Source organism: Sminthopsis crassicaudata, chromosome 5, assembly GCF_048593235.1.
Source record: "Sminthopsis crassicaudata isolate SCR6 chromosome 5, ASM4859323v1, whole genome shotgun sequence".
NCBI classification, from domain to species: domain Eukaryota; kingdom Metazoa; phylum Chordata; class Mammalia; order Dasyuromorphia; family Dasyuridae; genus Sminthopsis; species Sminthopsis crassicaudata.
In genome coordinates, this window is record NC_133621.1 from 313,407,061 (window position 1) to 313,532,991 (window position 125,931).

The following is a 125,931-nucleotide window of genomic DNA, read 5'->3' on the forward strand; positions in this document are numbered from 1 at the left end:
TGTAGCTGTTTAGATTGTAGTACTGAGGACCTTAAACTCAATTTCTTCCTTTTCTGTCCTCTAGAAGATGGAAAATTTGAAAACATTGATTGTCATCTATTGGAGGTAGTGAGGGGAAAAAAGGGAAAATTTGAAACAAAAAGTTTTGCAAGGATCAATGTTGAAAAAAATACCCAGGCATATGTTTTGTAAATAAAAAAGCTATAATAACAATAAATAAAATAATTTTTAAAAAATTTAAAGAAAAGAAGAAAGAAAAGGTGAAATGCTGCATTTGGAACTATGAAGACATGGATTAAAATCTTGCCTCCTATACTTACTAATTAGATGAGTTCCTCTAGTTTTTTTCATTAGTAAAACAATAGGTATGGATTTAATGACCTTTGAGGTAGCTTCCTTTTCTGAATTTATAATCCAACGATCTTAGGATAGCCCAAGAATATATTAGATTGGTTTGGTTGCCACAATACACGGATGAATCCTGATCTTACTATCCACTTAGAGAATGCTATGAGGTACTTTTTGAAATGAAATGCCTTGCAAAAATTGTAGTAAATGCTTTCTGCAGAAACATCGTCCTGACTGAGCAGGCAGTCCAAAGTAGGATAGCTCACAGGGCAGCACCACTTCCTTCAATGCTACATTCTGGAATTTTGTCAGAAAGGGAAACCAAGCCCTCTGGTTTACAATGTGGGGATTTGAGTCATTTACCTTTTTCCTTCCTTTGCTCCAAATCCTCTATCGTTTCTGAGACAGCTGTAGGTGATTCAGCAATCACACCCTCTAGTTCTTTCAGAACCCAAGAAGATTGCTGATTCACTGGGACAAGTGACAACAACTTGATATTTTACAATCCTCAAGTACCAACTCTCTCTTGCATGTTTTTGTCTTATCCATTCTCCTTGGCAGAGAGAAATATCAAAATGGATTCTTTCTTTTGCCAAAGATCCCCACTCCCCCACACCCCAACAATACCTTTACCTTTGAGAGTCCTCTTTCCTCAATACAGAGTTCAAAAGGCCAATTATTTTATTGTTTTTAGCTTCAATCAGTGCTTTAGTTTTTTCTGGGTTTAACATCCTTGGCATTAATACTATAGGACGATGACACACTATTATATTCACTTTTGTTACCTGCCATGGCTTCCATTTTTTGATATCTGTATCATAAAAATGTAATCTATTTGGTGATTTTTTCACAAAACTGCAAAATGTCAGAGTGGGAAGGACCTCATTAGGCTTCCAGATCAATAACACAAACACAATAGGAACACCCATCTCCTCAGACAAATTCCATTTTTGTTTTTGATAAAAGTCGTTTTTCTACTTATGTGTTCACAATTTAAGTTTTGAAATTTTCCCATTTCTCCTTAGCTGGCAACCTTTGTAGATATTTACACCATGGCATATCCTTCTTGGAACACTTTCAAACTTGATCACCCCTTTTCTAATCTACATATCTAACTCTGCCTGGCTCTATACTCCTGTATCATGGACTTTACTTGGGGTCATGAACTTGAATTTATTTTATATTTTAAGTATAGTAATCCAATATAATTGGTTTTATTTGAAAACTAATCTGTGTTGTCTATTTAAAAATCATTCTTTGGAAAAAAATATTGCTTGGGCAAGGGATCGATCCATTGATTTCACCAGATTGTCAAAGGCCCCATATAGATCAAAAAGAAGTTATGAACTTCTGTTCTAAAGATAAGTGATTACTTCTTCATAATGTTCCAAGAATTTCTACTCTAGCAACCAGTTCCTCTGTATTAGTCAGATTCAGATCTGGAAGAGAATCACCTTTTACTGACAATTCCATTTTTATAAAGCTGAAATTCTTATTAAGGCATATCAAGATTCAAAGTTTTATAAATGAATAAGATGAAGACACAAATGGGAGAACAGAGCAGTCTTAGTGATGTGAGAAAACCTATAAATTAATTTTAGGTATAAAGTTGTAACATTTAATGGTTCAGATTTGTGATGATTTTTTTCAAGATTAGCACTTTCTCCATTGACACAAAACAACATTCCCTATATTTTAACAAACGTTTGGAGGAAGTTTCATTGGCTGATAAATCAATCATCCTGTATCCCAGAGGGTAATGAGCCATATTAACTTTTAGATGACAGCACTATGGTTGAGGTTAACCCATTTCCACATGTGTACCCAGAGACTTTATAGCCAGGTAGAACTCTCACTTTTCACTGATTTTGTTGTCATTAATGGTCATGTATCTGCTGAATCAAATGACCTCATCTCCATCTCTGTTCCCTTGACCTCTTTCTAGATGCTTACACTGTAAAGCTTCTTCAATCCATTGGTTTTCATGATGCTCACCTTCTCTGGTTCTATCTGTCTGCTCTCTCTCTGTCAGTTAGTTCCTTTCTGTGACTCACAATCTATCTGCTTAAGTGGAGGTTTCCTCATATCCTCAATCTTGGGCCAGCTTACCTGTCTTCTCAATACTTGCTCCCTTGCTATATTCCTATGAGTTCAATTATTTCTTCTATATAGATGATCATCAAATCTATACAAAGAGTCTGCTAATTTTTGTGAACTCCAATGTCATTCTAACAACTGACCATTGGACTCCTCCACTTGGACATCCATATTAAGTGTGAGATTGGTTATTTCCTGAGGGAAATTTATCATAGCTCCTTTCTCATTCAAATCTCCTTCCAAACTTTCCTCTTTCTGTGGAGGGAATGATCATTCTTCTAGGTCCCTAGTCTTATATTTTGCCTACCTCCTACTTTTCCTCTTCCTACCCATCTCTAATAAGTTTCTAGCTCCTATCAATTCAACTTTCAAGGTCTCTTACTTCCACCCTCTTCTCATTCACATAGTCACCAACCCTTTGCAGGCCCTGGTCATTCTGATCCTTACCTGCTACAATGACTTGCTAATTGGTTATTTTGATTCTGGTCTCTCTTCTTTCCAATCCACACAGCTGCCAAAAGAACTTTCCTAAGACTTAGATATGAAAATCTCATTGCCTCCAGGAATACAATTTCTGAGCCTGGGATATAAGGCTCTCTGAACTTGGTTTCAATCTACTTTTCCATTGTGATTCTCCAATATTCTACTTTGTCCTCTCTGTGTTCTAGCCAGCCTGGACTACTAGATCAGCATTTCATCTCCTGTCTCCATGTTTTCACTCAATACACTCACAAACATCCCCCATTTCTAGAAGGCACGGAATAGGTGCTGTTTATAATTATTATTAAGGGAAATTTTCATCTAAATGTAAGATAGAGAATATTCAGACATGTAAAAATGAAGATATTTGATGAGGAAGACAGCACTCACATCTAAGAGGAATAAAGGAACGCTTCCTGAAGGAGAGAGCATCTGAATTAATTTCTGGCAGGTGGGGACAAAGGAGTCCTCATTTTCTCACTGAGAAAATTGAAACAGAAAAAGTGACTTTCCTAGGGTCACACAATTAGAAAACTAAAGAAGCAAAATTTGAACACAGCCTTCCTGACTCCAGACCTAGCACTCCATCCACTGTTTCTTCTAGCTGCAAAAGCTGTTCCCTTAATATATCTTTGTTAAATTAAATGGCATTGACTGATGTTTTTAACCAAGGTTACTAAAAATATTCCTTTTTCCTTAAAAAAAAAGGCTTCTTTTTAATCAATATCCCTTTGATCTTGGTACAGCCCTCTTGCCATCTTCTCCCTTGGATTCCATGTAAATATTCTCATCCTGCTTCTCAGGTCACATACTCTAAGGACTTGCCGCCAGAATCTCTTCTTTCTCTCCCTCTTTATATTGCAGACATTATGATGATGAGAAATAGAAAGCATTTCCATAGCACCCAATGTGTGCCTTGTCCCTCAGCTCTTCTCTTGAGATCTCACCTCTCTTTTGCATCTAAACATTGTCTCATGTTGCCCTTCTTTGATTCCTAAATTCCTATGCCAAGCCCAATGTTACCCATGATATAGTTCTGCATTTTCAGTTCTTTGCTGCATCTGACTATCCTTCCAGTAATTCATTTCTACCAAACATTGCTTCTTCTCTGAGCTTTCTTATTTCTATTGGTAGAACCACTAACGTCTCTTTTGTAAAGGACCATAACTTCAGACTAATCGTTGACCTTTCTCTCTCTTCAATACCCCAGTGGAATCAATGATTAAGGAAGCTCTTCTTCCATGTCCATTGTTACATGCCATATTGCATCTCATTTTAGGGTTTGCAAAGTCCTGGGAGAATGGGGTATAATTATTCCCATTTTACAAGCTGAGGCAGAGAGTAATTGATTGGTTTATTCTCACATAACTAATATCTGAGGAGATAGAGTTATTCTCCCCATTTTTCATATGAGAAAGCTGAAGCAGATAGAAGTTAAGTGATTTGCCAGAGTCCCTTAGTTCATAAGGGTCTCAGGCAGAATTTAATTTACATCTTCCTGAGCCTAGGTTCAATATGCTATTCATTATGTGTACATAGATATATGTGTTATTCAGCTGAATAAGTAAATTAAATCCTCCTGGGTCCTTTTTCCAGTTATTTTCACTTTCTTGCATATTTGCAGGCCCAAAGGACTTCTTTTCTAGTATTAAGCTTGAATAACTGATCTGTTTTGAACTAAGCATGTCTAGTAAAAACACTCATTCCCATCCCCCACTATATGTCTCTCCCTTCTATTCATCTCCTGCCCCAATATGCTACATCTATGCCATGACAGATCTATCTGCCACTGCCATTTCTGAAATTTCTGCTCCATACTTAACAAGAGTGCTTTCATCCATAATCTTTTGCTTCCTTGCTCCCTGCTTCTGCTGATGCTTATTGAGACCTGATTCTCTCCTCTTCAGAAAACCTTCTTGCCCCCATCCCTTCCAGGACTGATTTCACTTTCTCTAATCCTCCCTTCCTATTATAATGCTCCATTCATACTCACTGGGCCTAGTAGAGCAATCATACTACACCATGGCTCTCATTATCACTGTAGCATCTTCCTCCACTACCATCGATAAACAATCTCTTCTTCATGTTCATGCAAACAAAATTCATCACTGTTATTTATCAACTCTCTGTACCTCACTCACAGTCTCTTCTCTTCAATGTTTGTGTTCATATATCTATTTTTCGTAAATTTTTAAAAATTGAAACTGAAATGCAAAATGAGAAAAGGGAAAAATTGCCTTTGTAAAGGGATTTAGGATTTCCCTATTATTGGATAGGATGTGTGCAATGAATATATTAACCATTTAGATTTTTCAAAACTACTACTTCTCTTGCAGATTCTGACTGTGGACAGAATATCTCAATGCACCTTGAAATGATCAATTCTTGGCAAAGCTTTCCTGTGTATGTTAAGAGAAGTGAATACAAGAATGCAGAACCTCCTAAAACCATGGAATTCTGTTCCTGTGTCCCACCAAGTAATGACCAGCAGGATTTGAAACAATTACTTAAGAACTGTTTCCATAGGACTCAAGAACACCCATACTGTTCTGCATCCTCTGGCTTGTCATGGGAAACCACTCAGGCCCTGAACATGACTGTATTGTAATTCAACTTCCCCCTCCCTTGTCACTGAATGTCTACAAAATGTACTTTCATTCCAGCAAAAGGAAATCTCTTCAAGAGAACTCAAAAAATCTGCAGATCAATTCTCAACAATGAAAGCAAATAATTAAAGCACTAGCCCTGTCTTCTCTGGCCTACTTTATGCAGTTCTGGCTATTCCCAGGTTAAAGACCAATCTTAATCAGACTACATTTGAATTTCTTTTAATACATAGAAGACCCCAAGATAAGTTTCAACATGAAACAATAAATGTCCATTTCAGGAAAATCTATATAATAAATACGTGTATTGTTTTCAAAGTTGCCCAGCTTTTCTTTGCTGCTTTGTCAGTTTTATTTTATTTTTTGCTGTTCATTTTTTTTCACATTATTTTCCCCTTTCTTCACCCCACTGCCTTAAAGAAGGCTATAATTAAGTGTGGATACACAAACACATACAGATTTTTATAAACATACAAACATATACTCATACACATATTTATAAGACTATACTATGTTTATTTTCTTCTATCCTTCTCTGAAGGCAAAAAGCATCTTAATTAAAAAGTTCAAATCCTTCAATGTTTCTCTAAATCAACTAGATCATCCTTCCCTATACTACAGCAATATTTGAACCCACTCACATCATGAGATATTGTCTCTGAAAGTTTTTATCTCAATTTTCTGCATGGTTTCTATTCTTGGCTTTTATTTATGTAATAAATTTTTAATTTAAAATAATTGAAATTGTTCTTTTTAGGGGGCAGCTAGGTGGCGCAGTGGATAGAGCACCAGCCTTGAATTCAGGAGGACCCAAGTTCAAATCTGGTCTCAGACACTTAACCTGTCCTAGCTGTGTGACCCTGGGCAAGTCACTTAACCCCAGCCTCAGGGAAAAAAAAAAAGAAATTGTTCTTTTTACACTTCATAGTTTCACCTAATAATATAGTTTATGGTCTGATACTACTGAATCTACTTCCTTTATGTCTTTTTGCTCAGCTTCTCTGAAGTTCCTGATCTTTTATTCTTCCAAAAGAAGTTTTTAATTAATTTTCCAACTCAATAAAATAATTTTAGCAATGTAATTGGGATGGTATTGAATATTAGGTAACATTGTCACTTTAAAAATTATACTGTCTTCATATGGACAATAAATATTTCAATTATTTTGATCTGATTTTGTGCTTCTGTTCCTATAGTCCCTGTTGGCAGGCATAAGCTCATAATTTTATACTTGTCTAGATATTTTAAAGGGCCTGAAACAATATTAACATTACTGATACACAGTGTAGCTTCTTTGTTTTTTACTTTTGATTAAATCTATCTTAACTTTAACTTTGTCTTACATCATGATTACTATCCCTACTTTTTAGATAAATTCTACTCCTGCCCTTAATATTATCTTTGTGAGTATCTCTCATTTCTAGGTTTCCTTAAAGCAATTCATTGTTGACTTCAGATTTTTATCTGTTATCTAATTTTATTTTATCAGTAAACACATTTCATTTACATTTTAAGCTATAATTATTTACTTTGTATTTTCATTTCCCTGTTATTCCTCACTATTATTCTGTCCTATTAGCCTCACTCCACTATTTTACTTCTACCTGATTCTTTGCTTTCCTGTTCTTTAATCTACCCACCCTTCTGAGGATTCCTCCCTTATGCTCTCCTCCCACTATATGTCCCTGTCCTCCTATTTCTTTCTGAATTTAGAAGACTTTTACACCTTTCTGAATATATGTTCTTCCCTCTTTAGCCCATGGCCAATGTCAGTAAAGTTCACTCCCCACTAATTTCTTCTGTATCAATTTTTCCTTTCATGCCTTATTTATAGGATATTTTACCTCTCTCTACATTTTTATTTCTTTAGAATCAACACATCATACTCAGTTCAACCAACACATTTCTCTCAAACTACCCAAATAATAACAGTCATAAGAATACTGCTAATATTTTCAAATATACAATGTTAACAAGTGATTACACTGAATCCCTTATAATTGGTCTTTAATATTTACCTTATTGTTTCTTGGATGTTGTATATCAGATTTTCCCTTGTGTTCTGGGGATTTTGTCACAAAAATCTGAAAGTCTTTGAGTTCATTAAATGTTCTTTTTTTTCCCCATTCAATAACTTAGTTAACTTTGCTGGAAAAATTACCTTAGACTGCAATTTCAGCTCTTTTGCTCTATGAAAAATAGCATTCCCAGATGTTCTATTCATCAAGATAGTAGCTGATACGCCTTGGGTAATCCTTATTGCAGGTCCATGTTAATTTTTTTTAATTGTTGCTTCCAATCTTTTCTCCTTATCCTGAGAGTTTTCAAACTTGGCTTTGAAATTCCTGTAAATTTTACTCCTGGAATTTCTTTCAGCTTAGTAGATTAATAGAATTTTTTTTCTATTTCCATTTTGCCTTCTAGTTCTTGAAGTTCAGGGCAATTTTCCTTGATAATTTCTTGTAATGTTGTATCAAGTCTACTTTTGTAAAATTCAAATTTATTGATATTTTGACTATTCTTATATTATTCCTCCTCAATCTCTTCTCCAGATTGTCTGTTTTGCTGAGTAGATGATTCAGTATCTATTCAATATTTTTATTCTTTTGATTTTATTTTATGATTTCTTGGCATCTTAAAATGTCATAACTCCTCCTTACTTGATTCTGGTTTTCAAGGAATTATTTTCTTCTATTTTTCTCTATTTCCAATTGGTTGACTTTTCATAATTTTCCTGATTTTTATGGATTGTTCTTATTTTTCCCCTAATCTTTCTTTTAACTGTCATATTTGATTTTGATTTTTAAAGTTCTTCCAAGAGCTCTTTGTGCCTGGGACCATTTGGTTTTTCTCTTTGAAAGCAGTTTTTTAGCTCTATTAGTAGCATTTAGCTTCATCTTCCTCTGAGTATGATCCCAGATCTCCATCCATGGTTGGGTTATTTCTCCTTTGTACATAATCACTCATCTTTTTGTTTGTATTATTTAGTTTTTAGCAGCTCTTCATGTAGTCAGTTTTTGGTCTTGAGGGATGAGGAATGATTCCCCAAGTCTCAGATGCTTCCTCCCTCCCTTCCTCTGTCTCTGACTCTCTCTTTCTGTCTATTTCTCTCTGTATATATATTCCTATATTTTCTGAGGTCTATCTTGGGGCCCGTTCTGAGGCTCTCCTCTTCACACCTAAGCCAGAAGTAGAACCTTACAGTTATATCATTCTGCAAATGATCTTGCTCCCTTTAGCTCCTCTGGTAAACTATATATAAACATATACATATACACACACACATGTATATATATATACATATATATGTATATATGTGTGTGTGTGTGTGTGTGTGTGTGTGTGTGTGTATATATATATATATACATATATATATATATATATATATATATATATATATATATATATATATATATGTCTTCTATTTCCCCCAGCAATGAAACCAGGGATTCTATTCTTCTTTCAAGTGCCTGTAGTCAGAAAGGTCCCTGCCCCTTGCCACTGTACTCACCAGGTGTGTGCTGGCTTCTTCTCCCTGCAGCCACAGTTGGGATGCATCTGCTCAGCATGCCGTGATTTGCATCCTTTAGAAAGAGAAGGTCCTTTAATCTTCTGCTATTCAACCATCAAACTCCCAGACTGACTGCAAAAGGGAAGTTTCTAAGGCTGAGGATGCTTCTCATCCCCCAACTGCCCCCAGCATTTGGTGTTGCTTGATTCTGCAGTGTGTTTGCAAGTGTTTGCACTTCACTCAGGGGCAAACCTTCATCTGTGGAGGTTGGGTCTTTCCTGGAGTCTTCTCTAATTGTCTTAGGAGGACAACAGATTTATTCCATGTTTAAATTCTGCTGCTCTAAGGTAATGTTCTGTCCTTTTTAGGGTGAAAATTTGGAGGACTGAAAGTTTCTGACCTCTTCTTTCCTGCCATCTTCCCTGAATCGTCTTCTGGTATGTATATGATGATGAGATTCTCCAAATATGGTGATTCTTTTGAATACCTTCACTTTCTTGTTACCTACTCCTCCATTCCACCAGAACTGAGATAGATGGTCATCATACCTTAGGTTTCCCCATACATACAAGTAGTCTGCTTCCATATTCATGAACTCTTAAATAACTGAAAAAGTTTTTTCAAACATTTTTCCTCAAATGAAATCATTCAAGGAAAACTCCCTCTTTTTTCCTTCTCCTTATCTCACATCATTCAAACATCTCCCTCCCAACTTTTGCCTCACCTAAGTCTCTCATCAGGAAATTGCTGCCCTCTTCTGGCCAAACTGTATGTGGATTCTCAAATCCATCTTTTCCTGGTTTCAGAAGGATACTCCTCTGTCATCCTCACTCTAATTTTCCATCTCTCCAGTGCTGGCTCTATCCCTGCCTCCTATAAAAACACTCATCTCCCACATCCTAAACACAAACAAAAAATCTCTACATGAGACGTCATCATCCACACTATTATAATCTTAAATCTTACTGCCTCTTCTCAACTGAACTTATAAAAGGTTGTGCTTTTATAATAAAAAATATAATAAAATTTAAAAATATATAAATAAATCAGTGCTGCCACGGCTTTTCCTCTCAGTTGATTTGAAAACCCTCTGAAAAGTGGCTTTTGATCTCATCATTCCCTGTCTGACCTCTTGAATTGCAAATGATCTCTTTTTCAAATAATATTTTAGGTTATTCCACAATTACATGTGTACATTATATTTGACATTTGCTTTAAAAAAAAAAAAAAAGAAGTTGAGTTCCAAACCTTCCCACTCTCTTAACTTCCCCTCTTTTTAAGACAGAAAGTGATCAGATATGAATTACACATGTTTTATCAAGTAAAACCTTTCAGTTTTAGTCATTTCACACAATGAGACTTGGGAAAAAAAAGAAGAAAAAGGAAGAAAGTAGGGAGGGAAGAATGAAATAAGGAGAAGAAGGAAGGAAGGAAGGAAGGAAGGAAGGAAGGAAGGAAGGAAGGAAGGAAGGAAGGAAGGAAGGAAGGAAGGAAGGAAGGAAGGAAGGAAGGAAGGAAGGAAGGAAGGAAGGAAGGAAGGAAGGAAGGAAGGAAGGAAGGAAGGAAGGAAGGAAGGAAGGAAGGAAGGAAGGAAGGAAGGAAGGAAGGAAGGAAGGAAGGAAGGAAGGAAGGAGCATCATATGTAATGATGATAAACCAGAACCATCCCCCAATAAGATCAGGAATGAAATAAGGCTGCTCCCTATCACCATTACTATTCAATATTGTATTATAAATGTTAGCATTGACTATAAAAGAAGAGATTAATGGAATAAGAGTATGTAATGAGGAAACCAAATTATCACTCTTTGTAGATGATATGATTGTATTCTTAAAGAACCCTAGAGAATCAACTAAAAAACTCCTAGAAATAATCCACAATTTTAGCAAAGTTGCAGGATACAAAATAAATCCACATAAATCATCATAGCATTTTTATATATTACCCACAAAGTCCAGTATCAAGAGATACAAAGAGAAAATCCATATTATTGTTCTTTTAGAAACAACCAGGAGGATGATTTCAGAGAGGCTTGGAGAGATCCACATAAACTTATGCTAAGTGAAATGAGCAGAACCAAGAGATCATTATACACTGCAACAACAAGACTATATAATGATCACTTTTTGCCGCATTTTTTATTATAGCTATTTACAAGACGTATGCATGGGTAATTTTTAAGCATTGAGTCTTGCAAAATCTTCTGTTCTAACTTTTCCCCTCCTTTCCCCCCCTTCCCCTACATAGCATGTAGACCGATACATGTTAAATATGTTAAAGTATATGTTAAATGCAATATATGTATACATATTTATACAGTTATCTTTCTGCACAAGAAAAACCAGATATAGAAATAAGGTAAAAATAAACTGAGAAGGAAAACAAAAATGCAAGTGGACAAAAATAGGAGTGGAAATGGCTATGTTGTGGTCCACACTCATTTCCTAGAGTTCTTTCACTGGGTGTAGCTGGTTCTCTTCATTATTGAACAATTACAACTGATTTGGTTTATCACATTGTTGAAGAGAGAATTGATCAGAATCGATCATCATATAATATTGCTATTGAAGTTTACAATAATCTTCTGGTTCTGCTGATTCCTCTGTGACCCCATACCTCTTCTCAGCCTCAGGGACTCCAGGAAAGTTCATTTAAGACGGTGACATTCATCTCTTCTCCATTTTAGTTGCCACACCTTCAAGGGACAGCACAGGATGGAGAGATGAGCCTGACCACAAGGTCTGTCATCCTTGCTAGTACACCTCTTTGTGTGGGGGTATACTTGCAAGTGTATGTATGTGCATGTGTGTGTGTGTGTGTGTGTGTGTGTGTGTGTCCACAGGGGAGTGTGCACTTATATTATTTTGTGACGACACCTCTTTGGCAGCCTGCCCAGAGTGGGCCTGTAGTGGCCAGGTTTAACTTCCTGACACTGATCCAGGCCACAGGCCTACAGACCCTGAGACCTTCAATCTTCAAGCCTCACTTTACTACCTGGTGAGATTTTCATATTAATTTCCCACTCCCAAGAAGCCCCACAAAGTTTTCTTTTTGTCACCTGCTCCCAGATGTTTTTCTTGTCCCAGCTCATGGTAATTGTTGGGAGTAACTGACTGGGAGGAAGTGTGGATGGGGGAATCTCTTAAGGAGATGTCTCTGCCTCCCCCTGCAGACAATGTTACTTCTAGGTGACACAACCATTGATGATGACAGCTCCAAGGGGACATGAGCTCAGCCTTCCAGCAGATTTGGATCCTGCTGCAGTGGCTGCTCCCTTCTCAGAAGCAGAGGCCATTCTGGCAAATCCTCCCTCCCTTCTCTCTCAGTAATCCTGATAGGAAATAGGGGGAGGGGGAACCTTTCTTCTTTATAACCAATGAGTAGGAGGACACAGCTTGGCCAAGCTGGGGAAGGGGCACAGACATGAAATCAGGACCTATGAACACAATGGGAAGAATGCTACCCCTGTTCTAAGATAAGGGCCCACCACTCTCCTTTCCCTCTTGAGGTCAGGGATTCTGGTTTAAGGCAGGATGAGTTCAGGGACAACTGCCTGGTAAGAAGAGATCCTAATTGTGTGTGTGTGTGTGTGTGTGTGTGTGTGTGTGTGTGTGTGTGTGTGTGTGTGTGTAATAGAAAAAGAGTAGATCAATTGGGCACACAAGTAAAAAATCTAGAAAAAGAACAAATTAACCCCCCCCCCACATAAATATCAAATTAGAAATTTTGAAACTCAAAGAAAAAAATTAATAAAATTGACTCTAAGAAAACTATTGAACTAATAAATAAAACTAAGAGTTTTTATGAAAAAGCAACAACAAAATAAACCATTGATTAATTTGATTAGAAAAAGGAAAGGACAAAAAAACAAATCACTAGCATCAAGAATGAAAAGGATGAACACACTACCAATGGAAAAAAAATTAAAACAATATTTAAGAGCTATTTTACTCAACTCTATGGCACCAAATCCGACAATTTAATTGAACTGGATAATATTAACAAAAATAAAATTGCCTAAATTAACAGAAGAAGAAATAAATTATTTAAATATTCCCATTTTAGAAAAAAAAAAAAATTGAACAAGCCATTGAAGAACTCCCTAAGAAAAAATCTCCAGGGCCAGAGGGATTCACAAGTGAATATCAGTTGCCCACAGCTATGCTAAGCTAACATGATAAAAATAGCAATTCTGCCTAAACTGATCTGCTTGTTCAGTGCCATACCAGGTGACAACACCCATTTGATTAAATAAATTCTATCTTTCTTGATCCTTTTCAGGATCAAGAAACTACTCTTTCTTTAATATTCCATGGTCTATATGGTATTTCTTTGTGCTGTGCTCCAAATCCTAAACTGCTGGGCATCTTTGGGTTAAACCTGGAACAGGAAGTAACAGGAAAAAAAAAAAAAAACTTAATTGACCAGCAGTATTCAAAATTTACCCTCTATCAGGAAGTCTCTGAGAGTTTTGAAGTAGCCTGTGTTCTCTTACACTTAAATAGGAAAGGAAACATTTACATATAAAAATCTATGCAAAACAAATACATGATTACTTGAGGCTCTAGAAAGAACAGGAAAGGCTTCACATACAAGGTGAAAGCCTTAAACTGAGTTTTGAAGAAAGCCAGTAATTCTAAGGGCAGAGGTGAGGAGAGAGAGCACTTCAGGCATGAAGTTCAGAGGCTGGAGATGCAAGGAAGAACAGCAAGCAAGCCATTTTGGCTATACCCCAGAGAGATGAAGGAGGCAATGCATAAGAATAGAAAGATTGCTGGGACCAGTCTGTAAAGGATTTTAAAGATTAATCAGAGATATTTAACTCAATAACTCTGTTCAAAAAATGTGAAAACATAAATGGAGACCTATTTCAATATGAATTTCTGGAAAACCTGAAAAATAGTTTGGTAGGAATTATTGTTAGACTGATAGCTTTTAACACATGCTGTACACAACAGGCTCAAAACAGATGTAAAGCTAGAAAATGAAAGTTCATATTGTGTGACTAGATGACTTATACATCCACTGCAAGGGAGAGATGTCTGAACCAAAAAAAGAATGAGGCTATTATTACAAAAGGCAAAAGAGAAGTTTGATCTCATGGCATCATCAAAATCATATCCTCTGTATTAAAAGGAAAGATGTAAATGGACAGGGTGGAGGAGAGTCTTTGTATCCTCTTTAAGGGATCACATCTAAAATATGTAGAAAATGTGTATGAATTTTAAGAAGAAGCTCCATTCCCAATGGCCAAATGATCAAAGGGTGAAAACAATTCACACACAAAAAAATTGTAGACTATTAATGAGCATATAAGATTTCTGTATATCACGGATAATATGAGAATTAAAAATCAGGAATTTGATATTGTGCCATATACTTACTATACATAAAATATGGAGGAGGCACAATATGGAAATATTTAGTGTTGAAAGGTCAACCCTAAGTTAGGTATACTGATATACTGTTGCTGGAACAATAAATTAGTCCAACCATTTGAGAAATCAATTTCAAATAACTAGAACCTCTTACTCAGAGGTCCTACTTCTAGGTAGATAATTTATGATAACCAAAACCAGAAAGATCTTATATGCTACAAAGTATTTATAGCATCCAAGTAAAAACAAAGAATTAGAAATACAATAGATGCCTCTCATATGGAGAATGGATAAATAAATACTGATATTTTGTCAAAATAAAATATTAATTAATTTTATTTAACAGTAACTATGAAGAACTTGGAGAAATGTGGGAACATTTTTATAAAGTAATGTGGAGTGAAGTCAGGAACCAGGGAAGCAATATGTACAATGACAATAGCAATATAAAGAAAAGAATGAAAATAAAGAAACTGAACATTGTAATTAAAATGACCAAGACTTCCTAGAGAAAAATTGAGAAAATACACCTCCTAACTTTCATTGCAGAGTGATAGAGTTATGAGTATGGAATGTTTTATACTTCATAAGACATAAAACTCCATAAATTTATTCATTTTAGTGAAGTGCTCTTTTTTACCCAAAAGAGAGAGAGAGAGAGAGAGAGAGAGAGAGAGAGAGAGAGAGAAGAAAGAACAAAAGGTCACTAATAGATAAAAATGTTTATAGAAGTTCTTGTTATATGAAAAAAAGCTGAACATTTGGGAGATGACCATCAATTGGGGAAAAGTCATTTAAGAATGCAGTGGGGAATTATTACACCACATTTATTGGAAAGTGATTAAATCAATTGCTATGTGGCTCTGTCTTTCCAGGCCAAAACACCCTCCTCTAGCCATCACTCCTAATACAACAATGATAAATAAGGTTGACTCCCAAAGATTTTTAGATAAAGATTACATTCTGATCTATTTTCATTTTTCTGAAACATAAGATATGCAAAATCAGAGAATCCACCCCAAATGTTAATGGGGACTATTTGTCTCCTATCTTTGGCAGAACATCCCAAACTCATATTGGTGTGATCAGCCACAGGCAGACACACTAACTTGATTCCAACATAATGAAGTCCTTCAAGAAAGAAAGATAACCATCAACCCTTTCCACTGAGATTCCAGTGTATGAAATGTCATGTCATCTTTTTGATTTTCAAATATGTCATGCATGCCTAGAATAGTCATACTGGAGATACTCTAAATGCACGTGTATGGAGAATTCATCTCGTCAATATTAAGTGTGTTATGAATCCCCAGACTTGTCAAATGGTGTCTTTTCTAAATACACAAGAATAGTAGAACAGATAGCTTCATCTTTAGATATAACATCCATTCATAGTAAGGTCTACCTATTGTATCTAGCCTAAGAACACACAGATAGTAGACTTGAAAAAATAGTTACTGAGTTGGTGCTGGAATTTTTCCCTACCAGTTTTTCCTCACTATCCTGCTTGCCCTTTTCACCCTATTCCCCCTCTTCACTGCTCTGTTTTACTTCTATCTGATACTTTGGCCTCTTGTTCTTAACCTCTAAGGTTAACCTCTAAGAGTTCCTTCCTTATCCTCTCCCCTCAACATATCCTCTTGCCCTATTTCTTTCTGAATTCAGAAGACTTTTATAAACTTCTGAATATGTTGATCCCTCTTTTAACCCATGTTCAATGACAGTAAAGAAATAGCACTACTCACTCTTCCTCCACTGGTTTCTTCTGTATCAATTTTCCTGTACATGCCCTATTTATATCAGCTTTTTATGTCTCTTAACAATTTTATTTTTTTTTTTAGAATCAATATATCATACTCAGATGCTCAACTTACACATTTCTTTCAAACTACCCAAATAATAAGTCATAAGAATACTGATGTTTTCACACACACAATGTTAGCAAATGACCTTATTGGTCTTTAAAGCTTACCTTATATTTTCCTTTGATGTTGTATGTCAGATATTCTCTTGTGTTCTGGGGGTTTTGTCACAAAAATCTGAAAATCTTTGAATTCATTAAATGTCCTTTGTTTATTTCCCACTCAAGTACATAGTTAACTTTGCTGGGTAAATTACCTTTGATTGCAACCCCAGCTCTTTTACTCTATGAAAAACAGTATTTCCAGGCCTACTGTATCTTCACAGTAGCTGCTAAGTCTTAGGTACTCTTTAGTGTAGGTTTATGGCATTTAAATTGTTTTTCTTAATAGTTGCTTCCAATATTTTCTTCTTAACCTTGGGAGCTATGAAACATGCCTTCTTGTTCTCAACCTTTGGGGCAAAATTTCTTGATAACTTCTTGCAATATATCAATATACTTTTTTTAAAACCTAATTTATAATCTTTCTATTCTTATATTTCTCCTCAGTCTGTTCTCCAGATTAGTTGTTTTTCTGAGTAGATGATTCACAATCTCATTATTTTATTTTTTTTGATTTTGTTTTATGGTTTCTTGGGGTCTTAAAATGTTATAACTTCTCCTTGCCCGATTCTGGTTTTCAAGGAAATATTTTCTTCTTTAAGTTTTTTTCCTATTTCCAATTGGTGGTTTTTCATAATTTTCTAGATTTTCTCGGATTGCTCTTATTTTTTCCCTGAATTTTGCTCTCTCTTACTTGATTTTTAAAGTCCTTGTAAGTTCTTCAATAAATCTTTGTACTTGGGGTGATTTGAGGTTTCTCTGAAGGAGTTTGTTTTTTCTCCATTAGTAGCATTTATTGCACCTTCCTCCATGTATAATTACTGATCTTTATCTATAGTTGAGTTCTTTCTCCTTTGCTTATACATTATCACCCATCTTTTTGTTCGTTTCTTTTGTTTCCTTTTTTGCAGCTCTTCCTTGTAATCTTGAGGGAAGGTGAATGATTCTCTAAGCCCCAGATCCTTCCTACTATATTTCTGAGATATGTTTGGGCCCCCACCAGAGGCTCTTCTCTTCACTCCAAAGCCAGAGGTAGGAACCTGCATTCATATTGTTCTACAAATGATCTCGCTGCCTTCAGTTCCTCTGGTGTTTGCAAACATCTGTTTTCTCTGCCCCACAAATGAAACCAGGGACTCTAGTCTCTTGTAAGTGCCCTTACTCAACAGGGTCCCTGAGCTTTGCCACTGCACTCACCAGGTGTGTGCTGGCTTCTCCCTGTAGCCACAGCCTGGGATGCATCTGCTCAGCATGCTGTGATTGGCATCCCTCAGAAAGGGAAGGTTCTTCAATATTCTCTGATTCAACCATCAGATCCCCAAACTGATTGCAAAAGGAAAGGTTGTAAGGCTGAGGCTGCTTCTCAACCTGACTGCCCCCAGGATTGGGTGTTGGTTGATTCTGCAGTTTGCTTGCAGGTGTTTGCACTTCACTCAGGGACAAACTTTCACCTGTGGAGATTGGGTCTTTCCTAGTCTTTCAAATTATTTTAGGACAACTGATTTATTCTATGTTTAACTTCTACTGCTCTGAGGCAATGTTCTATCCTTTTTATGGTGAAAACTTGGAGGGTTAAAAGTTTTCTTACTTCTGCCATCTTCCCTTAATCCTCTCCTGGTGTTAATGTTATGAGACTCTCAATATGTTGATTCTCTCTTGAATACCTTCACTTTTCAGTAACCTACTACTCCATTCCTCCTGAATTGAAATAGATGGTTATTATACTCTGGGTCTTGCCATTACATACAAATATTCTATTTTCATATACGTGAACTCTTAAATAACTGAAAAAACTTTTCAAACTTTTTCCTTAAATGCGGTCATTCAAAGAAAACTCCCCCCTTTTTTCCTTCTCATCTCACATCATTCAAACATCCCCATCCCATCTTTTGTCTTACCTCACTCATGAGGAAGTTGCTGCCCTCTCCTTGCCAAGCTGCAGGTGGATTCTCAATTCCATTACTTCCCTTATTCAGAAAACTATTCCTCTGTCATCCTCATTCGATTTTCAGTCTCTCCCTTTCTGGCTCTATCCCTGCTGCCTAAAGAAACACTCATTTCCCCAAGCTAGAAACAAAAATCCTCTACATGAGATGTTATGATCCCCCCCTTAGTTATAGTTTTAAATCTCACTGCCTCTTCACAGCTGAACTTATAAAAGGCATCTAATCAGTGCTTCTACCTCTTTTCCTCTCAGTTGATTCAAAAACTTTCTGCAATGTGGCTTTTGATTTCATCATTTTCTGCCAGACATTGTGATAGCTACAAATTATCTTTGTTAAATAAAATTTTATGTCATTCCCCAATCACATGTGAACATTATTTTTGACATTTGATTTTTAAGAGATGTTGAGTTCTAAACTCTCTAATTCTCTAACTTCCTCTCTCCTTGAGACAGTAACCAGATATGGATTACATATGTTCTATCAAATAAAACCTTTCATTTTTAGTCATTTTGTACTATAAGACTTGAAAAGAAAAAAAGAAACAAGTTAAGAGGATGGGAAGAAAGAAAGGAGAAGGAAGAGCAAGAAAGAAATGGAAAGGAAGGAAGGAAAGAAAAAGAAGACAAGTGAAGGAGGGAGGGAGGAAGGAAAAAAGGAAGGAAGAAGGAAGGAAGGAAAGAAGGAAGGAAGGAAGGAAGGAAGGAAGGAAGGAAGGAAGGAAGGAAGGAAGGAAGGAAGGAAGGAAGGAAGGAAGGAAGGAAGGAAGGAAGGAAGGAAGGAAGGGAGGGAGGGAGGGAGGGAAAAATAACAAGATCAGTGTTTCCTTATGTTAAGATTTAGGCAAGGATAGATTTGGATCCAGACAGCAATTTGGTCAATGGAATCAAATTAATCAAAAGAAACATTTCCACCCAATAATTCCCACTGCCTTTTTGAATCAGATGAGATAAATCCTTGGCACAGTACCAAGCATAGTGTAAGTAATTAATAAATTTCTGTCCTCTTCCCATCCCTGTTTTTTTTTTTTTTAGCAGTAATTCTTATTCCTTCCTTTTCTTCAAAGTCAATCTTTTTCATTGATATTTAAAATCATCTTTACAAAATTTATTTTGGGATAAATGCCAAAGTGACATTTAAGATGGTAAGATTCCAGTGATTCCTTTGCTTTCTTCCTGCTTCCTCACCCGGAGTCAGCTTTTCCAGCACAAGTCTTTTCCTTTCTGCAGTAAATAGTATCCAAATAGGCCTTGTCACATCATGTGAATCCCTCAAACATGGATGCCCTTCCTTTCTAGATGAATGAATTTTTTGACCTGTTTCCCATACGGGGTACTGTGGACTGCAAAAAGAAGGACCTACTCTCTAGAACCCTCCTGCCCAAAGCCAAGTCCCAACTTGTGATATAAAAAGTCACATTTCTGATTCATTCCTTTCTCTAGTCTCATGCTTTTCATCTTCACCCCCTTATTATGGCTCTAGTCTGAACATCTGTCTGTCCAATTGTTTACCCACCCAGATGTCTGTCTGTCTCTGAGTCTGCCCAATTGTTTTTCTACCCAGCTGTCTGTTTGCTTGCCCATCCATCTGTCTGCTTGCCTTCTCAGTCCCTTAAGCAACAAAAGAACTGAGTTCACTCAGGACAGGGACAGATAGAAAAGTGGAGACATCAAGAGCTGATGTCAGGAATGGTTATAATCAGGTAGAGGAAAGGTCAGAAGACCAGCATGGTGGGATGTGAAAGTGGAGGGCCAGAAGTGGTACACCAGTAATGGGCCCTTCTGCTATGGGCTTAGTGTGCATGTTTGATATAAGAATTACATTGCTGGGGTTCATTTCTTTTTTTTTTTTTGTTCTTCCATCTTAGCTGGGCTGAGCCATGATTTTTCCACTTTCCTGATATTCAGGGAACAGAGCTGCTGATTCCTCTGTGGCCCCATAACTACCCTCAGCCTCAGGGACTCCAGGAAAGTTCACTTAACATGGTGACATCCATCTCTTCTCCATTTTAGTTGCCACACCTTCAAGGGACAGCACAGGATGGAGAGATGAGGCTGACCACAAGGTCTGTCATCCTTGCTGGTACACCCCTTTGTGTGTGGGTATGTTTGCATGTGTATTTGTGTGTGTGTGTGTATACAGATGTTGGAACAGCCCTTTGGCAGCCTGCCCAGAGTGGGCCTATAGTGGCCAGGTTCAACCTCCTGACACTGGTCCAGGCCACAGGCCTGCAGATCCTGAGACCTTCAGTTTTCAAGCCTCACTTTCTACCTAGTGAGATTTTCATATTACTTTCCACCCCCCAGGAAGCCCCCAAAAGTTTTGTGTCACCTGCTCCCAGATGCTTTTCTTGGCCCATGATAATTGCTGGGAGTAACTGACTGGGAGGAGGTGGGGGGGGAGGGACTCCTGAAGAGATATCCCTGCCTCCTCCTGCAGACATTTCTAGGTGACATGACCATTGATGATGACAGCTCCAAGGGGAGAGGAGCTCAGCCTTCCAGCAGCTTATTATTCAGTCCCCAGACTCAGATTCTGCTGCTGAGGCTGCTCAGGACCATCATCCTTCTCAGAAGCAGAGGCCATCCTGGTAAATCCTCCATTCTCCCTCAGTAACTCTGATAGGAAATAGGGGGAGGGGGAACCTTTCTTCTTTATTACCAGTGAAGGGAAAGACACAGTATGGTCCAAGGACTCAAGGAGCTGGGGAAGGGGCACAGACCTGAGGCCAGGACCTGAGGACACACTGGGAAGAACATTGCCCCTGCTCTGGGATAAGGGCCCACCACTCTCTGTTACTCCTGAGGTCAAGCTCCTGGTTTGAGGCAGAATGAGTTCAGGGGCAGCTCCCTGGTGAGAGACGAGATCCTGATAGTAACAATATAGTATAATGATGAAAACCTGTAGCTACATACACAGTGGCCATGGAGGATTTTCCAGTTAGTCCAAGCCGGGGAAGGACCTCAAGTGGCTGGTTCCACAATATGTTTGTAGCTTGCCACTGAAATTCAGAGTCCAGACTCCTCAGTTCTGAAATATTCATGGTAAGAACATAAATTCTCTCAGCTTATAATTATGGAGCTCCCTTTGTCTGCCACTCCCAGTGCCACTTATGAATTTAAAATATATATGGGATGTTCTTTCTAGCAGCTGGCTAGTGAATGTGTCTGCATTTCTCATGCTATGTTTCCCAATGATCATCCTCTTGCTTTTGATCTCCATGGACAGCCAAATAGCCAGAGCCTGTTATGCTCCCAGACAAGCACAATGCTTAACATTGAGGCTTGTAAGGTTCCCCCACCCCCCGCGTTAGGCTCACACAAAGAAGGACCCTTCCTTGGTGATGTTCAAGGAAGACAGCATCTGAATGACTCTAGTTCTTCACTCTGACCCCATACAGAAACACCCAAATCGACTAGGACCTGGCTGATAAACACTGCCCCAAACCTTTTGTGATTAGTTGACAAAGGGGAACTAGGACTCCAAGCAGGGCTGGGACCCTGGTGGATCTAGTTTCAGGATTGAATTTCAGGTGTCACCTCACTCTGTCATCCTTACAACAACTTCCTTCCTCTTATATTCAGTACTGGATCAGACTTGCTCTTTGCAGATAGCATCCCAGCATGATAAGAATTGGGTCCAGCAGCTTTGGATCATCTGAGAGAGCAAGGGCTTTAGCAACCATACACTCCATCCTATACGTGTAAAAGTTTCCTCTTTGTGACTTTGACATGTAGTCACTTCATCTCTGCTTAAAGACCTACAAGTAGAAAAAGAACCCAAACTCCTTTGAGACACTCATCATGGTTAAGCAGATTTTCATCACAACAACTTCAAATTTACCTCCTTAGCATCTGCATCCATTACTTCTAGTCCTAGCCTCTCATGACACTTGTACAAGGTTAATTCTTCTAACTTCCTTCCTGTCCCTGTCTCTGTCTCTTTTCTTTCATTCATCCCACCATCCTCCTGAAGATATTCCTCAGAGTTACAGACCAGTATCCTTACCTCAATTTTCATTCTCCTCCTTGACCTCTCTTTGATAATTGACCTTACTGACCACCCCTTACTTAGCACATATTTGACTTCTCTTTCACTCCTTGCTTGAAGAATTGGAGCATCTTGATGTTTGAGGTGTGTTTGAGAGGTTATGCTAAATTATCTTAATTAGCTTTAACTTTACAAAACTGAGTGTGGCTGCAGTGCCATGAGCAGGTAGCTACCTTCCAAAAATGCAATTACTTCACTTTTTGCTTCTGTGTGAATGACTCTCCAATCACCAGCTCCCTCCCTGGTCCATCTGCTGGATCTCCCTCTACAACTTCACTTCTCATTGATGCTGGCCATATTGCCTGAATGTCTAGTCCAAGAGCAGGTCCAATTAGAAGAAATTTGCCTGCTCATCAGCCCCACAGTACCCTGACTTCTGCAGGTAATCTAAGCACAGGTCTACTACTTCTGAGTAGTAATCCCTTTCTAAGGGGAGTTTGTGGTCTATGCCACGTCTGTTGCATTTCTGTATCTACTTTTGGCAACCAACTCCTCTTGCCTGCTCACCAACCTGATGGGCTCCATTTCAGTGCCGGGCACCCAGTGAACCTCCCACAGCTTCCAGCTTTGTGGCCACTCCTCCCTCCTAGCTTCTCCCTCTCCTCCCCTGACACATCTCCTTCCTTCCTCTCATCCTCCTCCCGATGGCATCTCAGGCCCATGATGACCCCAGACCTACACTATTCTGAAAGTATCTGACCAGGATTCTCCCTCCTCCTCTGCTCCTGGCTTCTCCTGGCTCATGTTGGGAAGAGCATCCCTGACTTGCCTGGGTCCTCCTCACACTCATTCAGTGGGTCCCCATTGTCCATGAGGTGGAGTTCAGGGTTTTAGCTGGCCCTTTGAGGCCTTCCACTCTTGGCTCTCCCTGATGTTTCTACTCTTACTTCCCTCCATCCCAAATTCACTGACCCTTTTTCTGCAGCAAAGAATCATGGCTCATTTCTAGCTCCCTTCTATCTCTCCTTGGGTGCATCTAGTTAGAATTAGTGGAACATCTTGGGAAGCATTAGAAAGCCTGGACTCAAGTCCTAGGTGTGCTGTTGATTCACTACATGAGGCCACATAAGTCCGTCTAAGCTTCAGCTGGGTGCCTTCATCTGTTATATGGAGCCATTTAAACTTCCAGTGTCTGACAATAGAGTGAACCTCAAGTGGATGCAGAAATTGTGTAGCCACAGTAAGCTACTCCATTAGCCTGAGGCTAGTCAGAAAGCCCTAGGGCCAAGTTTTCTGGACCTTTCTCTACCTCAGTTCCCTCCCCCTGAAAGATGACAAAGAGAATCCTCGTACCACCTCTCCTATGGTGTGGCTGAGTTCCAAGGATGGGGTCTATCTGAATTTGTCCTTCTAGTGCCTAATACAAGTGCTTGGCACACAGTAGGAGCTCAATATATGCTTATAGAGAATAACATTTAAGGTTTACACATGTGTCTCACTCCACCCTCACAATCACCTTGAAAAGTAGGTATTATCATTTTTTGTCAGGTGAGAAAGTGAGGAAAGGGGAGGGACTTGGCCAGATTGACCCCTTGGGCAGGACAAGGCCTGAAACTCAAGGCCTCTGACTTATTAGAATTCATTTCCCCAACACCATTTGAACCCCCATTCACTAGGTTAATCTTCTAGGCCCTTCTGCTCCAAGTGTTCCCTCTCTTTTCAAGGGAGTCAGGTTTAGGACTGTTTTCTGAATTCGGCTTGTCAGGAGTCTTTGCTGAAGTCCACAGCAAGCCCCCCTGAGTGCAGAGAAGGTGGCTTCTTCTCAGCCTGACTCCTGAGGAAACTGAGGCAACGTGTGTCATCACTCACAGGGACTATGGCACTTGTTTCTGCTGTCTCCCTTTTAATCCATCTTCTATTCAGCAAATTGATTTCCCTAAAACCCGGTGTCTTCAGGAGGTCCCCATTGCTTTGAATACATTCTCTGCTGGGAATTTACAATCCTTAATCCCCCACCTTCAGCCAGTCTCTGCAGGGAGATTGCCTTTTCTCCCTTACCCATTGACCATACTGGCTAATTTCCCATTATAGATTTAAACCTGAAAAGCCCTTCAGAAATCATAGAATCAGTCTGATTTTTATAAAGGAAGAAATTGAGCCTCATCAAGACAGTCGCTGACTCAAGCCAGAGAAGGAAGTAGCCAAGTCAGGATTTTATTTTCCCACCTCGGATCCAGATTCTGTCCCCCTCAACCCCCCTTCGCCACTCATCTCACCCGCATGCCTTTGAGCAGGCTCTATTCCCTACCTGGGATCCTCCCTCACCCCTAATCTCACCCACAACAACAGCATTTCCTTCCTACTAAAAACACTGCTCCTTACTATAGCCTTTCTATGAGTTCGAGCCTACTACCCCCACCCCCCTTTTGCTGTGGCCAATTAATACACCTTTCCTCCTTAACACAATCTCCCGGGACTCCTAGCTCTCCTCGGGCTCAGCTCAAGCACAGCCCTAACCTAGAGACTCGCTCTGATCCCCCCCAAGTCATTAGTGCCTGTTCTCCCCTTTTGGTTATTTGCAACACGTCCCACTCTCTAGCTTGTGAAGTGTTCGCACATGTTCTCCCTTGTTGGATGAAGAACTCTGAGAGCAGGCCCTGTTGGGGGAAGGGGCCTGTCGATGTCCCTAAGGCTTAGTATTGGGCCCTATTTATTAAGTACTTAATAAAAGCTTGTGGATTTGACTAAAGAAGACCCTCCTATACAGGATCCTTCACTTACCTGATTGGTCTTTGCTTATCTGCAAAAGATCTTCAAGGCTTCTCCCTCTATTTCCTGCCCTCCAATCCAGAGGGTGGTATGTTCCCAAAGCAGAGGGGTCTCTCGGGAGGAGCTGGGATGGCCCTAAATGGGAATAGCAAAACCAGATGCACACACCCCACGGCAGTGGCTGCCAGGCTGCAGGCCTCGGAGATGCACACACCTCACGGCAGCCCTGCAGGCCTCCGAGATGCACACACCCCACGGCAGTGGCTGCCAGGCTGCAGGCCTCAGAGATGCACACACCTCACGGCAGCCCTGCAGGCCTCCGAGATGCACACACCCCACGGCAGTGGCTGCAGGGCTGCAGGCCTCCGAGAGGCACACACCTCAGTGGCTGCAGGGCTGCAGGCTGCAGGCCTCCCAGATGCACACACCTCAGGCAGTGGCTGCAGGGCTGCAGGCCTCGGAGATGCACACACCCCACGGCAGCCCTGCAGGCCTCCCAGATGCACACACCCCACGGCAGTGGCTGCAGGCTGCAGGCCTCCGAGAGGCACACACCCTATGGCAGTGGCTGCTGGGCTGGAGGCCTCCCAGATGCACACACCCCACGGCAGTGGCTGCAGGCTGCAGGCCTCCGAGAGGCACACACCCTATGGCAGTGGCTGCTGGGCTGGAGGCCTCCCAGATGCACACACCTCAGTGGCTGCAGGGCTGCAGGCCTCCCAGATGCACACACCTCAGTGGCTGCAGGCTGCAGGCCTCCCAGATGCACACACCCTATGGCAGTGGCTGCTGGGCTGGAGGCCTCCCAGATGCACACACCTCACGGCAGCCCTGCAGGCCTCCCAGATGCACACACCCCACGGCAGCCCTGCAGGCCTCCCAGATGCACACACCCCACGGCAGTGGCTGCAGGCTGCAGGCCTCCGAGAGGCACACACCCTATGGCAGTGGCTGCTGGGCTGGAGGCCTCCCAGATGCACACACCTCAGGCAGTGGCTGCAGGGCTGCAGGCCTCCGAGATGCACACACCCCACGGCCACTGCCGGCCTGGAGGCCGCTGGGGGGCAGTTACTAGTTTCTCCTTAGAGACAGGGTAATTGACCGAAAAATCCCTGATGAACTGAGCCCTACGGAGCTAGGAGAGAGGAGAAAGGGAGATGCCGGAGAAATACTCAGCAGTTCTGTGTCCTACGATCCTGGGGCCAACATTGGGAGGGGGCAGGCTTGGCTGCTCCTTCTTGCACAGCCACTGCAAAGAGTTCCCAGAGACCCCTAATCCCTGTGATCTGGAAAATTGTGTGTCATCAGTGTCGTCCTGAGAGCAGACCCCTTTCCTCTGACTCCTCAGGAGTTCCTGGGCTAATTGCTGGGCCCTAGGCTACCTCAGTTTCCCCATTTGTAAATAATAACGTAAAAGTCGTACTCTGTAAGAAAACTGTGAGCCGCTCTCTCGGGGCTAATTTTTTGAGGCTGGTAAGGTGAGTAGCGGTCCCCCCTCCCCCCGCGTGAAGTCTTTGCTCTCTCCTGTGTAAGTGCTGCCAGCGGGCGGGATGATGAGCGCCTCTGGCCCTAAAGACCAATGGCTTTAGAATGGGAGGACCTCTCTTCAGTTTCTGGGCGTGCGTTGCGCAATACCGGGGACTAAGTTTGGGAAAGTCAAACTGGGAGCGGCCCGAAGCAGGCGGCCCCCGAGGGCCGATCCAGCAGCGCCGGAGATGGAGCGGCCCCCTTCCTCCCCGTTTAAGCCCGCTCCTTCCAGGGCCCAAAGCGGCAGAGGCGCGTGCTCGGTGGTCCCGGGGAAGGGAGCCGTCCGTCCATCCGCGCCGCTATCTCCGTGTAAAGGCTGCAGGATGTCAGCGGGCCGAATGGAGCCGACTCATCATCCCCGGGGGTTGTTAGGGGAAGACAACTACAGGGTCGTTAGAGAAACACTTCCTCGAGGCCCTCGGACGCTGAGCAGCGGGTGTCAGCGGCCTCCCGGAGGGAGAACACCCCGAGCCTCGAGCCGCACGGGGAGCCAGTAAGCTCCTGATCCAACAGAAGACTCCCGGCTTCAGAAGCGTCGGGAAGGCGGTCTCGGGGTTGTGGGGGCGTGGTTCAGGTTCTGTCAGAGAGGGGGCGGGGCCTGAGGGGAAGGGGCGGGGCTCTGAGAACCGAACGTTCTCATTCTGTTCCCAGAATTCTCCGAGCCGGGTGACTCCCACATATCCGTGTCTCCCGCTGCATTATGGGAAACGTAGTTCCGGAATTCAGTCTGCAGAGGTACGGGTGGGAGGGTGAACGAACCCTGCTCCCGGAGGAAAGGAGTGCGCGTGCGCGGGAGCCGGAATGCGCAAGCGTGATCGCGAGCGCCCAGATCTCTGCCTGCTCTTGCCAGCGTGGGTGTGTAAGTGGGCCCCGTGCCCCTCCCTTCTCGTCTCCCTCCCTTCGCGTCTCTCCCCCTTCCTGCGTCTGTCTCCGTCTCCAGCGGCCTCTCCCCCCACCCACGCCGCTGTCGCTCGCTGCCCGGGCACGCTGGGGCTGGCAGGCACGGTGCCCCGCGTGGGGGCCGGGCTGTGGGCGCTTGGCGGGGAAAGCGGGAGGCCGGAATCTGGACCCAGAGCCTCCCCCGCAGGCTGCCCGGGGAAGCCGCAGTTGCCTGGTCTGTCGGGGGAAGGGGGCGGACAGCTCCGGCCCTCTCCCCAGGATCCGGCGCCCGCAGCCACCGCGCCCCACTTGGCAAGATGGACCTCAGCCCCGCTGCCAAGCAGTGGCCGACAAGAAAGCGGGGCCCGCAGGCCCGGGGGAGGGGCCGGCCCCGGAAGCTGTGCGAGCACCGAGGTGAGACCCCTGCCCTTCCCATTCTGCAGACGGGGAAACAGGTCAGCCCCCGCACCCGGTGCCAGGCGAGGGGCCTCAGGCTGGGACAACCCCTGCGTGCCCAGACCCCCGCCCCCACGGGGCCCCACCTTCTGCAGGGGCTCCAGGCGCAGCAAGAACCCGGAGTGGGCTGCGGCCCAGTGTTCCCTCTTGACCCTCCTCTTCTCTCACAGATTCTGCTGTCCCTCAAAGGACAAGCCCAGCTCAGCACAAGGAGGGAAGGACCTCTGGGCTCCGGAAATCCACCAGGTCCCTGGTGAGTGGGTGATCCTTGGTGGCTTGTGGGTCCCTGCCCCAAAGTGGGGTGGTCTAGACCACACGGCCTAAAGCTGAGAGGTTGTTCGGGGATCAATCCTACCCCACCCCAAGGGGACACCAAGGAGGAGACCCCCAGGGACAGATGAGGACCAGCGGCTGGGTCTCCTGGCCGGGGACCCAGAGCTTTATCCATTGCCTGCTTCCATCTGACTTCGAGTCCACTGTGCCCTCGTGAGTGCCGGGCTCCAAGGGATCAAGAGTAGGACCCAGGGCGGGCACCCACATAGACCGTGCACACTTATACACACGTACACACAGTCACAGGTAGCTGTAGCTTCTTACATACATGTGCCCACAATTCCACTGCCACAGTTACGTGGAGTCGTATGCGTACGTCCACAAGACATTCACATGCACAAAGCCATATACCCCCTCAGTTACAGTCACACATAGCCATAGTTCCATGTACATACACTCCTGTACCTGTGCACGCACTCACACCGTCACATAACCCGCACCCCCACCGTTCTAGATGAGAGGTTTCTCTGCGAGCACAGGTCCTCATCACCCCACATCCCTCCCCCCTCTCAGAGCAGGAGCTGGCCTTTGTCACAAAGGGTGAGCTATGGGGGAGGGCAGGGGCAGCAGCCCTTCTGCAGACTCAGGATTGGCTGTTCCTCTCATTCTGCTCATCCGAGTCCTTCTGGGCGCCTCTTTACAGACGGGGGCCTTGGTCTATGGAGTGGAACTCCAGTTAGTGGCATCTACTTTGTTTCTGGTTGTCTCCAGATTATGAATATTCTGACGTAGGTTGGGGACTTAGCTCTTTGGGCTAAAGTAGACCTTTTGTCCCTTTCTTAGCAGAGGTCCAAAGTGCTCCTTTGGCTGCTTTGCACCAACTCCTCTGACATAACTCTTGGTGTCATCTTTTGAACCTTGAGGTTGTTTGAATTCCCCTTTGTTTTATCGTTAGTGATTCACTTCTTACTTATTTTCAGTTCTTTTTATGCCTGTGCTGTAACATCCTCGGCCTCCTTTCCATTGGGGAATGACTCTCCTGTTAGATATTTATGTGGTTGCCAACATGTTATATATTAGACCGGCACTGGGATCAAAACGTAATTGGGAAACATTTAACTAAAAAAACTACAGGAAGACATAGATCATGCCATTTTCTGCTTTCCTTGTGCTTGCTATGCTATTTTAGTATAAAGTACAGAACCTTTTGGATTTCCTGTATTCCAATGATCAATTCTATCTTTTTGTGATCTTCTCCAGTTGCTTTAAAGTTCTTCAGCCGGGAAAAGGGAAACAGTGGAAATATAGGTGACTTTAAACACAAAAATACCAAATAAAAATCTCCTTTAAAAAGAAAAAAAGAACTCATCACCTCATCTTAGTTTTGAAAGGACACCGACTTGGCTTTCTTCTTGTTTTTAGTGGTGTGACTTTTAACATTTAGGTCACATGTCCATTTTGAATTTATCCTGATATATGGTTTAAGATGTTCATCTAATCCTAATTCCTAGCAAACTGTTTCCCAGTCTTCCCAGAAATTCTTCCAAATAGGGGCCACTTGAGGAGATAATTTATAATTTGAGGTTTATCAGACACTTAGTTGTTGAGTTTAATTGTTTCTGTCTTCCTAATCGATTTTGCTCCAATGACCTCTTTTCCTAGTCTGGGCTTTCATCAAGACCATATAGTTAAGTTTAAAAATGTTCTTACAAGACCAACTTTTGGGTCATCCTTTCAGAGCTGCAGGTTCTCTTCACTCTTCCACTCACAAACCCTCAAAAACTCTCCTCTTTCCTAGATCATCCTTTGCAGATCCCTTAGCCTGGCTAGGTTAGTTTTCACACTGTCTGCTGCCTGCAGTCTTATGTTCCAAATTTAAGGCCAACTTGCCTGCCTTGCCATTTTCCTGCCCCTGTTGGTCTGGCTGCCATGCTCCCTCTTTTGGGAGAGCCTCTGCCTTTGGTCTGCATTTCCCCCTTGCACCATCACTTCCCGGGGAGACTGTCACAGTTGTACCTAGTAGACTGTAAATCCCCCACCATCAGGGAATGTGGTTGCCTCGTGCCCCACCAACACATTGCACACTTACTCTTGGCGCCCTTGACCTGCCACCAAGGCTGGCTCCTCTCTGTTATCCCTTGGGTCAGGACTGGCCTGCTGCTCTAGCTGATATCAGGAGAGCATTCAGGTCAAACCAAAATGCATGTGACGAACCAGGCTCTGTCCTTAGCCCTGGGGATACACAGAAACCAGGAAAGACTAGAGAGAGGGGTGACCCAGAGTAGCTGGGGGGCAAGGAGGATGGGATTGAGAAGGGGGAGCACAGTGGGCAGCTTATCCATACCCTTGGGCCTCTGGAGAGAACAGCTGGGTGTGAGCAAAAATGGACTGGCTGTTTCAGGAGTCCGTGACCTTCCAGGATGTGACTGTAGACTTTACCCAGAGGGAATGGAGGCAGCTGACGGGAGACCAGAAGAGCCTGTACCGGGAGGTGATGCTGGAAAACTATGAGAACTTTGTTTCCCTGGGTAAGAAGCCAGAGCTTCCATGGGGGGTGGGGGGACATTCTTACTGGCTCAGGGCTAGTCACCTCCTTCTGGACTTGGTACACAAGGAACAGACTTCTGATCTTCAGGAGATCTGTCAAACTGATCCACAGTTTGTGTGGCCCCAGCCTGGCTCCCCCAGGACAGAATGTCCAGCAGAGGCCTCTGGCACAATGCCAGTCTCTCCCTGGAGAAGGGGGAGCTGGCATGGATTCCAAAGGGGGCTTCTATTTCTCTCCCCTCAAACAGGACTTCCCATCTCCAAGCCAGAGCTGATCTCGAAGCTGGAAGATGGGGGAGGCCCATGGATGCTGTTGGAGGGAGAGCCCAGAAACCACTGTCCAGGTGAGAGAAGTAGGGGCCCCTGGAGGAGGTGAAGGGGCTTGGCTAGGTTACCCAAGAGCTAAGTGACCTTCCTCCCTCCAAGGCCTTGCCCTTTGGCCCTGTCCCCTGAGCTATTCTGAGGGTCCAAGTGCCGGCCCTGCCTCTCATATCCCTCATACCCAACATAAAGACTTGAGAACACAAATACCAGATAGGTGGCAAGCACTGCCCTGGCACTGGATATAAGCAGACCCAAAGCCCTTGGCCTAGGTTCCCTGCCCCCATCACTCCTCACCCTCTTGGACCCTTGTCTCTCCCCCCACCCAGGAGAGCACAAGGCGCTGTGGACCACAGACTGGCTTTGTCTTATTGTCCCCAGCTCCTGTCACACCTGCATGTGGCAAAAACTTAGAAAAGGTTGGATGAACTAAACCATGATCCACTTGTGCCCATCTCTCGGCCTCTCCTTTCTCCTCTTACAATGTTGAGCATTACTCTATGCACGGCAGTCCTGGGGGCACCACTGACCTTGGCCATAAGTCCAGCCTGAACCTTCTGCCCATCTCCCTAGAGAGACACTAGACTCCCTTTGACTGCTGTTAGCAGGACCCACACTCATGTGCTCCCTGATGCTCTGGCTTGGAGCTTCAGACAGTAGGAAAATGCTCACTGTGTGGTTCATGATCAGGCTAGAGATGTGTGATATGAGTTATTGGGAAGACTAGGAGAAGGCTGTGGATGATGAGAACAGAGAAGACGAGAATGGTCACTAGCCTTCCCGTCACACTCTGAGGTTTGCTGTCCCTTTGTTTTCTCACTTGACAACTTCATCTTGGTCACAGACATAAAGGAGTCTCCCTTGGAGTCAGTGGTGGGATGGACCAATCAAAGCAGCAAGTGGGAACTGGGAATGCAAAAATAAAAGCTCGGCAGGAACCAAGGAGAAATCTAGTTAAAGTCTTTCTCTGTACAAGCCCAGCCTTAGGCAATGGAATCCCAAAGACCAAAAGTAAAACAGGTCCTGATGTGTAGCTTATGGACCCAGACCTGAAGAGTTCTGAGAGAGAGCAAGAAAGGGAGGAAAGGAGGAGTGTCTACTGAGGCCATCAAGAAAGGCCTCAGGAAGAAGGTGGCAGCTAGGTTGAGCTTTAAAAGGAACCTTGAATTCCCTGAGAGAGGCATAAGGAATTCTAGACTTGGGGGCTTCCTTGTTTAAAGGCCAAGAATGGGGATGGGGGGAGGTATAGTTAAGCAGCAACAAACATTTATTAAGCACCTAAGTGCCAGGCAATGTGCTAACTGTTGGTGATACAAACTTTAAAAAAAAGTCCTTACCCTGAGATGAAGACAGTATACAAAAGAAAACTGAAATTTCTCCTTAAATAAAAGAGTTTATGGCTTCCCCTCCATTCAGAGGAACAGAGGGTGACTGGATCTTGAAAAATGACGAAATTTCCCAGTGATAAGTGAAGAAGCAAAACCAATCCAATCCAAATTGAATGCAGGTGGGTAGGAATGGGGTAGTGAAATAAGCTGTTGGAAGATAGCCTGCTGTGTTTACTTTTGCTCTCTGTGTTCTCTTTAGTAATTATATGTCCCATTGGGTAAAAAACCTCAATATGTAACCCAGAGGTAACCCAGAAATGGCATGGGGACTGGCAGCTACCCCCTGGGCAGATTGGTTCAAGGAGCTGAGGATGTGGACTTTGCAGATGAGAAGGAAGAAAGCCATCTTCCTGTCTGGGAGAGAAGGGAATCAGTTGGTTTGGCTACAGGGGGGGGGACAGGACAGAACAAGTCCCTATTGTTGGAAGAAGATGATTCTGGTTTGAAATGTGAAGAACTTCCTACAGAAGAGAGTGGTCTAAGTTTAGCATACTTCCTTGTCATTGGAGTGCTGGTGAGGGACATCATAGGAACGATTCTGACTCAGGAGTTGGCTTCACTGGCCAGTGGTCCCTCCCAGCTTGAGGAAACCCTGATTCTGGCAATCATGAGTTCAGTTCCACAAAAGACTCCATAGGATGATAGATTTGGATCCCCTTCACTTTAGAGAAACCAGCAGGGTGGTGCAGGGAATAGGGCACAAGATTTGGAATCTGGAAGATCTGAATCTTAGTTTCTTCATCTGAAAAGTGAGGATAATAATGTGAGCACCTCTCTCAAAGGAATTGTGAGAATCAAATGAGATAACATGTAAAGCACTTTGCAAGCTTTTCAGTTCTGTTGGTGACAGCTATTATCTTATTACAGAAGAGGAAACCAAGGCTCAGGTATAAAATGCCCCTAGACATGTACGTCTGAGGCAGGATCTGAACTCGTATCTTCTTGACTGGAATTCATACTATCTACAGCAACAATTTTCCCTTTGGCATTCCCTTTTGGCATTCATGCTTCAATGACCACAGTTGCCTGGAACATCTCAGATGGCCCACTTCTCATGTGATATTACCTGTTAAGTTACCTTGATTCCTGTTTTTATGTCTACGTAGCCTACTCAGCCATTTGGGCTGTCAGGGGACAGTAATCAAATAATTGGATTCTTAGTGAATTAGGAGTTGAGAAATTCTAGGGAGAGAACCTAATTCAGAGTCTATTTTTAACAATAATGACCTTGGCATGTATTGGTGCTTATTTCCCTTCCCTCTACTTACGCTACTTCTCAGTAATCATTTCTTCCCTTTATTATTTTGTCATTTGGAAACAAATGAGTCTTGATATCCCTTTGAATGTGCTAGTTCTCTATTGTGCTTTTTATACTCTCTATGCTGAAAGACATGACACACAGACAGATAATACTGCTACTTTCACAAAGGAAGAAGAAAAATCATTCCTAAGTTTGAGGGATAATAGCCTTTAGGAGAGGAAATAGGGTAGAAATCTTAATAGAAGATATTTTCTCTCAAAGTAGAAACAGGAACTTATTTCCATCTACTAATCCTAATGCTAATGGACCACCCAAACCCCAACCTCAGTCATTCCCCTTGAATGGGGGAAGAGATGCTGTAATGGAAACCTCTACATTGGTTAAAAAGACACAAAGTTAATTCTTGGTGTTAGGTATATTTCAGGAATCTTACACACTCTGAAATGGATCCTTGAACAATAGAGAACTTGATACTTTTCTCCATATCCAGAAAATAGGAAAAAATTATTTTCTTTTCTCTGCCCTATCCTTTTTCTTCCTTTTTTTCCTCTTTTCTTTTTCTTTCTCTTCATATTTCAGATCAGGAAATTCAATCAGGGACGAAGAAGATAATCCCAACACAGTGCACTTCCCTGGAAGACATAACCCAGGAAAGACTCACAAAGGGTGATCCCTGGGATTGTAAATTTGGTGAAGATGGAAATTGTAAAAACTCTGACAGGCGTGAAACTAATAACCAGGAGAGAGCTGTAATACAAGGAACTCAGGATAAAATTTTTAATAAGACCAAGGACTACAAAGGTACTCAGTTTGTAAAGAGTTTTGATCAAAAATCAATCCTTGATACACAAAGCAATGTTTCTTCAGAAAAGAGTCTTTGTAAATCTGATACTTCAGACTTGAGTGATCACAATGGAATCTCCTCAGGACATAAAGACAATGGATATAGTAAAGGCTGCAGTGAGTCCTCGGACCTTAATGAAGATCAAAGAACATGTACTGAACTTGGCAATGCTCTTCAACAGAGGAGATACCTTGCTCAGTGTCACAGAAGTCATTCTTGTGAGAAACCATATATCTGTAGAGATTGTGGAAAAACCTTCAGCCAGATCACACATCTTATTCAGCATCAGGGAATTCACAATGGAGAGAGGCCCTATAAATGTAGTGACTGTGGAAAAGCCTTCACCAATAGTTCATCACTTATTCTACATCATATAATTCACAGTGGAGAGAAACCCTATGAATGTCATGAATGTAGGAAGCTCTTCAGCAATAGAACAGGACTATTTGTACATTTGAGAATTCATACTGGAGAGAAACCCTTTCAGTGTAACATATGTAAAAAAGCTTTCAGCCAGAAAGGTGATCTTTCTCGACACCAGAAAGTTCATACGGGAGAGAAACCTTATAAGTGTAATGTGTGTGGAAAAGCTTTTAGCCAGCAAGGACATCTTACTGCACATCAGCGAATCCATAATGGAGAAAAACCCTATAAATGTAATGAATGTGGGAAAGCATTCAGCAATAGCTCCTCCCTTATTCTACATCACAGAATTCATAGTGGAGAAAAACCCTATGAATGTCATGAATGTGGGAAACCTTTCAGTAATCATGCAGGCCTCATTGTGCATCAAAGAATTCATACTGGTGAGAAACCCTATAAGTGTAATGTATGTGAAAAAGCCTTCAGCCAGAAAGGTCATCTTTCTGAACATCAGAGAATTCATACTAGAGAGAAACCCTATAGTTGCAATATATGCAAGAAGGCTTTTAGCCAGAGAGGAGATCTTTTTCGACATCAAAAAATTCATAATGGAGAGAAACCTTATGATTGTACTGAATGTGGAAAAGCTTTCAGTCAGAAGGGAGACCTTACTAAACATCAAAGAATTCATAGTGGTGAGAAACCTTATAAATGTAACAAATGTGGTAAAGCCTTTAGCATCAGCTCACAGCTCAATATGCATGAAAGAATTCATACTGGAGAGAAGCCCTATAAATGTAATCTATGTGAAAAAGCCTTCATCCAAAAAGGACGTCTTACTGAACATTACAGAATTCACAATGGAGAAAAACCTCACAAATGTACTGAATGTGGAAAGGCATTCAGCCAAATTACATACTTGAGTCGACATGAGAGAATTCATACTGGAGAGAAACCATATAAATGCAGTGAATGTGAGAAAGCCTTCAGCAATAGCTCAGCACTCAATGTACATCAGAAAATTCATACTGGTGTGAAGCCCCATGTATGTCTTGAATGCGGGAAGGCCTTCCTCCAAGGTATAGGCCTCAGTTTACATCAGAGAATTCATACTGGAGAAAAACCATATAAATGTGATATATGTGAAAAAGCCTTCAGCCAGCGAGGAGACCTTTCTCGGCATCAGAAAATCCATAATGGAGAGAAACCCTATAAATGTAGTGATTGTGGAAAAGCTTTCACTCAGAGGGGACACCTTACTGAACATCAGAGAGTCCACAGTGGGGAGAAACCATATAAATGTAAAGATTGTGGTAAAGCTTTTAGCAACAGCTCACAGGTCACTCTCCATTACAGAATACATACAGGAGAGAAGCCTTACAAATGTAACGAATGTGGACAAGCCTTTAGTCGTCCAGGGAGCCTCAGTGAACATCAGAAAATTCATTCTGTGGAGAAACCTTATAAATGTACTGAATGTGGGAAAGCCTTCAGCCGCAATCTGTACCTTAGCCGTCATCAAACAGTTCATACTGGAGAAAAGTGCTATCCGTGCAATGAATGTAGTAAAGCCTTCCGAAATGGCCACTGTCTTACTCTACATCAGAGAATTCATAGTGGAGAAAAACCCTATCAGTGTAGTGAATGTGGGAAAGCTTTTGGCAGGAAATTATATCTAACTCAACATCAGAGAATACATAGTGGTGAGAAACCTTATGAATGTACTACATGTGGTAAGGCCTTCACTCGTTGTACAACACTTATTCAGCATCAGAAAATTCATACTAGAAATAAACCCTAGAAATTTAAGTTAGATATGTACTCCCAGACATTACCTATTACAAACTTCTTTTTTCAATCAAATTATTGTGGTACTGGCCCAAGAGTAAGAAGACAGATAGTGATATCTATCTAATAAAAAATAAGAGTGAAAAAGAGTAGTGTTTTGTAAACTCATAGTAGCAAAAATAAATAAATAAATAAAATAAAGTATTTGCTAGATTTACTTGGGGAAATTGATTAGCAGCATAGCAGAAAATGGACTTAGAACTACATATCAAGGCTCCTGATCTGTTGCCTCAAATACATATACACACACACATATATATATATATATGTAAAATGAACTAAAAGTAGGGAGAGGGATAAAACAGAATTATGCAGTTGTTTCAGTTGTAGAATTAAGAAAATGTTCTATTAAATAATTAGAAAGATCAAGTTAAGATGTGTTTGAGGATTTAAAAAATAGAAAAATATGAAAGCAATATAGCCAAAGTTAAAAAAAAAAAGTTGCAAAAAAAAAGCTAATATTAAATATTATTGATAAGTATGAAAAGAACAAAATCTACAAAGGTAGGTCTTGGTCAACAATGGATAAATGGTCAATAGGTATGAAGAGATGATTATCAAATTGCTAATAACATGATTATATATGTTGAACACCAGCCCTGAAGTCAGGAGAACCCAAGTTCAAATCTCAACTCAGACAATTAACACTTCTTAGTTGGGTGACCCTGGGCAAGTCACAACCCCAATTGCCTCAGAGGGGGAAAATTATATATGTTAAGGTTTTGAGACACTCATCAAATTTTCAAAGAAAATATTTATTAGAAACAGTGCTTGTGAAATTGAAGAAGAGAGATTAATAATAGATTTTTTTAGAATGCATTTTCTCAGTACACGGTAAATGTCACCAAAAAGCATTTTGATTGATCATTGCATTGAAAGGGTTATCAAAAATAATGGAGCTATCTGGTCAAAGATTTTAACATTTCATATTCATTTGTAATAAAAAGAACAGGAAGCCCGAATTATCTATCAATAGGATGTTAAATTATGAGTCATTGTACAATTAAAATTAAAACAGAAAACTTTGAGGAATATGATGAATGTTGATGAAGTCTTTATATAACAAGGACAGAGTAACAAGCAATGGTCACAATAGGTACTACCATGTAAGGGTGATTAGAATGGAAGAACAAAAATTTGAAGGGGACTTGTGCATATTCAGGTTCAGCCTGTAAGTGGCTGTGTAGTATTACTGTTTTATAGGAAGTGATAAATATGTTGAATGCAGAAGTACATGGAAAAACAATTGAACTGATTCAAAGATGACTACGCAGAATTGGGGGGGGGGGGGCGGGGACATCAGTAGTGGAAATGAAAGTAACAAACAAGATGATGAAAAAAATTTTAGTGCTATGAAATTATACTGACCAGGGTTGGCTTCAAAGATGTGATTTCAGTCTCTTATACTCTCATACATTGTCATGATGGAAATCTATAATAAAAATCAAGGCAAAAAAGTTTTGTGCCTAATCAGTCAATTAGCAAAGGTAACAGTTGCCAATAAATTAGGCCATTGGCTCCTTAGTCATAGACAAACTGAGGAGCCAATAATAAACAAAAAATAATAATAATAATAAACAAAGGTTATTTTTATAGTCATAAAAGAGGAATGGGAAAAATGCAAATTCTTAGACAACTTCTTTGAATTCTGATTGGATGGTGTTTGATGCTTGACTTGAGGTTAAACTGGCTACATGCTGGAATGTTCTGAGGTTAGCTAGGCACTATTGCCAATATTTGAGGTGTAAGCACATTGGCATAAATGATAATTATCATTTGTGAATGATAATTATCAATCTGGTCACAGTTTTACCTCAGTCTTGATGTGGAATTACTATGCTAACTGATAAGTGATATTACTTGCAGTAAATACTACAGAGAGTGTTTTAACTTAGCCGACTATAAGAGGCAACTTGAAATGGGGAAATAATAATTCCAACTCAGTTTTGCAGGGGCTTAGCTCTACCAAAAAAAGTAACTTAATCTCTGCTATATCTCTTAGTCTAAAAGTTATCTATACCTAAGTTTTATATGTTAAAATAAAGATAATCAGTATTGAATTAATTAAGAATTATTTCTTAGAATATTCCTACCACTTTGCAGAGATGGGGTAATATGGGTGTGGAAGAGTATATAAAATTGCCAATTTTTTTTGATATGTTGGTTTTGCTGAATTATTTCTTTTTTTTCTCTGTTATAAGGGGTAGCTCTCTGGGAGCAGTTCAGGGAAGGATACATTGGAAAATGTAAGTGATATAAGTGCAAACTATCAATAAAAATTATTTTAAAATGTAAAGCATTTCTGCGTCAAGTTAATTAGTTGTATTAATATTTCCATTTAAGTTTAATCACTTAAAAAGAATTCTTGCAAAATATATGAATAAGCTTTTCATAAACAGTGTATACTGAAGGAAAAAACCCTCGAAATTATGCATGTAAAAACCTTAGGTGACAACTCATTCCTTATGCTGCATCAGAAAAATTATAATGTAAACAAATCTCATTAATGTGATAGGAAAAAAGACCTCCCTTGGCAGTTTGCAATTTATTGAAATGTGAGAAATCACATCAGTAAGATAAAGCCAATGAAGATAATGGGAAAGCCTATCCCTAACCAATCCCTGAAATGCATCAGAAGTCACAGTAAGAATCATCAGGGTATGAATTTAGGGCTGGAAGAGACCTTATAGCTTCCTTTATTCCAACTCCTTCATTTTACAGATTAGAAACAGGTAAAAATAAGCAGTTGCTCCTTTCTAGACAGGATACAGGGTACCTGCCAGCATGTGCCCTACTGCTAAATCCATCTCTCCAGAATGGATACCACTGGGCCTGTGCAGATAATGTCCCTTTCCCCTCAGTCCAGAATGGAGAGGGAGCAAAAAATTATTAAATAAATGCCTATCATGGGCCAGGCACTTTGCAAATATTTACAAATATTTTCACAGTAACCCTGTGAAGCAATTATGATCCCCCTTTTAAAGTTGAGGAAACTGATAAATATAAAGGTTAAGTGATTTAGAGTCACATAACTAGTAAGTGTCTGATACTAGATTCCAATTTAGAACTCCAGACCTAGCTGTGATAGCCTCGCACCCCCTTCCACAACAGAACTAGTCATTTAATTGTGAAAATGAAAGAATCATTTTTCCTAAAAACATTCAACTAGTCTTTAACAGTCTTTAAGATTTTTAAAGCCTTTTCTGTCATCAACCCTTTGGCAGTTTGTTGAAACCTATTGACCCCTTTTGGGAATGATTTTATGCAAAATTCACAAACTAAGCTTAAGGTTCATAAAGAGAAGATACAGTTTTTCCCCATACAAGTTTGTGGATTCCTTGAAATTAGAATCCCTGCCCTAAGGAGTTTACAGCCTGATCAAATGTGAACTGGAGATATTTCTGTTGAGATAGTCAAGTGTTCTTTATCTTTGACTATTATCCTAATCTAATTGAAGAAGATTTAGTCCTTTCAAACTGAGCAGATCTCTGCTTTTAGAAACTGGCTAGGCTTTTAATAAGAATGATGTAAAAAGATTTCAGTGTAGCAAATTTTTCAAAAAATGAATAGCTATATGGTATAGTGAATAGAGTGCTTAGTCAGGAGTCAGGAAGATTTCAGACACTAATGTGGCCCTGGCCAAGTGACTTCATCCTGTCTGCCTCAATTTTCTCATTAAAATAAGCCCCATTGTAAAGAGTGCTCCAACATCTTTGTCAAGAAAACCTCAAATGGAGTAGAAGGTTGGACCCAACTGAAAAATTATGAAACAAAAAATAAAAATTTTTCAGGAAGGGAACATTTTACTAGCAAATGATAATGAGGAAATGAACATAAGTCTCATTTCAAGGGATTTATATTCTGGCAGAAATAGTATGTGTGCAGAAAAATGGAGGAGGTGGCAAGCTGACTGGTTCCAGGGCCCAAAAAACTGGATTCAAAATTCCACTTTTCTGCTTCCTACTTCTATGGTCCTAGACAACTGGTTTCATGCCAATTCCTCATTTGTAAAATGAAGGCCAGGTGGCCTCTTAGGCATTTTCCTCTGTCTCTCATTCCTAAAATACTTAACAGGAGAAGTTCAAACATCTAGCAAATTTAAGAGCAGCCTAATAGGCTAACTGACAAAGAATGGAAATAAACAGCTCTTTAAAATGAAGAAAAAAAAAAAAAAAACTTCTCTCTATAAAAAGTTGTGCTGTGTCACTAATGAAAGAAAAGCTAATCAAAATCACTCTGAGGTTTCACTTCATACCCAGCAAATTAGCCAAGGTGAACCCCCGCCAAAGAAATTCAGGGGGGTGGAGTAGAGAAGATTACTGTTTGAGGAATTGTAAGAAGAAAGAAAGAAATACAATTGTTGGACCTATAAATTGGAAAAGCAATTTGGAATGATGTTAAGAATGTGATTCAGTTGTTCATATCTTTTGACTCAGAACTCTCATCACTAAAAGCCTAAGGAGGTCAAAGATAGAAAGGGTCTATATACACAAAAATACTTACAACAGCACTTCACGATTAAAACAAAATAACTAGAAACAAGATCATTTTTTATCAATTGGGGAATGGATAGTATAAAATAATGACTAAAGAATTCAAAGCATCAAAGGAAGACATGAATTGAAGCAGAGTAAGGCAAGTAGACCCAAAAAAACCCAAAACCAATAACATCAATGTATATTGTCAACTGAATAGGGAACAGGAACTGGCCTCTAATTTGTGGTTGGCAACTTAAGAGACTTTACTCATTATCTAAAACCATCAGCAAGCTTTATTTGTAGACATGCTTTATGTCAAGCAAGGGAAAACCCCATTTGTACCTATATTTTCAAATGGCTTTAATAGACATGAATGTTGTACTTTATCAAAAGCTTTTTCTTTTGTTTTTACCCTTCTGATTTTAGGTAACGGTATAAGTATCATATTTGTCTCATAAGAAGAGTTTGGTAGGCCTATTGTTCCAAATAGTTTACTTAAAGTTGGAATTAGTTGATCTTTAAATATTTAATAGCCTTTACTCTGGTCCTAGTGCTTTTTCTTAGGAAGTATATTTATAGCCTGTTCTGCCTTTTAAAATTATCAGGCAAATACTTTAAAAATGGGAAAATAATTTCACTTTTTTTTCTACCATTATCAACACAACCTATGTGTAAAATCCTTCATCCAAATTTGAGAATAAATTACTAGATATACTGACAGTTTGAATTTCTATGATGAATTTTAGAACCCAATCACATACACATGTACTTACAAAAAAAATACTGTAATATTGCTTTCTCAAATTTATTATTCCATTTATTAAAACTTCCATATATATCTTTATCTTATTACCTTGTATAAGCATTTCTCTTTTATGAGCATATTACCCCTCTATTATACTTTGACCACAAAAATAGGTTAAATTGTAAGATCGGTATACTTGAATTCTATTATCAACTCAGAGATATTCCAGAATCAATCTATTATTTAAGATTTAGTGTTGTATTTAAACTTCTTTATTATAGAAGTTTGGTATAAAAGGAAAAGAAGGGACAGTGTTAAAATAATATCATATATCATATCCAGAGGGAAAAACTGCCTTAGCTCTGTTTGATTCCAGGTATGAGTCATATCTGATAGGCAATCATGTAGTCACAGTGTAAGGCTCAGGATTAACCAAGGGCAAATATTCCTTTTCAGAAAGGGAAATAGAACATTGAGGAAATACAGTGCCTAAATCATCACCAGAACTTTTCCCACGAGCACTTTCCAGACTGCAGCACATGCCATTTTCTTTTAATGGCTTCAAGACAATTCAGACAACTATCCCTATAAACAGAGCCCTCCCCCCACCCCCAGTAAATTTCAGGTCCAGCAATTGTTGCATTAAGCACTTCACAGTCATTAGATCACTTTGATCCACAGCAACAACCCTGGGAGGTGGGTATCATTATTTTTCTTTTTACAAATCAGGAAACTGAGGCAGAGATAAAATAACTTGCCTAGAGTACACAGCTACCTGACCAGGGAAGATGGGCTCAGCAGGGGCCCAGGCTGGCTAGTTTCTCTAGATGGTACTGCCACAGGAGATGCTGCCAGGGGCCCACAGAGCCTCCCAGGACCTGCCAGGGTTCTAGGCTTGACAAAGACACAGACTAACTTGCCATGTGGGGCTGGGGTAGCCAGTGCCAGAACCTTCCTTTTGGTGGTAATTCCTGATGGTAGGGCAAAGAGGATTCTGGCTGCGGGTCTGGCACGGCCCCTTGATACTTGCTGTTACTGGGGCAGGGACGGCACAGAGCCATCGGGGTCCTGCCAATGTGGGGCCCCCCTGGGACTCCTGCCCCCACCTCCAGCACATGGAGCATAGTGGCAGGCCAGCTTCCCACGTTCTCTATCTGATCACAGGTGAGAGGGAGCAAGGACCACACGGATGATGCTCTCCCGGCTCCTGGGGAGGGGGATTCGCTGAGTGCCCCCTCCTCTGAGCAGCCTCCCGGAGACTACCATGCCAAGCAGGAATGGTCCCGATGCCACTGCTGCGGTGCTTCCCCTTCCTGCACCCTTCTCCCCTTGGGTCTACATTGGCTCCTTGGACAGGATTTCTTTCCATAAAAGCAAACTCCAATTTGTGCCTCTTGTTTAAAGGGATGGAAGAGACCCGCAGCCTGACCGTACCTGGGGGCCAAAGTCAGATGTCACCATAAAGAAGCTGGGGAAGGGGGCAACCGGGGTGACAAGAGGCGCAATCTGCGCCCCCTCCCTTCCCTCTCTGGGTTTGGACATCACTTCCAAGAAGGTCTCCCCTTTACTACAGTGAACAGACACTGCCCATAGAGGAGGGGGGCATATGTGTATTATGTCAGCTTATTTTCCCCAGAGAAGGGCCTTGGAACATATGAGGGGGGCAGAGGGGGGGTCTGGAGGTTTGTGTTCTACAATCAGCTCTCACTCTCTCCATCTCTCTAGTCCCGCTGGAGGCTGTGGGTGGTACAGAGTGCAGCCCCTGGGGAGGGCCCACCTCCCCTGTCCTTGTTGGGGACTGGGGGCTCATCTAAGAATGGAGGAGGGAAACTGACCTGGCTGAGGATGAGGAGCAGGATTTAGGGCTGGGGAAGGGCAGGATGTGTGTCCAGTCATAAGGTCCCCAAAAAGGACCCTGCCCGGTGACCATGAAGACTGGGACAGAGGCCGGAGGTGAACATGACAGGCCTGCGGTGGGGGCAGAGGGAACGGTCTGGGCAGTGGCGATGGGGAAATCGGGCATCTCTCTCAGTCTCTTCTCCCCCAAATAATACCCCTTGAGACATGAGCAGAGATCAGCATGAAGAGGGAATGACCCCTGGGCTCCTGGTGGCCCCCAGCTCCCTGGTGAGTGGACATCCCCTGGGAAGTGTGGGTCTGCCTTTCGTCCTGGAGCCCCTGCCCCCAAGTCCACACATTTCTGCATCTGGGAGAGTGCTTTCAGATCAGCCTTAGGGATCAATGGGGGCACAGAGCAGTGACGTGTTTGACCATTATTAGGAGCCAATACTCTCCTGGACTTCTATTTTCAATGCTCCTGGCATCTCACAACCCACAGATTCTCCATCTCCCCCACATAGAAGCACTGACAAGCAGGCAAATGAAACTTGCCCATGGGCTGTGTTGGCCCTGAGTTGTCTCCATTAACACCCTCTCCAGCTGGCAGCTTTCCTCTGTGCCCTAAAGCTTCCTTTCCTCTAGGGCTGTAGTTCTCTCAGAGATTCAGAGGTAAAGGATGGGACAGAACAGGATCTAGATCCTTTGGGCAGCACCAAGGAAGAAGGACTTTTTTTTTTTTTTTAAAGGACAAAGGAAGGAAACAAGCATTTATGAAATGCCTCTCAGGTTCTAAGCACTTTACAGATATTACCTAAGTTGATCTTCACCAAACTTGTTAGGGAGAGGGTGTTATTTTTTTTCCCCTTTCAGGATTGAGAAAACTGAGACAGAAGTGAAGTGACTTGCCCAGTAGAGAGTGTCTGAGGCTGCTCCCAGACTGCAGGCCCGAGCTCTGTGGCTTTAACTAGCTGGAGGGGAGGGGGAGAGAAGAGAGAAAATAGATTCCTCTTCATAGCAAAACTTAAAGGAAAGACTTCATTTAAGACTACTTTTCTTTGTGTTCCACTCCCTTGGATTTGTTTCCATCCACACTGGGCTTTCTCTAACACCATCCTGTTCATTGCTTAGAGGCCCCCACAGCTTGTTCTGCCATGCCCTGTCAAGGAAATGCCCAAATTCTAGAAGTCATTTGGTCTGTGTGGAGTGTCCCAAAAGTCTGAGGGCGCTGGACCTGCCCTCTTTTAGTCACTTAACTCCAAGGTCGGCTCTTTAACTCAGACCAGGTTTTTAATCAACAGTTTGTGAGCTTTAGCTGGAAACAAATCATTACGCCTCTACATACCTTACTCTTTGTCTGAAAGGAAGTATTTCCTTTCAGTTTAAATTGAAAAAAACTAACATTCTGAGAAGAGTCTGAAGGATTCTTCAGATGCCAAAGGGAAATTCGACAAACAAGGGAAGGAAGAAGACCCCAGGGAACAGATCCCAATTTCCTGGGGCATGGGAGGGGCAGGCCTGTAGGTATTCCAGGTATCACTGACCTTTGGGGACAGCTGTGCTCTTCAGCCTTGAGGAGTAGAGACACCTAGACCCAGCTCAGAAGATCTTTGTACAGGGTGCTTATGCTGCAGAACAACTAGTCTTTGTGGATAAGGGGCCCAGCTCCCTGCATGCCCATGGCCTCACACAGCACAAGCTGTGGCCCGTCCACATGAGGGCTTGGCCTGACCTTGCCACACATGAGACTGTGTCCCTGTAAACAGGCAGGGCTCTGCCTCCAGAAATGGTTGTCCTCTGTGGACTGCCCCTGCCTAAATTATGCCCCCCAATAAAGCATTCTCTCTCTATGCTCTAGGGAACACCTATCCAGAACAACCCATCAATCAAAGAAAAAATAATTATTAGAGAATTTTGAGATATTTGTGAAATAAGTCAATCAGTATTAGAGCTAAATTAACCTAATTATGTTCTCAATGGATTTGAAAGGAAAAAAAACTATCAATAGATGGATTGATTAGGAATAATAATACAGATTTCCATTGATTAAGGCCAGTATTCTGATTCTAAACTCTGTAGAAATGCCTACACCTCCTTTTATATTTCTGGTTGTCCATGATCCTCCACTTATTTTACTCTTCTTATATACCCTTCTTCACTCACCTCTTCCAAGTCTGAGATCTTTTATTACTTATCATTTTGAAAGAAATTAATTTTTTCTTTACAACCATTGAAGAAAATTATTTTTGATCTCTGTGCTTTTATATTCTGAATACTGGAAAACATGACATTCTTACCATTTTCCAAAAGGCAGGAGAATGAATGGTTCCAGAATTGAAGATTGGCCTAAACACTTGAAGAGTGTGGATGCACAGGGCAGGAGTGTAGACAGGAGTTCTCCCTCAGCATCTGTTTCTAAAGAAAGGACAGAAGAGTCTATACTCAGAGTACCATCCCATTCCTCTAATGCTCCCTTACAGAGTTTATTTCTTTTTACTAATGTTAATCCAATGAGACCCATCTAACTCATTTGCTCTCCCTGACACCTCAGAAGAAAAACAGTGTACAGAAAATTCATTCTGGAGGAAAACCCTATAAATGTAGTGAATGTGGAAAAGCTTTCACACCGAGAGGAAACCTTACTCAACATCAGAAGATTCACACTGGAGAGAAACCATGTAAGGTATGTGAAAAAGCTTTCAACCAACAACTTATCAAACATCAGAGATTTCATAACCCCATAATGGGAAAAAAAAATGTAGTGAATGTGGAAAATCCTTCATCCAGAAATGATATCTAAACATGTGAGTTGAGAAAAACTATCAATTTTATCAATGTGTGAAATCTTTCACTAGTCACTCAGGCCTTATTGTACATTGGATAATTCAAACTGGAGAGAAACCTTATAATTGTAATATATGTGAGAAAACATTCATACAGAGAGGAGACCTTTTTTCACATCAGAAAAAAAATTTATAAATATAATGGTTGCAGAAAAGATTTCTCCCAGAAGGGACACATTAAGAACATCAGAGAATACATACTGGGAAGAAACCATATAAATGTAAATTATGTGGAAAAGCCTTCAGCCATCTACAAAACCTCACAAAACATCTGAAATTTCATTCTGAAGAAAAACTATACAGATGCAATGAGTGTGGAAATGCCTTTACCCAGAGGGCAATCCTTACTAAACATCAGAAAATCCATTCTAGAGAGAAACTTTACAAATATAACATGTGGAAGAGCCTTTAAGTCATCCATGCAATCTCACTGAACATCACAGAATCCATTCTGGAGAAAAACTATATAAATGTACTGAATGTGAGAAAGCTTTCAGTCAGAGGGAAACTTACTAAATATCAGAAAATCCATTCTGGAAAGAAATCATATAAATCTGGTGAATGTGAAAACGCTTTCACACAATGGGAAAATGCTAGAACTCTATCTTCCCAGAAATCAGCAGGAGTCAGGATCACTAAATGTCTTTATTCTAGATCTTTACCGTCCCCTCCAACGCCAGGTCACGAGTGGGAGTGAGCATGAGTTCCACCACCCAAGTTTCTCCTACTCCTCCCACACAAGTCACTTCCCCCTCTTTGTCCCACCAATCAAGTCAGCACAGAACAGCTGGGGAGGGTCAACCTTCAAACAAGTTAATAGGGAACTATCCAATTGGCAATTAGTCTCACGTGCTTCATTATCCAAGTGCATTGCTCAGTTCTACAGGAAAGCCTTATTGAACATCAAAGAATTCATAGTAGAGGAAAACCATATACATGTAGCATTTGTGACAAAGACTTTAGTTATACATGAAGCCCTTACTCTACATCTGAAAATTTATTTTGGGGAGAAACCTTATAAATGCAGTGAATGTAGATTCCCTAGAAGGGAATCCCATATTGAACATCAGAAAATTCATTCTGGGAAGAAAACCTATATGTGTAGTGATTGTGGAAAAGCTTTCTTTAGAAGAGGAAAATTTAATGAACATCGAAAAATTCATACTGGGGAGAAACCCCACAAATGTAGCATATGTGAAAAAACCTTCACCCAGCAACATCAACTTATTAAATAGCAAAGAATTCACTGGGAAAAAACCTTATAAATGGAGGGAATGTGGAAAAGCTTTCACCCAGAGAGGAAATTTTACTGTATATCTGAAAATTCATACTGGAGAAAAAATCATATAAATGTGATATATGTGAAAAGGCTTTAACTAGAGAGAAGACCTTTTTTGACATCAGAAAATTCATACTGGAGAGAAACCTCATAAATGTGAATATGGAAAAGCTTTCAGACAGAGAGTGTATCTTAATACTTAACATCAATGACTTCATAGTGGACAGAAATCTTGCAGTCATGCTTATAATAGATAATATTTTTAATAGAGCCTTAAGTTTTGCTTTGTGATTTCTGTGAATTATCTCATTTGAGCCTATGAATATACTGTGTGTAGTAAGGAAAAGACTTTACCCAATGTGCATCCTATGTATCCTTTTTCACTATTAGAAAATTAATACAAAAAAGAAATCACAAAATCTGAAGGCAGACTTTCACTCTCACATAGTAAAACATGTTACATTTTTTCCCATTAAAATGATGCATGCATGGATGGGGTGGGAACTAGGGTTGGTGAGAAGGGGAAAGAATAGAAGGAAAGAAACAATAATTATCAGTCACTCAACAAAATATAAATGAAAGTTTAACATCAACAAACCTATAGAAAATAAAAGCCTAGTGAAAGATTCAGTACTTAACAAAAGTCTTTGAGATAATTAAAAAACAATTTTATAGAAAGTAGATTTAGAACCATTTCTCACACTGTAAGCCTTCCAGTTCATCCTAAAAATGTGTGTGGAATGAACTATAAACTATAAAAAGAAGTGGATTTTTGTACTTATCTCAGTTTTTGAGGGAAGATGTTCCATTCTAAAAGTTGGAGTTATTAGATAAAAGGGTATATGTGTTACATGGTGTGGAAATTTTAAAAATAACTAAAGTTTTACAACAAAAGTAAACTTTGACAAAAAATATTGGGAAAACTGGGAAATGTTTTGACAGAAATTAGATCTCTCATGTAAATCTTCTGTCATCTGCCACAAGAAACTCCAAATGGACACATGTGTCCCATAAGGTTACAGTATAAATGAATTAGAGAGGAAAGAAGAACAATCCAGAGTGTTACAGAAGACAAAAATGAATAATTTTGATAGATAAAATTCAAAGGGATTTTCATAAACAAATCTAATAGTCATTATTAGCTGGGAAACATATGAGAAAAATCTCCATCATTTTTTCTCATAAAAATCTTATAAACAAAATGTATAAGGAAGTGATTCTAATTTAACAGATTAACAAACATTTCCCAATAGTTCAAGGAAATGAAAAGGAAGTTTTCAAAGGAATAACCATATGAAAAAATTCTAAGAAACAGTAGAAATGAAAAAAAGGTGAAAATAGTATGCTTTGATCCATATTAATTCTCCATAGCTTTCTCTCTCTGGATACAGATGGCATTTTCCAGCCTAAGTCTATTGAAATTGCCATGCAAGTCGCTTAAACCCAGCCTCAAAAAAAAAAAAAAAAAAAAAAAAAAAAGAAATTGCCATGGATCACTGCAGGGTTGAGAAGTCAAGTCCATCACAGTTAATCATCACAGTCTTGTTACTGTGTAACATGTTCTCTTGGTTCTGCTTGCTTCACTCAGCAGCAGTTCATGTAAATCTTTCTAGGCTTTTCCAAAATCTACCTGCTCACCATCCTTTATAGAAGAATAATATTCCACTACATTCATATACCATAACTTATTCAGCCATTCCCCAATTGATAGGTATCCACTCATTTTCCAAACATTTTTGTACATGTGGGTCCTTAACACCTCTTTCATGGTCTCATTGAGACAGACCAAGTAACAACACTGTTGGATCAAAGGGTATGAACAGTTTTATAATCCTTTGGGCATAATTCCAAATTGCTCTCCAGAGTGGTTGGATCATTTCACAACTTTATCAACAATACAGTAGTGTCCCAGTTTTCCCACATCCCCTTCACATTAATTTTCACATTCTCTTTTCCTTTCATCTTAGCCAATCTGAGAGGAATGAAGTGGTAACTCAGAGTAGTCTCAATTTGTATTTCTCTAATCAATAGTGATTTAGAGCACTTAGAAAATAACAAATGATTGGCTCAGGAATATTTGAAAACTCATTTGGAATAATGCCCCCAAAGTTACTAAACTGTACATATTCTTTGATCTTGTGATGCCATTACTGTGATCAAGGAAGATCAAAAAAGAACAGATCCTACATATACAAAATTATTTACAACAATTAATTTTGTGGTGATAGTATTTCAGAATCTAATTAGAATCTAATGGAGTGCTCATCATTTGGTTAATGGCTAAACAAATTAAGGTATATCAATGTAATGAAATATTATGGTATTTTTAAAAACAAAGAAATGATTTCAAAGTGACCTTCAAAGACATGTATGAAGTGATAAATAGGGAAATGGGCAGAAATAGGAGAATAATTTATAACAAAAATTATCAAATCTGAAACACAAGAATTCTGGTCTGTTATTGTTTGTCCTTTTTCAAAGAGGACCAATGACAACATGGTTGGTCTCGTTTCAAACATGAATTGGATTTGCATAAAGTCATCAGCCTCACTCTCTCCTCCTGAGTCATTAAAGTCTAGGGACAAGACAAAAGTCAGGATAATGGAGAAGATTGAGGAGGCAGTGAACGACCTAGGCATGTTCAGTGACTGACCAAACTGTCAGTGCTCCACAGACCCTGCTTCTTTCGCCTTCCTGGCCATTGGAACAAATTGTTCTCATCTTCCCATTCTGTCTGGGGAAGCTTTCATGGACTTGGGATGGATACTCTCCCTCCAGCTCACCAGATGGTTGGAGGACCCTTGGCTACCTTCACCCTGGTTTAGGTGGATGGCAGATACAGTTTTAGGGGGTATGACCCGCTGGGCATGCTACAGCTTCTAGGAGCCACAGGTGAGAGCAGGGGAACAGGTACACACCAAAGGCAGAGGAGCAGGCCTCCCCCCAGAAGTGCCAGCGCTCCCCACACACCCCATCCACTCACACAAAAGATGACTGCCAATTCACAGCTGGATTATAAAGGGAGTCTAATCCCCACAGGGATTCTGTTGCCAAATGTTGCCAATGTTGCCAACAGCAAACAAAAAGGTTACTTCTTTTGCTGTGTGTGTATTGTTTTCTCCTTGTAGTTATTAAGAGAGGAAGAGGTTCAGAAGGCGTGGCAGGAAGGAGAGGAGTGACTGGTTCACCTTGTTTCCATTTTGTTTCATTTTGTTTCCATTGAATAGCCCAGGGTCGTTTGTAACTTTGTTTCATCAGCACCTCACACAGTATCTGACATGTAACCAACTAGTCCTTAGGAAATTGACTAATTACCCAGAAGCACAGTTAATTTCCGGGCACTGACTTAGGAGAAATCGTCACTTAGAACTAGGGCTAAGTTCTTGGACGAGCCTTGTAGTTCAAGCCTATCAATGGACCCAAATGGGGCACTTCCAAAGATGGACTGCCCTTCCATGAGCCTAATAAAGCTCATGTTTAGGGAGCTTTTGAAGTCTACATTCTCTTATTTGATTCAAGGGAAGGGGAAGAAGGGCCTCGTGGCCCCAGGAAACGAGCTGCTATCTGCAAAAGGAAGGCCCTCATCTGTCAGAAGTTAAGGAGAGGCTGACGTGCTCCCTGGGAAGCCCGGGGCTCCGTGCTCCACCACCCTTCCCCAGGCCGCTCTACTCACCACTCCTCCTCCACTGCCGTTAAAACCCCGCCTCTACTCCCCCTCTCCGCCCCAACACCGTGAAGTGGACACCCACAGCGCATTAGGAAAGAAACTCTGCGAATGGGTCCTATGCAAACGGTTTCCATTTTCCCCACCATCCGAACTTCATTTCCCAGAAGGCTGTGCGGGGTCAAGTGGTCCAAAGCTCATAGCATTGTGGGAGGGGTCATTGAGTACTCTCAGCGCACTTGCGTAATTCCGCTTTGGCCCCGGAGTTTGGAAGAGTGGATAATTGAGAGGCGGGTGCCCGGCAGTCCCACATGCCCGTGTGTCTGGGCGCGCGCTCCCAGGTTTGGCGGTGCGTCATTGATTTGGGAGCCTGATGCTGGCTGTGTGTGTGTCCCCCATTCTGTCCATGACTCCCTAGAGCTCTGTCTGACATCCTACTGTGTGACCGGGGCGACCCTCCCTAGCAGCCCGGGAGGGGTGTCACCCCATTTTACAGAAGGGGAAACTGAGGCAGGCCGGGCCCCAGTGTCTGAGATTGAAATGGAACTCAGATCTCCAGAGTCCGGACTGTGGGAGACACTGTGCCCGTGTCCTGGTGGGAGGCGGGGGAAGGGGAGGTGTCTCTCTGTCCTAGGGGGGTTCTCTGATTCTGTCTCTTGTCCTGCTGAGGACCTTGGGTGGGATGGATGCAGCCCTTGGGAGAGTCCATCTCTTCCGGCTGGGGGAGAGAGACACAGATCTGACGGGGAGACCTCTCCCTAGAGCTCTGGGCAGTGGCTGAGGAAGAGGAGCAAAATCTGAGGCCTTGGAGGGCCCCTAGGAGGAGGATCCGAGCCAGTGACTGTGGAGAGTAGGACAGAGGCCCGAGGTGAGCATGACAGGTCTGCTGTGGGGGGCAGGGAGGGAAGAGTCTGGGCAGGGGGACTTAGGGTAGTGCAGAGGCTGGGGGGAAAGGGGATGGGACTTTCCTCCTCAGCCTCTTCTTCTCCCCCAGACTCTGCCATCCCTCAAGACATGAGCAGAGATCAACATGAAGAGAGAACAACCCCTGGGCTCCTGGTGGCCCCCAGCTCCCTGGTAAGTGGACATCCCAGGGGGAGTATGGGTCCCCCTGGGATCCTGGGGCCCCTGACCCCAAGTCCACACATGCCTGCAGCTGGGAGGGTGCTTGGGGATCAGCCTTGCCCTGTCTCTGATGGGGAAACTGAGGCACAAAGTGGTGACATAGTTGGCTATTAGGAGCCAATACTCTCCTGGACTTCGATGTGTTTTCAATGCTCCTGGCATCTCAAAACCCACAGACTCTCCGTCTCCCCCACATAGAAGCCCTGACAGGCAGACAAACGAAACTTACCCATGGGCTGTGTTGGCCCTGAGGTGTCTCCATTCTTGCCCTCTCCGGCTGGCAGGAAATGAAGCTTTGTTTTCCTTTGGGAGGCAGGAACTAGGGGAAGGGCAAAGAAAGGAAACAAGCATTTATTAAATGCCTCCAAGGTTCTAAGCTTTACAAATGTCCTCTCAAGGAAGGGGTATTTTTTTTTTTTTTTAAGCAATCGGGGTCACACAACTATTAAGTAATAATTGTCAGAAGCCATATTTGAACTCAGGTCCTCCTGACCTCAGGGCCAGTGCTCTATCCACTTTACCATCTAACTGCCCTAGAAAGGGGGTGTTATTTTTCCCCCTTCAACATTGAGACAGAAATGACTTCCAAATTTTTTTTCCTCCCTTCTTCCCTTCCTTATCTTTTTCCCCTCTCCAAGATAGCAAGTGAGCTAAGCTGTGTATCTACAATTTTTATCATACAATCTTGCTTTTACTATGTACAGTGTTCTGGTTCTGCTCACTTCACTCAGCCTCAGTCATGTAAGTCACTCCAGGATTTTCTGAAATCAGCCTCCTCATCATTTCTTATAGAAAAATAATATGCCATCACTTTCATATACCGTAACTTATTTAGTCATTCTCCAATTTATGGAGAATTCAATCTCCAAAACTGCCACTACAAAAAAAAAAAAAAAAAAGGCTGATACATTTTTGCTTATGTGGATCCTTTCCCTATTTTATGATCTCTTGTGATCTACCACCAGTAGTAATGTTGCTGCTTAAATGGTATACAGTTTGTGACACTTTGGACATAGTTCCTCTATAAGAGAGGGGCTTCCTGGAGGCCTGAGGGGGTGCTGGGGAGGGGTCAGCAGTGGCGGACATGGGGAGGCCACTGGAGTCCCCACCTTTTGCTGGGCCATTCCTTCTCCTGTGGCCTTTCTGTGCTTTTTTAAAGAAATCTCCTTTGGTTTGGTTTCCTGGTGAAAGCCTCCTGGGGGGCACACTCCAGCACATTTGTAGAGGTCAGCAATTCTGTGGCTTTGATCACACTTGGCGACCTGTAGAATTGAATCCATGTTAGGTTTGGGGGAACCCCAGGCCCCACCTCTCTGTCCTGGTTCCTGGAGGCTTTTGAGTACATGGGAGGGGCAGGCCTGTGGATGAGCAGGTGTGTTTGGTGTTCCAGGTGTCACTGACCTTCAGGGACGTGGCAGTGCTCTTCAGCCCTGAGGAGTGGAGACACTTGAACCCAGCTCAGAAGATCTTGTACCGGGAGGTGATGCTGGAGAACTATGAGCACCTGGTCTGTGTGGGTAAGGGGCCCAGCTCCCTGCATGCCGGTGGCCTGGCTCAGCACAAGCTGTGGCCCATCCATATGACAGCCTGGCCCTGGGCCTGACCTTGCCATCCATGACACTGGCCCCTGTAGCCAGGTGGGCTCTGTCCCCAGAAATGGGTGCCTTCCATGGGCAGCCCCCAAGTCCTCATGATCAGTGAACTCCCACAGCATGTGTGGCCCCAGCCTGGCTCCCTCAGGATGCCCAGCTGTGGCCTTTGGCACAGTGCCAGTCTCTCCCTGAGGGGGGGAGCTGGCATGGAGGTGGCTCCCATTTCTCTCCCCTCAAACAGGGCTTCCTGTCTCCAAGCCAGAGCTGATCTCACAGCTGGAAGGTGGGGGAGGCCCATGGACACTGTTGCAGGGAGAACCCAGAAGCCCCCATCCAGGTGAGAGATATCCCTACACAAGCTGGCATGAGGGGCCTCCTCAGCCTGGTCCCTGCTCCCAGTCTATTTGTGCCTAAGAGGCCTCTGCCTGCCTCCTCTTAGAAAATCCTCACATGTGCCCTGCCCCACAGAGGTTTCATCCCGATTTTAAAGATGAAGAAGGCCCCTGGAGGAGACCACTCACCAAGAGCTAAGTGACCCTCCTCCCTCCAAGGCCTTGCCCTGCCCTCTGAACTGTTCTGAGGGCCCAAGTGCCGGCCCTGCCTCTCACAGCCTCATGTCCTTGAGGACACAGGTACCAGGTGGGCACTGCCCTGGCACTGGACATAAGCAGGGCTCTGCCCCCATTACTCCCCACCCCAAGAGAGCACAAGGGGCTTTGGGCCACAGACTGGCTTTCAGTTAGTCAGTCAGTCAGTGAATGCTTCTTCAGCACCACTGTGTGCCAGGCTTTGGGGAGTCAGGATGCAAGGAATCCTGCTTTCCTGGAGCTTCCAGTCCAGGGGGGAGGCAACAGGCAGAGAGCTGTAGGATGAGTGCCTCCCAGGGCAGCTGGGGAATGATCGTCAGAGGGAGGCGCCTTGCAGGACTTTTGTAGGAGGCAGAATTTCATCTGGGGCCTCAAGGAAGCTGGGCAGTGGGAGGAGAGAACATGCAGGCATGGGCACAAGGCAGGGAAATGCCCAAGGCAGGTTTCTTTGGCTTTTGTGGTTCCTGCACCTGTCACTGGGTCTTGCATGTGGCAGGTGATCAGGAAGTGTTGGGTGAACCGCATGTGCCTGGTACCCAACTTGTAGCCTTTCCCCACTCTCCTTGTTCTGCCTCCAATGAGCACTTCTCTAATTTTTAGAGCTATAGAGCGGTTTGTTCTATCACTGGGGAAATCTTGGCTTCCTTCCTTTGAAAACTCTACTTTGTTCTCAGTTTCTCCTCCAGCGCCAAGCCTCCCTTGCTTCCTCTATGTTGCTGGGTCCAAAATTGGCATAAACTCCTATGCTTGGACTCAAGGAACAAACTGAGGTGGGAGCAGCTACTGCCAGAATGGATCTGGGTGTAAGTGGGCTCCAGGAGCAAGGAATCAGCAGGGGGACGGGGCAGCCAGAATAGCAAATGGGAGCTAGTGTTGGAGCTAAATTTAGTTATGTTCTCTATGGATCTGAAAGAAAAAAAAATAACCAACTGGAGGCCAGGAAATTAATTAGGCATTCTAAAACAGGTGTCCAGTGATTAGGGCCAGTTTTCTGATCTCAAACTTTCTAGCAGTACCTGTTGTTCATCTTATATTTCTAGTTGTGTACAACCCTCCACTTTTTTTATTCCTCTTATGTCCTTACTTTAGTCATTCAGCTCTAAGTCTGAGTACTTTTATTACTTTATTATTTTGGTGGAAAGAAATTGGTTTTTACTTTACAACCATTTGAAGGAATTTGTTTTCGATCACTGCTTCTGTGTCCTGAACGCTGGAAAACATGACAGACCAACAACCTTGCTACTGTCCAAAAGGCAGGAGAATGAATGGTTCCAAAATTGGAGAGTTGCCTAAGCACTTGAAGAGTGTAGATGCGCAGAGCAGGAGTCTAGCCAGGGGAAGTTCTCCCTAGCATTTGGGCTTTGTTTTGTTTTTAATTAAAGCTTTTTGTTTTGTTTTGTTTTTCAACAAAACATATGCATGAGTAATTTTTCGGCATTGACCCTGTAAAATCTTGCATTCCAAATTTTCCCCTCTTTTCCCCCACCCCTTCCCCTAGATGGCAGGTAGTCCCATACACATTAAATATGTTAAATCCAATACATATTGTATACATATTTATACAATTATCTTCTAGCATTTGTTTTCAAAGCAGGGACAAAAGAATACCTTCATCCAGCTACCATCCCATCCCTTTAACAAGCTCCCTCATGGAGTTTATTTTTGACTCTTTCAACCCTCAATCTCATTTGATCTCCCTGATCTCTCAGAAGAGAGAAACAGTCTAATGCAAATTTCTAAATGTAACTGAAAAAGTACGGTTCTGGTGTTAAGTATCTTTCATTATTCTTACATCCATGGAAACAGTCTTGAGAAATAATGAGGATTCAGTAGAGTCAGTTTCTTTTCCTCTCACTCATCAAATAGAAAATATTTACTTTCTTTACTTTTTTTTTCCTTTTCCCTTCACTCAGAATTTGAGACTAGGCTGAAAACCCAGAAGACAGTTCAAAAGAAATGCATTTCTATGGAAGAATCATCCAAAGAGGTACTTAAACAAGTTGGTCCCTGGGATTCTAAACCTGGAGAAATTTATAGTTGTGATACCAAGTTTGATGGACATCAGCATAATAAAGAGATCAATTGGAAGCCAGGAACAGTCACCCAAGAAAACATTTCTAATGAAGCAAGAAGACATGAAGATAACAAATTTGAGGGCAATTTCAGTTCACAGTCAGTCTTTGCTTTACACAGGAATGGTTTTTCTAAAAAGATGCTTTATAATTGTGATACACTTGAAAATAATGTGAAGCCATCTTCAGACCTGAGTAATCATAATGGAATCTTGGACAAGGAATACAATAAAACCATCACTGAATGCACAGACCTTATTCAGGATTACAAAATAACAACTAAAGGAAATCCTTATAAGTATATTGAATTTGGGAGAACTTTCCCTCAAAGACAATACATTACTCAACATCACAGAAGTGATCCTGCAGGAAAACCTTATACCTATAGAGACTGTAAAAGAACTATCAGGCAGCTGACACACCTGATTCCAGATCAGAAATTTCACGGTGAGAGTGAACCCTGTAATTGTACTGACTTTGGAAATTCCTTAAGCAATAGTTCATCCCTTATTCTGTGTCACATAAGTCATAATGGTCAGAAGTTCTATCAATGTCACAAATGTGGAAAGCTCTTCAGCAATCACACAGGACTCCTTGTACACCAGAAAATTCATTCTGGAGAAAAACCTTATATATGTAGTGAATGTGGAAAAGCTTTCACTCTGAGGGGAATTCTTACTGAACATCAGAAAATTCATACTGGAGAAAAACCATATAAATGTAGTGAATGTGGAAAAGCATTCACACAACGAGGAAGCCTTATTGAACATCAAAGAATTCATAGTGGGGAAAAGCCATATAAATGCAACATTTGTAACAAAGACTTTAGTCATCCACGAAGCCTCACTATACATCTGAAAATCCATTCTGGGGAGAAACCTTATAAATGCAGTGAGTGTGGAAAAGCTTTTACCCAGAAGGGATCCCTTGGTGAACACCAAAAGAGTCATTCTGGGGAGAAACCTTATGTATGTAGTGAATGCGGAAAAGCTTTCCCTAGAAAGGGAAAACTTAATGAACATCAGAAAATTCATACTGGGGAGAAACCCCATAAATGTTCCATATGTGAAAAAGCTTTCATCCAGCGACATCGTCTTATTGAACATCAAAGAATTCATTCTGGAGAGAAACCTTATAAATGTAGGGAATGTGAAAAAGCTTTTACCAAGAGGGGATATCTTACTGAACATCTAAAAATTCATACTGGAGAAAAACCTTATAAATGTAATGTATGTGAAAAAGCCTTTACTCAGAAGGGAGACCTTTCTCGACATGAGAAAAGTCATACTGGAGAGAAACCCCATAAATGTGAATGTGGAAAAGCTTTCAGCCGGAGATTATATCTTACTCAACATCAGAGACTTCATAGTGGGGAGAAGTCTTGCAATGATTCCTGAAATAATTAAAATTTTTATAATGCCTTAAGTTTTGCATTATAGTTTCTGCTAATTATTTCATGTGATTATTGCCACGATATGTGGCAAGATAAAGACTTTACCCAATGTATATCCTGTGTACAATTCTTATTCACATCAGGAAATTAAAACCAAAAAAAATGCTGAAATTTGCAGATAGACTTGCACTTACTCACATTAAAGCATGTTAATTTTTTTCCCATTAAAATGACAGTTACATAGATAGGATGCAGACAGGGGTTGGAAGATGGAGAAGGAGAGAGAATAGAAAGAAAGAAACAAAATTTATCACTCAACTTTAAAATATAAATGAAAGTTTAACATCATTAAGCCTATAGAAAATAACCTAGTGAAAAGATTCATCATTTAACAAATGTCTTTCAGAAAATTAAAGTTTTACAGAAGATAGATTTAGAATCATTACTCACACTGTACTCTCAGTTTTTCCTAGATTCTCACCTTAAAAATTTGTGTGGTATGAACTATAAAATATGAAAGGAAATGGAATTTTTAATTATCTCAGTTTTTGAAGTTAGATATTCCATTATAAAAGCTGGACTTATTAGAAATAAGGAACAGAAATATCTGTGTGTGTGTGTATTTATATGTTTATGACAAAAGAAAAAACAGGTTAACAAAACTACGAAGACATAATGAAACAACATATAACTTATAAAATAAATTAGTTAAAACCTACAAAGGCAATTCCCAATCTACATTACAGTAATAGTCATGGATATGAAAATTATTTTCAAGTGAAAAATTGAAAATCACATTTAAAAACATTTAGTTCCTATAGTAATCAAAGAGTAACAAAAATGTCATTGAGGTACTCTTGGAATTAGCAAAAAAAGTGACACTTGGTGACAAAAAGGTGTCACTAAGTGACAAAGAAGTGGCACTCGGTGAAAAAAGGTGTCACTCGGTGATAAAGAGGTGGCACTTGGTGACAAAAGGGTGAAACAGTGACAGGTGGCACTAGGTGACAAGAGGTGGCACTAGGTGACAAAAGAGGTGACAAGTAACAAAAGAGATGGCACTAGGTGACAAGAGATTGTACTTGGTGACAAAAGAGGTGACAGTGACAAAAAGTTATCACTTGATGACAAAAGAGGTGGCACTTGTGATAAATATGTGGCACTTGGTGACAGGTGGTATTAGGTGACAAAAGAGGTGGCACTTGATGACAAAGAGGTGTTATTATGCAAACAACAGCCCTCCCAAATAGAGCTTTCTAATCAAAGATTGTCAGCAGTATTTTTGAAGAAAGAGCTAGGGAGGCTTACAAGAAATGTATGCCCAATTTAAATTACTCTTTTCCAAACCAGAAATAAAATCAAACCACATAGAATTAAAAGGGAAACAGTAAGTTGGAAAATGCATTTGTACATTTGCAGTGAGTTTCTCTGATAAAAGTCTAATAGGCAAGATACCAGATCAGTAAATTAATACAAATATGCTAACACAATGACAATTTCTTAATAAATAAAGTAGTACAAATTGTTAGGTTTCCAAAAAGATGGCAAACTTAACCATCCAGAAACTTCTCTAAATAGATAATAGTAAGAGAAATGCACATTTATATTACTCTGAGATTGTGCCATGACACCCATCAGATTGACAAAGTTTGACCAATAAGCATTGATTATATTAATGCTATGTGCCAACACTTGTACTATGTGCCAAGAATATAAAACAAATGTAACAATACCTGTACGATATTGTAGAGGTATTGAGTACCTGTGTAAGCATTCCTTGTGTTGATCTTGTATACTAATATACAGTTTGCAGTGTTGTGAATGTTTTCATTACTAGTTCTGAAGGTCAATCGGGTACTATAAACAAAAAATCATACCTTTGACCCAGAAATATCAGTACCTCAAAAAGAGAATTAAAGATCCCATATATGCAAAAATAGCAATAGCACCTTTTCTTGCAACAAAGATCTGTAAGCAAAGTGAGTGCCCATCAATTAGGGGATAGCTCAAGAAATTATATTAAAGTATACTTAAGTGTAACATGCTCTCCTGGCAGTTACAATTACTAGTCTGCCCTAGACCCAACAGAGTACCTTTGACCACTGTCCTTTGCAACTCTACCCGGCTCGCCTCCTCTGAGGCCTTCAAAGGTCTCTGGCCACAATCTCTTGAATCTATAGCTTAATAACCAGTAGCGCACTCAAGAACAGCCACGTTTAATCTTAAAAGCCTTTATTGTACCTACTCACATAATGCCCTGACTTGATGCCCTGACTTGTTGGTTCCCGAGTGAACACCTGGTCAGAAGACCCATGTGTTCACTACCAAAATCCTTACCTCTTTTGGCTATCCATCTTGGCTTGGCCACCCAGGCTAGGGAGCCAGGGTGAAGAGCGCCAGGTTAAAAAGAGTGACTGCTGCCTGCAGTGGGCTTATAAAGGGCCTAGGAGGTCACACACACAGCCAATCAACAAGAGAGTCATCCATTACGAAGTTATCTCATCTCAGCCAAGATCCCACCTACAAGGCAGTCCTATTATCCACAGAAATTACTTCTGGGCCTCAATCTCCCGATGCACTGTGTCCTCCCATTTAAAGGGCCCTTACACTTAAGGTAACAATATTGTAACAAGAAATATCCAGAGTATATTTTCAGTAAAGATAAAGATGAGAAAAGTTACAGGCAAACCCAACTTTCTGACAGAAACGACCAAAACTATGAAATGTCACAGAAATAACAATGAAATCCAAAATAAAGCAGAAAGAAATTCCTCTTTCCAGTCCAGAATTGTGTAAAAGGATGTCTACGAAAGAATAGATGAATATAGGAGGCCAACGGATGTGGAGAGAGAAAGAAAACAAATATTTGTTACACATCAACTGTGTACTAGCCACTGTGCTACCTGCTATAGAAATTTCTCTTTTCGTTTTATCCTTATGTGAGATAGCACTAAGTGATATTATTACCCCCATTTTAGGAAAACAAGGCAGATGGTTTGCCCAAGATTACACAGAATCTAGCCCAGGTTTTCTTGAATCTAAGGCTCTATCCCTTGTACCAACTAGCTAGAAGAAAGACAGTGTGAAATGAGCATGAATAAATCTGAAGCCAATTTATTGAGCAAGCCATTACAAAGTGGTGCCTGCCCCATATTCAGCCCTGAAACCAGAGGCTAGCTCTGCTCTGTAAGAAAAGAAGTCAAAAACAGAACCAGCACTTCAGGCCATCATTTAGAGTGGAGTCAACGAGTTACTGTGGAGTTATTGCCTTGGAACACTAGGAGCCACAGCAGAAAACACCATCAACTCAGCACCTGAGAAGCAGCAGGAAGATGCCTGAAACAAATGTGTTCTCCAACATTCTGCTACAACCTCTTAGAGCCCAGACAGAAGAAACCAACTGCTGACTGTGCAAAGAAGACCCATGATATACAAAGCCACAATTTAATGTCAACTACTCCATCAAAATTGGCAGCAACAGTGGAATTCAGATCTCATAGGGAAAGTAGCCAAAAGTTCCAGTGAAGATTGGACTGACCAGAACATAACATAACAAGAACTAAAGTTGAAAATATGGCTAAGTGAAATGTAGCAGACAGAATGACAAATATTATTAAGAGAAACACCAAACAAGAGGGAGCTGAAGTTCTGAAGGAAAAATGTCAAGCAGGGCAGTTTAGGGATGATCATGTAAAATTATAATTACATAATCCCCCCAAAAATAAGCCAAAGCTGAAAAGAAGAAAAGCATAAATAACAAATCTACAATTTCATTTATATTCCTATTTATCAGAAACTTAGATGTCTATGTTTGTTGATATTTACGAAATTTATAATTAAAAATTGGAATTTGGATAACCTAAATTTGTAGCAATATTAACACAGATAAATTATATGTAAGACATTCACTGAATATCATAACTCGATCAAAATCAATCCACAAACATTTATTAAGGACCTATATATACTGAGGGTGTAGGGTGTGTTCAGGGAAGACTAGTACCTCTGCTGTGAGGGCTGCTGATTACTTCCATATAATTTCTGTCCATGCCTTGTAACTCATATACCTTCTTCCTAATAACTCTAGCTTCAGATAGGGCCAAGTAAACTGCCCAACAACTCCAGGAAAAATTCCAAGAGCAGAACAGAGGTCTATATACAACATTTGTAGATGTGATCAAGCCCTTTGATACTATCAGTTGTGAGAGATCAGGGAAAATTATGTCAAAATTTGGTTGTCCAGAGAAGTTCATCAGTACAGAAGGTTAATTCCATGCTGGCAAGCTTGCCCGGGTTCGGGGCTATGGGCAATACTCTCGAGCTTTTCCGGTTACCGATGGAGTGAAACAAGGCTGTGTGCTCACTCCCATGCTTTTCAACATGAGATTTTCAGCCATGTTGTCAAATGTTTTCAATGAAGATAAACAAGGTATCGTAGTCAGCTATTGCACTGATGGTAAATTCTTCAACTTGAAAAGGCTGCAAGCCAAAACTGAAGTGGCGGAAGAGTTGATGCATGATATACATACATACATATATATATATATATATATATATATATATATATATATACATACATATATATATACATACATATATATATATATTTGCAGACGATTGTGTGCTCAATGCAGCTTCTGAAGCTGAGATGCAACAAAATATGAATAATTCTCTGCTACTTATGCTCATTTAGGCCTAACAATTAACTCTAAGAAAACACAGGTCCTCTCTTAAACAGCGCCACACTATCTTTATGTGAAACTATCAATTACAGCAAATGAAGCTTTGAATGCTATAAATTCTTTTACCTTGGCACTGTACCATCCAGGAATGTCCACATTGATAATGAGATTGACATAACCATTGCCAAAGCTAGCTCAGCATTTGGGAGTTCTGAAGAAAAGTGTGGGAGAGGAAAGATGACCGATTACCCAAACTGAAGGTCTACAGAGCTTTTGTACTGACTTCACTGTCATATGCTTATAAAACCTGGACAGTATACCAACACATGCCAGGAAATTGAATTACTTCCATTTGAATTGTTTTAGGAGCATTCTAAAGATCAGCTGGCAGGATAAAAAAGTGAGACATTGAGGTCCTTTCTCAAACTCAGTTACCAAGAATTCCAACTCTACTGCAGTGAGCACAACTCCGTTGGGCTGGCCACACTGTTTGAATACCAAATGTATATTTGCCAAAAAGATGATTTTATGGAGAAGTCACACAGGGCAAGGGCTCACAAGGTAGTTAGAAAAAAATGATACAAGGATACTTTCAAAGGTTCTCTTAAGAATTTGAAATTAGATTATACGACATGGGAGACACTGGCACAAGACACCCAGCATGGTGTGCCCTCATCAGAGAAGATGCTGTGCTCTATGAGCCATATGAACAGAGCAGAATTGAATTAGCCCAGAAGAAATGCAAATTGCACAGACTTAGAAAAGCCATCCCAAATGTTCATAGGGACTATTTGTGACCTGTGACAGAGCATTCTGAACTCATGTTGGTCTGATTAAGCACAATCAGACACACTGTAACTCAACTCTTAACAGTGATACCATTTGAGAGCAAAGGACTACAACCATCCAACCAACCATGTACCATGCACTGCACTAAGTACTCTAAAGAGACAAAAAGAGGCAAAAGACAGTCCCTGTCCTCAAGAAGCTTAAAGGCTACTTGGGAAGTGGACAAAAAAAATATATACAAACCAGATAAAATAAATAAGAACTAATCACCAGATATATGGTAGAATTAAGAGGGATTAAGAAAAGCTTTCTGTAGAAAATAGGATATTAGTTGTGTTTTAAAGAAATCTGGAAGAGCCAGAGGGCACAGAGAAGAAAGGAGAAACATGGAGGACAGTTAAAGAGAATGTCCAGAGCTGGGAGGTGGAGGATCTTGTTGGTGGAACAGGTACAGTAAGAGGTCAGGGCCAATGAAAGGGAGAAAAGTTATAGTCAGGAGAAAGTTTAAAAGCACTGGAAAGGTGTGAGGGGCCTGGGTTATAAAAGGCTTAGGATGCCAAATAGAAGACTCTATATTTGATAATGGAAGTAATAAGGACCCACTGGAGTTTACTGATTGAGGGGAGAGAGGGAGGCTCACAGGGTTGGATCTGCACTTAAGGGATTTATTTATAAAATAATTTTAGAGAAGTATGAAGAATGTAAAGAAATCTGGATAGAATATTATGGCATAATACAAAATGGAAATAAAGCAAAGCCAGAAGAGAGGACACAAATTACTGTCTTGAAATAACAAAAGCAATTGTAATGAACAAAATCTTGTTGCTGCTATGGCATGATGTAAAAGCTATTAAAGTTCTCAAAGTTATGAATGTTTGTGTAAGATTACTGTGTTAATAGAAAAAATAAATATAATAAATGTAGAGAAACAATGGGACAACTCATAAACTAATGAAGAAACAGGACAGTTTCTCTAGAGAAGCCAGCCATCTCAACCAAATGAGAAGCAAAGGTGTTTTATAGGGCAGGTGAGCCAGCCAATCTGAAGCTATAAGGCCCAAGAGAAAGACAAGAGAGAACATGTGCTAAGCAAGTAAAACCACTACCCTCATTTTGATCACCATATCCCCTCAAATCCTGATGAAGACAGACCATTTAAGTAACTCTGTGATTCTACAACATATCTATTAAATTGGTTAAGTCAATAACAAAAGAAAATAACAAATGCTGGAAGGACTGTCAAAAATAAGCATATTCATCCACTGTTGGTGTCGTTATGAAATGGTCCATGAATTTTTGTAAATATTTTGGAATTATTCCCCCCAAAGTTACTAAACTGTACATAACCTTTGACTCATACCCCAAGATGATCAAAGAGGGAAAAATCCTACATATACAAGATCATATACAATTCCTTTTGTAATGCAGAATATTGGAAACTAATGGATTAACCCCTCATTTGAGAAATAGCTGAATAAATGAAGGTATAGGAATTTAATGGAATATTGTGATATAATAAATGAAGAGATGGTTTGAAAGAGACCTTCAAAGACATATATGAAGGAAGAAGGAAATGGGCAAAAATAGAATAATTTATATCATCAACATTGTAAAGATTATCAAATCTGAAAGACTTAAAAATTCTGATCTGTTATTGTTTGTCCTTTATTTTCAAAAAGAACCAAATAACATGGTTGGTCTTGACTCAAACATTATTTGAATTTGCATAAAATCAACAGCCTTACTCTCTCCTCCTGAATCATTCATGATACAGGGACTCCTGAGAAGATTCAGGAGGCAGTGAATGACCTGGGCATGTTTAGTGACTGACCAAACTGTCAGTGCTCCACAGCCCCTGCTTCTTTTGCCTTCCTAGCCATTCTCATCTTCCCATTCTGTCTGGGGAAGCTTTCATGGACTTGGGATGGATACTCTCCCTCCAGCTCACCAGATGGTTGGAGGACCCTTGGCTACCCTCATCCTGGTTTAGGTGGATGGCAGATACAGTTTTAGGAGGTATGACCCGCCGGGCATGCTACAGCTTCTTGGAGCCACAGGTGAGAGCAGGAGAACAGGTACACACCAAAGGCAGAGGAGCAGGCCTCCCCCCAGAAGTGCCAGTGCTCCCCACACACCCCATCCACTCACACAAAAGATGACTGCCAATTCACAGCTGGGTTACAAGGGGAGTCTAATCCCCACAGGGACTCTGTTGCCAAATGTTGCCAATGTTGCCAACAGCAAACAAAAAGGTTACTTCTTTTGCTGTGTTTTCTCCTTGACATTATTAAGAGAGGAAGAGGTTCAGAAGGCGTGGCAGGAAGGAGAGGAGTGACTGGTTCACTTTGTTTCCATTTTGTTTCATTTTGTTTCCATTGAATAGCCCAGAGTCATTTGTAACTTTGTTTCATCAGCACCTCACATAGTATCTGACATGTAACCAACTAGTGCTTAGGAAATTGACTAATTACCCAGAAGCACAGTTAATTTCTGGTCACTGACCTAAACTGTCAACACCATAGAGGAGAAATTGTCACTTAGAACTAGGGCTAAATTCTTGGACGAGCCTTATAATTCAAGCCTATCAATGGACCCAAATGGGGCACTTCCTAAGATGGACTGCCCTTCCATGAGCCTAATAAAGCTCATGTTTAGGGAGCTTTTGAGGTCTACATTCTCCTATTTGATCTAAATAAGGTGCCAGGCAATATGCCATAAGTATAAGAGCATTTAAAGTCTGTTTAATATAATTTGGCAATCCTGTGAAGTACTGCACATATCCTTGGCCCCACTTAGTGGAGAAAAAAAAAAAGAGTCTCAGAGATGACAAGATTATAATCAATGAGACATCAATAATCAATCAAACAAAACCCCCCAAAAATGAAAAAAATAGACGAAAATGTAAAACACTTCACTGGAAAAACTGACCTGGAAAATAGGCAGAGAAGAGGCAATTTAAGAATTACTGGACTTCCTGAAAGCCATCATGAAAAAAAGAGGCTAGGCATTATCTTTCAGGAAATCACCAAGGAAAACTCTCCTAATGCCTTAGAACCACAAGTTAAAACAGCCATTGAAAGAATTCACCGATCACCTCCTGAAAGAGACCCCAAAATGAAAACTCCAAGGAATATCACAACATAAGGAAGAAAGAAAAAAAGAAAGGGAGGAAGAAGGAAAAAAAGAAGAAAAGGAGCATGGAGGAAGGGAGGCAGGGAAGAATAAATAAGAGAGGAAGGAAGGAAAGAACAACTGGAAGGAGCATCATAGGTAATGGTGACAAACGAGAACCATTCCCAATAAAATCCGGAATCAAATAAGGTTTCTCACTATTACCATTACTATTCAATATGTATTAGAGGACTACAAGAGAAGTAGAAGAGATTAATGGAATTTGAGTATGTAATGAGGAAACCAAATTATCACTCTTTACAGATGATCTGCCTGTATTCTTAAAGAACACTAGAGAATCAACTAAAAAAAACTACAGAAATAATCCACAATTTTAGCAAAGCTGCAGGATACAAAATAAATCCACATAAATCTTCAGCATTTTTAGATATTATATATTTTTCTACATTACCAACAAAGTCAGCAAGAGATACAAAGAGAAAATTCATATTATTGTTCTTTAAGAAACAACCAGCAGGATGATTTCCGAGAGGTTTGGAGAAGCTGGAAGACACCTACATAAAATGATGCTAAGTGAAAAGAGCAGAATCAAGAGATTATCATATATAAAGGCAACAACAAGACTATACCACAATGGCTCTCTTCAACAATGAGATAATTCAAACCAATTCCACATGTTCAGTGATAAAGAGAGTCATCTATATCCAGAGAGAGAACCATGAGAACAGAGTGTGGGACCACAACATAGCATTCTCCCTCTCTCTGTAGTTATTTTGTTTTTCTTTCTCAGTTTTTCTTTTTCTTCCTTATTAATCCGATTTTTCATGTGCAGCAAGATAATTTGTGCAGCAAGTGAAACTATGTATACATATATGGGATTTAACAAGTACTTTAACATACTTAACATGTATTGCACTACCTGCCAAGTAGGGGAAGGGAGGGGAAAATTTGGAAAAAAGGTTTTGCAAGGGTCAATGTTCTTGTCCTTCCCCAGTCCAGACTGCTTTCCAAGCTCAATGTTGCCTCTTTTTATCCTCCCAGAGAATGGGCATGGGATAATGCAAGGGCTTCTGAGAAGAACCACTTCAACCGATGAGCTTGCTCCTTCTAGGATTCCTAAGGTGGAAACTCCCTTTACAGGTCTGAGCCAGAGAACTGTCAAGTCAACCTGAGTTCTCACCTTGTAATTGTCCAGACAACCTGAATTCTCACCTTGTCACTGTCCAGACAACCTGAGTTCTCACCTAGTAATCCTAACAAATGTTGAAAAAATTACCCATTCATATGTTTTGTAAATAAAAAGCTTTAATAATAAAAGAGAAATCCCATTCAAAATAACTGTCAATAGTATAAAATATTTGGGAATCTATATGCAAAGGGAAAGTCAGGAAATATAAAAACAACTACAAAACACTTTCTAAACAAAGTCAGATTTAATAAGTTGAGAAAATATCAAGTGCTCATGAGTAGGCTGAGAAAATGATATAAAAATGACAATATTATCTAAATTAATCTACTCATTTGATACCATACCGATCAAACTCCAAAGAAATTATTTTAAAAGTCTAAAAAAAATAACAAAATTCATCTAGAAGAACAAAAAAAAATCAAGAATTTCAAGGGAATTATTTATTTTTTTTTAATGCCAATGAAGATGGACTAGTTGTGACAGACCTAAAACTGGATTATAAAGCTGTGGCCATCAAAACCATTTGGTAGTGGCCAAGAAATAGAGCAGTCAATCAGTGCAATAGTTTAGGTTCACAGGACAAATTAGTCAATAACTATGATAATCTAGTGTTTGACAAACCCAAAGACCCCAGCTTTGGAGAATAAGAACTCATTATTGGACGAAAACTGCTGGGAAAAATGGAAACTAGTATAACAGAAGCTGGGCATTAACCCACATCTAACATCATATACCAAGATAAGGTCAAAATGGGTTCACTATTGAGACAAGAAGAGTGAAATTAAAAGGAAATTAGAAGAACAAAGGATAGTTGATTGCTCAGATCTGTGGAGAAGGAAGGAATTTGTGGCCCAAGAATAACTGGAATGCATTACTGAACACAAAATACATGATTTTGATTATATTAAGTTAAAAAGTTTTTATACAAACAAAACTAATGCAGACAAGATTAGAAGAGAAACAAATTGAGAAAACATTTTTCTTTTCAAAGGTTTTGATAAAAGGCCTCAATTCTAAAATATACTTAGAATTGACTCCAATTTAAAAGAATTCAAGCCATTCTCCATTTGATAGTCAAAGGACATAAACATACAATTTTCAAATGAAGAAATTGAAACTATTTGTAGTCATATGAAAAGGTGTTCTAAATCATTAGGAATCAGAGAAATGCAAATTAAGGTACAACTACACACCTCTCAGATTGGCTAAGATGAAAAGAAAAGAAAATGACAAATGTTGGAGGGGGTGTGGGAAAAGTGGACACTAATACACTGTTGGTTGAGTTGTGAAGTGATCCAACCACTCTGGAGAGCAGTTAGGAACTACACCCTTAAAAGGCTATTTAAAAAAATAAAAAAAATAAAAAAGTGCATATTTTCTGATCCAGCAATAACCTGGGTCTATATCCCAAAGAAGGAAAACTCACCCACATGTACAAAAATGTAGTAAATAGTGTCCAAATGGGCTCTATACCATCATATGACTCTTTCAAACATGGATGCCCTTCCTCTTTCAGAGGACCTGAGTGAATGATTTGGCCCTTCTCAACTATGGAGTGCTATGAACTGAAAAAAGAGGGCTATCTACAATCTTCCTGCTAAAAGGAAGATTGCCCCTTGCCACTGCACTCACCAGGTGTGTGCTGGCTTCTTCTCCCTGCAGCCACAGGTTGGGATGCATCCGCTCAGCATGGCAGTCATTGGCATCCCTCAGAAAAGGAAAGTCCTTCAGTTTACTCCTTCTGAACCATCAGATCCCTCCACTCACTGCAAAAGGAAAGTTTCTAAGGCTGAGGCTGCTTCTCAACCCAAATGCCCCCAGGATTTGGTGTTGGTAGATTCTGCAGTTTGCTTGCAGGTGTTTGCACTTCACTCAGGGGCAAACCTTCACCTGTGGAGGTTGTGTCTTTTCTAGAGTCTTCTCAAATTGTCTTAGGAGGACAACAGATTTATTCCATGTTTAAATTCTGCTGCTCTGAGGTAATGGTCTGTCCTTTTTAAGGTGAAAATTTGGAGGGCTGAAAGTTTCTGACCTCTTCTTTCCTGCCATCTTCCCTGAATCGTCTTCTGGTATTTATATGATGAGGAGATTCTCCAAATATGGTGATTCTTTTGAATACCTTCACTTTCTTGTTACCTACTCCTCCATTCCACCAGAACTGAGATAGATGGTCTTCAAACCCTAGGTTTCCCCATACATACAAGTAGTCTGCTTCCATATTCATGAACTCTTAAATAACTGAAAAAGGTTTTTCAAACTTTTTCCTCAAATGAGATCATTAAAAACAACAACAACAACAACAAACAACAACAACAACAACAAAAAAAAAACCCTCCCCCTTTTTTCCTGCTCCTTATCTCACATCATTCAAAGATCTCCCTCCCATCTTTTAGCTTCCCCTTAATCTCTCGTCAGGAAGTTGCTGCCCTCTGTTGGCCAAGCTGTATGTGGATTCTCCATACCATCCCTTCCCTTTTTCAGAAGGATATTCCTCTGTCATCCTCACTCTAATTTTCCATCTCTCCAGTGCTGGCTCTATCCCTGCCTCCTATAAAAACTCTCATCTTCCACATCCTAAACACAAACAAAAAATCTCTACATGAGACCTTATCATCCACCCTAATATAATCTGAAATTTCACTGCCTCTTCTTAGCTGAACTTATAAAAGGCATCTAATCAGTGCTTCCACCTCTTTTCCTCTCAGTTGATTTGAAAACCCTCTGCAGTGTGGCTTTTGGTCTCAATATTACCTGGCTTGCCTCTTGATAGTTACAAATTTATCTCTTTTTAAACTAATATTTTAGTAATCAGAGAAATGCAAATTAAGACACCTCTAAGGTACCATTACACACCTCTCAGATTGGCTAAGATGAAAAGAAAAGAAAATGATAAATGTTGGAGGGGATGTGGGAAAACTGGTACACTAATACATTGTTAGTTGAGTTGTGAAGTGATCCAACCACTCTGGAGAGCAGTTAGGAACTACACCCTTAAAAGGCTATTAAAAATAAAAAAAGTGCATATTTTCTGATCCAGCAATGACCTGGGTCTGTATCCCAAAGAAGGAAAACTCACCCACATGTACAAAAATGTAGTAAATAGTGTCCAAATGGGCTCTATACCATCATATGGCTCTTTCAAGCATGGATGCCCTTCCTCTTCAGAGGACTTGAGTGAATGATTTGGCCCTTCTCAACTATGGAGTGCTATGAACTGAAAAAAGAGGACTAACTATCTACAATCTTCCTGCTAAAAGCCAGGTCACAACTCTACTCAATAGTGATATAAAACATCCCACACTTCTTATTCATTCCCTTCTCTGGTCTCACACTTTTCATTTTGATCCCCAAAACTCAGTCCCTGAAGTAATAAAAGAACTGAGTCCTTCCAGGACACTGACAGGTAAAAACAGTGGAGACATCAAGAGCTGATATCAGACACAGAAATAATCATGGGTATAATATATCAGAAGACCAACATGGTGGGCTGTGTAAGTGTTTTACAAGGTTTTACAAGAGTGAATGTTGAAAACTATGCTTGCCTGTATTTTGAAAAATAAAAAAATAGTATTTTTTAAAAAGAAAGTAGGCTGTGGGTTCCCTCCCTGGAGTTTGACAAAGGCTAGAGAACCACTTGAGAGATATGTAGTGGTGGCAGCTTCATTTCCGGGCACTAATTGCACAGGGCAGCCCCAGCGGTCTCTTCCATCTCAGACATTCTATGCTTCTGAAAAGTAGCTGAACATCTTTTATTCCTAAAGAATATTTGACAACATTAGAAATTGGAAGGACAAACATAAATTCCTCAGCTAGGAATGTGTGAACTCCTGGTGTTAACAGTTAGAACCTATGTATACACCTCCCAAGACAGGTGGTGACAAGCTATACAAGTTATATATTCTCCTGGTTCTGACAACATGATTTACTCTTTTTTAAAAATTTTTTATTTTGTTTTTTATTAATTTTTATAATTATAACATTTTCTTTGGCAGTACATATGCATAGGTAAAAACATTTTTACAACATTATCCCTTGTACTCCCTTCTGTTCCAAATTTTTCCCCTCCCTCCCTCCACCCCCTCCCCCAGATGGCAGGCATTTCCATACATATTAAATATCTTATAGTATATCCTAGGCACAATATATGCAACATGATTTACTCTTATTCTTGGTTTTCTCCAAATGTAAATACCTACTTTTTTGTCTATGGGAAAACTCCCTGGATTGACATGTTTAATTGCTGTTAAAACCTAGAACATTAAGCAAGAATCCTCTATTGAAAGGTGTGAATTCAGTCCCTAGACATTTAGTCCCACCCCCTGCAGAGGGGGCTATATATAATTCTCTTGCTTGGTCTCCCTCAATACAACTACTCTAACCACAGGAGATCAGAACATTTAGAAGCTTTTCAATCCAAGAAGCAGAACCAAACTCCCCAGAAAGGTAAGTCTGACTCAAAATTTAAAGGAGATTAAGGGGATTCAATTGGCATTCTAGGACTGGGATTTTGAGCATCACCTATTTGCAACCCAGAAAATCATAGAAGGAGGGGATTCTCATAGAAACCACCAAAGGTCTCCCTAGGTAATTTCAAATTCTCTCCAAGTGCTCCAGAACAAGACATGAAACTTCGCCTAAAGGCAGTTTTCAAAAGGGATGGTTACTTTGAGTTGTTAACTAGAGAGAAGATTCAAAATAGACAAGTTGAGACATAAAGGAAAGAAGCCTCTTTTAAAGTTCCCCAGTCCAAAAAACGAAATAGGTATGGTAGTAGATCTGGCATAGAGAGTCTATGGGAAGATGAATCCTTAGAGAGGGAGTTATTTGACCTAAGTGAATCAAGATGGGAAGCAGGAGGCATTTCTACTGGATGAAAGCAGTTTGAATCTTTCTTTCCATTATTAACACTGTTAAGAGGCTATAAAGAGGTCAAGCTCTCCAAGTGTGGAGCACAGCAGAGGATAGAGACAGGTTTCAGAGCCAGATCTATGGAGGACTTGGCTATTAGATCTTGACCACATTTTGCTTGGATGCACCTTAGAGAAGAAATGGGATTTGTAATTCAATTAATAGGACTTCCAAAGCTGAGTATTAGACCTATTTTTCTGCTACTGTTTTTCCAGTCTTCTAGGTTAAGGAGGGAGGCAGAAGCCCAGGAATGAAAGGATGTTGGGTTTGGGATGGTTTCAGAACAGTGAACCATACCTGATTGTTTTTCCATGTAAAAAATCTTGCACAGATCCTACTAGGACACGTGATTCCTAAGACCAGAGAGCCACCCAAAATTCCTTAAGGAGCAAGAAGAGTAATGCAGGACACAAATCAGGAGGACCAGGTTATGAACCCTACCCTGAAGATTTCAGAGGCTTTTGTGAAATCAAAAAGTGCAGGTAAGCATTGGCTTTTTTGATGTCATTTATACCTGTCTTCGCTTGCAATATTTCTTCTCTACCTAACCTTGCTGAATTTCTACTCAATCTTCTTTGCATTGACTTCCCTTGCAGACTGCTGCATACCAGAGCAACAAGACATGCAACTCACCAGAGATGGCACACCCACACCTGAAAAGGCTGAGAATGACTGCAGTACAAAGAGAAAGCGGGAATGGGATGAAGAAAAAAGAGACTTGAAGAAATTTCAGGTCAGCAAACCCCTCCTAGACTGTCTTTGGGCTCAATTTAAGTTGAAGAACCGTGTCAAGCGAAGAGATATCAAGGCACTCTCCTTTGAGTTCGACTTAACCTATGCACAGGTGAGAAAAATCAGTCATTACTTCCCACACAACAGATTGGTTATGCTGTGAGAACAACTATCAGCACCACCTTCCTTGGAAGGGGAGTTATCAGTTGCTATGTGGCTCTGTCTTCCTAGGCCAAAACAACCTTCTCTAGCCATCATTTCCCCATACACCCCCTTTAGACTGTAAGCTCTTTTGAAAAAATAGACTGATCCTTTTATGAGAAGTGTGGGCAAAGAAGTTAGGAAAAATGAACTTTGTATGAGCAAAACATGATTTTCAGTGGTTCAGAGATTCAAAGTAATCCCAACAGGCTTTAGACATAAAATGCTATCTGAATCCAGAAAAAAAAAAAAAAAAAAAAAAAAAAACAACAATAGAGATTGGATGTCAATCAACATTTGCTCTGTTTACTTCTCTTTTCTGGTTTTGGTTTTTTTGTTTTCTCCCATGGCTTTTCCCTTTTGCTCTGATTTTTATCTCCCAACATGATTCATTAAAGTAAATATATATATTTTTTAAAAAAAGATCAAAGAATGGAAGTTTAGAGCCATGGAGAGTAGACAGTATAAGTCACCACTAGTGGGAAAGTCTTTTGTGAAATCTTGGGAGAAACTTCTGTTGCTTAAACTCATTCCAGGCAGAAAGACCACTAAAAATCCCCCAACCCCTTTCCTTCCCTTTTTGATTTAAAATGTTATGCTTCCCCCTGCCCCTAGGGACTATGGACTGTTGTTCAGAATGTTTGCTTTGGTTTTTCAGCCTCCAGATATATAAATGTATGAAATGATTGAATGGCAGAAATCCAAAGATTTCTGTTGCACTTTTGTTAATGTTTGTCGATTCAAGGGATGGAAAAGGGGGAGGATATGGTGAACAGATATGCCTTTCCAAAAAACTAAAGATATTTTGTGGAACTAAGCTTGGCTGGGCCCATGGAAAGCATTTCTGAGAGTTTATATGGAAAATGGGAAAGGGGCTGGTATTAGACTGTTTTAAGTTTGGCAAACAATTTAGATCCTTGATATCTAAACATAAAATTTGATGCTGAAATTAAATTGAAATCATTCAATGATTTGAATTATGGTAGTTTCTGAAAGCTGAAAACTTTCTTCGGTTAATGATGATAATAGTGGAAGAATTCATGTGTTAACTTAATTCCCATTTTTCATTTCTTTCCTATAGATTCAAAAGTGGTTCCGGAAAAACAGAAATAAATTTGGTAAAGAAATGTTTGGTGCACGCAAAGATGGTCAGAATAAATGAACTCACTCATATTTGTAAATATTGATATATATGCTTGTACAAATCATAAGCTCTGTAGAAAAAAAGGTGAAAGCAATGAAGAATAAAGTTGACATGAAAAGATTTTTACACAAAGAGTATGTTCTGATCTACTTTCTTTTTTCTGAAAGTTAGAGAATCCCCCCTAAAAGTTCCTAGGGACTATTTGTGTCCTATCTGTGGCAGATCATTTTCAGCTCATATTGGTGGGATCAGCCAGTCAGACACACTAACTTGATTCTGACATAAAGGTATCCCTCGAGAATGAAAGACAACAACCAACCATTTCACTGAGACTCCAACATGTGAGACGTCATGCCATCTTTCTGATTTTTCAATACATCATGCAAGTCTAGAGCAGTCATACTGGAGAAATCAGTGCAATAGGTTAGGTTCACAGGACAAAATAGTCAATGCCTATAGTAATTTAGTGTTTGGCAAACCCAAAGACCTCAGCTTTGGGGATAAGAACTCATTATTTGACAAAAACTGCTGGGAAAATTGGAAACTAGTATAGCAGAAGCTAAACATTGACCGACACCTAACATCATATAACAAGATAAGGTCGAAATCGGTTCACTATTTAAACATAAAGAGTGATATTATAAGCAAATTAGAAAAACAGAGGACAGTTTTTTTTTTCTCAGAACTCTAGAGAAGGAAGGGATTTGTGGCCTAAGAATAACTGGTGTACATTACTGAACACAAAATAGATGATTTTGATTATATTAAGTTAAAAAGGTTTTGTACAAACTAATGCAGACAAGATTAGAAGAGAAACAAACCAGGAAAACATTTTTCTATTCAAAGGTTCTGATAAATGCCTCAATTTTAAAATATCTAAAGAATTGATTCAAATTTAAAAGAATTCAAGTCATTCTTCATTTGATAGTCAAAGGATATGAACACATCATTTTCAGATGAAGAAATTGAAACTATCTGTAGTCATGTGAAAAGGTGTTCTAAATCATTTTTGCTCAGAGAAATACAAGTGAAAATAATTCTGAGGTTAAACTTACACACCTCTCAGATTGAGTAAGATGACAAGAAGAGAAAATAACAAATATTGGAGGGGATGTGGGAAAACTGGAACACTAATACATTGTTGGTGGAGTTGTGAAATGATCCAACCATTCTGGAGAGCAATTTGGAACTATGCCCAAAGGGCTATCAAACTGAGCATATCCTTTGATCCAGCAATGTTTCTATTGAGTTTATACCCCAAGAGATCTTAAAGGGGGGAAAGGGACACACATTTGCAAAAATTTTTGTGGCAGCCCTTTTTGTAGCAGCAAGAAACTGAAAACTGAGTGCATGGCCATCAGTTGGAAGATGGCTGAATAAATTATGGCATATAAATGAGTTTTTTAGATTATAAGATTTTTTAAATCTAATATAAGTAAACATTTATACAATTATTTTGTTGCATAAGAAAAATCAGATCAAAAAAAGAAAAAAAATGAATAAGAAAACAAAATGCAAGCAAACAACAAAAAGAGTGAGAATGTTATGTTATGATCCCATTCAGTTCCCACAATCCTTTCTTTGGTTGTAGATGGCTCTCTTCATCACAAGATCATTGGAACTGGCCCCAATCATCTCATTGTTGGAAAGAATCATGTCCATCAGAATTAATCCTTGTATAATATTGCTGTTGCACTGTACAATGATCTCCATAACAGTCATATATCATTACTTGTTCGCCATTTTTCAACGGATGCGCATCCACTCAGTTTCCAGTTTCTTGTCACCACAAAAAGGGCTGCCATGAACATTAAAAACACTAGACAATATAAGAATAGAGTTTTCCTTAAAGTGATCAGTAGCATCTATTTAAAGCCATCAGCAAACATCATATGTAATGGGGACAAAGTAGAACCATTCCCAATAACATCAGGGGTGAAACAAGGTTGCCCACTATCACCATTATCATTCAATATTATATTAGAAATGTTAGCTTTGGCAATAAGAGAAGAAAAAGAGATTAAAGGAATGAGAGTATGTAATGACAAAACCAAATTATCACTCTTTGCAGATGATATGATGGCATTCTTAGAGAATCTTAGAGAATCAATTAAAAAACTACTAGAAACAATTCACAACTTTGGCAAAATTTCAAGATACAAAATAAATCCACAAAAAGCATAAGCAGTTTTATATATGGTATATGAATGTTATGAAATATTATTGTTCTATAAGAAATGATCAGCAGGATGATTTCAGAGAGGCCTGGAGAGACTTACATGAACTGATGCTAAGTGAAATGAGCAGAAGCATGAAACCACTGTACATGGCAACAAGATTATATGATGGTCAATTCTGATGGACGTGTTTCTTTTCAACAATGAGATAATTCAGGCCAGTTCCAAACATCTTGTGATAAAAAGAGCCATCTACACCCAAAGAGAGGATTGTGGGAACTGAGTGTGGATCACAATATAGCACTCTTTTTCTTGTTGGTTGCTTGCATTTTATTTTCTTTCTCATTTTTTCCTTTTTTTTGATCTGATTTTTGTTGTGCAACAAGATAATTGTATAAATATGTATGCATATATTGGAATTAACATATATTTTTTACCATGTTTAACATATATTGGATCTAGGGTAGGGAATTAGGGGAAGAGGGGGAAACTAGAACACAAGGTTTGCCAGGGTCAATACTGAAAAATTTTCCATGCATATATTTTGAAAATAAAAAGAATGAGTGAGCCAAACAACAAATCATAGAAACAATCAATACAATAATGAGATAACAAACCAAAACTTATGGGATGCATTTAAAGTGGTTGCTAGGAGAAATTTTACAACTCTAAATGATAACATGAATAAAATAAAGAGAAGAATAATGGATTGGGAATGTAACTACAAAGCTTTAAAAAGGAACAAATTTTAAATCCCCAATTAAATACCAAATTAACAATTCTGAAAATCAAAGAAGAGATTAATAAAAATGAAAGTAAGAAAACCATTGAAGTAATAAATTAGAGTTGTTTTTTTTTTAAGCAATAAAACAGAGAACTTTTGGTTAATTTGATTAGAAAAAGAAAAGAAGAAAATCAAATTACTAGTATCAAAAGTGAAAAGGGTAAACTTATCACCAAGAGGAAATTAAATTAAACAGGTAGGAGCTGTTTTGTCCAACAGTATGCCAATAAATCTGAATGTATTTGAAATGGATGAATATTTACCAAAATATAAATTGCCCATATTTTAACAGAAGAGGAAATAAAACAATCTTATTTTAGAAAAAGAAATTGAATAAGCCATCATTGAATTTCTTTTTTAAAAATCTCCAGGGCTAGATTAATTTAGTGATGGTAGTGAATCCTACCAAATATTTAAAGAACAATTAATTACAGTACTATATAAACTATTTGGGGAAATAGGTGAAGAAATACTGCCAAATTCATTTTATGACACAAATATGGCATGACACCTAAACCAAGAAAAGCCAAAAGAGAGAAAGAAAATTATAGACCAACTTCACTAATAAATATTGATGCAAAAATCTTAAAGTATTAGCAAAGAGATTGCAGCAATTTATTATCAAAATAGTAGTCTATGACCAAGTGGGATTTCTATCAGGAATGCAAGACTGGTTCACTCACTACCAGGAAAATCAGCATAATTGACCATATTAAAACTAAGAGAAATCACGATTGACAAAATATAGCATCCCTTTCTATTGAAAATGCTAGAGCGCACAGGAATAAATGGACAAGCAGCATCAGTAAGCATTATACACAATGGGGATAGACAAGAGGCAATCATGATGACATTGGAGAGAAATAAGTTTGTCCTTTATCACCACTATTACTAAACATTGTCCTAAAAATTTTACCTTTAGCAATAAGAGAAGAAAAATAAATTGAAGGAATTAGACAAGGCAATGAGAAAACAAAACTCACTTTTTGCAGATGATGTGATGGTATGCTTAGAGAATCCTAGAGAATTAATTTTAAACTGTTAATTTTAGTAAAGTTGCAAGATATTAAATAAACCCACATAACTCTTCGTATTTTGTTATTTTACCAATAATGCTCAGCAGCAAGAAATAGAGAAATTCCATTTAAAATGCCTGTAGACATTGCTGGTGGAATTGTGAATACATGCAACCATTCTGGAAAGCAATTTGGAACTATGCTCAAAGAGTTATCAAACTGTGCATACCCTTTGAGCCAGCAGCGTTACTACTGGGCTTATATCTCAAAGAGATTTTAAAATATGGAAAGGGACCTGTATGTGCAAGAATGTTTGTAGCAGCCCTCTTTGTAGTGGCCAGAGACTGGAAATTAAGTGGATGCCCATCAATTAGAGAATGGTTGAATAAATTGTGGTATATGGATATTATGGAATATTATTGTTCTGTAAGAAATGACCAACAAGATGATTTCAGAAAGACCTGGAGAGACTTATATGAACTGCTGCTGAGTGAAATGAGCAGGACCAGGAGGTCATTATATACTTCAACAACAATATTATATGATGATCAATTCTGATGGAGGAGGCCCTCTCCAACAATGAGATGAACCAAATCAATTCCAACAGAGCAGTAATGAATTGAACCAGGTAAACCCAGTGAAAGAATTCTGGGAGTTGACTATGAACCACTACATAGAATTCCCAATCCCTATATTTTTGTCTGCCTACATTTTTTATTTCTTTCACAGGCTAATTGTACACTGTTTCAAAGTCTGATTCTTTTTGTACAGCAAAATAACTGTTTGGACATGTATATGTATATTGTATTTAACCTATACTTTAACATATTTAACATGTATTGGTCAATCTGCCATCTGGGGGAAGGAGTAGGGGGAAGGAAGGGAAAAGTTGAAACAAAAGGTTTTACAATTGTGGATGCTGGAAAATTACCTATGCATAATTTTTTTGTAAAAATTAATTAAATAAGTTAATTAAAAATAAAAAATAAAATGCCTGTAGACAATATAAAATATTTGAGAATCTATATGCCAAGACAAACCCAGAAATGCAATTACAAAACACTTTCTATACAAAGTCAGATCTAAATAATTGGAAAAATATCGATTGCTCATGGGTAGGCTGCACTAATATGATGAAAATGATAATTCTACCTAAATTAATCTACTTATTTGGTACCAAACCAAACTGCCAAAAACTTATTTTATAGAGCTGGAAAAAATAATGAAATTCATCTGGAAGAGTAGATCAAGAATATCAAAAGAATGTATGCAAAAAAAAATGCAGAGAAAGTTGGTTTAACCATACCAGACCTAAAACTGTATTATAAATCTGCAGTAATCAAAACACTTTGTACCGGCTAAGAAATAAGAGTGATGGATTAGTGGAATAGGTTTGGTACACAAGATTCAATAGTCAATAATTACTTGATACTTGATACTACTTGAATTTCTGGGACAAATTTGACAAAAAATTGCTAAGAAAACTGGAAAATAGTATGGCAGAAACAAGGCATAGGCCCACATCTCACACCATATATCAAGGTAAGGTTGAAATGGGTACATGATTTAGATATAAAGAGTGATACTATAAGCCAATTAGGAAGGCAAGGGATAGTTTACCTGTCAGATGTCTGAAAAGGGGAGGAATTTGTGTACAAATGAAAAAAACAACATTATAAAATGCAAAATAGATCATTTTGATTACATTAAATTAAAGACTTTGCACAAACAAAATCAATGCAGCCAAGATCAGAAGGAAAGAAGAAAGTCTGGAAACAATTTTTACAGGCAGTGTTACTGATACTCATTTTTCAAATGTATAGGGCAGTGAATCAAATTTATAAAAATACAAATCACTCCCCAACTGAGAAAGTCAGAGGATATGAACAGACCATTTTCAGATGAAGAAATTAAAGTCATCTATAATTATATGAAAAAAAAAATGTTCTAAATCACTAATAATTAGAGAAATGCAAATTATAAAAACTCTGTGGTACCATCTCACCCATATCACATTGGCTAAGATAACAAAAATGAAATGATAAATATTGGAGGGAATGTGTGAAAACTGGGAAAACTGTTGATGGAACTGTGAAATGATTCAACCATTATGGAAGCCAATTTGGAACTATGCCCAAAGGGCTATAAAATTCTGCATATCCTTAGATGCAGCAATACCATTACTGATTCTGGATCCCAAAGAAATCATAAAAGAAAGAAAAGGACCTACATGTGTAAAAATGTTTCCAGCAGCCTTTTTTTATGGAGGTGAGGGATTGGAAATTGAGTGGATACTCATCATTTGGAGAATGATTGAATAAGTTAGGGTGCATGAATGTAATGCTACTACTGTACTATAAGAAATGATGAGCAGGATGATTTCAGAAAATCCTGGAAAGACTTCTATGAATTGATGCTGAGTAAAGTTCATGTACTCTATGCAGTTTGCATAGAGTTATCATTTACAGAGGTATGGAGGGGGAGACACCATGCAAAGCCCTGGTATTAAAGGCAGAAATAGGACAAGGAGACTCCATTTCCCCCTCCCCCCCAACTTCCCTTGAGAACTGGAACAAATTCATAGGTCATGATCTGAGGAAAAACCATAAAATTGTCTTTTGTAACATTGCCTGGTCCCAATGCAATCTAGAAGATCAAGAACAGCGGCCTAAATATGGTTCTCTACATCATAACACTATTCTGCAATTAGATTTATTTTGCTGCAGTGAGTGAATATGAACAGAGATAAATTCCAATTCCCTAAGACTGTTTCAGTCAGAAACCACCCACTTTCATGTGTAGATGATTAGAACAAAGGGTGAGTGAGGGACTATGGTTTTGGAATTAATTTCAAACTCTGGAAAGTCAGGGAGGTATTTGAAGAAGAAGATAAATTCTCTTCTGCTTAAAAAAAAAAGTTTATTTACTGTTGAAGTTTTTGTCTAGGCTTTATCTTTTTTTTAATAAAAGTTTTATTTACAAAAAACATATGCATGGGTGATTTTTCAACATTGACCCTTGCAAAACCTTCTGTTCCAAATTATCCCCTCCTTCCTCCCACCCCTTCCCCTTAAGATATATGTTAAGTCCACTACATATGTACATATTTATACAGTTATCTTGCATAAGAAAAATCAGATCAAGAAGGAAAAAAAACTGGGAAAGAAAACAACATGCTAGCAAACAACAACAGAGCAAGAATGCTATGTTGTGGTTCACACTGAGCTCCCACAGTCCTCTCTTTGGGTGTAAATGACTTTCATCATCACTGAATAATTGGAATTGGTTTGTATCATCTCATTATTGAAGAGAGCCACAGCGACAGAAGTGGATCACAAAATATTTTTACTTTTTTGTTGTTTGCTTTTTGTTTTCTCATTTTTCCCCCTTTTGACCTGGTTTTTCTTGTGTAGCACGATCATTGTGGAAATATATACAGAAGAATGGCACATTTTTAACATATTAGATTGTCTAGGGGAGGGGAGAGATGGAAAAGGAGGGAGAAAAATTTTGAACATAAGGTTTTCCAAGGGTGAATGTTGAAAACTTTGCTTATATTTTGAAAATAAAAAGCTATTAAAAAATTAGCCCCTGCCTTTAACTTACTTCCAAGTGTTGCCCTAGGATTTTAAAGCTTTTTCAAAGATGCTTTCTTCTCTGTACCTGAAGAGATCTATTTGCTAGTTTCTTTGCTTTTGAATGGTATTCCCCCAATGGGGGGACCACTCTTCTCCAGGGTTTTAGAGATAGTCCCCATTTTTTTTGGCCAAGTGCTGTCCAGTGACCTCCCCTCTAGATAGGCAACTCTCATACAATATGCTAATAGCTTCGTGGTATGTACCCCTTGTGAGAGAAACGTGCCTCCTGGCATCAGCAAGGACACTAAATCATCTCACCAGATATGGTTCTCCTTCCAAAATTCAGGGCCCATCCCAGTCTGTAACTGACCTCAGCCATATCCTCACACTTGGGCCGACATCCCGTGCCCCGTCCAGAACCACAGCTATCCTCTCCAACTTGGGTAAATCCCTCTTTGATGGCACCTTTTTTCTAAAACCTTGAAACATGTCTGCCTACCCTGGGCAGCCTGTGCTAAGGCTAACTTTGCCCCCTCTCTTCTTCCAACCTATTTAAAGGCATGGCTCTTTCTCAGGGAGGATTGCTTGTTAGATTTCACCCCAGAAAAGGTCCAGGCGGCCAAACAAACCCTAACCGAAATGAGGCAAGAGTGCAAATAAGACTGGGCCAAACTCCTACCCATCTGTCTTTTCTGCACAGGGCAGCCCCTGAACAGATGTTAAACTTGGCTCTTTTGAGCCTTTATGGGAGACCCTTTCTAATGTGGGACGTCCTCCATGACACTGGCATTGTGACACTGAAAGAAATGAGAGCTACCCTCCAAGATCATGTTAATTCCAGCTCACCTGGGTTGAGTCGGGAGTCACTTATCCCCTCTACCAACCCAGGGACCTCCTATATAAGACAGATCGCCAAAAGCACTCCCACTTATTCCCAAATGCAAAGATCCTCCTTAAAGCTACTCTTCCCACTCCCCAGCTGTCAAGAAGGGCAGCCCACTCGGACACACAAGACCCAGTGAAACCAGTCCATGTTTCCTCAGAAGCTCCTGGCCTGGATACCCTGGAAGACCCACGCGTCCTTCAAAGAGGCGTCACGATGACTGATCAGCCCTGATGCGCGCTGCTTTTTGCCATCCTTCTGCCATTCCCCTCCTCTTTCTTCCTCCTTCTCTTGCGTCCCTCTCCTTCACGGGAAGACTAGGCTTATTTCCTCTTTGGTCCCACTTGCTATTTTCTTGCTCTCCTTCGGTCCGCCACTCCCTAATTGTTTCCTTTATTGCTAAATGACTTAATCAGATTAAAGTGGGGGCTGTTTTCTCTTCCACCCCGCACCCCCCTCGCTGGCGAAGTGTGGTGAACAGCTCCCCGGCGCCCACTTCGGCCACATGACGGGGCCACACCCCCGTTGCCGCGCCCCCGTTCTGCTTCCCGGAGATGACAAGTAGACCAGGGGCCTTCGTTAGCTCTTGCGGGGCTGGGGTCTCAGGTTGGAGTGCCGGCTGTCTCAGGCAGGGACGGGGAAGTAAACGTGGTACTCAAACTCTTGCAAACATGAATGAGGAAAACTATTTCCACATGGTATTGGAAAAAGAGAAAATACTGGGAGATAAGAATAATGAATGGAAACAATTCAGGGAACACAAAAGAGAGGGAAAGGGTCTTCCCGTCAGAGAAATGGGCACACGGGAAGTGGGGGAAGACTAGATTCTGCGGGCTCAGGAAATGGGCTGTTATCTGCAAACAGAGAGCCTTCCCCTCTCAGAAATTAAGGAGAGGCAGGCGTGCTCAAGAGAAACCCCGCCCTCTCCCGAGAGCGCTCAGCTCCCTCCTCCCAGGAGGCCCCACCCCGGCTGCTTCTCCTCCTCCTCCGTCCTTAAGGCTCCTCCTCTTTTCCCTCTACACTGTCACGTGGGCATCCACACCGCATCAGGAGAGCAGCACTGGGCATGCCCCTGATTCAAAGAGTTTTCACCTTCCCACTATCCGGACTTCATTTCCCAAGAGGCTGTGTGGGGTCAGGTGATCCAGAACCCACGGCATTGTGGGAGTGATCATTGAGAACTCTTAGCGCGCTTGCGTGATTTCTTTCTGGCCCCGGAGTTTCAGGGAGCGCGGATGTTCAAGAGGCGCGTGCCCGGCGGAGCCGCGTGCCCGTGTGCGCGCTCCCGGGTCTGGAGTTGTGTCTGTGGTTTGGGAGCCAAAGGCTGCCCGTGTGTCCCCCATTCTGTCTGTGACTCCCCAGGGGTGTGTCTCATCTCCTACTGTGTATGCCCGAGGCGACCCTCCCAAGCAGCCTCCGGAGGGGGGACATCACCTGTATCTTACACAAGGGGAAACTGAGGCAGGCCCCGCCCCAGTGCCTGAGATTGAATTGGAACTGAGGTCTCCTGGGCCCGAATTATGTGAGACACTGTCCCTGTGTCCTGAGGGAGGGAGGGGAGTGGGTTCTCTGATTCTTTCTCTTGTCCTACTGGGGGCCATGGGTGGGATGCATGCAGCCCTTGGGGAGAGCCCATCCCTCCTGACCTTATCCCCCTGGGGACGAGAGGGGGAAGGGAGGGGGCGCTCAGCTGAGGGGAGACAGATCTGACGGGGAGACTTCTCCCCAGAGCTCCACGCAGGGAGCAGGATCTGGGGCTTTGAGGGGCAGGAAGTGTGTCCATTCGGAGGACCCCCAGGAGGAGGACCTGGGCCCAGTGACCATGGAGAGTAGGACAGAGGCCCGAGGTGAGCCTGCGGTGGGCAGGGAGGGAAGGGTCTGGGCAGCATGGACCTGGGGCTGGGGGGGATGGGGTGTTTCCTCCTCAGCCTCTTCTTCTCCCCCAGACGCTGCCGTCCCCCAAGACATAAGCAGAGGTCAGCATGAAGAGGGAATGACCCCTGGGCTACTGGTGGCCCCCAGCTCCCTGGTGAGTGGACATCCCCTGGGGAGTGTGGGTTCCCCTGGGATCCTGGGGCCCCTGCCCCAACTCCACACATGCCTGCAGCTGGGAGGATGCTTGGGGATCAGACCTGTGCTGTTTCTGATGGGGAAACTGAGGCACAAAGTGGTGACGTGTTTGGCTATTATTAAGAGCCAATACTCTCCTGGACTTCGATGTGTTTTCAATGCTCCTGGCATCTCAAAACCCACAGACTCTCCGTCTCCCCCACATAGAAGCCCTGACAGGCAGGCAAACGAAACTTACCCATGGGCTGTGTTGGCCCTGAGGTGTCTCCATTCTTGCCCTCTCCGGCTGGCAGGAAATGAAGCTTTGTTTTCCTTTGGGAGGCAGGAACTAGGGGAAGGGCAAAGAAAGGAAACAAGCATTTATTAAATGCCTCCAAGGTTTTAAGCACTTTAGATATGTTCTCTTAAAGAAGGGATATTTTTTTTAGTCAATTAGGGTCTCACACCTATTAAGTATTAATTGTCAGAAGCCGTATTTGAACTCAGGTCCTCCTGATCTCAGGGCCACTGCTCTATCCACTTTGCCATCTAGCTGCCCTAGAAAGGGGGTGTTATTTTTCCCCTTTCAGGATTGAGGAAACTGAGGCAGAAGTGAAGTGACTTGGCCAGTAGAGAGTGTCTGAGGCTGCTCCCAGACTGCAGGCCCGAGCTCTGTGGCTTTAACTAGCTGGAGGGGAGGGGGAGAAAAGAGAGAAAATAGATTCCTCCTCATAGCAAAACTTAAAGGAAAGGCTTCATTTAGGACTACTTTTCTTTGGGTTCCACTCCCTTGGATTTGCCTCCATCCACACTGGGCTTTCTCTAACGCCATCCTGTTCATCATTGCTTAGAGGCCCCCACAGCTTGTTCTGCCATGCCCTGTCAAGGAAATGCCCAAATTCTAGAAGTCATTTGGTCTGTGTGGAGTGTCCCAAAAGTCTGAGGGCGTTGGACCTGCCCTCTTTCAGTCACTTAGCTCCAAGAACGGCTCTTTAACTCAGACCAGGTTTTTAATCAACAGAGTTGATTAAATCATTACGCCTCTACATACCGTATTTTATGTCTGAAAGGAAGGATTTCCTTTCGATTTAAATTTAAAAAACTAAAACTTACATTCTGAGAAGATTCTGAAAGATTCCCCAGACTGCCAAAGGGAAATGTGACAAACAAGGGGAAGGAAGGAGACCCTAGGGAACAGAACCCAATTTCCTGGGGCATGGGAGGGGCAGGCTTGTGAGTGAGCAGGTGTGTTTGGTGTTCCAGGTGTCACTGACCTTCAGGGATGTGGCAGTGCTCTTCAGCCCTGAGGAGTGGAGACACTTGAACCCAGCTCAGAAGATCTTGTACCGGGAGGTGATGTTGGAGAACTATGAGCACCTGGTCTGTGTGGGTAAGGGGCCCAGCTCCCTGCATGCCGGTGGCCTGGCTCAGCACAAGCTGTGGCCCGTCCACATGACAGCTTGGCCCCAGGCCTGACCTTGCCATCCATGACACTGCCCCCTGTAGCCAGGTGAGCTCTGCCCCCAGAAATGGGCATCTTCCGTGGGCAGCCCCCGAGTCCCCATGATCAGTGAACTCCCACAGTGTGTGGCCCCAGCCTGGCTCCCCCAGGACAGAATGCCCAGCAGAGGTCCCTAGCATAGTGCCAGTCTCTTCCTGAAGGGGGGGAGCTGGCATGGACTCCAGAGGGGGCTCCCATTTCTCTCCCCTCAAACAGGGCTTCCCATCTCCAAGCCAGAGCTGATCTCGCAGCTGGAAGGTGGGGGAGGCCCATGGACGCTGTTGGAAGGAGAGCCCAGAAGCTCCCATCCAGGTGAGAGATGTCCCTAGACAAGCTGGCATGAGGGGCCTCCTCAGCCTGGTCCCTGCTCCCAGTCTATCTGGGCCTGAGGCCTCTGCCTGCCTCCTCTTAGGAAATCCTCACATGTGGGGCAGCTAGGTGGTGCAGCGTATAGAGCACCAGCCCTGAATTCAGGAGGACCCGAGTTCAAATCTGGTCTCAGACACTTAACACTTCCTAGCTGTGTGACCCTGGGTGAGTCACTTAACCCCAGCCTCAGGAAAAAAAAAAAAAAAAAAAAAAAAAAGGAAATCCTCACATGTGCCCTGGCCCCCCCCCCCCCAGGAGTTTCATCCCCATTTTACAGATGAAGAAGTGGAGGCCCCTGGAGGAGGCTACTCACCAAGAGCTAAGTGACCCTCCTCCCTCCAAGGCCTTGCCCTGCCCTCTGAGCTGTTCTGAGGGCCCAAGTGCCGGCCCTGACTCTCACATCCTCATGTCCTTGAGGACACAGGTGCCAGGTGGGCACTGCACATAAGCAGGCCTCTGAGGCCCTTGGTCTAGGCTCTCTGCCCCTATCACTCCCCACCCCAAGAGAGCACAAGGGGCTTTGGGCTATGGACCTCTTTTAGTCAGTCAGTCAGTGAATGCTTCTTGAGCACCACTGTGTGCCAGGCTTTGAGGAATCAGGATGCAGGGAATGGCCAAAGATAATCCTGCTTTCCTGGAGCTTCCAGTCCAGGAGGGAGGCAACAGGCAGAGAGCTGTAGGATGAGTGCCTCCCAGGGCAGCTGGGGAATGATCGGCAGAGGGAGGCGCCTTGCAGGACTTTTGTAGGAGGCAGAATTTCATCTGGGGCTTCAAGGAAGCTGGGCAGTGGGAGAAGAGAGCATGCAAGCAAGGGCACCAGGCAGGGAAATGCCCAAGGCAGGGTTTTTTGGCTTGTGCGTGTCCTGTACCTGTCTCTGGGTCTTGCATGTGGCAGGTGATCAGGAAGTGTTGGGTGAACCACATGTGCCTGGTACCCAACTTGTAGCCTTTCCCTGCTCTCCTTGTTCTGCCTCCAATGGGCACTTCTCTAATTTTTAGAGCTATAGAGCAGTTTTTCTATCTTGGCTTCCTTCCTTTGAAAACTCCACTTTCATTCTCCGTTTCCCCTCCAGCACTGAGCCTCCCTTGCTTCCTCTATGTTGCTGGGTCCAAAATCGGCATAAACTCCTATGCTTGGACTCAAGGAACAAACTGAGGTGGGAGCAGCTACTGCCAGAATGGATCTGGGTGTAAGTGGGCTCCAGGAGCAAGGAGTCAGCAGGGGCACAGGGCAGCCAGAATAGCAAATGGGAGCTAGTGTTGGAGCTAAATTTAGTTATGTTCTCTATGGATCTGAAAGAAAAAAAATAACCAACTGGAGGCCAGGAGATTAATTAGGCATTCTAAAACAGGTGTCCAGTGATTAGGGCCAGTTTTCTGATCTCAAACTCTCTAGCAGTACCTGTTCCTCATCTTATATTTCTAGTTGTGTACGACCCTCCACTTATTTTATTCCTCTTATGTCCTTACTTTAGTCATTCAGCTCTAAGTCTGAGTACTTTTATTACTTCATTATTTTGGTGGAAAGAAATTGGTTTTTACTTTACAACTATTTGAAGAAATTTGTTTTCTATCACTGTCCTTTTATGTTCTGAACACTGGAAGACATGACAGACCAACAACCTTGCTACTGTCCAAAAGGCAGGAGAATGAATGGTTCCAAAATTGGAGAGTTGCCTAAGCACTTGAAGAGTGTAAATGCTCAGAGCAGGAGTCTAGCCAGGGGAAGTTCTCCCTAGCATTTGTTTTTGAAGAAGGGACAGGAGAATACCTTCATCCAGCTACCATCCCATCTCTCTAATAAACTCCTTCATGGAGTTTATTTCTTTTTACTGAAGTTAATCCAATGGGATCCATCCAACCCCTGAATTCACTTGTGCTCCTCGACACCTCAGCAGAAAACCAGTGTATCAGAAATCTCAAAATCTAGTTGAAAAATCTAAGCCTCTGGTGTTTAGTGTTTTTCATTTTTCTTACATACATGGAAATACATTCTTGAAAAATAATGAGGTCTCAATAGAAAGTGTTTACTTTTCTTTTTTTCTCTTTTCTTCTCTACTCAGAACTTGAGACTAGGCTGGAGACCCAAAAGACAGTTCAGAAGATGGGCATTTCTATGGAAGAATCATTGGATGATGATCATAAAAGCATTTTTCCTTGGGATTTTAAACCTGGAGAAACTTGTAGTTTTGATATCAATTTTGAGAGTTATCAGTGCCAAAAGGAGAGAGATTGGAAGCCAGGAACAGCTATTCAGGAAAAAATTCCTAATGAAGCAAGAAGCCATGAATATAAAAAATTTAGGGGCAATTTCAGTTCACAGTTAGTCTTTGGTTTACACAAGAATGGTTTTTCCAAACAGGAACTTTATAACTGTGATATACAGGAAAATAATGTTAAGCCATCTTCAGGCCTGCGTGGTCATAATGGATTCTCAGGAAAGAAATCTCACAAGGATAATGAAAATAATAAAATCTTTAGTGAATGCACAGACCTTATTCAAGATTGCAAAATAGCAACTAAAACAAATCCTAATATTGAATTTGCCAGAGCTTTCCATCACAGACAATCATCTCAACATCACAGAAGCTATTCTGCAGGGAAACCTTATCCCTGCATAGACTATGAAAGAGCCATAAGCCAGCAGACACATCTGATTGCAGATCAGGAAATTTATGATGGAAGTGAACCCTTTACTTACAGCAATTGTGAGAATTCCTTAAGCAATAGTTCATCCATTATTCTGTGTCACATAATTCATAGTGGGCTGAAATTCTATGAATGTCACAAATGTGAGAAGCATTTCAGCAATTACATGAGCTTTTTGGTACATCAGAAAATTCATTCTGGAGAAAAACCCTATAAGTGTAGTAAATGTGGAAAAACTTTTCCTCAGAGACAAATCCTTATTGAACATCAGAAAATCCATTCTGGAGAGAAACCATATAAATGTAGTGAATGTGGAAAAGCTTTCACTCTGAAGGGAACTCTTACTGAACATCAAAAAATCCATTCTGGAGAGAAACCATTTAAATGTAGTGAATGTGGAAAAGCTTTCACACAACGAGGAAGCCTTATTGAACATCACAGAATTCATAGTGGGGAAAAGCCATATAAATGCAATATTTGTGAGAAAAATTTTAGTCATCCACGAAGCCTCACACTTCATCTGAAAATTCATTCTGGAGAGAAACCTTATAAATGTAGTGAATGTGGAAAAGCTTTCATCCAGAGGGGATCCCTCACTGAACATCAAAAAACTCATTCTGGGGAAAAACCCTACATTTGTCATCAATGTGGAAAAGCTTTCACCCAGAAGGGATCCCTTGGTGAACATCAGAAAATTCATTCTGGGGAGAAACCCTACATTTGTCATGAATGTGGAAAAGCTTTCCCTAGAAAGGGAAAACTTAATGAACATCAGAAAATTCATACTGGGGAAAAACCCCATAAATGTTCCATATGTGAAAAAGCCTTCATCCAAAGACATCGTCTTACCAAACATCAAAGAATTCATTCTGGAGAGAAACCTTTTAAGTGTAGGGAATGTGGAAAAGCCTTCACCCAGAGAGGGTATCTAACTGAACATTTGAAAACTCACACTGGAGAAAAACCCTATAAATGTAATGTATGTGAAAAAGCTTTCAGCCAGAAAGGAGACCTTTCTCGACATGAGAAAAGTCATACCGGAGAGAAACCTCATAAATGTGAATGTGGAAAAGCTTTCAGCCGGAGGTTATATCTTACTCAACATCAGAAACTTCACAGTGGGGAGAAATCTTGTAATAATGCTTGTAATAGTTAATATTTTATAGTGCCTTAAGTTTTACAGTGTAAATTTCATATGAATTTTCTCATCTGATCCCTGTGAACATACTATGTATGGTAAAGACTTTACCTAGTGTATATCCTATGTGCAATTTTTATTCACCATCAATAAATTAATACCAAAAAGAAATATGTTAAAACATGTTACATTTTTTTCCCCATTTAAAGGGCAGGCTCATGGATAGGGTGGAGGCAGAAGTTGGGGGAGGGAGGAGAGAATAGAAAGAAAGGAACAAAATAGTTTTCAGTCACTGAACAAAATATAAATGAGATTTTAATATCAATGAGCCTAGAGAAGCAAATATCATGGGAAGATTCATTAACAAATGTCCTTTAAAAAAACTAAAAAGATTTAGAATCATTTCTTATGTTGTCCACCTCCCTGCTTGATTCATTCAATGTATAATGACTACAACAGTATAAATGAAAATCATAACAAAACAACTGAAACCATATACCTGAAAGCATCATACCCAAGGATAGTCAGATGCTGAGACCTCAAGGGACACTCAAGCTCCTTGATGATCAAATAACTGCAAGTGCCCAGACCCTTAAGCTCCATTGTGAGTCTGGGCATTTCCTCTCAGGTCTTGACTTTTCCTCTCATACTTCTTCATATCTTGTTTTCAGTCCTGAGCAGCTAACATAGGTGGCAAGAGCAGTACCCTCTAAGAGATTTCACCTTTTACCAAAAAAGAACTAGATCTTGTTTTGATCTCTAACAGAGCCTACTGATGTCTGTGGAGATTCTATAGTGGAAAGTTCCATATTAGTATGACATGAGGAGGTTATAGAATGAGAATGAGACCAACTCATGTTTTAATGATCTATTTAGGAAAACTAGATCTGGACATAGGAAAGTGATGAATAAAGTATAAAACAGTAGGATTGCAGAGTGCAAAAGCATGGTATAATAATCATCCAATGAGAAAATTAGAGTAAGAGATTTTTTTATAAATCCCTCTCTGACTCCTGATCTTAGGATTTCAGGAAAAGCTGAGCAAGGCATTGAAAAGGGAATGAGACATGAACTTGCATGAGATCATAAGATGAGCAGTTGAGTAAATAGTGGAACATGCACAGTGAGAAGACTGATATAACGAACAAAGAGTGCTTGTAGGGAGTTTTAAGATTAAAGGCTGTTGTATAGGTTTGGGGCATAATGGGGAAAGGAGAGACTTCAAATGTCATCCTGAGGATTTAGAATAATCCTCTAAGCAAAAAGCAATAGTCAAAAATGGGAAGTTTTTGAACATACTAGCAACAGGATGCAATCACTTAGTGATAGGTTAGCTTATTATTGTAATGGAGTCACTTGGAAGAGCCTAGGTAGCTTGCTTCTGGAAGATTGAGATGACAAAAAAAATCATAGTACCTTGGATAGATGAGCATTAGCAGAATTCTTTAAGTGGTTCCAGTCTCCCCATAACATGATCAAGAATGGCCTTTTTGATTGCCTTGGAAGCTGAAAGTGAAGATGACTTCAAAAGACAGTAGCGACCAGAGACTCAGCCATTTCTGAGCAGTGGTTTCTTATTTTGACTTTGGCAGCAGTGTCCAATGAGAGGACGATGCTAAAACTAGGTCTCAGTTCTTCAGGGTAAAGGAATTGGAGGCTGTACCTTAAAAGCAAAACAAAATGAAGCCTCCAAAAATGTCACATGTGAACCACCTGAACTTGGTGGGCCCAAGGTTATGTAGAAACGCTGCTAAGAAGCCATCCTATGAGTTCAGTGAAAAATGGAAAATAGCCAGTCCAATATTAGGTGTTGAGAAACAAATGAAACATGGCAACATAGCATTCAATGAGTCTTCAAACTGGGATAAGGACAAATTATTTCACAAAAACTGCTTGGAAACTTTGAAATAGTTTGAAAGAAATTAGATTTCTGATGCCATGTTATATGCCACAAGTAACTCCAAATTTACACCATCACCATTAAAATTGATCAAATCTGAAACACAAGAATTCTGGTCTGTTATTGTTTGTCCTTTTTCCACTGAGGACCAATGACAACATGGTTGGTCTCGCCTTAAACATGAATTGGATTTGCATGAAGTCATCAGCCTCACTCTCTCCTCCTGAGTCATTAAAGTCCAGGGACAAGACAAAAGTCAGGATAATAGAGAAGATTGAAGAGGCAGTGAAAGACCCAGGCATGTTCAGTGACTGACCAAACTGTCAGTGCTCCACAGCCCTTGCTTCTTTTGCCTTCCTGGCCATTCTCATCTTCCCATTCTGTCTGGGGAAGCTTTCAGGTACTTGGGATGGATACTCTCCCTCCAGCTCACCAGATGGTTGGAGGACCCTTGGCTACCCTCACCCTGGTTTAGGTGGATGGCAGATATGGCTTTAGAAGGTATGACCCGCTGGGCATGCTACAGCTTCTAGGAGCCACAGGGGAGAGTGGGGGGACAGGTGCACTACCAAAGGCAGAGGAGCAGGCCTCCCCCCAGAAGTGCCAGTGCTCCCCACACACCCCATCCACTCACACAAAAGATGACTGCCAATTCACAGCTGGGTTACAAGAGGAGTCTAATCCCCACAGGGATTCTGTTGCCAAATGTTGCCAATGTTGCCAACAGCAAACAAAAAGGTTACTTCTTTTGCTGTGTTTTCTCTTTAACATTATTAAGAGAGGAAGAGGTTCAGAAGGTGTGGCAGGAAGGAGAGGAGTGACTGGTTCACTTTGTTTCCATTTTGTTTCATTTTGTTTCCATTGAATAGCCCAGGGTCGTTTGTAACTTTGTTTCATCAGCACCTCACACAGTATCTGACATGTAACCAACCAGTGCTTAGGAAATTGACTAATTACCCAGAAGCACAGTTAATTTCCGGGCACTGACCTAGGAGAAATCGTCACTTAGAACTAGACCTTGTGGCCGCAAGGAACGGGCTGCAATCTGCAAACGGAGGGCCCTCACACTCCAGAAATTAAAGAGAGGAGGGCGTATTTCTTCCCGCCCTCCTCCGCTCACCCCCTCCTCCCCCTCCGCTCACCCCCTCTGCCTCTTCTCACCTCCTCAGCTCCCCCCTCCTCCTCCGAGGTCCTTCAGATCCCGCCTCTTCCCCACGCCATCCCCTGACACTGTCACGTGGGCATCCACAGCGTATTAGGAGAGAAGCGCTGCGTATGCGTTTGAAGAAAACGGTTTTCTTACTATCCGGACTCCATTTCCCAGGAGGCCGTGCGGGACCAAGGGGTCTAGGACCTACGGCATTGTGAGAGTGGTCATTGAGTATTCTTAGCGCGCTTGCGCAATCTCCCCACCACCACCCATGGAGTTTCGGGGAGCGCGGAAGATCGGGAGGCGCGTGCCCGGCGGTGCCCGCGTGCCCGTGTGCGCATGCGCGCGCTCCCGGATCTAGAGGTGCATCGGTGGTTTGGGAACCTGAGGCTGGCTGTGTGTCTATGTGTCTCCCGTGCTGTCTGTGACTCTCCGGGGCTCTACCTGACCTCCTACTGTGTGCCTGGGGCGACCTTCCCAAGCAGCCCCAGAAGGGGGGGGGGGGCGTCACTTTCATTTTACAGGAGGGGAAACTGAGGCAGGCCGGGCCTGAGGTTGAATTGGAGGTCAGGTCTCCTGGATCCGGAGTGTGCTAAATGCTCTCTCTGTATCCTGGGGGATTGTCTCTGTGTCCTGGGGGATCTGTGTATCTTTGGGGGGCTTTCTGTCTGGGTCCTAGGGGTTCTCTGTATCTGTGCCCTGGGGGGGCTGTCTGATTCTCCGTCTCTCTTGCCCTGCTGGGGGCCCTTGGGGAGAGCCCATCTCTTCTGACCTTGTTGTTGTGGGGGGGGGGCTCAGTTGAAGGGGAGAGAGACACAGATCTGACGGGGAGACGTCTCCCCAGAGCTCCCGAGCAGTGGCTGAGGCCTTGGGGGGCAGGACGTGTGTTCAGTCAGAGGACCCCCGAAGGAGGGCCCGAGCCAGTGACTATGGAGAGTGAGACAGAGACCCAAGGTGAGGCCTGCAGGATGGGGGGCAGGGAGGGAAGGGTCTGGGCAGCAGGGATCTGGGGGAAGGGGCTTTTCATCCTCAGCCTCTTCTTCTCCCCCAGACTCTGCCATCCCCCGAAACATGAGCAGAGATCAGCATGAAGAGGGAACGACCCCTGGGCTCCTGGTGGCCCCCAGCTCCCTGGTGAGTGGATATTCCCTTTTAGGTGTCAGTCCCCCTGGGACCCCTGCCCCAACTCCACACATGCCTGCAGCTGGGAGGGTGCTTGGGGATCAGCCTCGTTCTGTCTCTGACAGGGAAACCGAGGCACAGAGTGGGGTTTGACCATTATTGGGGTCAACAAGGAACATCTGGTAATAACGGTAGAAATGCGTCATTGCCAGCAAGCTCCATGAGGGCAGGAACCATGTGTGGCCCCTTAGGGTCCCACCCAGTACTGCACTGACAGTAGGGGCTTTTCATTATTATATTATTATTGTTATGAGTTTGAGCTTGATTGGCACACAAGAACATTTCATTATTCAGAGATAAAGCAAGAAGAGAAGCGTCTCAGTAATCTTTTTGCAAGGAACAATCACTTTAACGTCATAGTAACCAAGTTACTCTTTTGAGTCCTGAGGTTTTTTCTTTGCCATATTTGGACTCATTCTTGATTTTTGAATCACTCTCCTTTAACTTGGAGGACCAGAAAATAGTTTTAGTAGTTACTATTATGTAGAAAGGTATGAAATCTGGTGTTTCTTAACTCCCTTCATGTCTATCATTTTTCATTATTTCTTTGGACTTTCTTGATCATGTCTTCCTTCTTCTAGATAAATTTTATTATTTCATCAAAGGCAAGGTCATAAAATGTGCTTCTGTGTGATAACCTGTAATGGTATTCCACCAAATCTGTAATGCAGGTAATAGCCTTTGCATGTGTTGCCTCAGGCCGGCCAAATTATTGCTGCATCTAGTCAGGTCTTTATTGCTAAGAAGTGTTTTGTAGTTATATTGTGAAGTCTTTGATGGGTCTTGTCGTACATTGACCCTCACATGTTTTATGGTACATAGCCACAGTACATAGTGGTACATAGCCAGGCTTGGTAGAGGTACCTTGTCACGTGGAGGAATATGGCAGCCAGCGAGTCAGTCAACAGGGATGTATTAAGTCCCTTCCTATGTGCTAGGCACCGTGTTAAGTGAGTTCTAGGGGTACAAGGCAAAAACCTGCCTGTCCCCCATCCCACCAAGAGCTCACATGCACAATGGGGAGATAGCATGCAACAACACACCAAGTGCCCTTTGTGCACACTCTGTATACGGGTGTACGTATCCACTTAAAAGCATTTCTTTTCTCTCCTTGTCCCCACTGGACAAGAGAACAGCAAGCCTTGCTAGAAGCAGTTCTGTGGGCTTCATGCCTTTCTATATTGTGGGCCCAGGATCAGAAGGGCTCCCCCATGCAGCCCCACCAGCGTGGGCAAATCCCTGGAGTCCCACTGGAGACCTGAGGGAAAGAGACCATCCAAAAGGCTCTAGGAATGGCCTCTGGGAGAGGGGACGAGCCTGCCTGGAAAGAAGTGGGGAAGGTAGAAGTGACAAGATGGTAGTAAATGTGTGGGTCAGGACTGACGCTGAGCTGCTAGCCTGGGTATAGAGAGACTGGTGGCACCTCTAGCAGGAACAGAGGTATCTGAGAAGAGAATGAGTCCGTTTGGATATATTGAGTCCAATCTAAAGTGGCCATGAGATGGCCGGTGATTGTGGGGCTGAAGCTTGGGAGGAGAGCTAAGGCTTCCTGTCAGCATCTGGGGAGAGGAGAGAACCATCTTTCTGGAGATGATGCAATTCTCAGAGAAGAGAGTCCCTCCAAGCAGCGGTCCTGCACTGACCCAGACAACGCCACTTGTCAGATCTGGTGGGGAGGGACTTAGGGGAAGCTAGGAGGACCTGAGCCTGTTCATGGGCAGTTGGGAAGGAGCCAGAACTACGTGATATTAAGGAGAACCAAGCCAAGGGCTCCTCCTCACCTTGGGCAAGCTTCATTGCAAAGAAGCTTTTCCTGACATTGACCTTAGAGTCTCATCTTGGCATCTCGGGCTTACTCCTTCTGGGGCCTCCAAAGGGGACAAACCAGAGTTGTTCCAGTGGAGACGATTTTGTATCAGGGCTACTGAGCGTTATCTGTGTGGAAGTCATATTTAGAGACTGTGACAGGCCCCGTGTCCCCTGGGATGAAGCCCAGGGCGTCCTGCCATCCCAATTAGTCTCCTTTTCTAAAGGGATGAGAAAACTTGGTTGTCTGGGGGGAGGGGAGGGGAAGCCTCTAGTAAGGGAGGGGCTTCCTGGAGGCCTGAGGGGGTGCAGGGGAGGGGTCAGCAGTGGCAGATATGGGGAGGCCACTGGAGTCCCCACCTTCTGCCAGGCCATTCCTTCTCCTGTGGCCTTTCTGTGCTTTCTAAAGAAACCTCCTTTGGTTTGGTTTCCTGGTGAGAGCCTCCTGGGGGGCACACCCCAGCACATTTGTAGAGGTCAGCATTTCCGTGGCTTTGATCACACTTGGCGTCTTGTGGAACTGAACCCCAGGTCCCACCTCTCTGTCCTGCTTCCTGGAGGCTTTTGAGTACATGGGAGGGGCAGGCCTGTGGATGAGCAGGTGTGTTTGGTGTTCCAGGTGTCACTGACCTTCAGGGACGTGGCAGTGCTCTTCAGCCCTGAGGAGTGGAGACACTTGAACCCAGCTCAGAAGATCTTGTACCGGGAGGTGATGCTGGAGAACTATGAGCACCTGGTCTGTGTGGGTAAGGGGCCCAGCTCCCTGCATGCCGGTGGCCTGGCTCAGCACAAGCTGTGGCCCATCCATATGACAGCCTGGCCCTGGGCCTGACCTTGCCATCCATGACACTGGCCCCTGTAGCCAGGTGGGCTCTGTCCCCAGAAATGGGCGTCTTCCATGGGCAGCCCCCAAGTCCTCATGATCAGTGAACTCCCACAGCATGTGTGGCCCCAGCCTGGCTCCCTCAGGACAGAATGCCCAGCAGAGGCCTCTGGCACAGTGCCAGTCTCTTCCTGAAGGGAAGCTGGCATGGACTCCAGAGGGGGCTCCCATTTCTCTCCCCTCAAACAGGGCTTCCCATCTCCAAGCCAGAGCTGATCTCACAGCTGGAAGGTGGGGGAGGCCCATGGACGCTGTTGGAAGGAGAGCCCAGAAGCCGCTGTCCAGGTGAGAGCTGCCCCCAGACAGGCTGTTGGCCCTGAGAGATGGGGGGGCCCTGTGCGGGCAGCAGAAGCCCCCCACAGCCACTTCTACAACCTCCCTCCCCTTGTGCGCATCTCTGGGCGATGTCCGTGGTCATGCCGCTTCTAACCTGAATTCTGTGGGGGGCTGCCATCCCTCCCTTGGCCAGACATCTTCCTTCACTAGCTTCCTTATCTGTGCCCCATTCCAATCATTTTCCAAGTGATTCATAGATACACAGAAGCCTCTGTTTTTAAAGCAGACCCAAACTTCCCAGTAACCTTTATTCCCAGTTAGGCTCTGAACTTTCTTCAATTTATAATCCCCTTAACTACACAACATCCCCTTTTCCAGGGTCTCCTTCCCTGTTCTGCTGCTTCCACCTTGCTCAGGGCCTGCCTTGCCCCCCACTTCTTGCTCTACAGACACCTCCCAGGCCACCAACTAGTTTTCTTCCTCTTTGGTTTACTCACCATCCTCTCAGGGCTCACACCTCTCATCTCTTTGCCTTGAGGATTTAGAGATTTCCATGTATATACCTCAGTGCCCCTGATCCCCTCCTGCAGTCTGCCCACCAGAAGGGTCCTGCCCAAGATCTTCCCTTCCCACCTCAGTGGGGGGTCTCCCTGATCCAGAATTCTGAAACTGTTCTCTGGGCCCCGGAAAAGTCCCATCTGTCATCAGTGAGCATTGATCAAGCGCCTTCTCTGTGTCAGTCTCAATGGTGGGGGCACAAAATAAAAGAAAATCCCCTCCCAGCCTTCACTTAGAGGAGACACCACATGCAAAAATGAGGCAGAGATGGGAGCTGGAGGATCCAGAAGGGTCTTTTCTGGACCTTATGCATGGAAAGGGGACAATGGACCACCATCTGTCTCTGTGACCCCGTATGGAATTTCCTTGGCAGAAATGCTGAGGGGATTGACATTTTTTCTCCAGCTCATTTTACAGATGAGGAAACAGAGGCAAGCAGCATTAAGTAATTTGCCTGCTGCCATAGTCTAGAAGTGTCAGAGGCTGGATTTAAGTTGGTGAATATGAGTCTTCCCGACTACGTCTGATGCTCTGCTCCACAGCAGGTGTTAGCCCTAGTGGGCTTTAAATGCCAAGATGCAGTTTATATTGATTAGGAGGTTTAAACAGGGCAGACAAGGTTTTGACAGCTGTGGGGGGTGCACTGGCATGGGCAGAAACCGTGGCAGGAGACTGCTTCCGAAGAGCGTGGTCGACTGAAAGAGAGGCCACGGGAGTTTCTGTTTACAACATCAGGTCTAGGATCAGCTGTGAGGTGCTGAACCTCAGTCAGTCTTGTGCAGGCTGACACAGTCCATGCATCCTGAGTCAGGAGCAGGACCAGCTCAGCCTTCCTCATCATGACTGCTCTCTAGGCCCAAGTGGCCAGCTCACTTCCTCTGCTCCAGAACCCCTTCTCTCATGCCCTCCCAACCCCAGGCCTCTCGCTCTGTGCTGGAGAAGGCCAGTCCCGCTGAGTGGGTCTGCCACAGACCTGTCGTATCCAGCCTTAGCTGCCTGCCTAGTAGTTCTGGTCTTCCCCGGCAGAGTCATTCCACAACTTCTTCTTTCCTTGAGACTCTCAGACCACTTCTCCCCCCTCCCTCCATGCAGCTCTCCAGGAGTGTTTATTGTTGGCTTTTCCTCAGTACATTATTAGGCTGACTCATGGAGCTTATCCAAGAAACTAAAGTCAACAAGTCTTTATTTATTTTGCTGAGGCAGTTGGGGTTAAGTGACTTACCCAGGGTCCCATAGCTAAGAAGTGTTGAGTGTCTGAGGTCAAATTTGAACTCGGGTCCTCCTGACTTCAGGGCTGGTGCTCTATCCACCATACCACCTAGATGCTCCTCAATGATTCTTTATTAAATAAATGCTTACAAGGCCCCTGGTACACCAGCACAATGCTCCGGGCCAACCGCAGCATTTGAAGGGCCTTCCCATCCCTTCCACTGGGCTTCAGTGCCAATCGTCCCCCAGAGGATGGCAGAAGCTTTTGGCAAGTACAGCTCCAGCTTTGTACCTCACCATTGTTGCTGATCAAAATGATCTCATGTATCTTTCAAAGCCTCTTGGGTCATTGGTGTGGGAGGAGGGCCTGGAATTGGCATTTCACACCTCACATGTATAGTCAGTCAGCAGGAAGAGATCCCGTATTCACCCTTTCTTCATGATCAGTTGGGCAACTGTGCCCAAGCACTGGTGCAGAGTATCAATGGTCAGAGCTTGCCTGTCCCCTCTTCTTCCTAAGGAATGCCTTTAGGGCTTGTTTGGAAGAAATGAAGGGCCACTTGGAGATGGTGTCCAGCCTTTCCCTCTGTTTCATCTTCTCCATAATTGGTCCTCCCTTTGGTCGCCTCCGACCTCTTCTGTGTAGCCTTGGGCACAGCCAACAGCCCTTTTTTGCCTGTTTGTCTTTGTCGCTATTTCTACTGCCTTCGTAGCCCATGGAAGACCATGATGTTCCAAAGACAAAAGTTCTCCATGTGGAAGAGATTTTGTTATCAAGTTTCACATTCTTTTCTTTCTTTTGCTCTCCTTTCCCTTTCATCTTTAAATCCTCACCAGTTTGCTTGGTAAAATTCCTGTTTTAAACCGGTGTTGTCCTGAATCCATTTCTCACATCCTGATAGGAATATTGAGGCTTTGCTAGATCCAGTGCTTTCTAGGCTTATGGAGTCTCCTCCTTTTGATAGTTGGTTTATCTTAGAAATATTTATCTAGAAAATGTTGCCAATTTTTTTTGCTTCCAGAAGCTTTTAAAAATAGGTCAGCCTGAAGTTGTTTTAATTGCTTATCATATCCTTTTCCTCTTATTCTTCTAATTTCATATTAATTATGATTTTTGCTCTGAGAAGTTGGTGTTCTAACTGTACACCTGATTTTGGAATGGCCCACTTAAGTGGCGGGCTGTTTCTTGTTGGTTAGATATTATCAGTTTTATTTTCCTGCTTTGCCATATTTAGAGGCTACAGGATATTTCTTTTTTCCCTTACATAAAGTAGTGTCTTGCTGTGTAAATATAAAAAATTTTAGTGGACCTATGGCCTATGGCCAAAGGCCTCTGATGTTTCTTTGAAAGTATATTTTCTGACAAGTTTTGCAGCCTCCCCTATTACTATCCTTTCATAGAAATGACTAAGTAGTGACGTCTATATTTATAGTGGATTAATTTGGAGTGACTCATTGATTTCTTCAAAGACAACTCTATCTCCTCATAATTTGCAACTGATATTTACACCAAAATTGGAATTATTTTCCTTGTAACCTTTTCACAAATATCACAATATGAAATGCCCAAATGTCCCAAGAAATCAAAATCAACTGGGGACTGTGAACTTAGCTTTTTTTAAAAAGTTCAATATTTATGTTTTATTACATTTTATTTCATTTGTAAATCTATGGATTTTTATCTGCATTTGAAAACACAATTCTGAACAGGATTCCACAGACTTCACCAGACTACCAAAAGGCGCCAGGACACACAAAAAAGATTAAGAATCCCTGTTCTAGGAGACCCTGTGAGCCAAGATTCCATTTGTCCACAGCTTCATTTTGTCTTCTGGTTTCATTTATAACAAAGTCAGGATTGATATAATTTAGTTCCTGCAATGTTTGTTTCCTGGCTGACCAGTGAATGAGGATCTCACATTTTTGTGCAGAGGAGGAAGGGAGCTACAGAGAACTGAGGGCTCTTTTATCCTTTTATTCCCAAGTGTTTGTGGACAGCTCCTTTGTACCCAACTTGGTTGTTTCTTAGGAAGCAGATGGTGCCATATACTGAAAGCCTTTCTAAAATGAAGCAGATAGAGCTTGCCTTGTGCTCACTTTATCTGAATAATGTTGTAATGCAATTTTATGAACTCTTAGGCTTTGTGTCTTTCTGTTATTGTGTCTTTATTTTCTGCAAATTGAAGTATGTAATATTAGCAAACACGTGATTTTGTCTTTATTTAGAGGGCAGCTGAAAGATTAGTTCAGAGATGTAAAAGTAGCCAAAGCACCTTGTGTGAGAAATACATAAGACAGAGAGTAACCCAGGAGTTCCATCTCTCCTCAAATTTAATCCCAATATGAGACAAAAGCTTCTTTTTCTACTATTAGCGATCAGAATATTCCCTTCTCCACCCTACCCCTGCCATCCCAATCCCTGCCCTAGCATAATGTAAGAGATCCTATATTGTCATTTTTCAGAATGGCTAGGAGACTACAAGATTAATTAAAGTCGCAGGTATTCAATATATCTCATGATCTTTGGAAGTCTATGAAACAGTGAACATTTCCAGCTGTTACTTTTCTTACCACACTGGCAATAAAGTATTTATATAATGTCTTTTTCTTTCAGACCAAAATAATAGTATTGAGACCAAGAAGACAATTCTAAAGCAAATCATTTTGGTGGAAAAATTATCCCAGGAAAGATCCTCAAGAGCTCATCCCAGAAATTTTAAGTTTGGAGAAGTTGGCAATTATGGCCAGAGGATTAACAGACATCAGGGCAACCAGAAGAGAGGCTTAAGGCAAGGAAAGAAAGTTTCTAATAAGTCAAAAGAGCGTGAATGTGTATTTAGGAAAACTTTCCGTCAAAAATCAGTCCTTGAAATACAAAGGAATATTCCTTCAAAAAGGAATCTCCATAAACATGATACACATGGAAATAGCTTTAAATTGTATTCAGACTTGAATAGTTATAATGGAATCTCCTCGGGAAGAAAACCTCATATGATTAATGCTTACAACAAGGCCTTCAGTTACCATTCAGACCTTATTCGATATCACAGGGTAATAGTTAGAGAAAAACCCTATGCATCTGATGAATTTGGCAGAGTCTTCCAGCAGAGGCGATACCTTACTCGACATCACAGAATTCGACCTGGAGATAAACCATATACGTGTACAGAATGCGGGAAGACCTTTAGTCGAATTCCCTACCTTATGCTACATCAGAGGATTCATACTGGAGAGAAGCCCTATAAATGTAATGTATGTGAAAAAGCCTTTTGCCAAAGAGGACATCTCACTGAACATCAGAGAATTCATACTGGAGAGAAACCCTATAAATGTAACATATGTAAAAAAGCATTTACTCAGAGTGGACATCTTACTGAACATCAAAAAATTCATAATGGAGAGAAACCCTACAAATGTAGCGAATGTGGAAAAACCTTTAGCAATAAATCATCCCTTATTCTACATCGCAGATTTCATACTGGAGAAAAACCATATAAATGTTATGAATGTGGGAAAGGCTTCACCAATAGCTCAGTCCTTATTGTGCACCAGAGAATTCACACTGGAACCAAACCATATAAATGCCACGATTGTGGAAAGGCCTTCCTCCAGTATATAGGCCTTGTAGTACATCAGAGAATTCATACTGGAGAAAAACCTTATAAATGTCACATATGTGAAAAAGCCTTCAGCCAGAGTGGACATCTCAGTGAACATCATAAAAGTCACAATGGAGAAAAACCCTATGAATGTAATGAGTGTGGGAGAGCCTTCAGTAATACCTCATCCCTTATTCTGCATCACAGAATTCATACTGGAGAAAAACCTTACAAATGTAATGACTGTGGGAAAGCCTTTAGTAATAGCTCAGTTCTTACTGTACATCAAAGAATTCATACGGGATCAAAACCATATAAATGTCTCGAATGTGGGAAGGCCTTTCTCCAGTGTATAGGTCTTATTGTACATAGAAGAACTCATACTGGAGAGAAACCTTATAAATGCAATGTATGTAAAAAAGCCTTCAGTCAAAGGGGACACCTTACTCAACATTTGAAAATTCATAATGGAGAGAAGCCCTACAAATGTAGTGAGTGTGGGAAAGCTTTTACCCAGAGGGGACACCTTACTGAACATCGGAGAATTCACAGTGGGGAGAAACCATATACATGTAATGAATGTGGTAAAGCTTTTAGCAATCACTCACACCTCACTCTCCATCACAGAATTCACACTGGAGAGAAGCCCTATAAATGTAGTGAATGTGGAAAAGCTTTCAGTCAAAGGGGTCACCTCACTGAACACCAAAGAATTCATACTGGGGAGAAGCCTTACAAATGTACTGAATGCAGCAAAGCCTTCAGCAGCCGTTCACGGCTCACACTACATCATAGAATTCATACCACAGAAAAACCACGTAAACGTCGTGAACGTAAAAAAGCCATCCCCCACGATGTGGACCTTCCTCAGGGTCAGATAATGAAAACTGGGGGGAAGTATTATAAATGTACTGAATGTAGCAAAGCCTTCCAAAGCAGCTCTTCCCTAGTTCTTCATCAGAAGATTCACAGTGGAGAAAAGCCCTATGAATGTAGTGAATGTGGAAAAACATTTACCCGGAGAATATACCTTACTAAACACCAGAGACTTCATAATGGGATGAAAAGTTATAAATGTACATGTGGTGAGAATAGTACTCAGTGTAAGTGTCTTACTCGACATCAGACAATTCATTCTAGAGAGATGCCTTCCACGTCTAGTGATTATTCAGAAACCTTTGAAAATAATTCATCTCTTATTCCACATCCCAAAAATCATAGTAGAAAAAAATCCTTTGAATGTTATGAATGTGGGAAGCCTTTCAGCAGTCGTGCAGGCCTTATTGTACATCTGAGAGTTCATACAGGAGAGAAACCATACAAATGTAACACATGTGAAAAAGCCTTCAGTCAGAGAGGACATCTAACTGAACATCAAAAAATTCATAATGGAGAAAAACCCTATAAATGCAGTGAATGTGGAAAAGCTTTTAGCCGGAGAATGTACCTTACTCAGCATCAAAGAATTCACACCGGAGTTAAACCTTATAAATGCAACATATGTGGTAAGGCTTTCACTCAATCTTCAGGCCTTACACAGCATCAGATAATTCATTCTAGAGAGAAACTCTATAAATGTAGTGGATGTGGAAAAGCCTTCAGTAACAGCTCATCACTTAACTTACATCAGCAAATACATGTGGAAGAGAAACCTTATAAATGTAATGAATGTGGAAAAATTTTTAATAATCCGTCATCTTTTAATCTACATCAGAGAACCCATACTGAAGAGAAACCTTATATATGTAGTGAATGCGGAAAAATATTTAACAACAATTCGTCCCTTGATCTACATCAGAGAATTCATTCCACAGACAAACCCTATAAATGTAATGAATGTGGAAAAGCCTTTAGTCAGCAGGGAGGTCTTGCTCAGCATCAAAAAATTCATAATGGAGAGAAACCGTATAAGTGTAATGAATGTGGGAAAGCTTTCATTTATAGTATGCAACTCACTCGACATATGAGAACTCATACTGGGGAGAAGCCCTATAAATGTAGTGAATGTTCTAAAGCCTTCAGTGAAAGCTCATCCCTTATTGTCCATCAGAGAATTCATTCCGGAGAAAAGCCATATAAATGTAATGGATGTGGGAAAGTCTTCAGTGCACAGGGGAGCCTTACAAATCATCAGAGAATCCATACTGGAGAGAAACCTTATAATTGCAGTGAATGTGGGAAATCTTTCAGCTCCAGCTCATCCCTGGCAAGACATAAAAGAACACATACTGGAGAAAAGCCCCATAGATGTCTTGAATGTGGGAAAGCCTTCACTCACAGGTCATCCTTTACTGTACATCAGAGAATTCATACTGGAGAGAAACCCTACAAATGTAGTGAGTGTGGAAAAGCTTTCAATGAGGGAAGAGGACTTCTTCAACATCAGAGAATTCATACTGAAAAGAAATTCTAGTTCAGTGATTTTGGGATAAATTTCCCCCAGTTGGAAAACTATTTGGCATCAGAAAATCCATGCTTGATTGAAAAATATTACAAATAATATGCATGTGAAAAGACCTTGTGGATTAGTCCAGGAATCAGAAACTATATAAAAGGGATGAACTCTTGTTATAAATACCAGGAAGTTTAAGATTTGTTAACTTATGTGTCTGAGAATTATAATAATTAATTTTACATTTGGGAATTGAGAGAAAAAGGTTTCCCTAGACATTTCCCTCTTCCCTACAACACACCTGGCCATAGTACATTTTTATAGATCCAAGTAAGAGGTTCAAGGTGTGAGACCTAGCAGCTCTCAGCTCTTAGCTTTCTAGAATAGAAAAAAAAAAGGAATCTGTTCCTTAGAGCATTTTAGTAAGATAACACAGGAAATATAAAAATGCTAATAACCTGAATTTCTACTGAGATATATTTATAGGCAGCTCTGTTAATTGTGAGCACCAATTCACATCATTTTTATTGACGTACATCTAATAGTTCTCAATGGCCATCGTCACAAACCTGATTGACAGCTTGTTCTTTGGAATCTAAAAGAAGTTGGGAGGGAGTGAATATGGATCTTATAATCTGGGGGTATATAGAGGAAGGTGTTGGAAAGTTGTTCCAGAAGTACAGATACTCAATAGTGAGTGGTGTTTGTGCACCTCTCCGTGGAAATGAAGAATCTGGCAATTATTTAATAATGTGGAGTAGAAACCAAATGAGACAGAAACTGTCATTCTGGGCTCCCCAGGGTATTCTCCATCCCAAAGTTTTGGGTGTCCTTATTTTCAGAGCCCTTCCCTGCTCTAGACTTGCTTTTAATTTTTTTTTTTATTTTAATAGTTTTTATTTACCAGATATCTGCATGGGTAATTTTACAACATTGACAATTGCCAAACCTTTTGTTCTAATTTTTCCCTTCTTCCCCTCCACCCAAGATGGCAGGTTGACCAATACATGTTAAATATGTTAAAGTATAAATTAAATACAATATATGTATACATGTCCAAACAGTTGTTTTGCTGTGCAAAAAGAATCGGACTTTGAAATAGTGTACAATTGGCCTATGAAGGACATCCAAAATGCAGGCAGATAAAATTAGAGGGATTGGGAATTCTATGTAGTGGTTCATAGTCATCCCCTAGAGTTCTTTTGCTGGGTGTACCTGCTTTAGACTTGGTCTCCTCATCACATTTCTTCACTACATCTTAGATGCATCAGTATGGTTAATTTGCATTCCTAATTAGGGTAATTATGAAAGTGGGACATCTCTTCTATCCCTCCAGGCAGTATGAGTTAATTAAGCTGAAGGAATCTGCCTTTGGTAATGTCTTAGGTTCTACCACAGATTTCAGACTTTTAAGGGAGATCTTTGGAATTACTTCAAATCACAGTATCGCCTATATAAAAGGGCAGCTTGAGGATCAAATAGTGGAGAAGGATTATGTGTTTTCCTTACGGCTCTTCAGGGACACTGCCCTAGAGAACTATAAACAGGAGAGTTGTTAGGGGTATGACAGAAACAAGTGAATTGCTCAAAAGAAAGTTTTAAGAGCATAGGGAACTTCCTGGGGAGGTCACACTGGAAGGGAGGGTCAAACATTCTTTCCAGCTCCCATGAGAAGAGGTAGTTGCTGGAGTTTCAGGTTCAGGCTGCTCAAATTACGTAAGTCTAATGTTTCTTGAGCCCTGACTGAAGCAACTTTGGGTGACAAGGACAGAACCTGCAGCCCTTACCTGTCCTCTGGAAGTTTCTCAAACTTTGGAACTATGGACACCCACCAAAATACCAGGGAATGTTTAGTGGAGAGCATCTCTGGGAAGGTCATCTTTCTAGCATCAGGTATTATCTAGGGAGAGCAGGCCTTTGGGAGAGGTTAGAGTTGTGGTACAGCCAGACGGTAGGAGGAGAACTGTAGACCGAGACAGTATGATATCTGAATTCATTGAGGACTCTAGGGTGATGAAAATAATTTGCATGTCTGACTTCAATTGGCTTTAGGAATGTCTTTTGTTTTCCCACTTTGGTCATTTCCAAACCCCAATTGAGCTCTTCTTGAAACAACAAAAGCATGAGACCAATGATAGTTCAAACAGAATGTTTTACGTATCTCTATAGACAGACACATTTATACATATAGGGACATTCCATGCCTTTCTACAGAAAGAGAAGGGCTTGGTTGTGATTTCTCAGAGTTAACCTTTTTAAAATTTCTACTGCTGTCATCACCGTATGCTTTTTTCTCCTTGTTCTGCTTCTTTACTCTTAGTCCATTCATAAGTTATTCTTATGTTTCTGCATTCCACATATTTTTAGTTTCTTAGAGCACAATACTACATCTGCATTCATGTACCCTAGTGGGTTTAGCTTTTCCCCAAATGTCAGCCCTGCACTGACCACCTGGGTGGGTCCCAGCTGCCCAGTTCTCACCTGCCTCCCGCAGATCTGCAGTGTGCTTCAGGGTAGCTAGGTAGTACAGTGGAAAGCACGTTGTACCAATGTCAGGAACACCTGAACTTAAATCCAACCTCAGACACTTGTGAGATATGTGACCCTGAACAAGTCCCTTAACATGTTTGCTCAACTATAAAATAGATGTAACAACAGCGCCTTCCTCCTGGGGTGGTGGCGGGGATCAAATGAGGTAATATTTGTGCAGCGCTTGGCACAGCATGCTGACATATCTGGCTCATAGGAGCTACTCGATAGATGCTTATTCCCTTCCCTTCTCCCCTGCCCTTCAGTGGGGAGAGCATATGAAAGTCCATAGCTAGAGATCCTTTGTACAGGACCCATGGAAACACAGTAGTTACCAGCCCCTTGGCCAGGAGAGAAAGACATCCCAATGGCAAAGAATCATGTAAAGAACCCACCCCCTGCATATGCAGAAGGAAACCTAAATCTTGGGGGTTAGGTACCTCCCCAAGGAGACACATTAAATGACAGAGTATCTGACATCAAACCTAGCCCTCTTTCACAACACCCATTTGAAGGGCTCAGGAGCCAGCTTCTAGGATGTGGGAGAGCAGCATAGGCAGCTCCATGACAAAAGGAATGGACTCATTGGTACCTTAGAGTACCCTTAGAGTAGGGGGAAAGGGGTACTTTGGCTCCTCACAGATGCATCCAGGAAGGACCTGTTCCCGCTGGGGAAAGCCCAGCGGGATGGTCCCTGTGTCATCGAGCTGCCCTCCTCACATCCCTTCCCTGGCACCCAGGTGGAGGTGTTAGCATGCTGCATTGGTTGTGTTTTCCCTTGTCGCCCCCACCCTTGGACACATCAAAATCTCCATTGTGAGAGTAAAAATGTGCTGTAATAAATGGCCTGTTACTTTAAGAACATACCACCTTGTCTTTTTCTGGTAGGAAACTTGTGAGTTTCTAAATATTTGCATCTTCCTTGCTTTGCTGAGAGAAGAAACTCCCATAGGAACTAGTGAGCAACAGTGGGCATCAGGGAGAAACCCTCCCCATCCAGTCCAGATCTACAGATCACCCCGAGCCAAAAGTCAGTTCATTTTGCTTGTTTCAACGACTGAGGAAACAAAGGTTCCTTGGGGATGATTGTGAGTTACAGAAAGAATGTATAGGCTTCCCCAGTATTGAGGTCCTCTGCAAAGTGCAGCATCAGCAGCTTCCATTACCCAACAACATCCTCAAGTGCTACTGATTGTCTGTGATGTGGAGGAACCAGTACCTAGCTTTAGAAAACTGGGGTTTTCCTTCCTTACAGAAGGAAACTACCAAAATGATTTCTCCAGCCTCTTCCCTCAGAGAAGTAGTTGAAAAGACAGGACTTCATGGAGGGCTTAGTCTATGTGCTGTGACTTATCAACCAATCCCTCCCCTAAGAGGAGGACAAGAGGGCACTCTTATTGGTTCAAAAGATTAAATGCACTGGAATTATCAGTTGGTCAAAGGGCATTTATTCTTAAGTGCCGACAACATGCCAGGCACTGGACCAAGTGCTAGGGGTGCAAAAACTGTCTTTGTTCATGTTTTAGTGGAGGTGACATGTAACTCTAATCCTATTTCACATATGAGAAATGTGTAGTGTAACTAAAAGCAAACCTCAGAGCAAAGGCACCAGAAATGATTTGCAGAGGGTGGGATTTCAAGAGTTTCTGGAAGGAAGCCTGGGAAACTAAGAATTGGAGAGGGGACAACAAAGTGTTCCCAGCACGGAGAGCAGCTAGAATCAGGAGGTGAAGTATTATAAGCATATATCTGAATTGTAGAGTTTGTAAAGAGACTCCAGTCTCTTTGTAGGGAATGAGGCAGATTGTGAGACTTAAAAAAAAAAGGGGGGGGGGGATTTTGTATTTGATCCTAGAGGTAATCAGGAGCAATTAAGGTTTATTGGATAAGAGGGAAATGGTCTGATTTGGTCACATGTGAACTTTAGGAAAATCCCTTTGGCACCTAGGGCATTGATGGGGGAGAGCCAGGCAGGGAGATGATCAAGAAATCTAGGACAGTAAACCAGGTGAAACATGAGAGAGAACAATGGAGAAAAAAAGACTATATAGGAGAATAGGTGGAAGTGACACAACAGACTGGATAAGTGGAATCAGTCTCCAAGGATGCTGGTGATAAGGTGATAAGAAAGCTGGGGGAAAGGGAGGGCAAAGGTAATGAGATTATATTGAGCCTTGTTGAGTTTGAGATGTCCAGTTTGACATGGCTTAAAGGGAACTGGTGATTGGAGGCTGGAGGTGAGGAGAGAGGTTAAAACTGGGTAAATGAATCTGAGAATTATCTGCATAGAGATGATGAGATAGAGATAGAGATGAGAGAGATATGAAAGATGAGAGAGAGATATGAGAGAGAGAGAGATGAGAGAGAGATATGAGAGAGAGAGAGAGAGAGAGAGAGAGAGAGAGAGAGAGAGAGAGAGAGAGAGAGAGAGAGAGAGAGAGAGAGAGAGAGAGAGAGAGAGAGAGAGAGAGAGAGAGAGAGAGAGAGAGAGAGATGAGTCCAGGACAAACTCAGGAGATATTCACACTAAGGAGATGCCTGGGAATGCATTCCCCTGCCTGTAATCCTGTAGAGTTTAGAAGCCTGTGTTCAGTACAACAAACATTAAGCACCTGCTGTGTGTGAGGCAATTACACAACTATCCAGGTTTATGACGTTACCCTGAGTGGGGTCCTTCTACCAGGGGCAAAATCCTGGAGCTTGCTACTAGTCAAGGAAAATTCCTCCTTGGGGGATTCATCCTTTCCATGATCCTAGGCAATTACCCCATAACTAGGAAGCTGAATATGGAGCCAGGAAAACCCGAGTTCAATTTCTGCCTTAGACATTTACTAGCTGTGTGAGTCTGGGAAAGTAACTTTACTTCTGATTGCCTTTGTTTTCTCATCTGTAAAACAGGAATAATAATCCCGCATACTGCGTAAGGTTGTGTTTTCTGAGAATAAAATGAAATTTGTAAAGCAATCTTGGTGCTAGGAGAAGAGGAGGCCCTCCATTTTCAGAGATTGATGCCTGATGAAGATATCTGGGACCAGATGAATCACCCTTCCTTCAGTGATCAGAGCCCTGCAGAAGAGGATGGATATCGTGGTTTTGATGTACGACCGATATAATCTCCATGGTGGACACGTTCAAAGCCCATCTACCCATGCTTATGAAGGGGAGCAGGGCTGAATCACGGCCTCTCTGGGATGGAGACTGGGGCCTCCGGTGGTCCCCTTCCTGAGACCCTCTCAATGGGGTGGCGGGCTCCCTGCTACCGTTCTGGGGAATCTGTCTGGTGTGCCAGCAAGGCCTTGGGAGATCTTTACTCAGCTGGGTTCACTGGCTTTTTAGCTAACTTTGAGATTTCCTCTCTCCCATGCTGTGTGCTCCTTTGGCACACATGGCACAATGCATGGAATTCTTCTCAGACTTGTAAAATCATTTTTTTTTAATTGAGAGAAATGCTAGCTTTGAGTTGCACGATAATGGAATAAAGAGGTGGTCTTATGTACCCCCAAACCTCTCCCCAGTGGCCAGGGGTCTCAAAGCAGCCTGATTGGTAAAGAAACCCTGGCCTTGGCTGTCCTGTCCCCCCAGGTTGCTTGTCTGGGTCCCCGGAGACATTGATGGCCAGAGGAGTCTAGATAAAGGAATAGGGGAATGTCCCTTTGTCCCACGAAGAGGAGAAGCCAGTGAATCTCGCCCTTCTACAGCTCCTCAAAGTCCTCCTGAGATTTGGCCATCTTGTGCCCAAAGACTCAAAGCTGGGGACTCTCCATCTGCCGCCTCCCCCATGAGGCAGCTGCTGCTGACAGAGCATCCTTGGAAAGCTTCTTGACAAAGGAAGAAAGGAGGGAGAAAGGGAGCACCCCCAAATCCCAGCCCTGCCAGAGCAGTCCCACCTGCCTCCCTTGGGGCAGACTGAAATTTCCAAACATGTTTTTCCATCAGTTGTTTTCTTTGCTAATTATAACACAGGCAGGTATAAAATCCAAAGCCATTAAATAGAATAATTAGTTGGAGGGAGCGGCATGAGATGAGCAAAAAGTTACTGCAATGATTCTGGCAATCAAGGCTTCCAAGGGAGGGGATAAGGCTGGTCAGTCCAGCCCCTGAAGGTCTGGGCAACCTCGGGTAAAACAAGTCCTCAAGGGGGACTCCTCCTGGCTCCCATCTCAGCAGTGTTTCCCCAGCTCCACATATGGAGCTCCTCTGTCATGGCCCCTGGCCTTCCTGCTGCCTTCTGGCCGCCCCCCAGCCCTGTGACCATCCCCATACAACGGGCCTGCAGCATCAGAAGGGATAAGAACTGCTGAGGCCCATCACCAGCCCATTCCTAAAGGACTTCCAGCTTATCCATGTCTTTCCTTTGTTGGGAGACCCAGAACTAAGCACCAAATTCGGCCCCTTCTCATCCTGGGTCCTGTGCCCTCCCACCGAAGGCTTGGGCTCTGATGGAGTTGATGGCATGACTGACCAGTTACGGGTTAGGGTCAGTAGCAAAGGAGGCTTCATATGTGCCCCTCGGGAGTGCAGCTTTGCTGGCAGGGGGCCAAATTGAACTCTAACCTCTGGAAAGACCTTGCAGATCCTTGGGCCCTCAGAGCCACTCAGTCCACGTTGCCGTGGAGCAGGCTTGGAGCCCGAGGCTTAAATAGTGTCTTAGCTTACATGAACTGCTGCTGAGTGAAATGAGCATGACCAAGAGAACATTATATACGTCAACAACAATACTATACGAGGATCAATTCTGATGGACGTGACCCTCTTCAACAATGAGATGAGCCAAATCAGTTCCAAAGAGCAGTAATGAACAGAACCAACTACACCCAGTGAAGAACTCTGGGAGATGACTATGAACCACTACATAGAATTCCCAGTCCCTCTATTTTTGTCTACCTGCATTTTGGATTTCCTTCACAGGCTAATGGTACACTGTTTCAAAGTCCGATTCTTTTTGTACAGCAAAATAACCGTTTGGACATGTACACAGATATTGTATTTAATTATACTTTAACATATTGAATATGTATTGGTCAACCTGCCATCTGGGGAGAGGGGGGAGGAGGGGAAAAGTTGGAAGAAAAAGTTTGGCAATTGTCAATGCTGTAAAATTACCCATGCATATGTCTGGTAAATAAAAAGCTATAATAAAAAAATTAGTGTCTCAGGTGGCCAGCTGGTTTGTGGGTGGAAGGCTGAGCTAGGGGCCTCTCTCTGACCAACCAGGACCCTCGCCTTCCTAACCCTAATTCTTCAGATGTTATCATCTCATCTGTGGAAAAACTGGTCCAGAAATAAGCAAGGGCTTAAACTAAGCTAGGGTTTCCTTGAGCTTTTAACCAGCCAATGATCTCTCCACCCCTGCTTTTGAGCCTTTATTTACTCACCAACTGGGCAGCTCAGTCAAAAAAAACCCCTCAGTTTAGCTCTGGTTTCAGACTTTACTTGCTGGGTGACTCTGAGCAAGTCACTACACCCCGTTGGCCCCGGTTCTTCTGCAGAAGGAAAAGGCAAACTGCTCCAGTTTCTTTACTGAGAAAGCCCCCTTGGGGTCACAGCTGAAATGACTGAATAACAGCAAAGTCACAGGTTAAATTTATAAGGAATAATTTATTTGAAAAACTTGCTCTCAAGAAGCTTTGTTAATCACAAAATCAATCCCAGTTTCTCTGGGCTGGGTGAGGCCAGAAGGACTATCCCATTCCCCTCTGCTAAGCCATCTCATAAGCTGAGCCAGGAGCCCCCACCCCCGCAGGCTAGGGCAGGAGGTGCCTCCCCCCTAGGCTGGACCAGGAGGCCACCCCCCCATAAGCTGGGCCAGCAGCCCCCACCCCATGGTCTCATCCAGGCTTGGGTAGAATTGCCAGCCTCTCCCTGAGCAGTTCCATTGCCCAGAGGGGCCAACCAAGGTACAACAGAGATGGGTCCTACCAGCCCAAGTAGGACCAGAGGTATTTTCTCGCCTCCAGGGCCCAGCCCTCTTGCACTCCGTAGGGAGTCCATCCTGGGCACTGTCCACCTCTAGATGCTGAGCAGAGCCGTGGGGGTGGCTGAGGACCTTGTTGGGGCCCCTCGGCAGGGCCTGCCTCTCTTTGCTTACCTTCTGTCTGAGCGAGGAACCCCTTCACCTCCCAGGCTGGAGCTGCCTGCAGACACCTGTTTGCTTCCCCCTTCCTCCCCAGGAAACTGCAGCGTCTGATCCGTCTGCCTTCTGCTCTTTCCTGAGTGTGGTCACCTCTGCCTCATCCCCTGCACTGTCCCTTTCCCCCCTCCCACAAAGTTTGGGTTTTTCCTGTCCAGGAACTGACTACAGCCCAGTCACCAAAGACCTGACCCCGATTCCCTATTAGAGATGTCCTTGGGTCAGAGACCAGGAGTTCACTAAGTGTGGGCTGAGGAAACCTGGCACCAGTCTCATGCCCAGCAGTGCCACGCTTCAAAGCCAAACCAAGGTGGGGGGAGAGCTGAGCTAGAGGGCCGGGAGGCCAGGACAGCCCATCTACCCCTAATCTCCCCTAGTTGTCTCCTTGTGTCTCTGACTTCTTGGGGGCTCACTGTCCATGCCAGATCCCCTAACTTCTCTCCTGGTGATCTCCTCACGTTCTGTACTGCCTTCCTAGTCTCTCCCTCTCTGCACTCCAGCCCCACATCGGCAACACCTAGTGCATGTTTCTAATTCAACGTCCCTTGACAAAGTGAAGATGTCACCTGCTTTCATTGAGAGGACTTTCTATCAGACAGTCCCAGGAGGGAGGTCCTCAAGAACACAGTCAGAAGCGCCCCACGAGATGTCTATTCTGCCTTCCAATACGGGGGCTTCAGCTCCCAATAGGTAGGACCTGCACTTGACCCATGGAAGGCCTTTTGCTTCTGTCTGTATGCTCCATCATGCTATAGGCTCTCCACTAGCAAGATTTCAACTTTGATTTTTTTCCCCCAATATCTCACCTCCTACAAATGTCAGCAAAGCAAGTAAACACATAAGTTCTTCCTTTGGACAGCTCCCCTGGAGCCAAACCAAATCACCCTCCAGCAGGGAAGTTTCTCAGAGAGGTAATCTGTCCCAGAATCCCATGCAAAGAGCTTTGCAAATGTCTCATTTGATTAGATGTGAAGAATAATTGGCTTTTAAAAACAGAGGAAACAAAAGAAATCTCTGTGATAACTTTAATTCAGACACTAATCTTAAATATGAGAGACAAAACAACCAAAAACCCTCTCTTGTATTACTGGAAAGGGGACAGTAAGGCAGACAGCATTTCCCTAATAACTTGAGGCAATGGGGAGCCACTGGAGGACACTGAGTAGAGAGAGGGTGACATGGTTAGATCTGCACTTTAGGAAATTGACTTTGGTGGCTGATTGGAGGATCTTAAGTGGGGGGGACTTAAGCATCCCCCTACTCCCCACTCCTTTGCAATAGTCTGGCACCAGGATGGGAGAAGTGTCAGAGGAGAGAGGGGAGCATTTTGGAGAGAGATTGCAGAGGTAAGATGGACAGCCTGGGCAACCTATTAGATGGGGGTAGAGTGGGGGGAGAGAGTGAGGAGTCCAGATTGATTCCTAGGTTGTGAACTTGGGAGAAATTGCCTACTTACTCGTCAATGTTAATAAATACAGTCAAGTCAATAGCTTTGATTAAGACCTCCCAGGCGTCAGTCAGGAATATAAAGATTCAATCCACTGGGAGATCCCAGTGATGATGATGAGAGGAGGGCAGAGGAGAAGGAAGGGACTGAAAGGAGACTCCAGGCACACCTCTTCCTCCTGCCCTTCTCTCTATTTGGCCCATGAAGCTCCGGGGTAGCCCAATACGGACCAAGTCTTTCAGCACTATTTTCCTAACAGTGGGTGGTCACATCGTGTCTTTGAGTATCATTTTGGTGATTCTCTCAATATTTCAAACATTTTGATTATTATGCTATCTATGTGGTGATCTGTGATCAATGACCTTTGAAGTAGCATTATAATTGTTTTTGGGCCCCACAAATCCTGCCCGGAAAAAGCAAAAGCTTAATAAATGCTGAGTGTGCTGTTAGATTGGCTAAGATGACAGGAACAAATAACGATAAATGTTGGAGGGGTTGTGGGAAAACTGGGATACTGATGCATTGTTGGTGGAGTTGTGAAAGAATCCAACCATTCTGGAGAGTAATCTGGAATTATGCCCAAGAGGTTATCGAAGTGTGCATACCCTTTGACCCAGCAGTGCTATTACTGGGCTTATATCCCAGGGAAATACTAAAGAAGGGAAAGGGACCTGTATGTGCCAAAATGTTTGTGGCAGCCCTTTTCATAGTGGCTAGAAACTGGAAAATGAATGGATGTCCATCAATTGGAGAATGGTTGGGTAAATTATGGTATATATCACTTTCACAGTAAGGAAGAGTTTGCAAACTGGAAGTTTTCCTAGGCAGGAGACCTCTTCCTGTTGCAGGAAATGTAGAGATTTTATACACATATCATTAGTGAGAAGCAAGAGGATTACAATGCAATCAGTTTTGGGCCTGAGTGCTTTCCCATGACATGATCTGGAGTGCAGGACAATCTGGGTGTCTGCCAATCCCGTGAGAACAGTCTGTAAGTGATTGTTTCATCATACCAGTTGTTTGTTGGTGGGGGTAGGGAAGCAGGGCCAGAGTTCTGTGCCGGGAACAGGTTCTACAATCTTTGATTCATTCCTCTTAACATACATGTTGAGCATTGTTAAGAATTGATTAATCATCTCAAGCTGCATTGTAGAAGTCTGACTCCCAATCCACAAGAGGCAGCTCTGAGAAATCAAAATTATTAGTATGTACATCACACATATCATCTTGATAATTATGAAAATCATAATAATTTTTGGTCATCCTCTCCTTTTGATCAAAAGGTCGGAATGACCCTGAACATTGATGAGGAACATTTGAGACATTGATTTTATGTAAAAATAAATAAGTTGCAAAGTGAATGCTAAAGTAGATGGCAAGAAAATAAGGAAGAGAACTATCAGACCAGGGAGGGCAGAAAGGAGAATGCTGTCAGAGGTTTCAGGCAACCAAGAGTGTAGATCAAAGACAGGTAAATGGGAGACATTTTTCAGAATGTTCTGGCCCCTATTCCATAAATCTTTCGCTTGTTTGTTGACAACACTAAGGTCTTCCTCTATTTGAGAGGAGTGATTAACACAGAAACGACATTTCTCCCTAAAGATGGTTCAGGCCCCTCCTCTCTCTGCCATGAGGGTGTCTAGCACTCTGTGCTTTGGCAGTACCATGAGGCAAATGCATTGCTTGCCTTTGGAGGTTGAGTGACAAGCTTTTTTATATGGCCAAGGTCCATGGCTAGCTCTGCTGAAAAGTTCCCGACAGATGGGTATAGCAAGCCAAAGGTGGGGCTGTACCAGCTAGGGACTCTACAGAGGCCAACAGGGCCGCAATGGGCAGAAAAGCAAGCCTCTGTGATGGGGGAATGACTGGAGAGGAACTTCAGTGGAGCCATTCCCTGGAAATAAGGATGACTTGGACAGAGTGTAGGTAAAAACCCAGAGCCTTTCCCAGAAGGGCAGGAAGTCTGTGATATAGGGCAGACCCACATAAGAACAGTCCTGTGGAAGGAGGAATTCAACAGCAAAGGTCAGATTGTGAGAGGGTGAATCCCAGAGAAAAGGAATGAAGCTCATAGAATGCCTCCAGACATTTGTTTAGCTCTGACACCATCATGAAACAAGAAGCTTTTCTGGGATTCCCACAACAATCCAGCAACTAAATAAATACCTTTACATTTACCTTTATTGTGCTTCTTGATTTGTTGGGACAGGCTCTTGCATTCCCTGTGTCACAGCGGACTCTGGCAATGTTATAAGATGCCACTCTTCTATTCAGGGAAATCTGTGGCTGCAGGAACTGGCCAGAGCAAGGGAGGCCTTTAGAGAAGCAACCCATGTAGAGTTCAGAATAAAGGTGGAATTTTACTGTATGGGATTTACTGTTCTTGCTTATGCCCTGGATGCAGAATGGAACTTGAGTTTCTAAAGAAACCTGGAGATAATGGATAAGGGTCTGATATGCTTAGGGATCCTAAAACCTGCTATTAAGCCCATTAGTTTTTAGTTTAGTTTTTTTCTCATGCATAGTTTTCCTTCTAGGGATTTCAGTGGTAGTGTTGTGAGAAGGGAGATTGAAGTAATGGTAGAGGCTACTGGCTGCTCCCTTTATATAAGCTACTGCTCTGTGAAGCCCATCAGGATTGGATGGCTTCTCAGACAGGAGGGGTTCGGGAGTTTTGGAGCAAGTTGTCTTGGAGGGCCAGTAAAATAGAAGCCTCCACTGGGATTATAATCCAGGTTTCTAATGGTGCAGCCAAAGCTAAAGCTTCAAGGGATTGGGACCTTGAATAACAAGCCCAATAATTACTTAAATTAAGCATTTTAGGGAAGTGTTTTATTGGGCTCCTGAGTGTGCAAGAAAGGAAAGATTTAGTTCACAGAATGACTGGAAACCTTCAGCTCACCTCTGGTTTCTTGGGTCAAGCTGTCTACCTCTGCTGTCAGCTGCTTCTCATCCTGGGGGTCTTGGGAATAGCTCTTTATGTCAGATGTCAACTCCAGATGTCAAAGTCAAGTCACCTGTAGCTTCTGCAGTCCAGGTAAGTGGTACTGTCCCTTTAAGATGTGACAGGTAGATCCAGGAGTTCCTTCCCCCTTGTTTGGCTGCAGTGGGGCTGATGAGCAGGACTTCAAAAGGACCTTTCCATGTGGCTCCAAGAAGGGCTTCAGAAATGGTATTTCCCAGCAAGAATGTGCGATGACCAGTGATGAAAGACTTCCTTTCTTCTCAGTGATTCATTGCTTCAAAACAATCCCAATTGGCTTTGAACAGAAAGTGCCATCTGCATCCAGAAAAGGAACAAAAGAGACTGAATGTAAAATAACACATGCTCTGTTCACTTTTTTTTTAATCTCTCCCATAATCTCTTACCTTTTGCTTTGATTTTTCTCTCCCAACATGATTCATAAGACAATGTGTATTAAAAATAAATAAACTAACTATAAGAAATGATGTTTCCAGTAGTCCCAATAACTTGGTTGGATTAGGGACTGAGCCTCAGTTGAGATTCCTGAAGAAAGGGACTGTGAGACAAGTTGGTAAATCTCAGATATTTTCTGAGCCAAACCAATACTACTGTAGAAGGAAGCCTTTGGCTGCTGTGTTTCCCACATACAGATATGGTGGCATTGGGTATCTTCTTAGTATCTCACAGGGACTGGGCTTATGGGAACCCAATGGTCTGAATCTAAAGGCATAGTAGGGTTAAAGAAAGGGCTTTGGGCCAGGGGATAGATACCTAGATCTTCACAGAATTTAATAAGGGAAGTTTTAAACATCCCATTAACTCTTTCAACCATCCTTGATGACTTGGGAATCATAAACACAATGGAAATACTGAGTGATTGACTGGAATAAAAGCAGCTTAGCTAATGAAACTCCTGTGGAATGGGTCCCTCTATCACTGAGTATTTCTTTGGAAACCTTCCACAGTGGAATGATTTTCTCTAAGAGGATTTTTGTTATTCTAAAGACAGTGGCAGTATGACAGGGGAACCCTTCCACCTGCAGAGAAAACATACAAACCAAAGCATGTTTGTAACCACGGACAGCTGGAAATTAAAGGAAGTCCATTTGCCAGTTTCAAAGGATGCATTGGGAGAGGAAACCACCCATGAGCTGGCTTCCTTGTGCTTGGGAAAGGTGAGACACAGCAGCCCTATTAAAACACCCCCACCAATATTTTTGGGGCTGATTCCACCTCCCCAATGACTGAATGAATAAAGATCATAGGGAGAGATAAGTTCTTAGGGAAACTATGCGTTCATTTGGGCTAATGCATAGTCTCATAGTCTTATCAATTTTACACCCCTCCTTTTGAAACTTTTCTTGCTTTGTGATAAGCCTTCTCTTTTGGGTTGTAGTTATCTCTTCCTTACTTATCTCTTCCTTACTTAAGCTAAGAAGCTTAGGCAGGCCATCTGGACAAGATGGATATATTAAAAGTGAAAGTTCCAGAGGGATGACATGATGGTATACTTAGAGAACCCCAAAGACTCTGCTAAAAAGCTATTAGAAATAATTCAGAATTTTAGCAAAGTCGCAGGATACAAAATAAATCCACATAAATCCTCAGGATTTTTATGCATTGCCAACACAATCCAACAGCAAGAGATACAAAGAGAAATTCCATTCAAAATAACAGTCGATAGTATCAAATATTTGGGAATATATCTACCAAAGGAGAGTCAGGAATTATATGAGCAAAATTACAAAACACTTGCCACAAAAATAAAATCAGATTTAAATAATTGGAAAGACATTCAATGTTCTTGGATAGGCCGAGCGAATATAATAAAGATGACAATACTCCCCAAACTAATCTATTTATTTAGTGCTATACCAATCAGACTCCCAAGAAACTATTTTAATGACCTAGAAAAAATAACAACAAAATTCATATGGAAGAATAAAAGGTCGAGAATTGCAAGGGAACTAATGAAAAGAAAGTCAGAGGAAGGTGGTCTAAGTGTACCTGATTTAAAGCTATATTATAAAGCAACAGTCACCAAAACCATTTGGTATTGGCTAAGAAATAGACTAGTTGATCAGTGGCATAGGTTAGGTTCACAGGGCAAGATAGTGAATAAAAATAGCAATCTAATCTTTGACAAACCCAAAGATCCCAAATTTTGGGATAAGAATTCATTATTTGACAAAAACTGCTGGGAAAACTGGAAATTAGTATGGCAGAAACTAGGCATGGACCCACATTTAACACCACATACTAAGATTAGATCAAAATGGGTCCAAGATTTAGGCATAAAGAACGAAATCATAAATAAATTGGAGGAACATGGGATGGTTTACCTCTCAGACTTGTGGAGGAGGAAGGAGTTTGTGTCCAAGGGAGAACTAGAGACCATTATTGCTCACAAAATAGAACATTTTGATTACACCAAATTAAAAAGTTTCTGCACAAACAAAACTAATGCAAGCAAGATTAGAAGGGAAGTAACAAATTGGGAAAAAATTTTTACAGTTAAAGGTTCTGATAAAGGCCTCATCTCCAAAATATACAGAGAATTGACTTTAATTTATAAGAAATCAAGCCATTCTCCAATTGATAAATGGTCAAAGGATATGAACAGACAATTTTCAGATGATGAAATTAAAACTATTTCCACTCATATGAAAGAGTGTTCCAAATCACTATTGATCAGAGAAATGCAAATTAAGACAACTCTGAGGTATCATTACACACCTGTCAGATTGGCTAAGATGACAGGAACAAATAACGATGAATGTTGGAGGGGCTGTGGGAAAACTGGGACACTGATGCATTGTTGGTGGAGTTGTGAAAGAATCCAACCATTCTGGAGAGCAATCTGGAATTATGCCCAAAAAGTTATCAAAATGTGCATACCCAGCCATACTACTACTGGGCTTATTCCCCAAGGAACTACTAAAGAAGGGAAAGGGACCTGTATGTGCCAAAATGTTTGTGGCAGCCCTTTTCATAGTGGCTAGAAACTGGAAGATGAATGGATGTCCATCAATTGGAGAATGGTTGGGTAAACTATGGTATATGAATGTTATGGAATATTATTGTTCTATAAGAAATGACCAACAGGAGAAATACAGAGAGGCTTGGAGAGACTTATATCAACTGATGCTGAGTGAAACGAGCAGAACCAGAAGATCATTATACACTTCAACAATGATACTGTACGAGGATGTATGCTGATGGAACTGGATTTCTTCAACATAGAGAAGAGCTAATCCAATTCCAATTGATTAATGATGGACAGAACCAGCTACATCCAGAAAAGGAACACTGGGAAATGAATGTAAACTGTTATTTTTACCTTCTGAATCCAATTCTTCCTGTGCAACAAAAAAAATTCGGTTCTACACACATATATTGTATCTAAATTATACTGTAATATATTTAACATATATGAGACTGCTTGCCATCTGGGGGAGGGGGTTGGGGGAGGAAGGGAAAAAATCTGAATAGAAGTAAGTGCAAGGGATAATGTTGTAAAAAATTACCCATGCATATGTACTGTCAAAAAATGTTATAATTATAAAATAAAATAAAAAATTAAAAAAAAAAAAAAAAAAGAAAGTTCCAGAGGGACTTCTGCTGAAGGAGCTGTGCCCTCAGAAATTTGAGGAGTTAAAAGATACCTACGGTTTTAGCTGCTTGGTCAGCCAAGTCATTTCCACGGGCATGAATCCTGTTTTCTCAACTGTATCTTGGAATTTTAATTATTGCTATGCCCTGGGGAAGCAAACGACTATTTAACAGAAGAGACACCTGTGTTTGATTTTTGATGGCTATCCTGGGGATGTAAGGAAGCCACAATGTTTCTATAGCAAAGCAAAGTCCTGTGCCATCCAAATGTCTACCTTCTATCAATATAGATAGTAATCTTTTTTCCTTTTCCTAACTGACAATGATTAATTACCTCAAGTGTCACTTGTGTTGAATGGGCATCAGGTACTTGATGAAGCTTCCCCACTTCTGTAGCAGTCCTCCTTTCTGATCCATCAGTGTACCAGTCAAAGCCTGCTCCCTCTAAGGGGGTTTCCTTCAGATCCTTCCAGGGAGAAGGCAAGGCGTTCAGATTAAATTATACAGTCATGGTCTGAAGTCTCATCCTCACTTTTCACTTCAGTAAAAAAGAGGCATTTGTTATTGCTGTCTCATTCAAGAGGTTGAATTTCCTTATTCATAAGTCTCTTCAATACTCCAATTTGGTCTCATCAAACCTGCCCAATGAGGCCAGCAAAGGGGTGGTCTGGATTTGCTGCAGTGACCTAGCATGTCCTTCCTTCCATTCCTGAAACAGTTAGCAGTAGATCCTAATTTGTAGTCCCAATAAAGACATTTCTTCTATGTGAGTCTCACCCAAGCCTGTCATCCATAAAGGACCTGGATAACTCCTGCCCCAAATTTGGGTCTACTTAAGAACACCTGCTGCCATTTCTGGCAGGAATCACCTATTCTAGCAGGGTTGTATCCTGGCAATATGAAGGACAATCGGAACCATATTTCTTATACATTTTAAAGACACGTGTTTGTTCTGGAGGTGAGTTGGGAGAAACTGCCTCAACTTCCCTTTTGCCCTTACCACACATCTGTCCCATTTTAAAGGTGAACACTAGAAGATAATAAAACCTTTTAACTAACAAAATACACTATATACAAATACAAGAACCCTGTAAAGGGGATATGACAAATCAAACACGAAAATATAAATAATCCACACTGTGCTAGCAAAGACTGCAAGAATTACATAGTTTCATTTCCTCATTGCATGTTCCTTCAATGCCTTTTTCTTCTTGTTGCTAAAGTTAACATTTCTAGTACAATATTGAATAATATTGGCGATAATGGGCCTCCTTGTTTCACTCCTGATCTTATTTGCACAGTTTTAAAAGTCAACTATTGTACACTTAATAGGGGGAAGCTAGGATAGAGTACCAGCCTGGTGGAAAAGATTTATTATTTGTGAGTCAAATTCAGCCTCAGCCTCTGGCTGGAAAAGGACAATAGAAACCATTCAAGTATCTTTGCCAAGAAAACCCCCAAAGGGGTCGAGAAAATTTGAAAAACATACAACACTTAAAAGACTACAGAATAGTGAAAACATAATTTTTTCATGCTCTGGAAAACCAAAAAGTCGTGTGACTGCCTTTATTGTGATATTCTTGTGGTATGGAACTAAATCTGCACTATCTCCAAGGTTTGACTGGACTCTGGACCAATCTACGGTCCCTGTCTTGGAGCTCTGGCAAGTCACCCACTGGCAGTTTGAGCTTTCCAGGAATCTGGTAGAAAAAAAAGCTGCCACAATCTAGTGCTTTGTCTTAGCTAGCTAGCAAATGGACACACACACACACACACACACACACCTCACCCAGGAGAAGGAGGAGGGAAACCTTCAAAGCTGGACCCTAAGGACTGATGTGGTTGAGAACAGGTGATCCCTGTCAGAAATGGCAGCAGGTGTTCCCAAACACACCCAAGTTTGGGGCAGTTCCCTTATGGATGCCAGGCTTGGATGAATTTCTTTATTGGGACCACAAACTAGGATCTACTGCTAACTGTCTCAAGAGCAGAAGGGAATATATGCCCAGTCCCTGCAGCAAATCCAGAGTCATCCTGTCAAAAGCAGAACCTCATCTGCCCCACGCATAGTTAATAGTGAAAAAGAACAAGCTGTAGCATTGCCCAAATGTTTTATGGGTATGAGGCTCATTTAGCCCAGTGAGGCCATATGGAGTCCTATCATTATACTGCCTCAAACACTAAAAAGTTTACAATGAGCACAATCTGTCCCTTAGTTGCAAAGACCATTTAACCAACAACAAACATTGGCTTGCTCAAGTCACGTGCTGTTTTTTAAAAATTATTTTATTTTTAATTTGTGGAATAAAACAAGCATTTCCATAACAGTATTAAAAATAATTGCACATGAAACTATGAATCTGTTACGTACAGCTTATTTCTTTTAAATATATAATAGTTATGATGTAAATTTTCCCCCTTCCCCCTGCCCAGCTTTAGACCCAGCTTATCAGTGGACACAAGCAGGCATATATATGTGAAATTGTTCTCTATATACTTCTGCTTATCCGTTCTTTTTCTGGATGCAGATAGAATCTTTCTTCATATGTCCTTTACTTTCAATTTCTAATTGTCAAAATGGTTTTGGTTCTCCTTAAGAATTTCAGGTGGGAGACCGCTGCAGTATTGCACAAAAGATCCCTCTTTATAAGACCCCAGGTCCGGGGGCCCCATCGGAGCAGCAGACTCTAGGAAAACAGATCCCGAGGCCGAGAGAGGACGGAGCGACGGTCTTAATCTGCAAGTGGTTCCCAGATGGACGAGCTCCGGAGCTGCACAGGGGAGCGTGGGGCTGGGGGCTCAGTCCCGCCGCTGAGACCTGGGACTTCTATCTGTGGAGGTGGTCTGACTCTGTGATGGGTTAAAATGCCATTTGGGGCGGGGCCTCCCCTGCCCTTTACAGGTCCCAAATTCACCTCCACCTGGGAGCCAAACGGTTTTCCCGGTTATAGAGGCAAGGGGGGGG

General features: G+C 41.8%; 7 protein-coding genes and 1 long non-coding RNA gene across 14 annotated transcripts in view; all 8 read left to right on the forward strand.

Moving 5' to 3' along the window:
• Positions 1-5,818, forward strand: part of LOC141543242 (uncharacterized) — a 6,168-nt gene extending 350 nt beyond the window's left edge. Inside the window, exon 2 of the long non-coding RNA XR_012482391.1 lies at positions 5,262-5,818. This is a non-coding gene — a long non-coding RNA (uncharacterized LOC141543242). The remainder of the gene's footprint in view (positions 1-5,261) is intronic.
• A 21,597-nt stretch (positions 5,819-27,415) lies between these two features.
• LOC141545132 (zinc finger protein 90-like) lies at positions 27,416-34,245 on the forward strand. Its single transcript, XM_074272129.1, has 5 exons — positions 27,416-27,906; positions 28,119-28,201; positions 30,623-30,749; positions 31,017-31,112; positions 31,934-34,245. Exons 1-5 carry the CDS (start codon positions 27,810-27,812, stop codon positions 32,011-32,013), a joined length of 483 nt encoding a protein of 160 aa, XP_074128230.1. The 5' UTR covers positions 27,416-27,809; the 3' UTR covers positions 32,014-34,245.
• Positions 32,740-39,089, forward strand: LOC141544028 (uncharacterized). Its single transcript, XM_074269681.1, has 2 exons — positions 32,740-32,991; positions 34,236-39,089. The coding sequence occupies exons 1-2, from the start codon at positions 32,740-32,742 to the stop codon at positions 36,744-36,746; spliced, it is 2,763 nt and encodes a 920-aa protein (XP_074125782.1). The 3' UTR covers positions 36,747-39,089.
• A 4,959-nt stretch (positions 39,090-44,048) lies between these two features.
• LOC141545130 (uncharacterized) lies at positions 44,049-58,435 on the forward strand. Of its 4 annotated transcripts, none has more exons than XM_074272126.1 (6): positions 51,845-51,979; positions 52,401-52,506; positions 52,633-52,715; positions 54,154-54,280; positions 54,597-54,692; positions 56,856-58,435. In XM_074272126.1, exons 3-6 carry the CDS (start codon positions 52,653-52,655, stop codon positions 58,409-58,411), a joined length of 1,842 nt encoding a protein of 613 aa, XP_074128227.1. In that variant the 5' UTR covers positions 51,845-51,979; positions 52,401-52,506; positions 52,633-52,652; the 3' UTR covers positions 58,412-58,435. The 4 variants fall into 4 exon arrangements, with proteins under 4 accessions (XP_074128228.1, XP_074128227.1, XP_074128226.1 ...); XM_074272125.1 differs by having other exon boundaries at positions 51,858-51,987; XM_074272127.1 differs by lacking the exons at positions 51,845-51,979; positions 52,401-52,506; positions 52,633-52,715 and adding an exon at positions 44,049-44,143.
• A 14,140-nt stretch (positions 58,436-72,575) lies between these two features.
• NANOGNB (NANOG neighbor homeobox) lies at positions 72,576-75,290 on the forward strand. Of its 2 annotated transcripts, none has more exons than XM_074268171.1 (4): positions 72,576-72,642; positions 73,439-73,589; positions 73,704-73,951; positions 75,122-75,290. In XM_074268171.1, the coding sequence occupies exons 2-4, from the start codon at positions 73,508-73,510 to the stop codon at positions 75,200-75,202; spliced, it is 411 nt and encodes a 136-aa protein (XP_074124272.1). In that variant the 5' UTR covers positions 72,576-72,642; positions 73,439-73,507; the 3' UTR covers positions 75,203-75,290. The 2 variants fall into 2 exon arrangements, with proteins under 2 accessions (XP_074124272.1, XP_074124274.1); XM_074268173.1 differs by having other exon boundaries at positions 73,704-73,840.
• Positions 75,291-84,830: 9,540 nt separating this feature from the next.
• On the forward strand, positions 84,831-91,499 carry LOC141545129 (zinc finger protein 454-like). Of its 3 annotated transcripts, XM_074272122.1 has the most exons (6): positions 84,831-85,144; positions 85,352-85,469; positions 85,569-85,651; positions 86,935-87,061; positions 87,389-87,484; positions 89,605-91,499. In XM_074272122.1, the coding sequence occupies exons 2-6, from the start codon at positions 85,445-85,447 to the stop codon at positions 91,344-91,346; spliced, it is 2,073 nt and encodes a 690-aa protein (XP_074128223.1). In that variant the 5' UTR covers positions 84,831-85,144; positions 85,352-85,444; the 3' UTR covers positions 91,347-91,499. The 3 variants fall into 3 exon arrangements, with proteins under 3 accessions (XP_074128223.1, XP_074128224.1, XP_074128225.1); XM_074272123.1 differs by lacking the exon at positions 87,389-87,484; XM_074272124.1 differs by lacking the exon at positions 89,605-91,499 and having other exon boundaries at positions 86,935-87,484.
• A 3,055-nt stretch (positions 91,500-94,554) lies between these two features.
• On the forward strand, positions 94,555-98,534 carry LOC141545133 (zinc finger protein 454-like). Its single transcript, XM_074272130.1, has 5 exons — positions 94,555-94,741; positions 95,177-95,332; positions 95,430-95,512; positions 97,986-98,232; positions 98,439-98,534. The coding sequence occupies exons 2-4, from the start codon at positions 95,308-95,310 to the stop codon at positions 98,196-98,198; spliced, it is 321 nt and encodes a 106-aa protein (XP_074128231.1). The 5' UTR covers positions 94,555-94,741; positions 95,177-95,307; the 3' UTR covers positions 98,199-98,232; positions 98,439-98,534.
• LOC141545127 (uncharacterized) lies at positions 98,249-110,490 on the forward strand. The gene is made up of 2 exons (XM_074272115.1): positions 98,249-98,534; positions 102,907-110,490. Exons 1-2 carry the CDS (start codon positions 98,342-98,344, stop codon positions 106,302-106,304), a joined length of 3,591 nt encoding a protein of 1,196 aa, XP_074128216.1. The 5' UTR covers positions 98,249-98,341; the 3' UTR covers positions 106,305-110,490.
• The last annotated feature ends 15,441 nt before the right edge of the window (positions 110,491-125,931 follow it).

Bases quoted from the DNA above. Each gene is read 5' to 3' on its own strand.
- LOC141545129 (XM_074272122.1), top strand. From the start codon at position 85,445: ATGGAGAGTAGGACAGAGGCCCGAG. The intron at 87,062-87,388 runs GTAAGGGGCCCA...CCCCTCAAACAG, and splicing joins TGAGCACCTGGTCTGTGTGG to GGCTTCCCATCTCCAAGCCA. The intron at 87,485-89,604 runs GTGAGAGATGTC...TTCTCTACTCAG, and splicing joins GCCCAGAAGCTCCCATCCAG to AACTTGAGACTAGGCTGGAG.
- NANOGNB (XM_074268171.1), top strand. From the start codon at position 73,508: ATGCAGGACACAAATCAGGAGGACCAGGTTATGAACCCTACCCTGAAG. The intron at 73,590-73,703 runs GTAAGCATTGGC...CTTCCCTTGCAG, and splicing joins TGTGAAATCAAAAAGTGCAG to ACTGCTGCATACCAGAGCAA. The intron at 73,952-75,121 runs GTGAGAAAAATC...TCTTTCCTATAG, and splicing joins TCGACTTAACCTATGCACAG to ATTCAAAAGTGGTTCCGGAA.
- LOC141544028 (XM_074269681.1), top strand. From the start codon at position 32,740: ATGGGGACTGGCAGCTACCCCCTGGGCAGATTGGTTCAAGGAGCTGAG. The intron at 32,992-34,235 runs GTGAGGGACATC...TCCAGAAAATAG, and splicing joins TCCTTGTCATTGGAGTGCTG to GAAAAAATTATTTTCTTTTC.
- LOC141545130 (XM_074272127.1), top strand. From the start codon at position 44,081: ATGAGCAGAGATCAGCATGAAGAGGGAATGACCCCTGGGCTCCTGGTG. The intron at 44,144-54,153 runs GTGAGTGGACAT...TTGGTGTTCCAG, and splicing joins TGGTGGCCCCCAGCTCCCTG to GTGTCACTGACCTTCAGGGA. The intron at 54,281-54,596 runs GTAAGGGGCCCA...CCCCTCAAACAG, and splicing joins TGAGCACCTGGTCTGTGTGG to GGCTTCCTGTCTCCAAGCCA.
- LOC141545127 (XM_074272115.1), top strand. From the start codon at position 98,342: ATGCCCAGCAGAGGCCTCTGGCACAGTGCCAGTCTCTTCCTGAAGGGA. The intron at 98,535-102,906 runs GTGAGAGCTGCC...TTTTTCTTTCAG, and splicing joins GCCCAGAAGCCGCTGTCCAG to ACCAAAATAATAGTATTGAG.
- LOC141545133 (XM_074272130.1), top strand. From the start codon at position 95,308: ATGGAGAGTGAGACAGAGACCCAAG. The intron at 95,333-95,429 runs GTGAGGCCTGCA...CTTCTCCCCCAG, and splicing joins GAGTGAGACAGAGACCCAAG to ACTCTGCCATCCCCCGAAAC. The intron at 95,513-97,985 runs GTGAGTGGATAT...TTGGTGTTCCAG, and splicing joins TGGTGGCCCCCAGCTCCCTG to GTGTCACTGACCTTCAGGGA.
- LOC141545132 (XM_074272129.1), top strand. From the start codon at position 27,810: ATGGACCTCAGCCCCGCTGCCAAGCAGTGGCCGACAAGAAAGCGGGGC. The intron at 28,202-30,622 runs GTGAGTGGGTGA...TGGCTGTTTCAG, and splicing joins GGAAATCCACCAGGTCCCTG to GAGTCCGTGACCTTCCAGGA. The intron at 31,113-31,933 runs GTGAGAGAAGTA...TCTTGGTCACAG, and splicing joins GCCCAGAAACCACTGTCCAG to ACATAAAGGAGTCTCCCTTG.